Source organism: Phaethon aethereus (genome assembly GCF_964289735.1).
Source record: "Phaethon aethereus genome assembly, chromosome: 7".
NCBI classification, from domain to species: domain Eukaryota; kingdom Metazoa; phylum Chordata; class Aves; order Phaethontiformes; family Phaethontidae; genus Phaethon; species Phaethon aethereus.
Genome location: NC_138583.1, coordinates 33,542,082 through 33,686,260, shown reverse-complemented (window position 1 = coordinate 33,686,260; position 144,179 = coordinate 33,542,082). Strand labels below are relative to the sequence as shown.

General features: G+C 41.7%; 3 protein-coding genes across 3 annotated transcripts in view; 2 read left to right on the top strand and 1 right to left on the bottom strand.

Moving 5' to 3' along the window:
- VAX1 (ventral anterior homeobox 1) overlaps positions 1 to 3,814 on the top strand; it is an 8,401-nt gene extending 4,587 nt beyond the window's left edge. The window contains exons 2-3 of the mRNA XM_082002260.1: positions 228 to 415; positions 2,050 to 3,814. Of these exons, the coding sequence (XP_081858386.1) occupies positions 228 to 415; positions 2,050 to 2,592 (731 nt within the window). The 3' untranslated portion in view covers positions 2,593 to 3,814. The remainder of the gene's footprint in view (positions 1 to 227; positions 416 to 2,049) is intronic.
- A 51,468-nt stretch (positions 3,815 to 55,282) lies between these two features.
- Positions 55,283 to 120,162, top strand: SHTN1 (shootin 1; the record flags this gene model as incomplete). Its single annotated transcript, XM_082002402.1, has 17 exons — positions 55,283 to 55,848; positions 64,888 to 64,940; positions 72,292 to 72,352; positions 76,835 to 76,929; positions 79,074 to 79,242; positions 82,509 to 82,606; positions 83,580 to 83,661; positions 86,280 to 86,374; positions 97,587 to 97,733; positions 99,003 to 99,156; positions 101,361 to 101,466; positions 103,198 to 103,280; positions 106,727 to 106,836; positions 107,485 to 107,538; positions 110,308 to 110,428; positions 111,367 to 111,550; positions 119,952 to 120,162. Exons 1-17 carry the CDS (start codon positions 55,626 to 55,628, stop codon positions 120,160 to 120,162), a joined length of 2,046 nt encoding a protein of 681 aa, XP_081858528.1. The 5' UTR covers positions 55,283 to 55,625.
- A 1,878-nt stretch (positions 120,163 to 122,040) lies between these two features.
- On the bottom strand, positions 122,041 to 143,945 carry ENO4 (enolase 4). Its single transcript, XM_082002421.1, has 14 exons — positions 143,615 to 143,945; positions 141,079 to 141,207; positions 139,725 to 139,915; positions 138,064 to 138,200; positions 135,782 to 135,951; positions 135,422 to 135,553; positions 133,882 to 133,947; positions 133,047 to 133,109; positions 130,815 to 130,982; positions 128,869 to 128,994; positions 126,391 to 126,586; positions 125,349 to 125,416; positions 124,672 to 124,789; positions 122,041 to 122,626 (listed from the first exon to the last, which is right to left on the bottom strand). The coding sequence occupies exons 1-14, from the start codon at positions 143,756 to 143,758 to the stop codon at positions 122,454 to 122,456; spliced, it is 1,881 nt and encodes a 626-aa protein (XP_081858547.1). The 5' UTR covers positions 143,759 to 143,945; the 3' UTR covers positions 122,041 to 122,453.
- Positions 143,946 to 144,179: the final 234 nt, after the last annotated feature.

Sequence of the window (144,179 nt, the reverse complement as noted above, 5' to 3'; positions counted from 1 at the left end):
TTCCTTCTCCGTTGGGTTTGGTTGGCTTGTTTTTTTCTTTACTTGGGTGCATGGGCCAGGTGCGGTGCCGCAACCTCAGGCACCCTGCTCCATCCTGAGTCGGGTCTCGGTCTTGAAGGCGCTGGCAGAGGCTCTTTCCCTCGGGAAAATTAAAAAAAAAAAAGGGGGGGGAAAAAAAGAGAGGAAGGTTGCCTGGGTGTAAAGCTGACTGCGCCTTTCTTTGCCAGATGCCAAAGGTTCAATCAGAGAGATTATTCTGCCTAAAGGGCTTGATCTGGACCGTCCCAAGCGGACCCGCACCTCCTTCACGGCCGAGCAGCTCTACCGCCTGGAGATGGAGTTCCAGCGCTGCCAGTACGTCGTGGGGCGGGAGCGCACCGAGCTCGCCCGCCAGCTCAATCTCTCCGAGACTCAGGTAGCCCCAGAGGGACGGGGAGCCCTGCCTGGCCCTGCCCGGCCCGGCCCCCTCCGCGGGAACCCCCCTCCCCGCTCCGAGCATCTCCGCTGCGCGCTGGGCCCCATGCGTGGGCCGGCCCCGCGGTCCTGCGCGCCTCTTGCGCGCCACCGCGCAGGCCCCGGCAGATGCCGAGCAGGGGCGCAGGCCCACTGGAGAGGCGAGGTTCCCACGCGTGTCCGGTCGGGGGGGCCCGCTGCCAGGCGAGGGACCTATAGCTCCGTGCGGCCAGGGGAGCCGCAGAGGCGGGGAGTACCACGGCCTGGCGTGTCCCTCACACAGCCCCCACGGGCTTTCCCGCGGCAGCGTGGGTTTGCACGCGGCGAGGCGGCCCGGTCCGAGGGGTCCGGGGGAGTTTGGCCACGAAGCCGAACCCCTCCCCGAGCCGAGGCGCGGCTCCCCGCTCCCCCCGCCCCCCCCCCGAGCCAGGGCTCGGTGCCCCGGGCTCTGCGGCGCCGGTGCCGGCTGCCCCGGGCGCGGAGCTGCGCGGCTGCGGCCGGCGAGAAGCGAGGAGAGGCCGGACCGGCCCCAGCCCGCAGCGAGCGGAAAAGAGCGGCTTGAAGCCCAGGGGGGGAGGTCGGCATCTTCCCCCGGGGGCTGCGGGGTTAGCGAGGTTTGGTCCGAGCGCCCGTTCCTGGGTACCGGAGGTGCGGAGACAGGTCTGAGGTTTGGGCCCTATTTTCAGTCGTATTTTCGATGGGGAGAGTCGTCCCCCTCTATCCCGCAGAGCAGAGCGGCCGGGGGCGGTCAGGCGGGTTAAAGCTATGCGGGAGTGCGGGGAAGCATCTAAAAAGACCAAACTTCTGAAAGCCGGTTTCATATTTCGGCAAAATATCATACAACAATAAATTCCCCTGACAAGCTAATTAGCTTTTTTCTTTCCCCTGCCGGATAGGAATGACAAGTTCAATAGCTCGTAGGTTTCAGAAACCGCCATGAGTGTTTTTTTGTTTTGGGGTTTTGTTTGTTTTTCTTTTTTTTTTTTTTTTGAGGTGGTTCCAGGATTCCTTTTTAAAGCTAAATATTGTTTAAAACGGGTGGAGAGAGGAGAGAGGGACCGGGCGGGCCGGGAGGCTGGGAAAGGAGCGCAGAGCTGTTGTCACCCCCCCGCAAAGGCAGCCGGACCCGCGCGGGCAGCAGCGGCGGTGGCCGCCCGCGGGGTCCCTGCGAGCGGGGGGAGGGGGCGGCGGCGGGGCCCGCGGGCGCACCGGGGCTGCGGCTGAGCCGGCTTAGAATAAAGCGGTGGGGAAGGGGCTGGGTCCGGCTCTCGGGGAACTACCGGCGGGCAGTAAAATAGGGTAAAGTGAGACGGGTCGGGTCAACGATACAGCGCGATAAAAGGAGCTAAAGGCTGCCGGGTCCCCCGTGCACCCCGAAGCGAGGAGCAGCCAGGTTGGGCGGGGGCGAGGGGGGTGTCACTTTGTGCGCTTTTAAAAGGCTCCCCGTTGACCAGTGCCCGGCCAGAGCCCCCCCACGCCCTCCCCCCAGCCCCCCACGCCCTGCTCCGCGCAGCCACCCGGGGTCCCGGGGCACCTGGGCGGAGGGGGCCCGTCGCCCCCCGCCGCGCTGACCCTGCCTCTCTCCCCGGCCTGCAGGTCAAGGTCTGGTTCCAGAACCGCCGCACCAAGCAGAAGAAGGACCAGGGCAAGGACTCCGAGCTGCGGTCCGTGGTGTCCGAGACCGCCGCCACCTGCAGCGTCCTGCGGCTGCTGGAGCAGGGCCGGCTGCTCTCCCCGCCGGGGCTGCCCGGCCTCCTGCCGCCCTGCGCCACCGGCGCCCTGGGCGCGGCGCTGCGCGGGCCCGGCCTGGCGGCGGGCAGCGGCAGCGCGGCGGCGGCCCCCGCCGGGGGCTCCCCGCACCCGCCGGCCGCCAGCAGCGCGGCGGGGCCGCCGCCGCCGCCGGCAGCGCTGCACGGAGCGGCCGCCGCCGCCGCCGCCGGGCACGGGCTCTTCGGGCTGCCGGTGCCCGCGCTGCTGGGCTCGGTGGCCGGGCGGCTCTCCTCCGCGCCGCTGGCCGTGGCCGGCTCGCTGGCGGGCAACTTGCAGGAACTGTCGGCCCGCTACCTGAGCTCGTCCGCCTTCGAGCCCTACTCCCGGACCAACAATAAAGAAAGCGCTGAGAAAAAAGCACTGGACTGACTCTAAGTAACTTCCCCGTATTTATCTCTATAGTCTCTATTTGTGGCAGTATTTATGGGACGGGCGGCGCGCCGGCCCTGCCGGCAGCCCCCTCCCTCGCCGCCGCCTCCGGGCCCCGCGGCGCGGTTCCCTCCGCGGGCCGGGGCGGAGCGGACCGGCGGGGGCCGGGGCGGAGCGGGGGCCCGGCGAGGGGCTGCGGAGGCCTCCCCGCAGCCCGGCGGGAGCGGGGCAGCCCCCCCCGCCGGCTCCCCCTGCCCCGCCGGTCCGGGGGTCTGTCTGTCCGTCCGGGGGGGGGGGTGTGTCTGTCTGTTCGTTTGCTTTGGCAGCGCTAGGGAAGGGACGGAGGGGGCGAGCGGCCGGGGTGCGTCTTGGCCGGGCCCTTTCGGGTGGCTTCAGCCGACGCCAAGCGAGGGAGAAGGGCTCGGAGAGAGGAAGATGGAGCTGCCAGGTGATGCCCGGGATTTCTCCTTCCTCCCCCCAGCCTTCAGTGACTCCGAAGCCCACAGGTTGGGGGGCTCCACCTGTGGCCCCCGTTCCGCTCGCCCTCGCCGCACCAAGCTCCCCGGGTAACGTCCTCGCCGTTTGCGCTTGCCACCGGCCGGGAGAACGTCCAGCAACTTTTCTGTTTTCCACGATAAATCTTGAATGTGGGAAGGGCCGGAACGGACTGCCTCGAAAATACGTGCACGAAGCGGGGAGACAGAAACCAGTGGCTGCAGAAATTTTGAATAAAACCGTCTCTCCCTTCGAGATAACACAACGCCCCTTTTTTTTCTTTTTTCTTTTTTTCTTATTCCCACGGGCCAGTCCTGCGGACCTTATCTGCAAAAGCAAATCTGCAGAAATAACGGAAGTCGCGACTCAATTTGCCTGCAGATCTGTTGCGACGGTAATTTTTCTTTTTTTTTTTTCCTATTTCATTTTTCCAAATAATTTCTATGCGCATCTAAATAAAAAAAAAAGTCTTCATCCTTCCTTCCTCCTAAAATAACCCTCTCGTATATCGTTCACACTTCGTTTAAAACGAACGAAAACTATAAAAAGCGTACCTTTTGTTGTTATTTTTGTACTTTAAAATACATCTATGTAACAATCTCTTTTTTTTTCTTCATAATTCTTACTGCTATTTTGTCCACGAACATATGTATTTCATCTTCTAGTATTCCAGATCGAATATTTCCTGTTCAATTTCGGTACTTGAATTTGCCAGAAAAGGGATGCTGTACTTAGCTAGTTCTTTGGAAAAAAAAATTTCTTTACTTCGGTTTTAAGTTTATTTTCTTTCTTTAAACTTTAACACATGGCGTTTACAAATTGTATAAATACGTGCCACCAAACTGTAACCAAAAAAAAATTTTTACAAAAAAGTGGAATGGTTGCTGTAGTATATAGAATTAATTATAGACCAGAACTGGACAGAAGGAGCTGGACAGAAGAAAATAGTAATTTTATTGTAAATTATTTACGTCTGAAGTTTCTAGGCATCTAGTCGAAAAATGTAATGAATGAATCGAGCGCTGAGCCCTTGCTACTAACTTTTGTTCTGAATGTTTTGGATATTTGGATGTTTTGTATTTATGTGGTGAGAGTGAAATATATTATATCTATATGATGATGGAATTAGGTGTATTTTCGTCTTATATTCGTAGAATCCAAATTACCTTCATCTGTGTGCTGCCAAAAAATAACCCCTATCCTTATGTAACCCTCCCAATTTTTTTTTTTTTTCTTAATTTTATTTTTAACTCTGAAGCGGGAGGCTGTGAAGACTATTCCGTGGAGCGGGATCTCTTCTTCCCGGGGCAGTTTGGGGCATTCCTGGTCCCCTCCCTGGCTCCGACCCAACCCTGGCAGTGCTCCCCGGCCCCGAGGGCCCGATCCCCTGCCTGTGGCCATGGTGGCGCGGCGCAGCCCCGCGTGGGGAAGCAAGCCGGGTGCCCGGGCTGCCTGGGTGCCCCCGCCGGGCTCCGCCGCCCCGGCACGGGGAGCCGCTCGCCTCCGTGCCTCTTCTCTGGCTAGTGCCAGGCCTGCCAGGCGCTTACAGGTGCACATACGTGTATGCATACCTTGAGAGGCTATATAAGCATATATAACGGTACATACTTAGATATGAATACATGTATATATATGCTTGCATGCATAAATATGGATATTTATAAGCATTTTCTAAATAGCTCTTGCTTCCACCCGGTTTGGCAGTCCAGCCCCAAGAGTCCTTTGCTGGGAAGCCAATGCGGGGCAGCACCCCTGTTTTTCAAGACCCCCCCCCGAGGCCCTGGCTCCTCCAGGGCCACAGCCAGGCCTCAACCCGCGGCTCCCCAGGCCAAGCCGCCCACGGCACCGTGGCACCTGCGCGCCCCACGGCTTCCCCCCGGCCACGGGTCGCCAGCGCAGCCTCCGCTGGGCTTTTCTGGGAGCTCATCCCAGCCAGGGCAGGTGCACGACTCAGGATTAAGAGGGAAGGATGTGGTGGCGAAGGTGATTTGGTTTTGTTTGATTGTTTTTTTGTTTTAAAGTGTGTAGAAATGTTCTGGGGAAGGGCAACCCGGGTGGGGAAGGGATCACAGGTGACATTTGAAGAGGCGACATTGAAACCGCTGGTCAAGACTCAAAAACTTCAAGGGAGGGGAGGGGAAGCAGTGTTAAAAATAAAAGAGCTGAGTGTGGCAAAATAGATCTGCCAGGGAGACCCTGGGGGAGAGGATGGTTTTTGGTTTCTGCCTTGCCTGCATGGGCTGCACAGCATCACCGGCAGCCCTGGACAAAGAGCGGAGCCCTGGCCTGGGTCGCCTTTGCCAAGGAGGCAATCGCCACCGCTCAAACTTTCCCCAGGCTCCCCTGCCCCGCGTGGGGTTGTCCTGCGTGACAGATTTGCTGTTGAGATGGGGCCACTTCATTGCCCAGATCTGCTGCTGCACCGTGACCCACGGGGAACACCAGTATGAATGTGTCCTGCCAGACCTGTCTCGGGTGCCTTAATCTAAAAAGAAGATTTTTCAGCTATTCTGTTTTTTTTTAACCAGAGGCAGCAGGGGGGTTCCTGCCCCTTCCCACAGGCACCGTGAGGCCCTTTTTCCTGGTTGCTGACCCAACAGGCAGTCCCAAGGCTGGAGCCATGGACAGTGTAAGGTCTTTGCTCCTCACCTAAGGCAATTTAAGCTGGTGTCAAGCTAAAATGCCCACGCTAAAATGCCCACGCTAAAATGCCCATGCTAAAGCAGAAAGCCTTATTTTACAGCTTTGCAGCCCTCTGTAGTGTACATGCAAAGAGCTAGATGTTTTTATACTTATTACTATTATTATTAATTATTTCTGAATATTTTCAAATAAGGATGTGCCCTGGGGTGTGAAGGGGGCCTTGTCTAAGCATTCATGTAAAACAAATACTTCAAGACATTATTCTTTTTTTTTTTCCTGTCTCCTTCAAATTCCACCTGTCCCGCTTCTATACCGGAGGCTGCTTCTGGGCTGGAGTCAGAGCAAAAGCTGCAGGCTCTCCCCTCCTGTGCAGGGTTATCACAGTCCTTTTTCGGTCTGCTCGTGACTCGGGTCATAAACCTTGGACCCCAAAAGGGAGAGAGGAAATTTGTTGTTTCCTTTGAAACTTTCAGCATTTCAAATGCATGGTTCCTTGGTGCCTAAATCCCCTCCTTTCTGCAGAACAAACTAAACCACATTCATCTGATTTCTGCAAAAGGGGAAGGGAATACCACCTGTGGCTGTGTTGCTGTGTAGGACAAGTTGAAAATCACGCATACGCACATCCGTACATACAGTGAGCCTGAATCAAAACACTGCTTATAAATAATAGTCCTATTTCTTTTTTTTCTTCCATTTTTTTTCTTTTTTCCCCCAACTACACCAAAGCTGTTCTGAAGCTGTGTGCTGCCCAGAGACACTGCTTGCTTGTTTTTACTGAAACGCTGAATTTCATTCTACTGGAGCAATGAACACAAACCACCTTCCTGAAGCTACTTGCTGCCGAAAGATTTTGTTCTGTCTCATGCAGTATAGCTATTTGTGCCTATCACTGCGGCGTCTGAGCTCAAATTGAGGAATATTGGGGTCATGCAGAGGGAGCATGTGTGAGTGGCAAGAATATGTAGTAGGAAAGCAAATTAAAAAAATATAAATCTATCTCCAATGTGATTTTTTAAAGGAAATAAATAATGAAGTTATTTCTGTGGCAGGCAGACTTCCTCAAACTTTCCTTTAGCAGTGGCTACCCACAGGACTTGGGGTGAGCAAGCAGCAACAAAGACTGAGGGCAGCGTGAGTTATTTCAGTTTGTTCAACTGAACCCAAGGGATATTTTCAGAGGTACATGGACAGAGCGCCGGGTCCTGTGGCTCTCAGGAAAGCAAAACTCCCAGCATCAGCTCCAGAGCACCCAGGGCGAACACAAAACAATGTTAGCCAGGTCCATATAGGGAAAAGAGGAATTAGTCTATTTAGAGATTTTTTTCAAAAGCATTTGCCCACCCACTTAACATAGGCCCTGCTTTATTTGCTTCTCCTCCATATCCCTCATGCCAGGGATTAGTGCAGCCTCTGACCACTTTATCTCCATTTGCAACCCTGTCATCAGCCCAAGATACGTGACCTTGTGATATGTAAAAAAGCACACGAGGTCCCTGATTAACTTTGGAGTATTTTATTTCTTCACAGCAAAGAAAAACACTTCAAAAGAATAACTCTTGCACGGAATCAAATCACAGTCACTGGCAAGTGTTTAACAAAATTACCAGGGAAGGTAAAGGGAAATCCATCGACGTGATGCTGTCTGTGTAGCAGCCCTAATATAAACTGTGACCCCGGACCATAGCTGTGGTCCAGACCGCTGGCTGGCAGAAGCCGGCATGAAACGTTTCTGACTCAATATAAGAACTCTCCAATAAGCAGTTTAGTCCCCACCTTGCTGCTTCTACTAATAATTGCTGAGAAACTTAAGCACGTGTTTATCATCTTGTAGTTGTTACTGCTAACGTTATTCTTCATATCTGCGTGAACGACTGATTCAAATTTGAATGTTAAGTCTTAAACATTTCTAGGGGAGTGAATTCCACATTCAATCATATATGGAACAAAAATTATTACATTTTGCATATTCATTTTCTACTTTTTATTAACATGAATAGTCCCAAGTTCTGTCATTAGAAGCAGCAGAACAGACTTCTGTTCCCAAGCTAACTTCTGCAACCACGTCCTTTTTAATTCTCTTTTACCACACTACTTCTTCTTCGTCTCCTTTCTACATGAACAATCAAAATCCTTTCAACTTCTTTTCATACACAATTCTTGCAAACTGCACTTAATATAACTGTTTGCCAAGAGGTGCTGCCTTTTCTTTCTTATTCTCCCTGTGGAAAAAAAAAAGTAATAAATTCCCAGCGCTTTTTCTCTTCAGCTATCTGTAGCCCATTCTTCTGTTTGTCCCCCCTGCTGTGAGCAATGATGAAAACATCGCACTGGTAAAGATCCGCCCGGCATACAAACCCTTACCTGACACGTGGTGTTATGGCCAACGCAAGAAGACTAGATCACAGGCCTCATCTGTTGAGTTGCCACAGCCTGGGTGAACAAAATATTTCTGTCTTTCAGCTGAAGCAGCCAGCCACGGAACCAGATGTAGCAGAGGACAAATAAAACAGCCCAGTCCACACATGGCTGGCCCACAAAGCTTGTCACAGAACAGTGTACATCTACCCAGTAGAAGCTTCTTCTTACAACACAGCAGCACATCACCGAAGGTGCATGAAAAACAGGCTGTGAGATCGATGGAATGCCAAAGGGAAACTGATTTTTCAATTCTGTCCCCAAAAGAAAAGAAGATGAATGCTAACATGAATTTGAATTGTTTTTAAGGTGGGTAACCCCTACATATTCAGTGATTCTTTTTCTCTTTCTATTAGCCTGGCTGCACAGAGATCAATCCAGAGAAAATTTTTCAAGGGAAACCTCATGGAGTTCTTGTCCTTTTAAATTGCCTTCTACAATTTTGTTTGTCTTATTTTTGTGCACAGAAAAGGCAGCAGGGTAGAAAGAAAGTCATGCTGGCAAGCATCAAGTTGGCAAATCAGGAGCTGTGGCTTCAGGGATTCAGACTGGACATTGGGAAGGAAGCCAGCTAGATCACAGAGAGAGACAAGGAAGGTTACTGAGACCACACCTGGGAAAAAGTTGAAGATAACCATATGAAAGGTCAAATGAAAGAAGTTCTCACCCTCACTACAAAAAACACTGTCAGAGAGTGAAGCAAGTGAAGGACAAAACAGTGTGCGTACAGAAGGATGTCCTCATGGCTTAGCCCCTAGCCTGAAATAAAGAACGGGAGACCAGTTATTTCTGCCAGAATTTCTGTCTGATCTTAAGAGCATTGTTAGTCATCGGTCAGTGAGTTTCCTCTTGTTCTTCCTCTGAAATGGGAATACTGATACTCATCCAAATCAGAAGGAGGTATCAGTATATACTCTTGCTTCAATGAAGACGAGGCAAAATTGTGACCAAAAATTTAACAGCCACCATAGTCAACTCCAATTCACTGTTTGCAGTCATTCCCTCTCATTACCCCTGATCTTTCTTCCTTTCCATCTTTTCCTGCCTGGTATCTTTAATTTAAACCTCTAAACTGTGCCTACCACTAGATGGTCATAATCTCTTTGAGGCCTCTAAACAATTTCACAAACCAAATCCTAAATGGAAATCAGAAGTAGGCAGGAGAATAAAGTGTCTGTTGCCATCAAGTGCTAAGGAGGGATAAATAGGCAATCCAAGGCATTCTGAGTGCATGCTCCAAGATAATCTCTATACTTCTCTGGACACAGCATTGCGAACACCCTCAAGATCAGCTGCCTACCAAGATGAATTAGTAAATACGAACCCATTTCATCAGGTGTTGAGGGGGACTTTAATTGTGCTTAGGCTCCAAATGGGAAACTTTATACCGTGGCCACAGCTGTTAAAACAACAGAGCCTTATGGAAACAGTCTTAGATTACTGGCCCCATGGAGTGAAACATTTTTAATGAAAGGGATTATGCTTATTATTTCTTAGTCCATTGTGCCTTCTTAGATATTCTTACTGTCATTATTATTATTTACCAAAAGAACTGATATTTACTCCCACCTAAATGTGTTCACATGCATATTTAATACTTTCTTCCAGTGCCATAGTTCTAATATGTTCATAGGGAAAATAGTGTGAAATACATGAATTAGTTGCCCTTTATTAATTCTAGGATCCTAAGAAACTTGAAGTGTTTGCTCCTCTCCCAAAACTTGCCAATACTCCTATTGCCTTTGGCTGATGAAATCAGATCCCTTGTTACACAGAGCTTAAATGGTGTTTTGTGAGAAGATGGTCTCCATAGATGATGCTGATACTTACTGCCTTCAGTCTTAGTATAGGCCATTTGTATTCAGAATAACTTTTCTTTTTTGTTAGAAGAGCCAAGTGGAGAAAAATGCAGATGAATTGATTTAAAATTTTAAGCATGGAGTTTGGAGTTCATGGAGCATCTATTGCAAAGGGAAAGTGCCAGTTGTATAAACTGTATTTCCAGTTCATACATTAGTCTGCATTTCATTTCCAGTTTGAGCTCCTGAACCTTCTATGCAGGCCTGTGGTAGTCTGACTTAGTGGCAAAGCTCCTCCAGGGAAATGCCTTGCACTGTATGCACAGACTTTCACAGAAGCAAGGGCTAAGATGTATACATAAAAGAAGAAACGTCCATCTAATCAGGCAGTAGAAACTTTTCTATGGCACATCTTAAATTTCTAAGAAGTATGTTCAATACTGAGAACAAATATGTGAAAGTTATTTGAGGAGATTGAATTAATGGGGGAAAGATGAATCTCAACAAATATAGTCTTTATTATAAACCCATTTCAAGAAATAAGCAAAGAAGAAACATTTTAATTCTGATAGAAGATGCCCAAATCCTACTACTCAGAATATGTCTTTAGAAATCCCTTCCTGCAAATAGGAGTTTTGAGTGTATATTTACCATTTGTGGGCTCTGGGGGACTGTGAGTACTGTTTCTGTGATGGGATGGTGTTACTGTCTCAAAATTTCTTCATGAGCCAAACCTTGCACCGATCTGGATATAACTGTTATGAAACCTAAGGTTTGAGCTTTATCTCTGTCTTGTTATCTATAGCTAAGACAAATTTTCTAACGGTCTAGCTAAGTTTCTGTATGTTATTTTTGGACAGTAAGACACATGAATCTAAGTGGAAAGATGCAACACAAGCCTCCAGAGTACCAGCTCAGTCAGTGAGGCCTCAGGCATAGCAATTTCAGACAAAGGCTATCATCTTTTTCTGCAAGAGTGCCCTGGGCACCGGTGATGCTGCAGAACCAAGCAGAGCCTTTTCGTTAGCCACGGCCGAGAGCTGAACAACGGATCGGTGGCCTGCCAGCTCTGCCGGACGCGGGTGCCGGCGCAACAGGAGCGCCGCCGGCACAAACCTTCCCACCTTCTCAGCGGGAAAAACCGCTCCAGCGGAGCCAAGCCACGCCGGGAAGGTCCGTCTCTGGAGCCACGCAAGATCTGGGGAGCTCCCCCGCCGGCAGCGGAGCGCGGGGGCGGCGGCAGCGCCGCCCGGGGCCGCTCAGCACCGCGGACAGCGGCGGCCCCACGGACCCGCGGGGCGGGGGCTGCGGCGGCCGCGCAGCGTGGCCCCTCCGCAGGGCAGCCCCGGCCCGCGGCCGAGCCCTCCCGGGGACGCTCGGACCGGCAGACACGCCGTGAGGCTTTAACGCTGGGCTGCGGGAGCCCTGTGCCATCTGCCATCGCTCCGCGGGCCAGGGCACTTCGCGCGTCTGCAGACGCTTCTGGCACGCTGTGTACGCCTTGCTGGAGCCGACATCAGCGTAAAAGGGAGTTTGGTGGAAATGATTTGAAGACATCTCAAAGCGCGATTGTGATGGTAAAGAGGTTCTTGATAAGGCTGGTGTCAGAGGTCGGGGATGAGGTCTATCATGAATCTCTTTAATCGGGGAAAAGAATTTAGCAAAGACAAAATGGTTTCAGCTGAAAGCCTCTGTAGCTGCAACACCCTTCTATTACCACACCGCATGTCTTCGTCAGGCAGGTTAGCCAGCTTAATTCAGCCCTGCTGCTCTAACCTTTTTACCATGTTTCCTAACCTCCAGATAATCCAAATGTACACGAAACAGAGTTTTGTCCTAACTCAGTCAACAGGAGCAAGTTCATGACCTTGACATCATTTAAAAGAGACTTCTAAGACCTTTAGACAATCAGGATCCTTACTTAGAAGCATTCGCTGCTCTTTCCAGATCTAGAATTGTGCATCTGGGAAACTTCTGCTAGAAAGTATCATGTAGTAAGAGATTCAGCAGGGCCAGAACATGCAGACCGTGGTTGGTAACCAGAGAGCTCCAGTTCTAGCACTCTGTCCATTTGTTTTCCTTTTCTGTTCTGCTCCCACTCTTATTTAGTTTATACTGTAAGATTTGCAGGTAGAAACTCCCTCCTGCTATGCGTTTGCATAATTAGGCCGGTTAGTAAGCATTGCTTTAATATGAATAACAATAATAAACAGCTTTTCATTCCTTAAGCATATAGTAAACACTGAAAACTCTACAGCCAGAAGTTCAAGCCCTTTAATAAGCTATAATGCTAGTTTATATTGAAACCGAGATAAATTACAATTTTCTACCTGTTCATTTGGTTTCACAGCGTAGAGAGCAGATACACCCCTTTCTAGATGCATGTAGATATACCGCCACTATACAAGACCCTTGCTGACTCCTATGGGACTATATTAAGAAAAAAAAGATGTACAGAGTTTACCTGTTTGAGAGCTTCCAAGAAGTTTAATACCTGGCTATATTTATACATACGCACACTTCTGTTAAAAAGAATCCTTGAAACAGCCTGTACTCCATAGCTAACTGCCATGGCTATGCAGGTAACAACAGAAAATATTGCTGTGACAAAGAAGGTTTTGCAATGTCCATTTGTGCTGGCCAAAGCAGTAAGAATCCCAACAGCAGAGCTAATCCAGGGCAGATATTTAGGTAACCAGAAAGGAACAGAAAGTCACCTGTGTCCTGGAAGCTGCATCAGCACAGAGGGGTCCCTGAGGAAATATTTCTGCTGAATTACCCCGCTTTCTGAAGTGGAAGATGGGCAATAGTGCCTCATTCAGGTGGGCGATACTGGCTCTTTCAGGTCAGGATCCTGAGATGGCCCTTGTGCAGTAAACTTTGGCGGAAAGCAGAGTCTTTTTTATCTTGGTTACTCTGAACTTTATTGGTTAAGATTTAGAGGCAGAGCGTAAACAAAACCTTCAGCTAGGATTTTTTTGACATTTTCATGAAAAACTACTAGATATCCCATTGTAAGTTCTTTATGTGTAAAGATCAAGGGGTCACAAGTACCAGAAGAAAGAGAAAACACAATTAATCTTACAGAAAATACAATTCTTACATATGACCTGCTTCCTGTCTATCAGCTTCAGATTAACAAGGCAAGGGACTTCTGCACTTGCGGGGTATCATTTGGCCGGTGGTGGTAGGCAGCACAGTGTGGGGATTAACCAACTGTGTGTGGGTTAATATCGAGTTTATTAATTCCTGGCAGTCTGGTCTGGGATACAACCAAATCAGTTACTCGCCTTTTAATACATCTTGCAACAATGTTAGTAAAGCAGCATTTTTAGTCTTGATTAATGTAAGAGTTAATCTGCTGGTGAACTCCTAAAGTAACTTTCTAGAACTGGCAAGTTCTGCAGCACAAAGCAGCGTAGGACTTGAATTCAGCTTTTTCCATAGCTAGAACCGTGTATTAAGTATGGACCAATTTTCCTCTGTATTCATGATTATTTCAGGTCCAGAACTCAATGGGATTCAGCTGAGATGTTGTGCTTTAGTTCACACATGAACAATAATTTTAAAAGATGTAGAAGAAACTTTTCTTCTGGAGAAGAGAGGAACTCTGTTTCTGAAGTCTATAGCTGACTAATTAAAGGTCAGCTGAACCATTGGACACTACCTAAACCAGAATGCTCACTAGACAATCAGTATTAATATAGTATTACTTGGTTTATGTTGCCATGTAGCAAATATTCAGCTCCATGCATGTCTGTGCACAGCATGCTTTGAGAGAAGGACAGAGGGAATAGCACAGGCAGCACCATTTTTTCATGGGTTATCCTGCAAACAAACATACTAAAAGGAGTCAACAGCAGTGTTTTCTAAAATTGTGTAGAAAGAAGGGATATCCTTAACTGGAAGGAGATAACTTACCAGCCTTATATGGCCAGCCAGTTTTTATGAGAAGAGTAAACTTTTATAAAGAGACGTTTGGAAATCTCTCTGTGGAGAACTTCTAGCCTGTATTGTAGAGATGCATTGGAGACAGCTGAAGGAAAAGCATAAGATATTGAAGCACTCAGGTACAAATTACCATTTACCTAGTACTTAATACTGGAGCATGATCCCACAGCCCCATTCGCCACAAATTCTTGCTGACTGTATTTGGCAGCATAAGGGCCTTTGGGGTCAAGGTGCTCAGTTTCCAGTTTTGCCCTTTCGGTCTCAGAAGTAAGGAAGCATTTCAAACCTTGAGCTTTGAAAAGAATTTAAGAAATGCACAAGAGAGCCAACTTTTAAATGAACTGGAAAGATTTTATGAGGACAGAAGATCAACAAGCGACCAGGACTCCAACTGTGAAAGAAAATGTGAGAAACAGGCACCTCTTCTAGTGTGAAATTGGTCTAATTCTTGGGGCCTTTAGAGTGGCAGTATCAAACAACTGGCCAATATCATGTACACTTTCCGCCATCCACATGGCATCAACTCCATTACCACATTCTGTGAAGCAGTCAAATTTGCCACAGGTTTGTTTAACCCCTCATTTGAAAGTGGAGATGGAATTTTCTTCCCTCACTGAGGGCTGAATGTGCCTTTCCTAACACACCTGGGCAGCCAGTCGTAGCATGCACCTCTGTGCTACACACGAATAACCCTGCAGAAAAAACTCATACAGCCAGGAGCCATATGAAGCAGGGGTGCAGATGTACCTGATCTTAAAGGGGGCTTATGAGAAAGATGGGCATCAGCTTTTCAGTAGGGCCTGCAGTGATAGAGCCAAAGGTCCAAGCCAGCTAATTATAAGTTGCTGATCATCAATACGGGGCTTGCAAAAGGGGCGAAGGCTGGCACACTGCTTTAGAAATTTAGACATCAGATGTATTTGCTGGGTTTCATTTACAACGTCCGACAATTCCTTTTTATAGTTTGGGGGATTTCTATGTATAATTAATGAAACAGACTAGAACGTTGGCAAACCCAGACATGAATTACGCTTCACAGATCTACTGTGTCTTTTCATCCTGCCCTGCTTTGCACCATCACCTGGAGGAATAGGTGTCACTGGGTCTGGTTGCTGGCTCTGCCAGCACTCTCAGTCTGTGCTTGCATTGTTGAGACTTCAAACAAATCTGTTATTCTAAGATACCTTGATGGAAAAAAATGTAGAATATGCAATATATGTAGAATAACTCCTCCTTGTCCCTGAAAAGCAACTCTTTCTAGTCCAACTGCTGTCACTAACTGACAGCAAGCAAGAGAACCATTTTAAGGTGAGTGTGTGTGCTTGTGTGAGTGATTGTGTCTCTCTCTGGTGGGCAAGCCAGGTAAAACTGCTTCCCAGCAAACATGCAAACAGGGTGACACAGACCGTGTGATGTGTTAAACCACTGATCTGATGCCCTTAACAACAAAAATTCCTATCAGATCCCAGCTCATGAAGCAATATTGATCATTTTTCTAAAGGGAGGAAGTTCCACGATGATATTGTTGAAAGAAGGAAGAACATTTCTTCAAGAAGCTGTATTTCAGGTAAAATAACCCTCCAAGCAGCATTCACTTTCAAATCAGTAACACGCAAGTATAGCTAACTCACAAAACAGCAGCTAGTTATATATGCAGATTTCAATGAGGCTTTAGGAGAAACAATGGGGCTGTTTTTAAGGGTGGTCGCCCTGTTGAAGTGCATTTCTCTGAATAGATACAATGCTGTAGTGCTGAATGGATTCAATGGTGCTGTCTCAAACATGGCCAGGAGTGTCTAGAAGTGGGTGGAGGTAGAAAGAGCTGGTAGGACCCTTCTTATGGTTGACTCAGGCTGCCTCGTCCAACCCTTTTTCTCTAGCAGGGGCCGAGGTTTCCTTCCCCTTTCCCTCTGTGACAAGCTTCCTTCTCTGCATGAATATTCCCTGTCTGGAAACAATGGAATGAAATTTGAAAAATGTGGGCTTAAAAAATTCAAGCATAACTTTGCCTGACCGAGACATCTGGGTAACAGAAGACTTTCCTAAGGGAAGTGAGTAATATATTGGCACCTTGGCTATTTGAAACTGGGAAGGAAAAGTACATACACAGATAGAATATAATGTAGGAATCAATCCTGCCTTGGCCTCTGTAAGGAAAACAAGTGACCTTAATGATCTATTCTCTCTCTAGAGCACTCACTCAGAAAGCCATGCTCGTTCCAATTCAGTTGTGTGCCCAGCACGTAACACAATGGACCTTACTCCTTGGGAAGCTCTAAGTGCCACGGCAATACAAATAAACAAGTTCTGCACAAGATGGTGAGGGCACCAGCAGCCTACAAAAAGCAGCTCTTGGGGCCACACGAAGACTTGGAGTGGGGGTGTATGCAACGGGAGCGTTTACTTAAGGAAATTCACTTCCCTTATTGAAGAATACGCTTCAATTCAAAATGTATGCCTCCTTTTTGCCTTTATAAATTTCACATGCACGCTCCTATATATGTCAAAATAGAAGCACAATGACTGCAAGCTTATGGGTGACACCACTGAACAATGCCATAAAATACAAGACATGAGACATATATATAAATAGCTGCAGGCCATGATCTGCTCTCACTGTTTATGTGCAGCTCTATTAATACTAATAGGAGTTAAGTGTGCAGAATAAAGTGACAGCTATCACCCCTCAGCTCTGCCAGCAGTTAAGTACTGCTGTGGTCCAGCCAGCACTTCTCTGTGCTACACAGAGCTGCCTCAATCAGAATGCAAAAGCTACTACTGGACCTCAGGAAACAGCACACTCCATCTGCTCCGACCTTATGTAGGGTGTTTTTAGGGTTCCTACCTCCAGTCTCGCTATGACCTATTGTAACATGATGATGATGATGATGATGATGATGATAATAATAATAATAATAATAATAATAATATAGTTGTGGTAGTAGTAGTATAATCTTGGTGTGCTTGTGCCTTTTTCAGGACAGTGATCCTTTGGCATAACTTTGAAATTGAAAATGGTGCTAAAAATCGGATTTGGGTGTCCTAGAAAATGGCCTTGAAATTTTTCAGTTAAGAAAGCCACAGACAATATATGGCATAGGACTACCATGGTAGTCCTATGTCCCACCCATCTCATGGTTTTGGGTGTTTTTGGAGGGGGGATTGGTTTTTTTTTTTTTCTTTTTTTTTTGTGACATTGTCCATTACCCCTCCTGGTTCTAAGAAGGGAATTACAAACCCTGCAGGAGCAGTCTTGGGATAGTCTGCTCTCTAAGCAGCAAAGGAAATCACTAGTGATCCACCAAACATCCTGTGAAACACACAGCACGGACTGTTGGAGGAGCCACCTTCCTTCTCATTGTCCCCTTATCAATGTCTTGTCCTCGCTCTTCTACACAAGCAAGGGGAAGGGCTGGCTGGAGCTGCCCTGGCCGCTCTGCAGTGGGTGCCTGCGGTGCTCAGAGAAGGTCACTGAGCTGTGGGGTATGGGCTAGGGTAGACCTGCACCCTGCGGGTGGGGGCTGGCTCTTCGAGGCTGGGAGGAACCTGCTGGAGACTTTCAGCGCTCGCTGGATAGGGCAGGCAGTTCCTTCAGCAGTGTTGTGTGACCTTCCCAAAGGATTCCCTAGTCTGTGTTTGGAATGGCTTTAGAGTGTGGGGGGTGTGAGGGAGTCTGAGTACTTCAGCAGATGTTGAAGTCATTCAGTATTGGGAAGGAAAGGAAATGAAAACTGTATAAAATAGTTTTATTTGTTGGGGGTTTTTTTTGTAGCAATATATTTAGAAAAGCTGCTGGATAGTTTTCAGGATGTGTCACACTCTTCTTAGCTAACTTTTAGAAGTCAAGCAGCTAAATTACTCCCAGTGGCACAGAGAAGCTAAACTCTCCTTCTAGCTACTTCTCTGCTCTTTCTCCACATTTTCCAAATACTTTTCCAACGTGTGTTGAAATAAATTTTTAAATACAGCTCACCTAAACTCCAATCCAACCTCCATTGTTGGCAGGAGAAAGTTTCTATCAACTTCAGGTGCATTGAATCAGGCCATCAGGAAGAAGTTACCATGTGAACTCCTTGAAGTTTTTACTCCTCGTAAGGTTTAAACACATAAAAGTCTGTTCACATGCATAAAAGAAGTATCCTTTTCTCTGTCTGCTCCACCTTAGAACAGGTCACCTTTGGATATTTTGCACGCTTGGGTATCCTTGCTCTGCTGCAACTAGCAATGCAAGTGCTGTACTAGCCCCAGCTCAGCCCCACACCATCACAGTCCTCACAACCCTACAGAGCCCAGGCTGCCACGCAGAAGCAAACAGGCGCTCTTGTGGGCTTGGGACATGTTTCAGACACCACTCCCTAAGGGGATCTCAGGGACCTCAAAGGAGGGAGAAGTTAAGGCAAGGCAGTTGCTGCAAAATGAGAACTACAGTCAGACCTGCAAGGTAGATTTGCTTCTAACCCACAATTTAAAGGGAGTGATTTCTCTCTCTTGCCCCTACTGCAATGCCCGCTACGCAGGCTGGGTACTTAGGCTTGGCTCTCGAAGCAGAACTTGACGCTTACTGTGCCTTTTGAAAGAAAATATCGGAGGGCCTGTTATCTCTTTATTAATAGGTTTTGACTAATCCTCCATTCATTGATGTCCATTATGAGATTATACGGCTAAAATTAAGTTAGTACATACAGTATGTCTACAATGTATTTGATAATTGTGTGTTTCTAAAGGAAAAATGGTTCAATAATTATGGCTGAGACCAGCAACTGGCATCACAGTCTTTGTTGACTGAGGAATATTGCTAAAGTGGGGCAGCTTTTCTTTGCCGGTACAAATTAAACTCCCAAAGTGAGGTGGTTCTGCTCCCTTGGAAGAAATGTTAAGAAGTGTTAGTAGTATGCACAGGGCACAAACACACATTTTGAGGAGGAATCAAAAGCCCCAAGCTGGCAACAGTGAGAAGACTGGTGGCAGGAGATATTCTCAGAGAAGAGATTTATTAGCAGTTACATTCGCGGTTTATTTCTATCAAGAGGATTTGTATTATGGGAAAATGTGTCACATGGTCCAAATCTTTTTTTTTGAAATGACTGTGTAAGTGAGAAATTAAATAGCTGTATTTCTTCCTTTTGCACAACTCAACTAATAACATGTATTTTTAAGAGGCCTTTTAAGTGCATATGTTTGCTTTAGAGTGTAGCTGTATCTCAGAGCTTGACAGGGCAGTTTCTGCAGAACTTAGCTCTAAGAAGAGGCAACTCCTCAACAAAAGTAAACATACAAGGGTGATGTAATTAATTACTCAGTCCCAAAACTTAAGGTACAGAAGCCTCGGTAACCCAGGGTTTGAAGCACTGCAAACACTGCTGGGCTTTTGGTCCCTCACTCCCGTTTAAGGGTGTTGCAGGTGCAAAGAGAGTCCCATGGAGTGCAGTCCCCAGGATCCTCATGTTCCTCACAGTCCTACCATCCTTCACTTTTATGTCAGAAAATGATTTATAGCAGATAGTCAATCAACAGGAAATTACAAAGAGTAAATAGCACTACAAAAATTAATTCCTCAGTATCTTAACTGCCTTTCATGAATAACATTAAGTATGCTGAACATTACATACCATCTGGGAGCCCTTGTAGCTTAGAGGTGGACTTGTGGCTACAATGCTGGACCTGGACATCAGGTAATTTAGGTATTAACCTCTACAGCTGTGTGACAGTGTAACGACAGCAGTATCTTCTATCCCCTTAAAAGCTACTCTGTGAGCATCGCCTAGTTGTTAGTCCATTCCTCTCACAGACAGGCTTTTCCACAGATGAGTCCCTGTAGCAGCCCAGTCTTGTCTACTTATATACACACACATATATATAACCTCTTTGAGATAAGGATTACATGTTCGGTAAGCATCTGCGACAGTTGTGCCCAGATGTTGCATGTATACTCACCAACAAAGCCCATCTGATTACTTGTTCCTGGGAGGTTTCCTGGCTCTGACACACTCTGAGAGGATCACATCATTTGTAGACCAAATTGTGAATGCCAAGATTTGTTTTTGAGGAGAAGAGTATGTTGGTTATCTCCTTTTATGAGGAAATACATTTATATGATGCTGAACTAGCTAAAGCACTGCTTTCTACTAACCTTTGTTTACTTTATACCCAAGACCTATGATCAGGTTTGGATGATACAGAAGCCTTCTATGCTTAAGACATGAAAAGAAGAAAATAGCGTACCTAGTATATTCTTCCTGCCTGATCACCACATACGTAGGTAAAATCTGGCTACAAGTGCTCATATAAGGAACTTCCAGGAGAGGCAGAAGTTCAGCATAAAAATAGGCAGCTAAGTACACAAGAGAAGTTAATCTTTCCAAGAAAAGTCAACGCATTGTGCTTCACCTGGCCGCACACTGTGCTGAGCAGGTAAATTGTAAGAGACTTACAGGACACTTGTTTCTAACTAAAATAGCTTTTTGGTTTTAAAATCTCTCCCCCGTTTTCACCAGTTTTATAAAGTTATACCCCTTCTCTCTCAGCTGGCTGGTCCCTCTCTCCCCATCTTTGCTGCTTACAAAATGAATCGCCTCTTTGGAGGCTGGCTTACTGAAATGCAGGGTTCATCTGCAGTCCTTACTCAGGCAAAACTCATATAGACTCAAGCACACTTTTACAGAAATAAGGACTGCAGAACCTGGCCTTCCCTCACAGCCACAGCGACACATCTGATTAAAAGGGGCATCATCGAAGGAGCAGCTCCAAAGAATAAAACAAGCCAACTGTGAGAACTTCCATCCCTGCACCCTCTGTCTTTACAGTGAGCAAAACCCTGCCCTCGTCAAAGTCGGGGACATAACTGACTTTGACTTACAGAACCAGAAATTTCACATTTTAAATAGATTTGATATGATCTCTGCAGATGCCTGGAAGAGCTGCAAGACCATCACAAATGATTTCTCTCTGCGAATATGATATATTGAGCTGACTCATGCCACTCACATTAGCTATGTTGCTTTATAAATCCTGTCTTTCCATCCTAGTCCCTGTCATGTATAACAGACCTGAATGGGTCTGGATTTTATTTTCTATTCCTCCTCCTTTTATCCTTGCATTTAGCTATAGAAACTGATAAGTCCTAGATCAAAGGATGACTTCAAGCTGCAGTGCTTCTAGACTAAAGTTGCTGGCTCTGATGAAGCATCATCTACATGTTTCTCAGCTAAGTTCTCCCACATAACATTTTGCTTTTATTTTGGATTTTGTGTTGGCAATGGATGGGATGCATAGCACCACAAGCTGGCTAAAGAGTCCCTTACAGTGAGAAAGTCTCCTTGGAACAGCAGGTAAAGGCGTTCCCTCCCAGATCCACAGAGCCATCTGAGCGGCTGGCGAGGCCCCTACGGACTAGGGAAGAGCAAGCAGGGGCGCAGAGGTGTGGAGCAGAGCAGGCAGCTCCCTGGAAGGGCACGTCCGGCGTCCTGCTCGCCGTGCACTGAATGGTACCTGCCCTTCGCTGAATTCCTGGGTGAGGGTGATACCTGCCTCCTCCAAAGATTAATACTCTTCCGTGGATGAATTTTACAGTCCCTGAAATAAAAAAGAGCACACCTAAGTGATATGAGATTTAAATAAAGACTAAACACTCAGTACTTTGAGAGCTGTATTTTAGGAATATAGGAAATGGGACGTTCTGTTCGGTAGCAAGACGGCTGCCTGGACTCTGCGTTTAACCCCCCGGCAGCGTGCTGGTGCTGGCAGCACGTTGAGACAGCCTGCCAAGGTAAACCTATAAAATTACCGGAGCTTGCATTTTATAGACATAAAGTTTCAGAGGGTGACTTGTCATTCCAGAATTGCTCTAAATATTCTTTATTCTTGTCCTATCACCCAAAAATCTGGAGCAATCCAGAGCACTGCGGGTAGCTGGTGCTCCCAGTTTCACTCCTTGTGGTTGCACTGACCCAATGAGATGATGTTGCACCGTAATAGTAATAGTGAATGCTAAATCCCTTGCTATGTGCAGTCTCTGGAGTGACATTTATGCAAGACATTCACCTAACCATTCTGAATAGCAGACTAACTTGGAAGAAAAAAAAAAAGGCAAATTCTTTCTTTCTTTCATATATCCATGAAAAGAAAAAGAGATAAAGTCCTTGAATACATTACTGTCTGCAAACCTTCCCAGTCTTCATAATCACGCATAGAGACAGAGAGCAGAGAGGGATAAACACAAATGATGGATGTGTCTGTTTGCAGAAACAGAGAAAACTAACCTGAGGGAGTACCTGAAAATCAACTAGGAAAAAATCCATTATGAAAATATTTTACATTCTGTCAGCTTTTGCCTTGTCAGACAAGAAGTAAAAAGGCAGGAGAGCATGATATTAAGATGCCACTACCTAATAATTTCTTGATAATTGCCCTTCAAGAGCAAATGACAATGAAATGAGTAAGGTAGAGCTTTCACCCACTCTATCCTGATTTAGGCACTATGCTTTGGTACACACTTCCTTTGAGTAAACAGTACCTATAGTTATGCTGGATCTATTCTCCCATTGATGTACCAGGGATTTATGTAGGTGAGTCCCATTAATGCTAATGGAAGTTATGTGTGTAATTCCCCTTTTTCAGCAATGAGAGAATAGACCTTTATGTTTCCAAAGTAATTACAGCCTTAGCTCTGGCTAGGCTGTTCTCCCCACCCTCCCCCCTTTGATAACTTCTTTGCTTCCCTCTCCAGCATTGACTCTGGGAGAAAAAAAAGGGATAAATTCCTCCATTCAGAAAGGAAAATTGGAGAAATAGCTGAAAGGTGAAACAAATGTAACTAGATCCACTCATTGTGTGAAGGAAATGCAAATACAGGAAGCCAATCTACATCCGCTACCTTTGCTGTGCTTTTGGGGACAGATGTAGATTCATTTTCCTTAAATTGTGTATTCACTGGGTATTCACCGTTGTCTGGGCATGTGGGTTATTTAGAGGGAACAAGGGGTTTTCTGGCACTTTATTCTTAATCTGTTTTAGAAAAACTACACGTTTTGATACTGTCAGACTTTTGCAGAAAAAGGTAAAGAGTAAAGTGAATGGAGATTTTGGAGAAGGAATTAACTGGTTCACAGGAATCACTGTTACCATCTGAGTCTGGGCTGGGGGATATGTGAGAGCTTAAACGCTCTGGAGTTTTGTAACACCTCCCTTAATGGAGTTTCTTAGCCCTGGGTTCAATGCCAGCAGGTTTCAGAGGGCAGCGTGTACATAGTGTCAAGCGCTCAAGTTTTAAATATTATGTTTACGTTCTTTCCATGATTTTGTGACAGATTACCTCTGAAAGTCATGTGCCAGGTCTTTCATTAAACCTCCCCATTTCTAAAAGGCAGACACCAGTATTTTCCTTTCGGAGTGGGACGATGGGAAGTCTGTCTGTCTCGTTGATGTACATGGGGTGTGCAGAGATCACCTGTGTTATTTACCTGCTTAATCGCTCTGGGCATTTCTGTCAAAATTGCAGAAGCGGTATTTTGCATCCCTCTGAAGAGACCGGGTTAGTGTTGCAGTTCTGCTGATGCCGTTTCGATCCCTTCTCTCCAGAGCGGACCCAAGGCCCCTCCCGAGGGACGGGGCGCAGGGGGTCCCTGCGTACCTGGCTCAGGATGGAGGAGGACCCTCGAAGGGCTGCGCTCGCTGCTTCTGGGGCTGCCGGTCATGGTGTGTCTTTCTTCCCTGCACCGCAGCCGCTGGCAGCACGCACGCCACGACCCCTCCGTCCCAGCCGCCTGGTTTTGCTGGCTGCTGCCATACACAAAAAAAGGGACTAGAGGACATTTTTTTAGACCCTGGAAATGTGCTGCCCTCCGCAACTCTACTCTGTCCGTGCCTTCAGCCAGCCCTGCTGCCATAGCTACCTTTGGAGCCGGTAGCACTCTTTGAGAACTGATTTAAGCAGGTGTGAGTGTGGCTGTGGTTTTCACCAATGTCCCTGAAAAGCCACAAATGTAAATTCAAAGGGAAAAAATACAACTTTAGAAATTCTCGGAGGCTACGCAGCACGCAGCTCAAAGTTTCGTGGGTGCAACAACAGGGGCGAGGAATCCCACTGCATGCTCTGCCTCTTTCTTTTCCCTCTTTCATTTAAATTCTTTTTTTTTTCTTTTTATGGAGTTGCTGCAGAAATCAAGGGGGACAGACAGTAGCCAGCAGGATCAGGCCCTCATTTAGGAATCCTTCTGTTTTACTAATCTCCTGCAAAGAGGAGTTGTATACTCTTGTGGTTCTTTGCCACCTGGCAGGGATAACAGAAAATACCCAACAGTTTCTTATAGGCTCACCCAGAGTTTAATACCCCTCCTGCCACGTCAAGAGAAGAAAGGAAGAGTGGGTGGAAACTTTTTTAAAGTATCAAATTAGTCAAAATGCTGATTTATTTTCTTAAACGCTTGGTAGAGATTAACCCCTGTGACATTTACAACACACATACATTAACTGGATTGAAATACCACTAGAGCTGTAAATGTGAGGGGGAGTGAAGGGAAATGATTGGAATGGGGAGAAAAAAAAGTTCAACATATTCACTATACACTCACCTCCCAAAGAAGCTGGAGTGGTTTTCAGAGGCTACTTCTCTCCCTGTTTTGGTTTTTTTTTTGGTGCAGTAATACTGAGTGGAAAGCACAGATTCACACACGCCAGCAGCAGTTCATAAGTATGGCTTCATCTGAAAGCTCTCTGAGCAGTCCAGTATAAAACAAGAGGCATTTGGTGCTCTGGAATGGTTACTTTTAACTCACCTTGAAAATAAATACTCTTTTTCCTTTTCCTAATGATCTGCTGTGCTTCTCGGGGAGAGCCCTTGCTTTGAGGTAAACTGTCTTCTGCTCTGATCCTGTGCAGCTCCAGAGAAGCTTGCAGAGTTTGGGAGAGACATGGAGCGGGGGCTGCAGCAGGAGTTCTTGGGTTAGTTTGTTCCGTCCCTTCCGCTGCTTCACCTTGTGCGACTTCAGGCCTGTTTTATAATGAGGACGGTACGTGGATGGCCCTGGAACAAGCCCTGCTCACCTTACTCCTGTGAGTAGTCAGTTCAGGTCAGGAGGCAGAGCACAATGCGCCTGCAGACAGCTCAGAGACTGAGGTCTGGTTTTTACCAGCACTGATTCTGGGTTTTTTTTGGTTGAAACTCCTCAAATATGCCACTTTTTCCACCGTTAGACGCTCTGCACTTGCTGAGCAGGTCTTCCAGCACATCACAGAGGGGCACGTGGGAACACCCTGCCACTTACTCAAATCCTGGCTCCTCAAGTCACTTTGAATTCCTTCTTCTTGCCTTTGCTTTTATTGCTAAGAAGTAAATTGAAACAGAAATAAGCCCATGAAACATCCAAAATCATTAAAGTCCATCTGTACGCTTTAAAATGGCAGACATATTGTGGAAAAGGAATGTTATCAGCCCTTTTACCCATGCATTGATGTTTTGACATTTCCATTCGTTTAATTTTTCTGCCTCCGAGGGAATTTTTTTTCCAGCTTGTTCATCTGCTTTTCCATCCATTATTTAAGGTGCTTTTGTGGTCCTGCCTTGTATTCTGAGATATACCTTACCTTAACATTTTTAAGCAGCTGACCCAGAAAGTGTCAAGCCAGAGAAAGAGTTACTTTTATCATCATGAGAACAGTGAATCAGTCATTCATACCGAAAATGGACCTTGAGACAACTGAACAAGATTAACTTCTGGTAGCTATCCTTTCTTTATTTGACATTAAAAGATATGCTCATTTTTTTAAATACGAGTACAGAAAATGCTGCCAATCTCATTTGCAACCTTTCTCTCACCAAAAGTGCAGTAGGAGATCGACAGGAGAATGCACCACTTTTTGCTGTTCTCTCTGAACAGATACTCTGCATTTCTTCAGCTCTTTGTATTCTGAGGTTTGTTTGTTTTACGGTAGTTGTGCAAGTGTCGTGCCTTTGTCTTGCTTTCCACCTCTAATGATAGGCCCTTGTTCTTTGAGCAGCAAGTCTCTGCTGGTTAAGGAATCCATCGTTTTATATGCCTTCTTTTTTTTTCTTGTGTTGCAAAGGCTCATGGAAAAGTACATCTGAGTAGTCGTTCTTTGGTGAAAGAATTGCTACTGTAGTTTCCTTTCTGCCTGCGCTGATGTGCTACGGAAGCTTTTATTTCTGGGTTTCTACATCCAACACCTTGAAACACTTCTGTGAAAAGAGTCTCTCCTAAGTGTTTTGCCCTTGCCTAGAGCAGCGTCTAATGAAAAATATTCATTATGAGCAAAAGTGGGGATGAAAATATACCAAATGTATTCTATCTAAAAACTTGCATTCAGCAAGATTATAATAATACACACACACTTTATACCCTTCTACTTTATCAGGCTGTGGGAGGCAAACTCCTTTGACCTATGAAGTTGATCTGTGAACTGTGTCAAAAAATTCAAAACCTCACGGTTGAGGTTTGTGCATTCTATTAGCATAATTTACCACCCAAGCTGTAAATGTACACTTTGTACAATGGCATGCTGAACAGATAGCATTTTACAACTTCCTAAGGGGGAGTGTTTATATCTAACATTTCTTGTGCACATTTGATTATAAGTTTGCTATAATAGCTGCCTTTTTTCCCCTTTTCCAACCTTTTTTTCCCCCCCCCGGCTGCTCTGGAAGTGCCTAATAAAAATGTCGTCTCTACTTCAGATCCTGGATGTTTGTTTGTGCCACATAATGGACCAGGAGAATACGCAGGGAAACGGACTTTGGCCCGGACTTACCCACCTCCTCCCGAGAAGGACGGGAGAAGGGATGTCGGACCCTTGGGTTGCATTTGGGTTTCTCCCCCAACCATCTCCAGCCCTCCGAAACACTTGAGCGTCAGAAATAACAAAATGGAAGAAGGATCCAAACCTGAAGCTGAAATATAAGCAGCCCTCGGCTTTATTTTGTGTGTGTGTGGAAAGGGTGTTTGTAGAGCTTACTTCACAGTTACTAAAGCTCTGTACGACCGACTCAGAATCAGCAAGATGATGTGTGCCGTCCCCCCCTCCGCCGTAACCCCTCTGGCTACACCCTCTTTTTTTTTTTTTTTTTTTTTTTAATTCCTGAAATTAAAATGTGTTGGAATGCTCAGTGCTGCTTTTCACTCTCTTTTCAATGGGCCCTTTAGTTTTTCACACCAAGGTGTCCTTTGGGGTGCCAGGTCAGGCTACCAAAACAGCTTCTAGGAGGGGATTAGGACCAATTAACATCTTTGTACACAAAAGCCACTGGCAGCTGAACAGGCGGCCTGGTGGCCTGCTCGGGAGCTGCATTTTAAATAGGGGCCTTCTGTACTTGAGCTCAAGTGGGAAGAGGCGGAGAAAGTTTTTATTTATAATTGAAAATGCTGCTCCTGGATAAAGTCTAATGAAAGGCAGAGTGGTGTTCCAAAGTATCTAACAAATACCATTTGAATATTGGCCTTTATTGTATGATTTCCATCAAGGATAGCATAACAGTATAGTCATTTCTTCCTACATATTGAGATGAAGTGATTTTTCTTGTAGAGGAAAACAGCTTCCTCCACACATTACATCGGCCCTTCTGGTTTTCATTTCTTGTTTTAAATTCATCTATACATTAAAGAAGCCTGGTAGGACGGCTGCTCAGGAGTGATGCATGTCCATGAATCTCTTTTTGAAGGGAATTCGGCCATTCATCTACCTGATCCACCAAAGCTCAAGCCCACGGATAAAAAAAAAAAAGAGAGAATTTAAGTATATGCATCAGGATGGAGGGGGAGGGAGTCCTACAAGGGAATCGCTGTGTTTCATATGAGAAAATTTGCATTTATACCCCTCGGGTTTGTGCAAAGAGGGAAAAAAATAAAGAGCTCCAAGTCTGAAGCGCTGAATTCAGCCGAGCCAGATCCTCAGCAGAGGTAATGGCCTTAGCAGCCTGGCCCTGGGTATTTTGCACCTGACTTAATATCTTTACTTCTGCTCTGCTTTGTTTTCAGTGCGTATCACTTCTAAATCATCACTCTTGCAATCTGATCAGGCATTAAAGCAAGGGGAAAGGGAAAGAAATATATGGTGTGAGAATTACTATTGTACGAAACCTAGCAATTTACAAAGGCTTGTAAGTGGGAGGTGTGCGAATTCGCAGCCGTGCTATGTCGTAACGGTTGGAACGAAACCGATTTCTGCATTTTGAGGATGAGCCATTTTCAAATACGACATTTGTAATCACTGCATAAGCATTCCTCCTCCCCCTCGCATAATAATAATAATAATAATAACAGGGCAGTTTTGTCTCTTTTTATCACTCGGACTGAAAAGTAATTTCTAGAAGTTTTCTAACCACGTGTTTGATAGGGAAAAGAGCCATGGCAGGAAATAAATAGCACAAATGTAGTAAGTCCACCAGGCAAGCCTGACTGATACGAGTTCAAAGGGTGGACTTGCGAGGTGGAAGGACGGCGCGCAGACCTTTCCGAGAGTCTTGCCACCGACTGCCTGAGCGTGGGAGGGAGACGCGGAGTCCTGCGTTGGCTGAGCCGCGCCGGTACGCGTGGAGGACGTGGTCTGCCAGAAGAGCACTGGGTATCTTTTTCTATGGTGTTTACTCCTGTGTTTCTGGTAAGCAACTAAACTGTGGGTTTCTCTCCAGGTTGACGTGAACAGAAAAACCCTAATCACGATCATTTTCAACCTCCCGGTTTACACAAATAAGGAGAGATTCCACGTAGCGCGACGTTCTGCAGCCAACGTTAATACACTCGCTATGTGTGGCTTTGCCCCTTCCTACCCCCTCTTTAGTTTCAGATACTGTATTGTATTTCTTCCGACATGTTGATTCTACCTAATGTTAAATGGTAATTGGCAGTAGTATAGGTGGGGAGAGAAACATTGTTATATTTTGTCCATTTTTCACACTTCAGCAGTTATCCCTTTCTCTCCCTGGCTGTACGCTTATTAGTGTATGAAATGCAGGTGTGTGGGAAATGGCAAGCACACATTGACAGGTTATTTTGTTGGCCGCTGCCTAATTAGTAGCATAGTGGATGCACCCTGCTAAGCTTTAGTGTGGTGCAGTAGAGCTGGTCTGTTCTAATTTCCTCACAGCTTTGATATTCAGCAAGAGATTGACGGTTCGCACAAAGAGCCAAAGCGCGACGGAGGCCTGCAGAAACAATGGCCCTTCTTGCTTGTAGACACCACAGATGTGAGAGAAAGCTGACTAAAAACAATTGGCCGACACTGTCTAATTGTCTCCAATGTCAGCATCATTAATGTTTTCCCATGTAAAAAGTAAAAGGCCAAGGTTGTATCCTCCCTTTATTTTGAGTCACATGATTATGTAACTTACTGAGATTCAGATTAAGTGTTAATTGTATTTGTGCAATAAAGAAACTGAAGCTACCTTGAATTTAATGAATATGTACTTAATTAATTTTGACAGCCTTTATCTTTATTACCTATTGAATAATCACAATCAGAATTAATAACATTTATAGGCAATTAAAATTACAGCCTATTTAATGATAATATATGTTTACATCTTTTGCTGAGATACAAATTATGAATACTTATTAGCAAAGAAGTTGTTTCCCTGCCAGGAGGGTTTCTTGTCTGTGTTAACAGCAACAAACAACAATAATCAGTTCAATGTGTAATAGTGCCTTTCACATCAGACAATCTCCCAAAGCGCTGCACAAGGGCACATGAGAAAAGGCTTCGCAGAATTTAAAGGTAATCACTAAATGGCAAAAATTGTAGTGTGCCTGGAACAAATGCTTCAAAATTACACATGATAAGACAAGTCCGATAATATTTGAACAGTTTCAAAGCTTTATTTTCTAGCAGAAAAAATAGTAAGAATAAAAAGGGTCCACTGAGGGTGCAACATCAAACTCCTTGCTGACCAAGTAATACCAGACCACAGCTTCAGCAGCTACAAGCCAGAATATCTTCACTGATACCAGTGTGGCTAAAAGTCTTTTGGCCCCAAGATTTTATGTAGAAATCCTAATAATTCCCTGGTACTACGGAGGGAGAACAGAAGAACAGACACATCTCTGATTCTACCGGTGCCGACAAGCGTAGGCAGCTTGATGTGAAATACTGTAAATTGTACAAATAAAGATGCTTTGGAACGGTGAACCCTCTCTGCCATCACCCAAGAGCAGTAAGGTTGCTGCAAATTAAAAGAAAAAGGACATGGCCCGTTCAAAGAAGGAATAAGAATCAGGCCTGGGGTCTGACAGGTATAACTTAAACCACCAAACGCATCGGAGAGAACCAGCCAGTGCACATGCCCACACTGCACACATCTGTACCGACGGTGTTAGTCTGCACAAGTGATTTCACTCTTGGAATATTTATTTTCTTAACACTTCCATCCTATCCAGGGGGTGGCAAGTTTTTGTCCCACCATACGGCCACTGTCCTCAGAGAGATGCACAGCTTCCACTTAATAATAGGACTTTGCATAACCCAGTTCAGGAAAGAACTGGGTCTGATGTGTATGTGACCTAGGGTGAGAAATAATCAACTATCTCATTACACCTGAACACATGGCAATCTGGTAAGTCCCCATCAAGCCAGGATTCAAAACATGTGTGTCCAGACTCCCTTGCTCAGCATTAGCTTTGCTTTCCCTTCCCAACCCTTCGTCCTCCCAGTGCCCTTCTTGGCTCCTCAGGGCAATGCTGCTTTCTCTCTCACTCCTGGACCCAAATCATCAGCCACTTGGGAAACCTACGGTTGGTCAGCAAAGGGACACCGAGTGCCTAAAATCTCAGTGCAGGAGAGAGGCAGCGGGGCTGGGTGGATGCTGGGGGGAACAAGGCTGTCTTTCTTTACATATTCAAAGGTGCCTCACCTACCCCATCGCATGGCTCGCTGTGGGAATGTCCTACATGGAAATTCTAAAATAGTGATTAAAAAGGAAGAGCAGTAGGGGTATGCATCTCCTTCTCTCCTATTTCTAACAAGGAAGACTTTCTCCATACTCCTAACAATACAGCAGTATAATCATTAAAAATTGTCTGCGATAAAACCACAATGCCAGACTCTACATTGTGTGTGCGTTTGTCCCAGTCACTGGCAGGTCAAGGTGTCTTATGATGCAGGATGGCCACCATGGGTGAGAGAGGTATGGAAAAGGAGCTAGTGGGCTTCCAGGTGAATTTGCTGCTGCTGTATGGACTTGGACAGCCTCACAAGGCAACTGGCAACAGAAAGCAGGGAGGTGCTCCTTGTTTGCTGAGGAGAAGCGAACTGGCACTTCTGGGTACATCTACATCATTAAACAAAAGAAGTGAAGGAATAGGCTGGAGACCTAGGCTTTCCATTGCCCATACTGCTTAGATCACTTCCCTCCTTGCTCTCAAGGCTCCAGCTAAGTCTCTGAGGACAGGTTGTTGCAGGGATTGCTCCCAGAAGGTAGCATGTCTTGTGATACCATGCAGTTTGGCTCCTCTGGCATTATCCCAACAGGCTTTGCAGTCCCAAACATTCTCACAGACCCCCATGTCTCAGCCCCAGTGCCAACACATAGTCTTGGTTTATGTTAATTAAAAAAAAAAAAAAGTAAAAAAAATCTAGTGACCTGCAACACAGCCTTTGGGATATTTGAGGTATTTTGAAAGTTAAAAAGAAACCCTAAAAATACAATTATTTCTGTTGAAGGCCACAGCATGCCTAGGAAATACCAAAAGCCACCTCCAGTGTAGTGTAAATATGGCCCATCAAGGGGAAGAAGCCCTGAGCAGCAAGGATACAAGCCAGGCTGAGCCTGTTGACCTTGAGGACAGTGATTTCTCCCTGGACTTCTTTTGTTTATCAACATCGGTATAGCCTTTGTAACACCTTCTGAATGGGCAGCCATTAGAAACCATCAGCAAGTGACTAACCTGGCTTAGAAAAGCAGGTCACTACATCCCAAATAATCTCAGCCCTGTCCAATTTGTGAAAAGAATGGAAAAATTCTGAAAAAGGGAGAAAAGAAAAGGAGTGGTGTGAGGGAAAAGGCAAAGAGGGAGATCTGGAAGGGGGGCAGAACCATGTTGTTCTCATACGGTTGTGTTCCTCAACTGATGAGCATCAAGCTCCTGGGCTGGGACCTGAGCTGTCCCAGCGGAGGCCACCAAGCAATTACTGGCTCCTAACTACACCCATGGTCCACCTGCTGAGAGCTGTGCCCCGAAAGCAGCCCACGCACTGCTTTTGTACACTTCATCTCAGCTTGGTTTGAGCATGTCTCTGGTTTGTATCCTGTGCGCTTGGCTGATAGGCTGCTTTCCACCTAAGCTTGCATCACTGATGTGTGTATCTCGATCTCAGGTTTGATCTTAATTATTGGGCTGGCTTGTTGCACCTTAGTCTTTTATACTCAGTGTTGTCTCGAATAAGTAGTTTTTGGCTAAAAAGCCTGTACGAAATTTCTGCTATTGACTGCTGTGAATCCTTGCAGAAGTAAACTGCAGGGTAGTTGGAGTGTGAGCACGGGAAAGGATTGCTTAAATCATGAGGTTGCCCTTGGTTCTGGGTTTGGAGAACTGGATGGACTCTCTCATTTAAGCGAAGGTCCTAAGCAGGCAGTGCCTTTCTGGGAAGCAAGCATGAAGGCAAAAGACGGAGCCTGTATTTCATGCCACAGTGATCCTAATTAAACACAGGTGTTTAAGCTTGAGCATTGAAGTCAAGCTTGGAGCACCTGCTCAAAGATTACTATCTATGTGCTTACTAGCCATGGCAGTCGCCATGCCTGTGTAGAGTTAATGGAACAAGTTGTGCTTGAGTTCTGTCTGACTGCTAAGAAAGGAACTAATTGTGTAGCGTGAAGGAGGAGGGGAGTGTGGCAAGTGAGCAGAGGGCTAGAAGTTTGGGGAATGGAGAGCCTTTGATGCAGACAGACTAGCAGAGCTTTGCTTGCTCATCCCATCAAGATGAGCATAAAAAAGGGGAAATTATTACTCTTTACAAGTGTGTAGGGAAAAGAGCTCTGAGGGTGAAAAGCCATAAGGTAAGGCTGGTGCTATGAATAGGTGGTTAGATATTGTATAACCTCTAGTTTAGCATCTGAGTAGCCTTGCAATCAGAGTAAGTGCGAGTAGTGTCTACCTGGTCCTTTTCATTGTGTGAAATGGGGCATGGGGCGGAACAGCATGTCCTGGATGTTCTCTGTTGGTTCAAGTTCCCTGAGCAGTAAAAGATCATGCCAGAGGTGGCTGGGTACAAAGAGCTTTGGTGCATGAGGAAAAAGGAAACTTCTTCCCATCCTAACTTCAGAATCTGGATTGTAAAGGTAAACTGAGGCTTGGAGAGAGAAAAAATAACTGGACTAATTCAGATTTCTGAAGAAATGTGTACTGACATTCACAAGGCTTAAGTGAAGTAGCACATTTGAGGGCCTCTTACCAATCATTTAAAAATGAGTCTTATGACTGACTTCAAGGTAAGACTCCTGCCAACTCCCCTCTTATGCAGGGAGACAGCAAATAACCAATTACTTCTGGGCATTGACAGAAAAAACAAACAATACATTGCTTTATGGTAGCTACTGTGTACAAAATCATTATGTTAACTTATAAAATCAGTGTCTATATATTGTTATGCTATTCTTTAAGATGTGGAGTGCATAAACAGTAGTTTCACAACCCTGAATGCCTGCTGCATTCCCTTTTATTCAAATGCAGGATCCACCACTCTAATCTCATAATTCATCAACTTTGTTACACTTAAGACATTGACTTTTCCACCAGGCATAAGGAAGTGAGTCACTCTTCCCTTAAGCAGCTGTGTGCTCTTACATCAGCTTCTCTCACCTTAGAAAAGTGTACTTGGTTGTATCGAAGAGAACTGAGAGCTCAAAGCCAGGTTGCTTCAATCTAGGGTTGAACATTCACCTTTTCTGCACTGCAAAGCAGGTGCAAGGAGGCTGTGCTACTCACATACCTACTCAGAAAGTGCAAAACAGGAGCAGCTGCTGCCTGTAGCAGAAAGAGACCCAGGAGTCCAAGGGTATGTTGAACTTTTGTTGGTATGATGGCAAAGGGGAGACCTTGGGGACTGTTTTACAACTGATTATTTTCAGGGGTTTTATTTCCCATTATAAAGGTGCTGGAGTTCCGTCCTAGCCAAGCAGTTAATTTTCAGTTATTCGTTGTATGATTGCTTTTTTTCTACATGTCCAACAGTGTAATGTATTGCAGGCTGAGCATGCCTGCAAACAAAAATACAACATCCAGAGAGGCGAAGACAGTGCCCTTGCATCAGTAAGTAAACGATGATACACGACTCCCACCAAACAGCTACGGTTCTTGTAGGCCAGCGATGAGAGATGGAACTTGCCATATGCCAGAAACACTTGCCCATGTGGAGGGACGTGCCTTGGCATCCGGCCGTGGGAAATCCCCATCCTCCCTGGTGCTTGTCAGCACATCTCCCTGCGGATGAAACGTAGATTAAGCAGGACCTGCAGCACAAATGCACTGGTTCAAGCCCAGCAGTGGGAGATGGCTTACTGAGGAGAGCTGCACAGCATTACTAGCCCAGGCATGACATTTGTTCTTGCTGCAGAAGATGCTCAAAATATGAAAGCAAAGGATGCAGACTTAAAAATACCCTTGTCTGAGATAGCACCTATCTCAGAAGCCATTCTTCCTTTAATCATCATTTGCATTAACAAATACGAGGTATCAGCTTGGTTTTCCTCACTTCATTTCTTGGCAAAGAGTAAAATACAGGGCTTTGAGGCTTCTAGGGCATTTTCTCTTCCTTGATGTGGCAGAGTAAGCAGCGTGCTACTGAATGAGTTGTCTGAAGTGAAGTTCTGCTGTTATAAGCTGCCCTCGCATTCCTCAAAGACATTCAGTGGCTGCACAACACACTCTGTTATAACCATACCTGACAACAAAATGACAGAAAGTGAGCACTTGTCAAAAAAAAAAGAAGTGGTCATATAAAAAAATCACCAGTTTTGTCTGAAGTATACATTTTTGGGAAAAAGCTCCCTTTTGGTGCAAGACGTTTTGAAGCAGTCTTTAAGTAGCAGCGTCTTCACCATCTGCATCGAGACGCTCTGAACTCTAGATATTGCTACAGGATACAGGATCCCTTTGCCCACTTAGGAGCTTCTGCATCTAGTAAATCCTAACTTTCTCCCTAAAAACAGTTGGAAGTTTTGCAATGTACAGATTACATTGCATTTCCTGCCAAACGTACAGACAGGGAGATAAATAAATGAAGCAAATCTTACTAGAAATAAGGAGGCCAAGGAAAAAAATGTAGGTGAGTTTTGTAGTATCATTCACTCAAATAATGGTAGTCTGCAGTATCAACTTGTAATCCATTATGAACCAAGGCGTTAGCTTTGTTGCATGGTCCTGTTTTCATTTTTTCACAGAATCACAGAATCACACAGAATCACAGAATCACTACGTTGGAAAGGACCTTCAAGATCATCAAGTCCAACCATTAATCCAGCACCACCATGTCCCCTAAACCATGCCCTGAAGTGCAACATCCACACGTTTTTTGAACACTTCCAGAGATGGTGACTCCACCACCTCTCTGGGCAGCCTGATCCGATGCCTGACCATTCTCTTGGTGAAGAAGACTTCCTGGTGGCTTTTAGTACTTTACATCTTCATTAAGGCTTTTAAAAGCAAAGATCTTTGCTTACATTTAAAATACTTTCCCAGTGCTGTGATGAAACACAGTTACTTGCTAATGGATTTCTGAATGCCATTTTCATTATAATATTTTTATAAGACCCCTCTCTTCCTCTATTATTACATTTGCTTTTGTAAAATGGTTGAGACTGCTCATCATGTACTTTAGGTCCTTTAAATATTGTTCCTGTTTACCATTATGGGAGAGAGTTAGTGTTTTATTTATATAAGAATAAAGCCATAATCCAGTTTGTATTTGGCAGCTAAGTGTGTTTACGCAGCACCTACATTTATTCCCAGGATGGATAATAGGCCATCTTCCTTCAGTATGAATCAGTCATACAGTTAACTTTGAACTATATACATGTAATATTGGCTGAAGCATTAGTCAATGCAGCCTTTACATTTCTAAGTGTCTAGGGATTCCATAATGCCATAGAAGTAAACTCAATTGCATAGGATGAGTGCTGTTATTTAGAGGAGAAGTACTGACAGCTTGACCATCTCAAACATGACTGTGTAGAGTGTCTACGAGCAAAGGGAGGATGAAGAGCTGCTGTGTCCTTGCTGGGGGGACCTGCTAAGAGGTGGCTCCTGTTTGGAGCAGCTGATGATGGCTAAGCAGCTGCTAAGACATGGTTGTCTTAGTTAAGGCAGTTCTGGGTCACTCCCTATCCCCGGGTGGGAAGGTCTTACACTCAGATCTCCCTGTCAGTCTGGAGGCCTTGGTACAGAAATTGCCCTTTATTTAATGAATCACACCATAGGCCTGACTCCAGTCCAGCAAGACTCCACCAGCCCAAAAGCCCTTCCTAGGACTGCTTTGCTCCAGCCTCTTCAGGCAGCCCTGCAGCTCATGGAATGGCGGCTGAGAGCCCAAACCTCCCTGATCCATGCAATGGCCAGAAGGTGGGAACAACTTCACCACCACTGCTGGCTACTTGGCAAGGAGATGTTTGGAGATGTTTGACTTCTTCTTGGTGGCTCCTCCAAGGTGTCCACTACGCCTCTCTTCACTTGAAAATACAGCATTAGGTTCTCTCCTGATCAAAACAAAGTGGGAAGGCAATCGTTCTGGATATAACACTAATATTTCAACAGCAGGCTCTCTGTCACCATCCTCTATTGCAGTCATCTTTCTTGATTTAACTTTGTGGAAGGTAGAGATGACTTTTGCTCCCTGGATATCCAAGTTTATGTCAATAGAGATACACTTATACTTTAACTAAGCATAAACTAAAATGAATGTGGTTTCTGGCTGCCCAGAATACTGAGCAACCCTGTGAAGAACGACTTGTAAATATCAGTAATGTTGAGTTAAGATACAGAGTGTTATTACAGAGCTTTTGTGATGTATTTTTAGTAGTGTTTTTCAGTTATTCCTACCCTAGTATGTCAACAAGCTGAGTTAGTGGTTCAGTATTTGCTCTGACGGGTAGAAGCCAAGTAAAGAAAAGCAATTCTTGAGCTTGATAAGAGTTATATTCTGCCTTAATGCATCTTTTAACTGATCTGTCAGAAATATTTCAGACCTATTAATCCTGAAAATCTTCTTTCAGTTCATCTGTATGATTTGTGCTGATAGCTCTCCTCTCTTGGAGCAATGGTAACAATGCTTTACAAAATTCCTGCATAGTTAAAAGCAGATGCTATCCTTATGAGGGTGATGAATCCCACATGTTGAATGTGCCAAAGCAAGGACAAAAGGCCCAGAGCCTTGAGCCCAAGGGCTGCCGATAGGCAAAAGGAGACAGAGAAACAGCAACAGACGCTGTCTAATGACAGCACTGGTAGTGCTTCCTTTCTACCAGTCTCTGTTTGCATTAGCTATTGAAGCTGATTCTTTTTTGGGTGGGGATGAGGTTAACCGACATAATGTCTCCAGGAGATTTTATGGCAGCTCAAATGATGAGCACAGTGTTCAGCTAGAGCTGGTTAAGTGCCATTGCAATGCAAACAAACTGAATACAACCCTGAGCAATTCCAGGTGGGGAATCCCTGTCCCAGCTCCAAAGGGTGGGTGGTGGGCATCATGAGCAGAGTGAACCTGGAACCTGAAGGGTCCTGGAAAATACCTGAGCAGGTGAAAGAAATGAAGAGGGCAGAAAGGCAGGGGACACTACAAGGCTGATTCTTCCTGTGCTAGGTATTGCCCACCTAGTTGAACTCTCATGCTTACTGTGGTCTGATCTGGACTTTTCTTTGTTTGCTATTCCCCCCGCCTTCCCTTCTTGATACACTTCTGTCCAGCTTCTACTACTTGACCCTTTGTAGACACCTTGAACTTGATGTAGTCCCACTGAGACAGTTGGCTTCGTCCTAGACACCAGAGAACTAGAAAGCACTGGGTATTTTGAATGTGTGTTCTTGATGGGAGGATGATTTTCTGACGTTTCACAAAAGCCAGTTGGTTCTTGACCTGGAACTCAAATCTCAGACACATTTCAAAAGCATTACTGAAATACTAACTGGTCAGACCAGACACAAAGACGGTAGAGCATTAGAAGCAGCAGAGCTAGAAAATTTGTATTTACTGAATGTGTGGCTGGCTTTTAGTAGCTCTGGATGTGCAGGAATGTGTTCTGGTGAGACAGCATAAGAGAGGAGATTGAAATTCAGACTCTTCATCTTTAGGTTGCCAGCTCAGGCGGGGTCAAGATTTATTTGCTGATGTAAATGGCTTCTAGAAAGAGACAGAAAGGTATTAGCATCTGTCAGCATTGGTAAATTGTATGAAAGAGTTGTGGGTGGAACAATATATAGCGTTTTTTGACCGCAGTCTGTTTTTCTTCAGCAGAAAGAGTAATAGTAGAGACTAAATCACCACTGGTGCATGCCAAGGACTTTATCAGACCCGGGTGGGCTTCAGACTCATTACTAACTCTGACGCTTACACCAGAGCCAGAACTGGAGGAGATCTCACAGACCTGCGGTGCCAGCTCCCCCAGACAGGGAAGCTTCTCACCTCTTCAAGCCAGCTTCATTTCCAGACTCTTCCTGCCAATGGATTTGGTCAGATCCGCCCTTACTTCCATAAAATATAGCTGGTTCCTTTATAAAAGACAAATGTCATTTATGACAGGGCAGAACAGGCTGTTCAGACGAGCTAGGCAAGCTGGATCGTGTCCCACGCAATATACAATTGCCTGTGTTTTTTACTAACCACACCAGAATGCCTTCTTTACCAGTTTAATAAGCACATGCTAGTTAAACAGACATAATTCTTCAGGCTCTGTAGGAAGTAAAAATGTAATTTTTTTTTTTTTTTGCCAAGCATTTGTTCCAAAGAAATCTGCTGTTCAATAAAGACTGCCTGTTCTTGGCTTTTCTGCTGCCTCCGGAGCGACTCAGAGGCGTGTGTATGTGTTTGGTGGACAGGAGAGCAGTTTCTTCAAAAGCCGGCGTGGCTGTAGGTCAGTTCATTCGGTGTGGGGACCCAGAGCCAGCATGGAAGTGTTGGTGTGACATTTTTGCTACAAAGCCATCTATACCTATTTCAACAGCTAGTCTGTAAACATCTTGTGGCTGGTGGTATTGCACAAACCGTAGGGATGACTCTCCTGCCTCGGTAGTCTCACATGAGCAGTGCTGTAGGCATGGGAGACCCGATTTCAGTGACAGCGGAGAGGAAGTGGCTCTGTACCTTCCCCTCTCTGGAGGGGATGGAGCTGCTCAGACTTGTAGCTGTAATCCTGCCGTGAGCCAGGAATGCGTGTTACAGCAGCCTGGGCTAATGGCGGGTTTAATGCCCCCTTCACAGCATTCCCTTGTCCCTTCTTTCCTCCCGCACCTGCCGCGGTAAATTCCTGCTCCAGTGAAGAATTGTCAAGATTAGAGCCTTTGTTTAGAGCACTCAGACCCAAATCTTTTCTTTGCAAAGTTGAGTGCCTAACTTACCATCCTCAAAAGGGTAGTTATTTTGTGTTTGTCTTATAATACCACCTAGAGGCCTTAGCTGACTTTGGGTTGATAAACACTCGTCTTTTTCTGAAAATCACAGTCTTTAAGGCTTTTCTTTAACTGGATGCTCCAGAAATTAAAGCCCTGGCAAGATGAGTCACACGGGAGTTGTGGTGTTTTCTTCCCGGCAGGTATCAGAGCAGTTTCACCAGTATTACTGAGCTGCGCAAACTTCTCAGAACAGGGATTACTTTTTCTGCAGGGATTGCTTTTTCTGCAGTGGCAACTTGGCAACTGCTCTGGTCCAGATGCGAGTTACTTCAAAACCAAGAGGGAACATGGCCATTGCCCTGCTCTGGCTACCCTTCCTGTATGGTTCAGAGTCAAGGCTTTGGGAAGGCGACTTGCCCGAGTATTAAGTTTGAGGGTATCTCATGTAAATATCAGAAAACCTAAATGGAGGATGAAAATGTACTGAAGCAGTGGATCAAGATGTGCAGAAGAGCACGGAGCACTCTTCTGGAGAGTACTCTTGCAGAGTAGCCAGCAGCAGAAAGTGGGACCGTTTCCTACCAAACCCCGGGGGAGTAACCCGCTTAGCTGATGCCGTGGTTTCAGCGCTCAAATCTAGCTCTTTCACATCAGGGCATCGTGGTGCCACGCTCAGGCTCAAGAGGCTCTTGTAGAAATGAACTCCCTTCTGGTATTTCTTCTTAATGTGTTAAGCAGGACAGCTTTTCTGTAAGCAGCGAGGATTGGTGGTCTCTTACCCTACCTGCGATTTCTCGAGCTGTGGCATACTTTGTTTTGAAAAGTGCAAGAATAACTGTAACACCCGATTTACTCAAATGTCTTGTTTTAAATCCACACATACAACTGCTTACCACGAAGAGGAAAGAAGTTTTCACCTTGTGTCGTAGCCCAGGCCTAAAATTAGACCTTAACTCCCCATATTCCAGAAAAAAAAATCTACATGCAGTGTAGAAAATAGAATTAAATTGTTAACAAACAATACAAAGGCTCTTAGATAATAAAAACAGTAATTCTAACTTCAAAAAAAAAAAGAAATACTGTCTTTAACAGAATGTTGCCTTAACTACCTCTAACAGGCTCTGGAGTTTAGTTGTCCACCTTCCATCGCCTGCAAGATGGACAGAGCTACTATTAATAACAGCAGTGGAAGGAATAAGATGGGTGCTACAGGGAAAATGGCTATGTGATCACGTATCAGAGACTGCATCCTCAAGCGTACAGGTAAGGGAAGACAAGCCAGGCTTGCTGTGGGAACAAGCTTGCAAGTGATTCACAGTTGGGTAATCCTTGATGTTGTATTTCTGGATGATTTTAGCATATTAAAACCTAGGGAGAGGAAGAACAGGAGGCAGGTAGGAATAGTTTTGAGCTTCCCCCCAACATGAATGATCAGCAAGGATGAATTTTTCAGAGCTGCTGCCTGGAGGAGTTGGTAGCCAGAGGAGGGGGCTCACTGCAGTGTGGACATCCCACTGGAGGTCATGGAGATGCTTTGCCAGTGGGCTCCATTGCCAGCTGTGGGGCTGGGGAGGAATCTGAGGCTCAGAAATAGTGAGATCCACTCCAGCGGGGCAATAGGTCCCAGTATTACAGACCCCACTGTCCCTCTTTGATCCCCATCATCCATCATCTGTTTCCCCAGCCACTCTCCCCTCCTCTTTCCACACTCTCCTCTGTAAGCGGTTCCCACTCTCACTGACTCCACCTCCTCCTGCTCACCCCCACCTAAGCGTACACCATCTCCTCTCATCGTGTTCCTACTCATCCTCCTGAGGAAAAAAGGCTGTTGCTGCCCACCTCCAGGTTGCACCCAGCCTTCTGCTTTGGCAACCCAAACTGTGTGGCCAAGGCATCTCCTGGCCGCCACAGGGATCCCTGGATGGGTTTTTAGAGCTGCCACAAGGTGGTGAGGTGCTACAGCTTCCCAACCATGTGGCAACAGATTTTTTTTTTTTTTTTAAGGTATCCAAAATTTGTGGCACTGTAACTGCTGAAACAATCCCAAAATTTGGCTTTAGCCAGAAACTTGCCACTGAATTCTTTAGTCTACATCATTATATTTTGGCCATGCTATAAACAAAAGCAAACTAGTCCTTATAAATGACATGTACGTGGCACTAGACCTGCTTTACAGTTACTCTGAAACATTTTACAGTAGGTACAGCAGTGTTTTGATTCCCAAGCATTTGTATATAAACACACAGTGCTGTATCTCTCTAGGGAGTATCCAAAAGTTGGCCAATGGTAGGGTTTTTTTTTTAATTATTCTATGGCTCTCTAATTGACAGTCCCTGAGGCCAGCCTTCTTTAAAGACATGTTCACATACACCACCCACTAACCAAACCTTTTTCAGTGTCTGTACCCTTTGGCATTACATATGAGATCATTCACTGAATGGTTTAAAGACTCTTTTTTGTCAATTTTCAGCAGCACTTAGCATCAGCACAGCCCATCGGTGTCAGCACCTTGGGACTGAAGCCTTAAATGCGAACAAGGAAAGAAGCATTGTCTCTTCAGTTTCTTTATTTGAAGCGTAACATTTTTAAGATCAAAACTAACCTATTCTGTGTGAACTCCACCACAGGATTTCAGGTCAGGAATGCAAAACCAGATTGTTATTATTATTTTTTAAATTAATTTATTTTATTTATTATTATAACATTTATTTATTTATTTATTAGATATGAAATAATATTATTATTTTAAATTAATATTTATTATTTATATCAGCTGGACTTCTGCACGCCTTATACTGCAGGACTGACTGATCTCCTGCTCTGGCACCTTTTCTCTAAGGTTTTGTCGGGCGCGGCCGTACACAGTCTGGGATGATTCAGAGTTTAATACTTGTCCCTTTGCCTGTGGAGGTGCGGAAGCAGTGGAAAAGGCAGCCTCAGGGAGCCACGGTGTGAGCGGTGCAGCGGGCAGCGCAGGCAGCATCGCGGCACGCTGCCTGCAACCACCATCCGTTCCGGTGGGCTGCGTGACGCCAAATGCACAGTGACACACACGAGGGGCGTGGGTTGAACGTCTGATCCCCAGGGCGTGTTCACTCGCTCTTCCCAGAGCTGAAAAGTGGGCTCAGAAATACTGCTTGGGTCACGCTTTGCCTATGCATTTTCTCTAAGTGTTTTCATCTTATCAGGAGATGCTTGGCATAGCCAATGCAAATTACATATCCATCTTCCTCCAGGAGCAGAAGGAGCAAATAATAGAGTAAGGGATTGGGTGTTTGCTTTGGCTTCTAGCACAAAGTGTAAGTGGCTACCATAGCAATGTGAAGCAGATTTTAATATTTCGTGTTGTTTAGCAGATAATCAACACTGGCAAATGTTGCTGTTTCACATATAAGGCAGTGTGGAGATCTGATGAAAGCAGGAGATGGAGGCATCTTAGACAATGGCAGTGGAAATCTCTGCTGTAAGCATTGAGCTGGGTGCGCAAAGTCACCTGAGCCTTACTTAGGTAACAGCTTTTCAGTCCCTGCAGAGCAGGGATGCGGCTCAGAGGCCACTGCTGCAAGTCTGAATGAGATAGTGAAGTCAAAAGTATCCAGCACAAATCAGATCACAAGTATCTCGTTTTGAATCTCTCAGCTGAATGCATTTGGAGGGGAATAACACAAGATGGCTATGCTGAAGGCTGCAGTGGGACTGCTACGTTATTCAGATGAACAGCTTGCAGAATTTCTCTGCTCCTTTCTACCTTTTATCCTCGGGAATAGTGTTGTCGATGAACCTTTTGGTTTGTTAAAGATCATCATTATCTAAATTGCTTTTTGTCTTTCAGTTACACTGCCTCTTCTTGTAGGCGGTGTTCATAGGAACTTCTTCCAGGGAAAGAAAAATGATGAGTAACCCATTGTTTGCCTTTCCATCTTCTCTTGATTTTAATAAGACATGAAAGGCAAAAATCTGAGACATCTGTTGTTTCTTTCAGCCATTTCCACAGAGACATTAGATAGCATTTCAAGCACTCAACTGACAAAACAACTCACCTTGTGAGAACGCTCTGATTTATTAGATTGTTGCATTGCACTAGTTTTGAACAATGTAGAGAATCTTTTTTTTTCTTTGAGACTTCCTCCATTTTGTGCATTAAAGCAGTATTTTCATACATTTTCATGGTATTTTGTTATATATGAGTAAAGATATGTTTGATATTTGGAATGTGAAGGAAGTTAGTTAAAAATAATGCCATTAAGCCCCAAAATAATCTTCTGATCAGACCCAGAGATGTGGTTAATGCATGATTTGCCATCTACTTCAACTAACAAGCGTTAATGTAGAATCAGTATATGAATAAAAAGCATGGACAGAGTGAGAATATGATATCTAGTACTTCTGGTGATAGAAATAGTATATATTATCATCCAAGCAATAGAGCAAACTGCACTTTGTTAAAAAGGGCTGAACCAAGAATAATTTTAAAGTCAAGATGGTTACTGAAAACTAATTTTAGCGTGGCAAAATTTTTACCCCCAATGCTCACTCTAAGGAGTTATTCACAGAATCACAGAATCACTAAGGTTGGAAAGGACCTTCAAGATCATCAAGTCCAACCGTTAAACCAACGCCACTATGTCCCCTAAACCATGTCCTGAAGCACCACATCCACATGTTTTTTGAACACTTCCAGAGATGGTGACTCCACCACCTCCCTTGTCAGCCTGTTCCAATGATTGACAACCCTTTCGGTGAAGACATTTTTCCTCATATCCAATCTAAACCTCCCCTTGAGCAACTTGAGGCCGTTTCCTCTTGTCCTATCGCTTGTTACCTGGGAGAAGAGGCTGACCCCCACCTCACTACACCCTCCTTTCAGGTAGTTGTAGAGAGCGATAAGGTCTCCCCTCAGTCTCCTCCAGACTAAACAACCCCAGTTCCCTCAGCTGCTCCCCGTAAGACTTGTGCTCCAAACCCCTCACCAGCTTCGTTGCCCTTCTCTGGACATGCTCCAGCACCTCAGCATCCTTCTTGTAGTGAGGGGCCCAAAACTGAACACAGTATTCAAGGTGCGGCCTCACCAGTGCCGAGTACAGGGGCACAATCACTTCCCTACTCCTGCTGGCCACACTATTTCTGATACAGGCCAGGACACTGTTGGCCTTCTTGGCCACCCGGGCACACTGCCGGCTCATGTTCAGCCGGCTGTCAACTAGCACCCCCAGGTCCCTTTCCGCCGGGCAGCTCTCCAGCCACTCCTCCCCAAGCCTGTAGCATTGCATGGGGTTGTTGTGACCCAAGTGCAGGACTCGACACTATTGTATGACCTCTTTTGATAGTGAAGAGACAGTGGAGTGTCCCGTTGGCCAAAATGCTCCATGAGGGCAACCACTGGTGGGTGTGCTGCCCCACGAGGTCTTTCTCTGTTTTCACTGTCTGTGATTCTTGGTTTCAGTCTCTAGTGGGACTTTGCAACATTTTAGAAGACCATGTAACACCGAGAAGCTACAGGGCAAACCCCGCTTCAGCCAAACCATGCAGTGAGCTCATTCAGGTGACCGAGGTCTTGCAGAAATGAGTTGCTCTGCATGGGCTCCAAGAGCAGGGACTCCTCTTAAATGTTAACAAACACTTTGGGCCAACTTTAGTCACAGTGAAACTCCACTGTGAACAGTTTTTTCTCTCTCCTGAACAACCCTTTATGAGGTTCTTGGAATTTCTAGTGCAAGATTCATTACACAATTTCTTTATCTCTGTTTATAGTATGGCCAGTAACAGCACTTGAGTGAGCTGTAGGAGCTGCCCTGTAGTATGGCAGATCAGCAAAATGAAGTGTGTTGCAAAGGATATATTTCTTTGGTACCTGATGATGAACAGTTGGGCAAGTGGAAGAAAGTTTGTCTGATATTTTTATGGAAGTAAATTTGCTTACTCCTTGGTCCCTTCTGCTTTGTTGAAGGACTTCCGGAAATGCTGCTTAACCTGGTGAGAATCCTTATGGCAACTTTGAGCTTTGTCTTTGTCCCCAAAATCTTACAGAGCCCAGTTTTCTGCTGGCATGAATTGATAGAGCTCCACAGCATACCATAATGCCATGGTGATTTTTAACAGCAAAATACCTGGCATAACTATCTTGGTGTAGCCAAGTGGTCTAGTGGTGTAACGTAATCCAGCACCATCTAAAGAATGCATGTGACAGCTTTGTTTTGCAAGAAGGGAGTAGAAGGGCTTGTTGGAAGGAGAGCCCAAATGCCCTTTAATTCCAGGAACTAGCATCTGACCCTAATTACGTAGTGAAAACAGAGGTAAGTGCAAGCATCAGAAAATGGACAAGTCTGCAACAGGAACAAAAGCATCAACTGCTGTTGAGCTGTATGCAAAATTCAACTGAGAGAGACAGACAGACAGACAAAGTGGCTCCAGTTGCACATAAATACTTGATGTAAAGTGTGTTGAGGAAGCTGGGCAATGGGTTATTTTTCACAAGCTGCAAAATTGCTTAATATAAGTGAAATTAATTGCCCTTCCTATAGAAATTAATTATGAAGGCAACTTCACAGAGCAGCATAATAATGATGTAGGCAAAACAACAGTGGCATTGAATTCAAAAGCTATGCATAATGAATGGTCTGTTAACATGCCTATGATCAGTACAAAGAGACCTTGACTGTTGTATAGTAACATACTTAAGTTTCTAACTAACTGATTTTATCATTCAGTTTGACATGATGTTAGTTGTTTATCAAAGAACAAGGTCTAAAATAGCACTTGTGAGCTCCCGGAATAACTTACCAAGGATTAACTTTTTGTATTCAGTGACACTTCATTAGATTTCAGTGTGCTCTTTCCCTAAGACTTCTCCCATGATAAACATCTATCCACACCAAAATCTGATTATATCCATGTTTCATAATGAAATTATGAGCACAGAGATACTTGATTCTACATGGCTAAGATTTATTGTTTTGCCCAATCTGATCAATCACCCCTTCTTCCTAAGAGGGAAAAAAAAAAGTTTCTTTGCTATTGTAATTTATCATCAGGTAACACATTGTAACTGTTAAAAGATATCAGAATAGGGACTATTGGGAGTAAATGCTGTTAAAGTATTTGCAGATAAGCAATATGCAGACCAGATACCTGTTATTAGGCTACTTATGAAATTCCCAGAGTGCTGATAAGACTGTGTGGAGTGACTTATTTTGTAGCAGGGAACCTCAGATTCTCTTTCAAGCAGATACGTTCATGTGCAGTCTTACCAGCTCATGTCCCCTCTTTGCAGAATACCACAGGAGAGGAAGCATCCGACCAGAGGTACCAGTGGAGGGAGAGTTTCTTTCATAGAATGGTTGAGCTTTGAAGGAACATCTGGGGATCATCTTGTCCAACCTCCCTGCTCAAGCAGGGCCACCTAGAGCCAGTTGCCCATGACCATGGCTTTTTGGTATCCCCAAGGATGGAGACTTCACAAGTTCTCTGGGCAAACTATGCCAGTTCTTGGTCACCCTCACAATGAAGAATCATTTTCTGACGTTCAGAGGAAATCTCTTGTGCTCCAGTGTCTCATCCTGTCACTGGGCATAACTGGAAAGAGCCTGCTTTCATCCTCTTTGCAGTCTCCCATCAGGTATTTTTATACACCGAGATGCCCCTGAGCCTTCTCTTCTCCAGGCTGAACAGTCCCAGCTCTCTCAGCCTTCCTTCATATGTGAGGTGCTCCAGTTCCTTAGTTGTCTTAATTCCTTCCCTCAAACTGAACAAAACAAGTCTCAGATGTTCTGACTGAACACACTAGTGTACTTTTCTAAGAAGAAACAGGATGCTTGAAAAGATTTCTTGCAAAGACATTCCCATACGAACTCTCTTCTCTTTTTATCCAAAAAGCCCATTTTATCCAAAGAGCTACAGAATAAACCAGAGCAGAACCTCAGAGGAGCACATATGAGCCACTGCAACAACTGGTGAAGCACAGCCTCCCCAGTGTGATACTGGTGAAATGGGGTCCCCCACCTCAGGAGAAAGATCTGGAGAGTGACTCTCCTCTGTTTCTAGCCTTCCAAGAGCATGATATTTATCCCTGCTAGGCTGGAAGCAAAGGAGATCTCATATTTAGCTGGTAAGAACATAGTGAGTCACTTTTGAGCTATTTGCTTGCTCTAAATACGTGTCCTTGCACGTGTTGGCAGGTGTTCACCTCTCAGTGGCTGAAGCCCACCACCTGTCTGTGCTTGCAGACAGAGGAAGCACCTATTTCAACCAAATTATATGAGGTGAGCATCCATAAAGTACGACATACTGCTATGAAGGGTGGGTAGATATAATTTGCCTAGTTATATTTTATAGTTGCAAATTTAATATGCAGGGCTGTTAATTAGGGTATAATTAGAGCATTTTAAAATGCCATGCTAAATACTTAATCTTTTTCTGATTTATCCTCCAATCAGTTTGTGCCTTTCTTTTGTGCAGATAGACATGTTTGCCATCATAGACGGGGATAACTAGCAAAGATCATGCTAGTGTCTCTAATCAAATGGTTAAGTTTTTCAAATTAATCCATATTATCTGAGTTTCTTATTTTTAATCATACTTATACTCCAGTTTGAATGTGTGTTGATTAGTTAGTTGTCATCTTAGGGAAACAAGAAGTGCTTATATTTACCCAGATATATTAAGCTAGTCATTATTCAGCACTGATTGGTTTGATGGAAAAATATACATTACCTTAGCAGATAGCTGCTTAGTCTTATTCATCATGTTAATTATATACTCAAATAGCTATTGCCATTTCTTTTTTTTGTTTGTTTATTAATAGTTGTTTATCTGTGCAGTGATTATGTAGTTTATTCTTTCTTGTCCCCCCTCCTCTCCCTTCAAAATATGTCTGTTCTGAAAGTGGTAAACATGTGGCTGTAGTCATGCCCTGAGGGTAACGTCAGCATGTTTCTACAAGGTAGCTCTCCTCAACAGGAGGATGATGAATCCTTAAGGGTTAATTTAGGCTTTGCAGGGACTGATGGATGCCACTGCTTCAGAAAAGAACGCCATTCTCTCCCAGCCAGAGGAAGTCCACTGCTCCCTTCTTTGCCATTTGTTATTTCTGATGTTGGGGTTTTATTTGCATATGAGAGGTAAGATTGTCTTTGTGTCCATTAAAAGTTCCGAGTAACTTTTAGCCCAAATGAGGAATAGGAATATGCACATTCTAGGATTGGATAACAACAATATCAAATTTTTGATCATAGTAATCATTTGATAAGGTACCAGACTCTTCACCTCTGCATGCACAATTATGTGCGGTGTTCTGTTAAATAGCTAATTTATGAGAAAAAAGGTATATTCTATATGGATGAATACATAACATTCACAATGGACTGTCTCTAGATGATTCCAGGCCAAAATCATTCATTCACATGGCAACTGTTTCCAATTCCTAACTCTTCACCCTAAATTCTATGAATTTAGGAGTTATGTGAATAATTCAGGCCAAGTGCCAGGTCCTGCACTTCGGCCACAACAACCCCATGCAACGCTACAGGCTTGGGGAGGAGTGGCTGGAGAGCTGCCCATTGGAAAAGGACCTGGGGGTGCTGGTTGACAGCCGGCTGAACATGAGCCGGCAGTGTGCCCAGGTGGCCAAGAAGGCCAACAGTGTCCTGGCCTGTATCAGAAATAGTGTGGCCAGCAGGAGTAGGGAAGTGATTGTGCCCCTGTACTCGGCACTGGTGAGGCCGCACCTTGAATACTGTGTTCAGTTTTGGGCCCCTCACTACAAGAAGGATGCTGAGGTGCTGGAGCGTGTCCAGAGAAGGGCAACGAAGCTGGTGAGGGGTCTGGAGCACAAGTCTTATGAGGAGCGGCTGAGGGAACTGGGGTCGTTTAGTCTGGAGAAGAGGAGGCTGAGGGGAGACCTCATCGCTCTCTACAACTACCTGAAAGGGGGTTGTGGCGAGGCAGGTGTTGGTCTCTTCTCGCAGGTAACTAATGATAGAAAGAGAGGAAATGGACTCAAGTTGCACCAGGAGAGGTTTAGACTCGATATAAGGAAAAATTTCTTTACTGAGAGGGTGGTCAAGCATTGGAACAGGCTGCCCAGGGAGGTGGTGGAGTCACTATCTCTGGAAGTATTCAAAAAACATGTAGACGTGGCACTTCAGGACATGGTTTAGTGGGCTTGGTGGTGTTGGGTTGGACTTCATGATCTTAAAGGTCTTTTCAAACCTTAATGATTCTGCAATTCTGTGAATCATTGCATTTGCTTCAGTTTGTAATTCTGTGATATTTTCAACTTGCAGAGTCCATCTATGTGAATACTCATCAAAGTCCCATACAAGAGGAGAGCAGGCATAAAGCGTATTCTTAACCATGAAAAAAACTGCAAAAATGATATGCAAGCTAATTATTAGTAAGATTCTGCACAGATACAACAGTCTGAGTTACATATACTGTTGGGAACTGTTAATTTGCTTCAGCTTCAAGCATTAGTGAAAATAACAGGAGGTATCCAACATCTCACTAAGATCTATCCCAAGGGAAGACAAGACAAGTTAAACCTCTCAGTATTTTTCTTTACCTTCCATTTTCTTTATAATTATCCTATTTTATACAGTTGTTGGCTACTGTGAAATTGAGACTATCAGCTGGATTCTCACCCGTTGCAGCTCTGAGTTCTTTGTTACTTGTTTTTCTCTTACAGTTTGATATGGTCCCAACTGCACAGTTCCCTTCATGCTTTTTGCTTTTCTTACTCACCTCAGCATCTATTCCTGTAGGTATTACAAAGGAACATCTCCAGACCAGAGGATACAGTGAAAACAATGATTCCTTTAAGTTTTGACTATTTTAGTAGCTCCTTAAAACTATGAACATTATTCTTGTTCCACCCTGTGCACTGCTTATTTGACTGCAAGATATGTTTTGATGCAGATGGATGTGATTTTTTATAAAGATCTCTCATAAGACTGAAAGAACTCCAATACCAAATATTGATCTTTGGCAAACTCTGAATGTTTAATGTGGGTTTTTTTCCCCTTTAGCTTTTGTTCATCTTTATTATAATGTTTGTTTCTGAGGATACTCGAAACCTCTGGTCATAAAAAGTACTGGAATGTTACAAGTTTTAGCGAGTAAACAAATATCTGTATTGTTTGTCTGCACACAGCTTAAACAGATGGAGGGCAGCCCTGGTGAAAAGACACACATGTATATATATTAAATACTTCATGTATAGGAACAACTCAGTAAAAAGCTGCAGTTAGCAAAATGAAAATCTTGAAGAATTCCAAAAGATGGTGAGGAAATGCCTCCTGAGATATTATCAAAAACTAATAGTAGCAGGAAGAAATGATGAGCAATGAAGGTCCCAAACTGTCTTGTGACTAGGAGAGTTCACATACAGCCACAAAAGAAACTGCCTCTCTGGCAATGGCATCATAGTTTCAAAAGTACCCAGCTCTTTGGCACTGCCCCTCCTAGTCTCTCTGGGTACAAACGTAAGACCTGCTCTGTTCCTACATCAGCAGGCTCAGGGACAGGCTTGTGACCAGTCTGTTCGCGACAGCCTGCGGCTATCTTGCTTATCACCTGCTCTTTCACTTGCATATTGGCACCAACTCTCCTTCTGGAAATCCTACGGAAGAAACGACCAGCTGCACGGCGTGGGCAGCTGCCAGCAGGTGAGAGGCAGTGCACAGAGCCGGACAGGCAAGTGGGAGGGCAGCAGCCACGTTTTGTTTTGAAGGTAACGCCTGGAGCTGCTGCCCTCCACTACTGTTGCTCAGGGATGCTGCCGTGGACGATGTGCCTAGGTTGTGACCCTTCATTTATTGGTGCCTCTCTCCATTTGCTCCAGGAGCTGCGGAGCCGTGGCCAGACCCCATTTCCATGGGTGAGCCTACACAGCCCCTACATGGCTCAGGAGCAGCAGATGGAAAGAATAAATATGTCCTCATGCAAGGAGAATAGCAACAACAAAGGGGTTTGAACAAATGTGTCAGAGTGTTATTTCCAATAAAGCTTATAAATATAATCATCTGCGAACAGCAGGGGGTGGGAGCAGAGATATGGGAAGACTGAATCATCCCTTAAAACACACGGCTCTGCAAACCCTCCCAAGTATCTGGTTTGCATTACTATGTTGACAGACTCAGCAGGAAAAAGGTATTGCTATTCAGCTCCCATTTTCTCTCCCATCATTCTTAGAGCTTAGTCAGAGTCCATCATCAGCTCCTGGGAATATGTGGACCTGCTGGAGATTGCCTGTGAAGAGTTGGAAAGGTGGCAGGGGAGTAAACTAAACTTGCATATGTGGATGATGGGAACTGGAGGCAGAGAGGAGCAAGCAGTGGTACATTTGCTCTCAGTCCGGTCACCTGCACAGATTATCAGAAGGGCAGACCCTCTAAGGTCACCTAGACCTGTCAGAAACTTCTGAAGATTTCACCCTTCCCCCTTCTTTGTAGCCTATTCCAAGGCTTCCCCTAATAAAACCTTTTTTAATAACTAACCTGTCTCCCCTCTTACAGTTCAAACCCTGCACTAATTCTCCATCCCAACGGTTACTGAGGACAGCTTATTAACAACTTAGTGATAGTCCTTGATTGATATCAAGACCTTCATTATTCTTACCCTGGGTTTTCTCTACAGGAAACAATCCCCCCAAACACATCCTGTATTTCTTCTCGCAGGCCCAGGTTACGTTTAGAACTTATCACGCTGGTCGCAGGCTCTCCCCGACAGGTCTGTGTTTCTATTCAATGCGTGGTAGTAGGAGCTGGCATGCTACTCTGCCTGATGGTCTCACCAGAGCCAAGCACAGCAAGAAGAAACCATAGTTTGTCTTACATACTTATCTATATTGCAGATTTTGTCTTTTTTCACATATTACCTTAATTTACTCAAACTTCCAGAAATGCTGCACTTTTTTTACTGATGCATTTGATTATCACTGTTTCTACGTAGCATAACAGAACTTTATGTAGAATGATACCCATCTTAAATCACTGCTCCACTTGGGCAAGAGCTGAATTCCAGCCCCACTTTCTACGGTGCTTCTAGCCTTCCCCATCATGTCTTTCTTCCATTTTCCTACCAAGGATAATTTGTGATTCTCAGAACTTCGCACAGTCTGTGACAAAGCTATTCCTGGTGTTGGAAGAGCACGTACATTTGGGCAGAACCTAAAGATATGGTGAATCCCTCTGAATTTTTGTCTCCAAAAGGACACAGATTATCCATGACATGTCATATCCAGTAAAAAGTGACTCAATCCTTGATTTATTTCCCAACACTGGTACTGACTGTGTAGTGGACAAGTTTTCAGACACCTTTACTCTTAGCTTTCCCGTTTAACAAAGAAGAAATAGTATTCCTGAAATGCTATTACTAGAAACTGGTTATGTGTATGCAAAGTACAATGTTGCTTTTCTTTGATGGAGAAAACAATTGCTACCCAGTCCCTATTTAAACATTATGAAATCCCACGTTGGGTGCTTGTATTGCCTGCTCAGGCTTTTTATGATCTTAGTAGTTACAGCATCAGTTATCAAATCACAATGTAGACGTTATGTTACATAGAAATAAGCATTATGGACTAACTCGTATTTAAAATAACCCTGAAACAATGAACTGAATTAATGATCGAGGGAAACATTTCTGGGAATGTTAAATCCTTAGAGCACAGGGGGATCCATTAGCAAATTTAGTAATGGAGTTAATTTTTCTGCTGTCTGCTAACTTAGAAAAAGAAAAGCAACACTTAATTAATTAACAATTGATTAATATCTTCGAGGAATAATGTTGCGTTGGCACCCATCCTACTTTGCAACCAAAAGGGTCTGCAACAAGGACATCCTTGTTTTAAATGCTTACTTTTCAAGGTACTGTAACTTGATGCAGGTCTAAGTGAATAATAACAATCAGAACAATGTTGAAACCACAATATAGAAATTATGGAAGGGAATTCTTTTGACATAATACTTTAATTTGAATAAATAAATAAAATAATAGAAGAGTCGTCTTACTGTCTCTGCAGATATCAAAGAGTTTTTATTCCCTGTTCTGGCTGTGTACAACAGAGTGAACGTTGTTGCGAGACGAAGATGTCTGGTGTCTTGGCACGGTGCAGGGATAAGCAACCCTACGATGCCTCTTTTGTAAATCCTGCTGTTGTGCTGCACGAAAGAAAGTGGTTTGGAAACGGAGGTGGGTGATATCAGCAATGGGAAGAGGGGCTTGGAATGAGACCTGTGGCCGAAGGGAAGCCAACAGGCAGCCCAAGAAAGGATGCTAAAAAGTAAAACACTGGCAAAATTGCTCTGACTTAAAGTGGGGGCTATTTGAAACCGAGGTCAGCCCAGAACTCTAAGGACCTAAATAGGACCTCTGTGTTCTTTCAAATAGGGGCATTTATTGATGTGTGACTTTATTTGTAGATCTTATGTTCAGCTTCTGGTTACAGACACAGATTCTGGTTGACTCTTTTCCACTAGGGCTGAAAAGCTCTCAAGTATTGAGGATTTTCTCCTTTAACATAATCACATAATTTGTTTCCTTTTTGGTCAATTAAAAAGATCAAGGGTTTTGAGGTCTCCCATTGCAAAGTATTCTCCTCAAAGCTTAGGTAATTTTTTTATTTTGTGATTTCTCCGTAAATGTCTCTGTCCCATCTTTTGAAGAACTGGATACAGTAATTTTAATTTGTTCTTGTCAATGTCATTGAAGAATTTTTTTCCCTGCTGTCAGCGTAGATCCCATTCTTTTGCTCCAGTAGCTTACTGGCAGAATACATGTAATTAATTGCACTTTGCCTCCCACTTCCTCTACAGACCCTTCTTTTTCCAAGATGATTTCCCATTCTTTGCATATGACTTCACCTCTAGGAGTGTGAATTTATAACTTTGCATTTGGTGCAGTTAAATGCATTTTGTGCTCACTAGTTCAAAATAAACTGACTCTGACTAGCTTATGAACTTCCCTGCGTGGCCTCCTTTGCCTTACAAGGAACATACCTTGTGAGACACCAGCATAGCTCACGTGGATCTCACGGCTTCTTTCCGGGATGCTACATGTGTTATCAACTACCTCTAGGACAGATAGTGCTGTAAAGCATCAATATGGAGTCTCTTCATGTTTTAAAGGTTTACTAGGCCAAGACAAGAAGACTAGAGGATGCAGTCTGGGAGGAAGGAGGCAGGAGGACTGAGCACCTCTTTGTAGTGAGGTCTTTTTCCTTTCCTTCCCAGGTATTTCTAATGTTGCCACATCTGTGGCAATGCTGTGTTTTCTGACCTGCCTGCCACGGCGTACGATGGGTGTTTGCCAAAGAAGGAGGGAGGGAGGTGTATGAATTGTACCTTTGCCCACACAAGTCTGAAGATAGTTGCCACTCAGCTGATCGCTTCTGAAGCTTGGCAAAGAACAGAGGCAGAAACAAATTCTGCAGTGAGCTCTGTGCCAGCCTTGGGATACGCCGAGTGAGGTAACCATTTTAATACAGAGATTGTCCCTGGATCCCCTCCTTTTTCACACAGGGATCATCAGAGAAGAGCAGAGGGAAGCACTCTATTCTGGCATGAACACAGCAGGGTCTCGGTCCAAGCCCTCCGCCCTCACGTTGTTCCAAAATCACGATTAAGCGCCAGACACTGGAACGGGCATGCGGTTGTTTCCCTTGGATCCTCACAAACAGTAACGCAACCTTCCACTTCCTTCTTTTTAAAAATCCGTTTAGCTTGCTTTGTACCACGGTCCTCAAATAGCAGCTTTATGTCCTCCCGCCGCTCCTCCGGGCGGCGCACGGATCCCAAGCGGGAGGCTGCCCCGCGCAAACGGTGCAAAAGGGCTTATCAAAAGACGCTCGCAGCGGCAGCGGCGCGGAGGGCTCCTCCGCGGCAGCCCCTGCCCGGGCGGCTGCAGGGAAGGGCCTTCACGGCCCGTCCGTGCCGGCCTGAGGGCGGCTAGCACGCCGGCCACGCCAACGGGGTTACGAGGACACGCGTCCCCCCTGCCCGGGGGCCAGCTGGTGGGGTTTTCCCGCCCCATCCCCTCGCTGACAGCCAGAGCAGCCCCTCCGCGGCCCTGCCCGGCCTGGGGAGCGGGCGGGGTCGACGGCAGCCCTGAGCCCGCGTCTGCGTGGGCGGCCTGCGCGCCCGCCAGCCCGTGCCTGCCAGCGGGCCGCGGTGCCGCCGTGCCCGCACCCTCGCACATGCTCACTGGGGCGCCGCGGGAGTCTGGGCATGTGCAGAGCGGGCCGGGCCGCTCGCCGCGCCCGCCGCGCCCCGGGGCTCCGGCCGCCGGCGCCGCCCGCCCGCTGCCAGGTGAAGCCGCGCTAGGTGGGGCGGAGCGGGACAGCCGGCGGCGGCGGGGCAGGATGAACAGCTCCGACGAGGAGAAGCAGCTGGAGCTCCTCGCCAGCCTGAAGGACCAAGGTAGGGGCAGGCGGCGCCGGGGAGAGCGGCTCTCCCGCCGCCGCCGCGGGCCCAGGCTCGGCCGGCAGGAGCGCGGCCGCCGCGGGGCGGCGTGAGGCGGCGGCGTGAGGCAGCGGCTCCGCGCCCGGCGGCGCGGGAGTACGGGAAGCGTCAGGGCGGGCGCGGCCTGCGCCCGGGGGGGCGGCTGCGGCCTGGGCGTCCCCTGGCCCGGCGGTCGGGTCCCCTCTCGTTCCCAGGCCCCGTTCTCAGTCCGCGCGGAGGGGGCAAAAAAACCCCCAACCCTTAAAAAAAAAAAAAAATCAGGGGAGTGAAACGTTTTGTCTGTTCCCCTGGTCAGTGCCCATCCCAGCTGCCTCGCAGGTGCTGTCGGCTGACGCTGGTGAGCGCGGGCGTCGCGATGGCGAGCGGTGGGTTGGGGTGAGAGCGGGAGGCTGAGGTTGCGGTAGCGCATGGGCTGCCGCTGCTGTCACCCCCGACCTTCCCGCCCGGCGTGCAGGCTAGCCCGCCTGCTGGCAACGGGTGTGTGGCTAATGGCCGGCGTTCATCCCCCGGCTGGCGGTACCGGTGAGCCTGGATATCTGACTGGCTTCAGGGGGTGAAAGACCGTCTTGCATTGCCTTCTCTGTGGACCTGAGCTTCACGTGCTGCGCCTAACCTGGCACTGTGTCCCGTCTCCTGCTCTGCATTGCGGGATCCGGTACTAACCCAACCCATCAAACGCTCTCTGTCCCACTCTCCATCAGTGTGCAGACTTCCCGCTGATAGCTCAAGGCTCGCCCTGATATGCCGTAAGTTTCTGTAGAGCCTTGGTAGTTCTGGTGTAAGTGAAAGGAAGCTTTGTCCTGAGCTGGTTTGGTTCCCCTTGTGAGTCACTCTTGGTGCTTTTGTAGAAAAGTCTGATGCTTCAGCTTTGTAGATGTTCAGGTTCATGAGTGTGTGTAGTTTGCCTGGGGTACTAAAATGTTGTGTTATTTCGTCTTCTGCAAGAAGGGGCATGGAAAAGAGCCTGGATGCTCCAAAGGCAGTCCGTTTTTTAACTTCCCTATCCCCAAACCAGGTTGGTCCAGCAAAGTTTCTACCTTGGTTTAAGCAGGTAGGCAACATCTGAAGAAGCGCCATTACCAGCCGTTTGAATTGTGGACATCTGCTTGTGAGCATGCATCAAGTGATCATGCCTCCTGCCTTGCAGCTTCATGCACAGTAGGTGCAGAGTACCTGTTACCGCTGTAATTTGCGGCTGCATTCTCCTGGTCCTCCAGGAGCCTGGGAGGAGCTGTCTGGAAAGGACCCGTTGGACAAAGTTTTGCAAAAGAGTGAAATTATGGGGGTGATTTTAGTGCCCCTTTTTCTGTCACTCATTCTGACTGTGAACGCGCTCAGTCACCTTTGCTGTATAGCAGAAGCTTTTCTTAACCAAATTTCACCTGGATACTTATGAATTATTTACTTTGTACTTATGAACTATTTACTAAGTACTTTGGTACTTCTTTTTTGATTGTTCCTGTACACTCAGTATTGTAAATTTGTGATTTCTGGCTGCACTGGGTAGATTCTGACATACAAAGATTTCAATGGGTGTAAAATTCATTATAATCTTACAGCTGTGTGTTTTGATAATACAGGACCAAAAACTAAGGCTAAAAAGCTGTTTTTTGCTGACTGACTGCTTCCCTCTGGTACCATTGGCTCCAGAGGAGTTGTCTGTGCCAAAAGGACAGCTGCTAAAATAATCAGTTGCAAAAAAGGCAATTTTGAGTTATTGTTTAGAGAAATCCTAGCCTCTTGAAATTGGTTAGATTTGGGCTTCAGTTCCCAAGTCTGAAAGTCCTCTGCTCCAGTAGGCAGGGTGTCCTTCAATGTCTAATGAAAGTTTTCAGGACTGCAGGAACTAGTTCAAGGGACAGATACTGTAACTTGAGGACTGGCTGTCCCAGACCCACTTAAGATGTTGAAATAGAAACTGTAGTCAGCAGACTCTGTCCTATAAGGAAGTGTTCTTGGTGGATGTTCATCCCCAAATGTAGAACTTCTGAAGCTAACAAATGTTTTTGTCATTATATGGCTGGCAAGAAAGTTGTTTTTGGGCGTGAAAAGTCACTCAGTGGAAAACTTCTTTTGAAAATACTCTTATATATGCTGTTTTGCATCTAAAACAATGCAAAATTATGGTAGCACACTGTAGTTGAATTATTTTAACTGACAAGACAAAGTAAGGAGTCCAAGTGATGAAAAAGTAGTGAGATGCATAAAATTATCCTAACAGTAATGACCTAAATATTGTTACTGTTGGTAAGTAAATTTGCTTCCTTCTTATATACTATAAGTTTCCATATATAGTTTGCCCTCCATTCTTATTGACAAAAGAAGACAATTTGAGATACTAACTTTCCTCAAGCAATTTTAGGATGCTCTGTTAAACAGAAGCAGCATGAGAAGAGGAGAAAAAACTTCCTCGTATTTTTCCTCTTTAGTGCTTCCAGGTGTAGATAAACAGTATTACTTTGGAAGTAAATGCAGCTGATGGAAGGATCTGCAAAAGGTAGAGGGGAAGGTAAACAGCAGCATAGGTGGCTGATTGCTTTCACGTTTCAGCGACTGCCTATACTTTCCCTCAGCAAGGTCAGTAGATTGAACCTGAGGCAGGTGTTTGGTAGCTGCCTGCTCAATTCTCCGTGGCAGCTGTGATGCTGACTGGTGTCTGAGCAAATTCCCTTGGCTGTTTGGCAGAGCTCTGAGCGGCGACAAGGACACTGAAGCTGTCTGTGTGCAAGATATGCTTATCTTTCACCCGTGCTGAATTTTCCAGGTCCTGTGTGTTAGGCTCAGATACCTGATACCGGTCATTCTTTGGGTTGCTCCATTACCAAGTTTAAGCTGAACATCATGAAGAAACATAATCTCTGTATTGATGATTGATTTTGGGACTTAAAAGTACCGTTTGAGTTTTAATTCTGTGAATGGCTTTCTGAGATGATTTGGTTAGGTAAAGCAGATCCACTGTAAATATTAGTAGTGCCTAACTGTACTTTAAGTGGTATTTCCAGCAGTGCACATTTCTGTTCAACTGGCCCTTATAATTCCTATGGCTAAGACTTAAAATTGAAACAAAACAAAATCTGGTGGACAAAGCTTTGGTTAATGGTTGGTTGCAGAACCCAAGGAACTGTAGTGAACTAACAGCTGCGTCATGACAGTAGTCGGTTACCTGTCTGGAAGATTGCCTTGTTTGTCTTTGATTTTGTGGGCACTGCTGGTACTTTGCCCTTAAAGGCAGAGTCATCTTCCACTGTGGTCACTTCTTTGTTCATCTGAAAACAGGGGTCAGCAACCAAAACATCTGGGTTTATAAACTAAGTAAAATTACACTTCAGCTGCCACTGTCATATTCACATTTCTGGTCACTTTGCTAAGTTACTCTGCTTAACAACTACTGTTAACTACAGATCTATACTAAACTGTACTAAAATATACTATACTACAGAACTATACTAAACATGTTGGGTTTTCTTCACCAGTTTTAGAGGTCTTATCTTGCTCTGTGTTTGTTGGCTGGTTTTGATGAAGTGTGATGATTTCCGGTCTCTAGTCCCAAGCACGTGGCTTTCTATGATTTTTTTTTTTTTTTTTTTTAAAAGTTGTATTTGATCTCTTCAAAAGCAAAATTTTAAAAAATACCAGAAACTTTGAGTAAGGGAATACCATATATCTTACAAGGTACAGACTGTCAATCTGACAGCAATATCTCAGAACAGTACTGTTAAAGTATATGCCATTGACAAGCTCTTAATGTGATTTGACAAATTTATTCTTCTTTGTGGCAGAGGGGTAATTTTTATGGCCAGAGAAATTTCTTTATTAAGGGTAGGATATCTTGTTGGCAGCTGCATTCCCCTGTTTAGTCATCTGCTCTATAGGTTATTATTTTCTGCCCCATGTACCTGTGTATGTGGGTGTTCATACACAGCATTTATCATTCCTCAGCAAAACTCATCCTGTTTGAATGCTTTCTTCATTTATTAAAGTTTAAAAGTGTTTCCCACTTTAGTTTCTTGTTGTTGAACCATATCTGTTTTTCAGAAATTTGTGAAGGCAGATGTTTTGGTGTGAGCTTAATGGTTAGGCTTTATCAGGCTGTGGTGTGTTTAGTTTCCCTGCCCAGTTGCCAGGAAGCTGTAAGATTGCACGATGCAAATTTTGGGTTCTCCTTAAAAAAAATTGAGCCTTCTTGATTTTTTTTTTTTTTTATATACTCTTGACAGCAATTGACAGGTCTTGTGCATGTTTTGCTTGTAGGGACACTATTGCTATCTGAGATGGGTTGTCCCATTAAAGCTTTTGGTGCACTTGTTGTTGTCAGGGTAATTCTCAACCTAATGAGAGAGAGAACACGCAAAAAATCAGATGTTAATTTACTTATGCCAACAAAAAATGACTTCATTAGGTTAGCTTGTTTCATCTGGAGTGAAGGACTTCTTGTACTGTAAGCTCTTTCTCTTGCCTGTACCAGTAAAGATATGCCTGGTCCATAGTCTAGAAGAATAAATAGTGGAATGACACTTGTTTTCCTTGACAGCTCTACTTACTTTTTGATTAAATTGATGTGGCATTACTTGTTGATTTGGCATGGAAAGACTCTCAATCTACTTGAAGACCACCTGGTTTACAGTATAAATGCTAAAGTGTATGCATGTAGCATTTCTAAGGTTGAGTTTTTAATTTGTACTTTTTTAATACATAGCTTTAGAAAAGAGGTTGATGAATTTTTTAATAAAAAGAGTAGGAAGAGTCTCACCATCTCACTCTGTGTAAATGAAAGTGTCTTTTCTGTTGTTTGCTATGAATTATAGTCATATAATTATGACTTGGTTTTACTAATAAGTGTTTTTTAGCCATAGTAAGTACCTAATATATAAAACATCCAATTTAGATCATACATATCTTCTGTTAGCAAATCCAGGTTCGGGAGCCACAGGTTCACAACTAAAAGTCAAAAGACTAAGATGTAATTAAAGGAGCTTCTGTATACAAAACTACCTGCTTAATTTAATACAGATAAAGTGCATCGGTACATGTTGATAGGACAGTCTCTTCTGGTCAACTGAGCTGAGGAGTGAGTAGTTGGTGAATGAGCATGGTCATGTTATGAAGGAGAATGCTGTTGGCTATTTTGTAGTTTGACTGTTTTACAGTAAGAACAGGATGGGCTGTGAATATGTGTTGGGTGGGTTAAGAGCTATAAACCAAAATACTCTGTTCTTTTCTCCTTTTTCCAGCTTTTTTCTTTCCTTAGTCTTGAAACTCGGGCTCTATGAAGGTAGCCTGAAGCAAAGTAATGTGATTTGGATCCTGATAAGTTGTTTATATAATACTGCTGTGTATCAGGAATAATTTTATTAAGGATAAATTTAAGTTAGTGCCAGACAGCGACAACATCTCAAGAGGTCTCTGATACATATTTATTACAGTTCTTCAGGATTCACTGGAGGTTTATGAGTGCAATGTAGGCATTTTAATATCAGATATGCTACAATATTGATTCTTTGAGAAAATGATGTATAATTCTGGAATTTTAGTAGCACCTTTAGCAAAGCATCTTAACTTGTTTGTTCAACACTGATTTATTGGAAAGAGTTATCTTTATTCTTTATCTAGCATAATCTGATTGAGTCAAGGTGAGATGTAAGAAGTTTTGAGATGTTCAGGCACCATTGCTGTATATATTGTGTGAGAGCCTTCAGAGGTTAAGGAGAAAAAGTAGTTCTGTCTCCCAGAGAAGGTTTAGAGAAGTCCTCATACAAAAGGACTTATGGTTTGTTAATCCATAAATGAGAGATAATGGTACCTTTTAATCTGCCAAAGAGGTTTTAAGGCTCAATCTATATGAGATTTGAAACACGTAAAGTGTTTACCAGTGCTGCTGGTATTAATTGTTCTAGGGTAGTCTTAGAGCAGAGATCACTGTCACCTTTATGCCGTTTAGTGCTTCAGTGAAGGTTGTGTAGACTCTTGACTATTTTTGAGATGGCCTCAAAACTTCATTGTACATAAAACACTTGAAAAACTTTGTATAAAAACTTCCCAATAGCCCCCTCCACTAATGAAAAAATGAAAAAAATCCACCAACTTTCCAGTCACATTTCATAACTTCTAAGTCATACTCTGCCTTTGCAGAGAATCTGATATCCAGGAGAAAATTTTTGTAGTCACTTTTAAATTATTATTTATGTTTCCATGCCCGATAAAAACATCGGTTTCTTCATTAGATTTAGTGTTTAATAAAGCCATACTCAAAAATCCAAATTATGGGATCTGTATGGGAGCATCATCTAGAGGTTGCCATCCATGAAAAGCAAGCTTACTTTAAGATACCAGATCCTTATGCTGTCTTAGCTGTATTGCGGGAAGAGATAATAGTTTTGCAGTGAGAGTAAGGGGGTGGGCATGGTAGAAAGGCACTGAAGAAAGGTGCCGTGTGAGTGCAGCATGGAGTAGCTGATGATTCTGTGTTTGCATTCCACAATGAACGTGCCGTGGATTGCCATCTGCAGTAAAAGACGGAAAGGCTACCCTGAACAGGCAGTTTAGTTTCCAGTCTCACACAGGTGAGCCCTTGCTGGGGATCACTGGAGCGTTGTGTAAGTTGGTATCCTTGTTTTTTGGTAACTTGTTCTTGTATCCATGCCTTAAGGGCTGATGATTCAGAGTTCTCAGTTCGCAGAGCGTGTGAGGAGAGCTGTTGAGGGTGGAGCAAATCTATATATGTATTTTTCAGTCATTTATAAAGTACTGAATAGCAAGTATGAGTTTGCCTTAAAGTGAGCAAACGCTAGCAGTTTTCAGGTATGAAGAAGCTTGAATTGTATCTGTTGATGCTGCTTTCATTCCTTTTCTTGTGTCTGGGTGCTAGAAGTCTCTTCCCTTATTTTCCTAAAGGGAGCAGGGAAATGGCTTAGAAGTGGAACAGTGATCACAGCTTTTGCGTTCCTGTGTAGGAAGTACGTTGTTTCACTTTAGGTGCCCTTTCTTAGAGCAACTGCATCAGGATGGTTTCTTCCCTGTTCACCTACCTGTTGTTTTTTTCTGCTTCTTGAGTATGGGAGGTGGGTAGGGATCTCGTGGGTAGGTAAGGAGAAGTGGGAATGAAATGAAGGCTTAGATGAGAGACCTTGTTTTACTGGCATGGGGATGCAGGGCACACTGTTAAGAAACCTGGTTTTGTTCCTTCCACTCTTTAGCTCTACCTTTTTACTCGGATGAGCAGCAGTGAGGACTTTTTCCCATCTGTTTAAATTGTCAGATTTCCTATGACTTTGCATGTGGCCTGTGACTTTGTTTGCAATGGTTTTATTTAACTTTTTCTTTGAGAGCCCTGGAAATTTTTCAGTGCTTGCTGGTAACAGCAGAGCCGAGATTCTGGCTAAGAGATTTCTAGTGTTCTTCAGTTTCCCTTTCCAGTTAATACAGTCTGCAGGGTCTTACCATTTCCCCATTGCTGTTCTGGGCACGTGAGGAGCAGAGTCCTGTGTTTTAAGTTACTAGCCCAGGAGCTATTGCTGCTGTCTCTATCCCACACTTCATGTACCTCAGTCCTGCATCTCTAAAATGAAGTGATTTTGGAGAAAAGAGGAATTAGGAGTTTTTTACATCTCGGGTACTTCTGTGCTGCTGCGGAGAGTAATAGGCATGCTGAAGGCAAGCAGAACAGTGATGCTGTGGACCTAGCTTTCGGGAGTGGCTTGAATTAGTTTTATTTCAAAGGATTTTGAAATGCTGGGGAGGGGGGAAGAAGAGGGACATCACAAGAGTGTAAAGTGTAACTTTACTTGTAAGAGCTGCTTGTTTGAAAAAGTTTAACTATCTAAAGCTAGAAAGGGCTAGTAGGTTTTCAGTTGGCTAATCTACCTGGCTTTACATGGTCATGTCTTCAGATGTAGGGTAAGACATGTTAAGTTTAAGATGAAACTCCAGCAGCTCTGCTATCATCAGCTGAAAACTATATATTCATACCCTTTATCCAATTTTAATGAAATTGGCTTGAAATAAAACCTGTATGCTAGTGTAGCTTCTTTTAGGTATGAGAAAAAATTTGAGTAGATACTGAGGGGCTGCAATAAGATGGAGAGTAATGTCAACAGCCCTCTCATTTTATTCTTGCAGTATGTATCTTAAAGACTGAAAAATGTTCCTTTCTATCAAGGTGTTTTTCTCTAATGTTTAGGGGTGTATTCAGCTTCTTTCTAGTGGCAGTAAAATTTCTGTGGTCTCGAAGTCCAAACAGCCCATATGGGACACACTGAAAGAACAATAGAATCGGGAAGTTGGGGCAACGATGGTACATCCCTAAGGTAGTAAAATAATAAGTTTAGGAAGGGCACACAAAAATATGCAGTAAACTGGAAACTGAATTGGTAGCTGATCGATTGTTTCTGCATATTATTTACTGATTTGAAACAGGGGACCTCCAGCATCCTGGATGTTGATCCCTTCCCTGCTGACCCCTACAGCTGAGGTCTTGTGTGATCTTGGGCAAATCTTATGATCTTTTCATGTCTCCACTGTGGAGTTTAAAGAAAAAAAATCTATCATAGGACTCTTGCTGGAAGAAAATGTTAATAAATAAATACATAAATAAAAGTGCTCAGCTACTCTGGAGGTACATACATATGTGTAACAGAATTGCATTAACCATGTTTCTAGCATTGATCTGTAACCTGAGCCAGTGTGTGTTTGAAATGGTGACTGCAAGCCAGTACATTCACCTTGTAGTTTTTGAACTCAATCAATAAGATTGTTTAACTCTCCATTGATCAAAAATTGATTGTTTTGGGAGCCACCATCTTTTTCAGACACTTTCCAATTACTTCAATTCTAAAAGGATATCCAGTTCATCCATAGGCTATTACTGAAGTTTATGACCCATGCTATTTAAGAAGTCTGTGTAGATAGCCAGAACTTTAAAAGTAATGAAATGGAGAGCTCATTTTGGAAAAGGAGGTGCTGCAATATTAACTTTTTTTCTTTTTTCTTTTTCTTGTATAGCTATTGGCGAATATGAAGAGCTTAGAGCAGAAAATAAGAAAACGAAAGAAGAGGTTTGTATCTGTTGATTATTTCTAAAATACTTAGTATCAGAATGCCTTATTGGCTACGGCAGGTTGCTGTCTGCTTTTGTGAGCTCAGCTGATTACTTACAAGTAAGTAAGTATTATTCGTAAGTATATGTATTAAGGAGCAATGACTGCAACTCCAGAAAAGTTGCTATGAATATTTGTTGTTTGTTTTTTTTTTTAAATTATTGCTGCTATAGCCAGTTTGCGTATGATTACAATGTGAGCATAGACCAACTCAAGTGTTTAAATAGTCTGAGGAAAACTTGTTTCTCTTGGTTTTAAACCTTGTTTTATTGTAACTTGATGTGCACAGTGGGACTAACTGAAAAGAAAAAAGAACAATTCCCCTCACCCAACCCTTCTGAAAATTCAGAATGTAGGAATATGATTTCTGAAGGTATTTGAAGTCTTCCCCGCCCCTCAAAAAAAACAACTCCAATTTTTAATAGGAGAGCAAGATGTCTTATCTCACCTTGCAGATGGTACAGCAGTATACAATGGATTCGCAGTGTATCACACATCCTTCTGTGAAATCTGTGTGCCTGTCCAACTTGAAAAGAAGCTTTGAATGTATGGGCTGAACTTCGTACATTACTGCAGGCTTTGTTTTTTTTAATGTTCAGCGATACTGGAGTAAGAAATAATGACAGCTTTCTAGACTGTTCATTGTAATTATGATGAACTGTCTTTCTAGTAGTAAAATTAAGCACATTCGGTTTATCTTCCCACCCAGGACTCGTTCATTCAACACACCTGCTTTCTGCGAGGAAGCTGACAGGAACTGAGAACTCCGAGAGAGATTTGATGGCAGTGTTGTGTTGCATAAATCCATGTCAATGTGCAAAAGATTTTTAGCAGGTGTCAGCCAAAAGAAACTGTGGCCAATAAGAGCCTCTTATCAGTTCTAGATAGTGAAGAAGGCAGAGGAGTCAGTACTACACTGTATTGTAAACAGAAAATTCTCTTTTCTCCAGTATTAGTGAGCTGAAGATGCAAGAAATATGTTGGTTTTCAAATCCCTGTTAGCTGTCAAGGCATGTAGGTTTAATTTAGCTTTTCATGAAGTCATTTCTGAAGGGTCACTTTTAGTCCAGTTGTTATAAACGTTGCAATTCAAGGCTGTATTGGGAAGACCTTGTCCTTTACTTTCTCATTATTACAGAAAACTTGAAGCTTATCTTTGTATTATGCTTCAGCGATGATTATGCATACTTCTACTGAGCTCAGCATATTGTGCTGAGCTCCATCCTACCCACTGACCTTCTTGTCTTTTTTGCTGTGCTTTTTGCTGCATTCCTGTTCTTCTGTCCTACACCACAGAGCACAGATTTCCCAGGATATCTGAGGCTATTTTTGCTGTTCAGAAGACTGTGACAGTTCATCTTATAGTGCTCAGAAGAAAAGGAGAATGAAACTGAGTTAGACCAGTTAGACCAAGAGTCCATCTAGCCCAGTATCCTGTCTCTGACAACAACAGAGAGGGAGGTGTGCAAGAGCATGTATAACACCTCCACAGAGTACTCTTCTAGTCTCCAAACCACTTGCAGCCTGGGGACTTCCTCAGCTGCATGTGGTTTCAGTGTGTTCTCCCCTCAACAACTCTCTTCCTTGAATTTGTCCCACACCCCCAAGCCTGTGCTGATTGTTGGCTTCCATCACATGTGAGGAGTTCCACAGAAAGACTGTCGACTGCTTGAAAAACAGGCTGCCCGACTTTGCCCTGAACCCAGATCCTGATAGCTTTGGTGTTTCTTCAACAAAGCTTTGTTTAGGTTGGAGGTGGGGGGAAGCAGGCAATGGGGAGGCTGTTCTTGAACTGAATTTTTGTTTAGAAATTTTTTTTTTAAGGCAATTCCAGTGACAAGTTTTGTCACCAAAATTGAGATGAAATGAGATGTTCTGAGGTTGTTACTTACATTCTGCTCTTCTTTATTCCTTGCTCCTCTCTCTCACAAGACTTCTTTCCTATAACTCTGCATATCTCTAGCCACTCATGTGTGTTTCTGCTGAACATGGGTATGATGTTTTTCAGAATACTTGCATAACAGCTGAAAAATCCTCCAACCCTGAGCACGTGCTCAAGGTTGGAGGATTTTCAACTGTTACGCAAGTATTCTTCATCCAAGAACCTCCATCCTGCAAATTGGTGTGCTTGTGTAAGCAGGCCTGCTTAATTGTTTAAGTGCTTGGACTCAAGTGGTTAAATGTGAGACTCTTAAGTGCATTTCTTCTACAAAAAACCCCCGAAAACTACTGGTAGCGTTCATAGTTATGTTTGCGTACAGTGCCAATGTTGGCTATTCCTCTTGTTACTGCAGGGCTGGGTAATCCTGAAAGCTTGTTTAGCGTCTCTCTAACTTTGTATCTTAGTTTATGCTTTGCAGGATCAAACCTGATACTGGAGGAAGTATAGCACAGGCTATCTCTAGTTGTGGGTCTGGGAAGTTGTGGGTGACTTCTGTACCAGTTTCTAATACTGTCAATATGAGTGTAAGAAAATGGCTTCCTCTGTATCAATTGTGGTCACTGAATTGCATCGATAGGAGGAAGAGAAGAGAGAATTAGTTTTTTTAGGAAGAGATTTGCAGGTTATTTGTGGAAAGTACCACACAGGGCTTAGATAGCAGTCTGGATGTATGTGCTTTTGACACACTCAGTGGATTTTTTTTCGAAGTCACCAGTACACTTGTATGGCTCTGAAAGATGAGCTGTGTCATGGAGAAATGATTCTAGTTTATATTAGAAACATGGAACTTTGGGCATAACAGGCAGCTAACTTAAAATAAGATGTAATTTTAATTTTTGAAAGTTTATGCTCTTTGTTCTGTGTTTTTTCTTATGATTAGGAAGTCAGTTGACTTTTATGGAGGTTACTTTGTCAAAAGCACTGCTGCTTAAAAGGATGCTAATAACTATGAAAATTCAGGAGCAAAATATAAGATCCTTGATCCACGGTGTCTCTTCCTCATTGCCTTGCTAAACTGCCAATTAGGAGACCTCTGGTGGAGTCTCTGTCAAAATTGGTGCAGGCATTTTTTTTATTAGTATTTTTAAATATTTTCAAAAACTGGAGCAAAAATGACGTTGGCAGATTATTTCTTTTAGGTCATCCTTTTAATTGAAGTAGCCGACTAAGCGCGCATACCAGTCCCCTAAAAATAGATAACTAACGTTCAGTTGCGCACAAATGTAGGTAACTTAATATGCAGTTCTGACGTATTCCGAGTCAGATCATGAATAAATATTTGACTACTTGCTAATCAGACAGAAATGACTCTGAACACTGGTTTTGACAGTGTTTTGTCATGCTGCCAGTGGGGGGGGTTGGGGGGGAAGGCAAGACAGCTTTCCACAACAGTAGGTATAATAGTGTATCTCTGATACATCATTCATGGTGTTTGCTCTGTTAAAGCACACGTATAGAGTGGATTATATGTTTTGTCTTCAAATGGGAAAAGAGAAGGGATTCTGCCTTGATGACATGCTCATTCTTTATGTAAGAAGAGTACAGCATTTGACAGAGGATACTTTTGAACACTGTACCAAACTCATAATTTTAGAACAAGCATTAAATCTGCATAAATTTCACAATTTGTGTAAATGGGAAAGAATGTATCTTGTGTTGCTTAGCAATGGCTTAATTGACTATATGGCTACTACATGAGCTTCTTGCATTTTAATATCTGGACTGAACAATCTCCTTCTTGTTTTTGCCCTTTGAAGGCCCTTTACTGAAGTCAGTAGGAGCTTATGTGCAAAATAGTTGGCAAAAAAGCAGCCTGTTAGAAGAGAATAGACAAGAAACCCAGGCCTCCCTGGAATTAGTGGCAAAGAATCATTAGCCTGGTGGGAGCGGGTGTGTGGAGAGCTGTGTATCCACAGGCTTCCAGGTGGTTGTGTGCATCAACTTCCCAACATCATGTTGCAGTGTCAGGTTCCCGTGATGGGACGGTACTGTGCTGGTATTGTGCTAGCTCCAAGTACAGGCCAAGTTCATGTACTGCTATTCACCTTGCTATATATGCAGTATTTGGTTTGAACACCGATCTTTGACATGTATGTGATTTACTTGTAAGTAAGTTAGCATATCAGTTCTCTTGTGGTAGAAATGAAAGTATTACCTTGTATCTTGTGTATGAAGAAGGCAAAAATCTGAAATTGAGTGTGATCAGCAAAGCTCCTGAACTTGCTCCTGCAAAGATGAACTGTAAGGAGTTGTTCACAAAATTAATTTTGGAAACTGAACTGTCTTTGCATGCAATAAAAAGACATGCAGTGTCTTTTTATTGCCAAGAAATTATCATTAACTCCTATAGTTAGTTCACGACTGGAATGGGAATATTGTCTGTTACCTTTGTTTTTTTGTTGGGATAATGGTGGTATAAATATTAGATTAAAAATACAGTAGATAAAATGGTATAAATGCTTATTTTCCTCTGCAAAGAGGCTGGAACTCTTAACAAAATAAAGCTAAAGCCAGAAAATTGACCAACAATCCAGGAATTACAGAGTTCTTTTTTTTTTTCATTTGAGGGTACTCTTGAGTATGGCGCTATCTGTTAGTACTGACAAGGGGAGACTTAGTAGATACTTGAAAGCTGTTTCTCCTCAAGAGTTGCATGCATGTGAAAAGTGAACAGTAGATTTTATAGTAATGTTATGGTATTTGCCTTTTAACATTTACGATTGGTGATATTCTTGTCAATTAGCAATTCTACTGTGTATGCCTCAAGTTGCTTTTTGCAAAAAGTGAGGTGGTTGTGAATTTTAAAGGCTTCTGTGCAGCTTTTTGAGAGCAGCTAACGCTTTTAAATTTTGATATTTTGAAACTTTCCTGTTTTACAGGTAAGGTCAATTTATTTTAAGGGGTGACAATGTTTTTTATTATGAAACTTAATTCCTTTATAGGAATATTTTGTTTGCATAACCTTCCAGTTTGAAACAGTATTAGTAGTTAAAGACAATCACAACTTTTTCGAAATCTTAGGTAAATTGGAGATAAACTAGCTTTTTTTGTTAAGACTTGTAACAGCTCTGCTTGCACAGGTCTGATTGCAAGACAAAAGGCGAAGTGTTTTCCATTGATCATTTCAGCAAGGGCAACAATCTCCCGCTCTCCTTTTCTTCCTGCGCTTTCATTCTGAAACACAGTAGCAGTGAAAGGAAAATATTCAGAAAGCTGCAACTGGGAGTAGGAATTGCTCTGCAGAGACCCAAACCTACAGACCCTGATTGCCCAGAGAAACATGTGTAGCTATCAGAATGGCCAGCTTGCTGTGGCCCAAATGGAGCGCTCTCTGCAAATAGCACTGCAGGTGAAGTGGAATAACTCATTTAACTTCCCCTTTTGCTGCACAGGGGAAGCTGTTACGCCTTATAGCGTGGCGCTGGAGGATTTCAGAAGGAGTTTTTCCTGTCGTTGGGATAGGGAGCGTACCACATCCTCTACGTCAAGGATTCCATCAGTAGGAAGGTCTCTTGTTGACTTCCACAGGCAACAGATCAGATCCTTAAGACGCTAATTTTCTTGCTTTTTAAACTGAGCATTAAAAGCGCTAGCTCACTTAATGTGCAGTGGGCTGAAAGCTTGCAGCGTGCAGAAGAGTCTGTGGGTGAAGTATGCCAGTGTGGTTACAGCGTGTCTCTTGTAAAATACGAAGAGGCAGCTGCTCACACTGATCCTCCTTTTGCAGTGGAGCTGTGCTCTGCAGGAGCTATCAGAAATTCTTTCTGCGTCTTTTACTGCCTTCTGCTCTCAGATTGCACTTCTGCCAGTAAGGTAAGGCAACTTTTTGCTGGGGAAACTGAGAGGGACGGTAGCAAGCAGCAGGATTCGTACACAGATTTCCCTTCCCTCCCTCTCCTGTGCAGGATTCCCTAAATGGCTTCTTTGCTAACAGGGCCAGAGGAAACGGTGAGTCCTCATCCAGCGCCACTTGCTCAGCATGTCTTGCTCCTTCTGCAGCTCTTCCTTGTTTCACAGACCTTTACAGCAGCTGGTGACTGACCTGTCCCCTTCCTCAGCTGCTGTCCCTTGCCTCATCACCCCAGTGCCACAAGAAGAGAGGTTGCTTGTTGAGTGCAGCTCCTTTTGCTCCCACAGACAGCCATCAGCAGCGGCTTCCAAAGCCTGTGTGGAGGCTGCCCCTGAGGCGACACCAGTGGCATCCTCTTCTTGCCCAAGAGCAGATCCTTCTTTGGGCCTCATCCAAGGTCCTCCGGAGTTGACAGAAAGGCTCTCTTGAATTTGGCTGCCTTTGAATCAGGCTCTCCCCCTTCTTGCTACTTAACAGCAGGCTCCTTTCCCAGCTAACTCAAAGTGGGTCCTCATGTGGAAAAAATGAAAATCGAGCAAAATAATTTCAGGTTTTTTTTCCCAGTCCTCTTCTGAGGACCGATGTCCTTGTAACTGCAGTTACACTGTGAGGAGGTCAGTCACACAGATCTCTTCCCAAAAGCTAGCTCATGGTCTTTCATTGATTTATTATGATGAACATACACAGCTGCATGTGAGGAAGGGTGTCTGGTATGCTGTGTGTGTAAGACACGTTGTGTGCCAGTCATACTTCCCCCTGGTCATGTGTTTTTCACAGTGTGGTTAATCACTGACTGTGTCTCTTGGGAAGTTTACTCATTTCTTTGAGTTCTTTGCTTATAGAAGGGGTTTTCTTAGAAAAGTCTATTTAACGTCTTTTTTATTCTTTCTCTTTGAAGAAACCTTTCCATCATGATTAGTGATTGCAGCTCTGTGTAGTAGTAGCATTAACCCTGAAATTAATAAAACTGGGGTGATGGGAAATCCTCAAAGTATGAAAATGAGTGTCTTCTCTTCAAGGCTAAAGTTTTCTCATGATATTATGAAACTGAACAGCATGTACCTGTTTATTGGCTTGCTTTGAGGTTTTCCTTGCACATGGTGGATATAGAAACATAGGCCTCTCTTCCAAGTCTATTTGTGTTAAAGAAACTAGACTTAAAGCATATTCTTGACATGCAAGGTATTGCTTTTACTGTTGTGTGGAACATGGATGACTGTTTATATCAGGTTTGGATAATGTGGCTCTTCTAAAATACTTTCAGAATAGCTCTGAATTGGAACCTAAAATCAAGTACAACTTGTCAGTTTGGTTAGGAAATACTCTTGGTAATGAATTTTTTTATGCATAGTTTCCATCAATCGTACATGACTGAGAGAAAAAAAGAAATAATGCTCCATAGGCTTCTGTATGTTATTGTGCTGGCAATTGATCTTTGTTGATTTTGCATGTTGTGACTGACTGCTAATTAAATAACTGGGATCAGTGTTTCATTTTAATTTTCTCTTTTCCTACAGTGTGACAAAATCAAGCAAGAACGAGATGAAGCTGTCAAAAAACTGGAGGAGTTTCAGAAAAGTAAGTTGATAATGTTAGTGGTAATTTTTTGGTATAGGTAGTTATGAATATCACTCTGCAAGCTCTATGGCAGCGTTAAGAATGCTGAGATTCAGGTCCACTTTCTGTTTCTCTTGCAACCCTTGTTTTAAGGAGTTAATCCAGTGAGACTTTGACCATTGTCAAACTAACTGCTGTCACAGCATTTATGTGCACTGACACAAGTAGCCATTCTTAAGGTGCAAAGTGGTAAAAATACCGTGGTACAAATGCAGTGCGCTCTCACCTGGATTCTACAAGCAACTTTTAGAATATGCTTGGATTGAGTGGGATTTGACCCTGTTGCTGAGATTGTTGTTATTGTTATTACTATCATCAGTGAGAAGAATGGTAATTTTTTCATGACGGAGGAGTAAAATTACCTTAAGCATAGACACACCAATAAAGGTTTTTAGGAGGAGCTGCTGTCTCTTGATAAATTTTAGAGCAGGTTCTGTCTTGTCTGGGCTGTGAGAATGTCAATATTCAGTTTTATGGTGTCTGGAAGCAACAAAGCATATCTAATGGGAGTGGAAGTATCCTAGTGGAATAAGTCCTTAGAAGAGACAATTACAATAGGATTGTGGTCTGGTTTGTGCCAGTATGGTGAACTGTACCACGAAGCATCAGAAATGTGGATGAAGTTAACGCAGGAGAAAAAAATCATGTCTATACTTCCGTGTGACTGTGTTAATAGAGGAACTTTCTCATTTCTATTTTATAGGCGATCATATGATACAATTATAGAAAATAATCTAAAATCAACAGGAATCATGTACTGCCTTAAATGATCTTAGATAACTGTTCTGTGAGGGCAGAATGTTCTCTAAGAAGTCTAATTCCTCTGGAAAAAATTGCAGCCTGTTTTGTTTTTTGTTATGATACAAGGAACACCAGAGTGTGGCAGAAAATGTCAAGTAGTTAAGACTTAAAATTTGAAGTAATATTTGATGTTGTAAAATTTTATAGGTTTCTTTTATCTTCCTTTCACATTTTTAAAGGACATACCTTGTAAACATAGTGATAAAATGCCAGGAATATTAGGATTTTAAGGCAATAATAGAGCCCATTATTTAAACGACAATATAAAAGGCAATTATATTGATGAAGAGCTACATCGGCTTTGTGTCTGTGAATAAACTTGGCCTGTACTCAGCTTCTATTTGTTCTCCTGGCATAAACACATATTGTGTGTGATTCCAGTTTAATGGGGCCCCGTTTGTATGCCAAGCAGCTGCATTTTAGGCCCTATTGCGTGATTTCATAGCTCTCTGAAAATTGGTTCTATTGAGCACGAGAGATAGAAGGTGGTGGTGGGGGGGAAAGCTTCAACACACAATCATTTCTTTTCAATTGGAGCCAGCAAGGTTGATGACAACATGACCATTGTGTTATAATGATAAGACCACTAAGGATCTGTACCTCTCATCAAGGCTTTCACACAACAGCAGATACAATTTAATTCACTGCTCTGTCAGCAGTGCTGATACCATTATGCCGTCTGTCTCCACAGTTATAATCACTGTCCTCCGAGAAATGCAGTTGAAATGATCTTGAGCAGTCAAAGAAACTCTCAATTAAGGCTGCCACTTCCAATGTGTCAGATTGTGTCTTATGCACTTGGTACAATTTTCACTTCCAATCCTGTTTATTTACAATGTCTACCAGTAATTATGCTTAACATGTCATTTAGTGAGGGTGCCCCTGCCAAGGAGATTGTTGGGTGCTGCAGTACCATTGAGTGGGAGTTTCTCGCAGTCAATGCCATCAGCAGCTTTTAGTCCCTGATGGGATGCAGTAGTAATGTTGATAATGCAAGTATCGTGCTCATCAAGTCATAATTAGATGCCACTCAAATGTGCCACTTGTAATAACAGTGTTGATTCATGTTTTCTCGGTGACTGCAACTACTAATTAGTTAAGTGGTTTTTGGTTGGCCTGCATTTGCTGCAGATTATTATTACCCCTGAAAAAAACTGTCAAGGTTAGAGATGTTTCAGGCCACTTAGCGCTGCTTTATGAATTTTAATATTGACATAATAAGAACTTTGGACAGACTTAGGAAATAATATATTTTTGTATTTAATTTGGAAAGATTTTTTTTTCCCCTGAGTTAATCATAATTGCAGGTTAATTAAGTTTAAATGAACCAAGAGTAATCCCTAGTTCTGCCATGTGAGCCCAATCCTTGTTTCCTAACTTTAGCCTTGCTTGAGGGCATTACATTTCTGTCTGTAAAATGGGAGCAGCTCTGTATCTCCACTGCTTCCTCACCCTGCCTAAAGCATTTCATTGCTCCACTTTCCCAGAGCTAGGTAGAATAAAACAGGAGAGATGTGAACATGGACTACCTGAAGCTTTTCCTCTCTTGAATTAAACGTAGCAGCTGGTATGGCACACTTGGGGCAGACAATTTCTCCAAAGCCAGAAAAAATGCAAATAAAAACCAAAGAAAGAAATGTGGTTAGAAGACTTCATATGAATACAGTTTTTGGACCAAGATTTCCCAGTGCTCTGCCCTGCTCTTTTATTTTGGCTGCTCATATTTTGTAGAACTTTTCTTGCACGCAGCTACTGATTTGACAGCAAACTCCAATGTACTGCTATTTTCCTGTGTTAGTTACTAAACTATTAGTTAATATTGACAAAGTATCAATAAAGCTGCATAAATAACACTTGTTAACAACCTACATTTTCCTATCCTAAAGTCCTGTTTTGTAGTTATTAAGATGACCTCTGGATATCAAAGAGCAGTTAAGTATCTCTCCTCAGTTTTTAGTCCTGGAAGAGGGCAGGCAGGATTTCTATCCAGTGGTATGAAAGTACTAGGTTTTAAAGCTTATCTTCATGATAATGAAAGGAGATAGTAGCAAAAGTCCTTCGTGCTTGCACCATATTCTGCTAGCCTTGTTCTTGTTGCAGAGTACTGTTCAACTGTGAATAGTCCTTTCTGCACATTGAAATCCTGACACTGGGCTGAAAAGGAATCTGCGCCATGAAATGACTTTCAGAATTAGGGTCCAGGCTGCTGCTTAGCATGAATAAGGGTGCCAGGAGCCAAGGAGGAGTTGCATCAATGAGCAAGGTGCTAGCCTGAGAAATGGGAAACTGTTGTTGGGTTTCCTGCTTTGCTCCAGATCTCCTGTGCGACTTGATGCTTGTCACTTAGAAGATGACTTTCAGCATCATGACTTTAAGTACCTGTGCGCTGCTGGAAGTTAAGAAGAATTGCAAGTGAAAATGCATCTGTGCTTTTAAATGTCCTCTAACTCATAGTAGTATCCTATGTTACAAAATAAGATTAGTTCCATAACTTTCTGGTCACTCTAGGAATATTGCATATCTTCGATATAGTGATGTGTACCCACTGCGGTAACAGGGATCCTGTAAGTGCAAAGGACAGATGTGTCTCTTGCTCTTCCAGCTGTGACATCAAATACAGTAGCACAGTCAGGTATTTCAGATGCAGTCAGACAACTCGCTCTTGGCCTTGGTCTCATGGAAGATTGTGTGTGTCTATGTGTGCATGCTGGTGTCTGAATCTGTGTAGGACTGTGAAGGCAGGGTGTAAGACCACAGTTATTTTATGGCATGCTCAAGCACAGAGAGTCTTGAAAGAAGCAGCAATTTGGACATTCCAGCTGTATAGTAATACAGAACTTGGGATGTTCAGCTGAGGTTGTCAAAAATCAGGTTGGTGCAAGCAGTGTTGAGTTTCCATCAGGATTGCATCCATCAGGGTGTATCTGAGCTGCTGCAGCTAGCGTTGAAGCTGATGAGGCAGAACCAGAAGAAGGAACTGTGCTGTGCTAATGATTTGACTTCAGTGGAGTTTGTACTGTAGGAGGCACTACAAATACAGAGGCTTTGGTCACTTTTGAACCTAGTAAACTTGCCCCAGGCCTGTGCTACATGTCCATGCTGCAGCTTCTTGTACAGTGTGTTTAGCAAGTGTGATGATACTTAAAATACCATATAAACATGAAGGCTGGAAGGTGAAAATAATTGTAAGGCACTGGAATTAATCTTGCTGTTTAAAAATATCAAGGTTCTAATCTTCTGAAAACAGCATCCGTATCAAATTTTCAAAAGGATTGTGATGGCAATCTGAAGGGACAATCGTAGTGGTCTGACTCTGATTCCTCAAAGGGTTAATGCTATAAGGATGGTGGATGATGGTGGTCAGGGAGAGTCCTGCTGGCCGCCTACTTCCATAAGTTTATGCTCAGTTCTCCACTTCCCCCTCTAATGCTGCAGACGTGGCTTGAGAGTTGCTTAAAGCAATGAACCAGATAGTCAATGTTCAAAATGGTTCCTGTCCATGGAGATTGTCTAAGCACATACTTCCTTGTATTTGAAATGCTTACATAGAAAGTTAACAGAAAAACATGCAGTGTTTCTGATCATGGGATGCATGTGTCAAATGCAGGAAAATACTGACTAATTTTTAAACTCTTCCCCTAGTTTCTCACATGGTTATTGAGGAAGTAAACTGTATTCAGAACCATCTTGAAATTGAGAAGACGTGCCGTGAAAGTGCTGAGGCTTTGGCTTCTAAGGTGAGAAGAATTATGGTGATTCTGTTTCATCTGATTTTTTTTATTTTTATTTTTTTAATTGATATTGTATACGTGTCACATATATATTTTTGTATAATCTTGCATATCTGTGAAATTGTTTTGAATTAGCAAAAACTATAAGCCATATACGAGATGCAAAATACAATTCCTTCCTTTAAATTAAAAAACCACCCATTTTAATTTAGCGTCTATTTTGGAACAGTAAGTCATGGACCAGCATCTTGATATCTAGTTTTTATATACATTTAGGTTAAATGGAAAACAAGTTTTAGAGCTGTCCTGTGTGAGATATAAAACAATAATGAGCATTTCAGTGTCTAAATCAAATGGAAAAAGTCAACCACTGCATTACATTTCAGGTGATTGTTTATGAAAGCAAAGTGAGGGCAGGGGAAAGGTGACCTCCGCTGCTCTGTTGATTGCGTCTAGTCTGATGAATTTAGCAAGTGTGTAATTTTCTATATTCCATCTCATCAGAAGTGCATTATTATTAAAGAATGTTTTTATCTCTCTGTTATATATTTTTGGTTGTGTAAAATGCATCTGAGCCACTTCATCAGAAAATGGATTACAGCAATTTTGAACCAAATTTCATTAGCAATGCTGACTGCCATTTTTTTCTTTTTTTTTTTTTTTTTCCTCCCCATCCCCTGCCCAAAGTACATCCTTAGATATGGTAAAAATCACGCCAGCAAGAAATCACTTTAATTTAGATGCATTAGCAATGTACTTTCTGGAGGTATTTATTTAATAGTTTGCATAATGACACTATATTAGAATTCATAAGATAGACAATCAGCATATAACTAAGGAAATGAATGTATTTATGCAACTTTTCTTCTTCTCTGCACTTTTCCTTTAATGCACGTACAGGGACAGTTCAAAGACTAGCTCTACCCTGTGGGGCTACTTTGCCAAAGCTGATTTGTTTGTGCTGTGAGTTGACTAAATAAGACTCCTTACACCACACTTCCCACTTGCTCAGTTTCATTCTTTGGCAATGAAATGAACACGTTCTTGAGTAAGTCTCCTGTAGTTGGGGGGCTGAGGAAAGGCGGGAATCAAAGATGATTGCTTAGGTAAAACTTCAGGGTCAGCCTAACTGTTCAGCATGCATTTTATTTCAAGGTAAATATTGGACTTCTGAAGCACACTTGACTTTAGCATGTTGTACATTGTTGGTAGAAAATTGAGCCTCATTCTTAGACGTGAATGTAGAGAGTGCTTGGCTGGTGGGTGGGCAGTCACCCCAACATATGCCTGAACACCCTTGAGACTGTGCTGAGCTTGCTGAGAGCTGCTGGCATGTGGTGTCTAGACGCAGCACAGTGAAATAAATGGTCAACATTTACAGCAGTCTCTGTTGTTCAGTTTTTCCTGGCACCTTGAGATGCCTTACAGAACCTTTTCTATATCATCCACCAACGAGGCATGTGTTTAAGTGTCCATCCCAGAGTGGTTTCTGACTTGTGGTTTGACCCATAAAGAATTGGTTTATGATACAGCCTCCTTTGTATGTACATTGACTCTACAACAATAATTGCTGAGAATTGAAAATAATTCAAAAGAATTTTGAGATAATTCTGCCCTGACTGGGAGTATAGTAGTTGTGGTGTTTGTAGTTTATAAGCAAAATAAGGACATAAGAGGAGGTGAGAGAGTTTTTATTTGACCAGTTGATATAGATGGCAAAACCAGATGAGCTTTCAGGAACACAAACTCTTCTTCAGGTCATTCAGTTAGGGCTCCTGTTGATGCTGGTACATGCTTAAGGGTGCGGAGCTGAAGCAGCTATCACAAAGAATGCGTAGCATTAAGTAAGTTTGATAGTTGATTTGATTTGAAACTATCTGGTATTTATTAGTCATAAGTGCCAGAGAGGAAAGAAGGGCATGGATGAAGCATCGTGTTGAATTCCAGCCTCCTCAGAGGAGAAGAAGGACAAGCTTCCCATCTTCAGACCATTTTGATGTTGAATGGAGCATTTGATCTAATGTTACTTTGTGATCTTTGTTTCATAGATCTTTTAATGGTAAGAGAGAAAAAAAATAGGTTTTTTTCTTGCACAGCAGCTTAATGACAGACTAACTAACTTCTTACTGTTTGTGCTTCTCAACTTTCAGCTGAACAAAGAAAATAAGACATTGAAAAGAATTAGTATGCTTTATATGGCAAAACTGGGCCCAGAAATTATCACAGAAGAGATTAACATTGATGAGGACGATTCATCCACAGATACAGAAGCTAACTCTGGATCATGCAATTCTGTGCATTGTCAGCAGCAAATAAAAGGTGAGTGTGGTTGCTGAGCCTACACCACCATGCAAGGCAAAAGTTGTCTGAAGAATGGCAGTATTGGTTTGCACCAGAGATCTGTCTGGCTCAGAGTCCTGCTTCTGAGAGTGATCATCAAAGGATTTCCAGGAAAGACTAACAATATGGTGGGCTTGTAGTGATACTGTGTAACGTATATGGTTGGGTATACAGCCTGCAAAGTCAGTTACAATGCAATAGGTAAATGAGATCTACACAACTAAGAGAGTTCAATGTTACTGAGTCAGTGAAAGAAATATTTCCTCAGATCCTTAACAAAGTAAAAGTTAAGCAGAAGGACAAGGTCACCATTGCTTCAACTGCAATGTCACTATTTCAAAGCTTGAGAGACGGGACTCTCCCTTCCTATTTCCATTATGTATCTTTGTCTGCACAAACTTCATTCATATATTTCTGAGCTATTACCGAACAAGCAACTTAAAAAGGGACTGTTGTACTGGGTAAAACAACAAAGCTTGGGAACATGGAAATACATTGATAAGAGAAATCTGTGCTTTATTAAGAAATTTCTGGTTCTTTTTGGAAAGCAAATTTCTATTTCTGTAATCCAAAATCTGATTCCTTTCTTGTCTAACTCTGTGATGAAGTCATCGTGATTCTGTATGTTGTTATATCATAGTATCCAAAAAAGGGAATGCCCACATTCTGCATTTGGTGACAGAGGGATTAAGTGGTTCACTTTTTAAAAAAACCAACAACTTTAGCTTTTTTCTGAGAGTAAGTTACAATAGCAAATGATGTCTTAAGTACGGCTTTCCTGAACTTTCAGCCTGACATTGTTAATTGTTTTCTGTTTCAATGCAGCAGCCTCAATGAAGTGGTACAAAGTATCACTGAGGAAACAGAACAAGTGTTGTAAAAATGCTTTAAGAAAATCGCACTCAAGAAATAAGATGTTGTAATACTCTTCTATATTAAGCAGTTTTTCATCCTACAGATGTAGCAAAAGAGGCAGAGAACGGTGTGATCTGTACCATGCAACCCATCTGAATAGGAAATAACACTCTGGAGTTCCTCCTGTCTTTTATTGGAGAAGGAGGTCAAGAATAACTTAAAAGAGAGCAAAGACTCTGGCTGTAGATGGTTAGGAGAGTAGCAGGGTCAAATAAGAGAAATATTTCAAGAAGAGCTGTGATGTATATGCTTTCTGTCTTGATGAAGAATTCATTAAAGAACAAAATGTGCCATGTTGTAAAGGATTTAGAAGTCCTGGCTTCTGCTCCTCTCTCTGGTCTTATTAAATGCTAATGACGTTACTGTTACAAGTGCTGAGTATTTTTAAAAGCATTGGCATCCCATTTGCTATAGGAGAAGATATTCCATCCCTGTGCCTGGAGAGAAGCATGTGTGCGTATGGTGGCAGAGTGATCTGTCAACATACCAAAACGCAGCGTTAGGTCTGTGTCCCTAGCCTAAGCCAAGCTGCATGGCATTTGTCTTCAGGGAAAAATAGGAAGTTATATCTTGGGTTACCTGCTAAGTGAAGGACCCTATGCAATGAAAGATGTGTTTTCAAAACTCCTTTTAATGTTTTGTGGTGTTGCCCAAGGTGAAATCTGCTCTTCTATACATGTTTATAATTCCAAACAGTTGTGTTTTGTGTTGGGAGCCTTGGAAGTCTTTTAGCCTTCTCACCATTCAACAAAATACCGGGTGTTTCTTGGAATGATTCCTTCGCTCCCACCACTTTTCTGTAGGTACAAATGAGGTAGTATAGTCTGAGGCTCTTTGATGAAAACCCTCTCATGTATTAAAGGGATAAAATCTTGTCCCTCAGATACCTTCCTCTATTTCTGCTATCTCATACATTGGGGAAAGGTGATAGTAAACCTGTGGTTCCTAATGGAAATGTAAAGTGGTCTCAGAGCAGTACCTGAAATTCCTTTATAGGTTTTAGGGTTTTTTTTTTTAGCTGACCTTTTGGTTATAACAAGAACTGAAAACTCAGCTGTGTTGGTCAATCAGTTTCGTGCATACCCTTTATCTGAAAAGAAACATTTCTTGTACACATTTATAAAGCTTTAGTTATACGGATATGCTTTCTTCTTATGAAGTTGATCTATGTACTGTAAGACCTGACTTAATCCAGTTACCATAAATTCCAGTGAAACTTTTTTTTTCTTATTAATTTCACTGGAAAACACAAATCCATAAATCAGGTGATTTTGTTCAAGAATCTTCTGGGAAAACAAGTCTTTTTATTTACTTTAGAATGTGTGTGTCTTTAATTTGGAGGAAAATAAATCTGAGGCTCCTGAATTGGGAGCGGGTGGCTGAGGTAGAATCAACATTTTCAAGATGTGAGACCAAGCAGAATGACATCCAGGATGTCATCATCATCTGCAATTGATTAGCAACAATTTTCTCAACTCGTGGCTGGTATTCAACAAACAGCACTGCTATGAAATACTGGAAGCAGGTGGGGAATGAGAGCACTTACTGAAAGCTAATATATATCAATAAATTTATATTTCTGTGGTGTTTTTATGTTAACCTAAACCTTGATATATTATGTATGCAAACTGATCTCCTGTTAAGAAGTTATTATAATCAAATGTTTTATTCCATTGTGAATTTAATTTATTTCATATTTTGATAATTAAGGAACAAAAATTCCAAGGGGAAAATTACAAGCATTAGCTCTTCCATCAGTAAAGGTTATATTCTGACTCTGTTCACATAATGTTACAAAGACTATAAATTGGCAGCTGTTCAGGACAATTTCTTCAGTGAAAACCTCCCAAGTATTAACTGCCTGTTGTTTTGTTTATTTCCCTTGTGACAAGAACTCATGATCCAAAAAGAATTGAAGTGCATTAATTTGTTTTAAAGGAGGCCTATTAAAAATTGCTTTCTGTTACCCCTGTACCCGGGTCTCTGTGATGTGACAGTCTCCTGAGTAGAACTGAGGATACTCTGCGGTGGCAGGGTTGGCCCCTGTATAGCAGGAAATGAATCATTCAGAATGCAAATAAAGACAGCAGTACTGAACAAGGCAGCTTACCTCGACAGAGTAAATCTGAAACTGTGGCCCAGTTATAGATCTGTTACTTGACACTTATGCAAAGTTCCTAAATTATTGAGGATGTACCTTGAATACAGCTGAGGCTTTGTGTGCAGTTAGGGTGTTTTGTACTTGATTATACTTGCATTGCTATGACATTTCCTATGTTGTTTTCTTCCAAGAATAAAATATATTTTTCATTTCCTTCCTCAAACTGTAGAGCTGCGAGATCAAGTCGTATCTGTTCATGAGGAAAAGAAGACCTTAGCCATTGAACTGGAAAACCTGAGGTGCAAACTTGTAGAAGTAATTGAAGAAGTATGTATTGTACCATGGAAGGCGAGACCACGTTAGTGTATAGTCAGTACTTTTTGTATCTAATTTTGCTAAAAATGCTCAGTTGTGAAGTTAATTGAATACTATCTAATCGCAAGTCCTGCCAGCCTGTCTGTATGATGCACCACTTAGGGTGTATGCCTAGAAGGGGCCTTCTACGTTGGAGCCCAGTCTGCTGCTGTTGCTGGCACATGAGTTTCCATCATCTGTTTTAATGCCCCTATTATAACTCTCATTTCCACTTCCTGACAGCCCCCCACCCATCACAGCCTGCGGCATTTTTATGGATTTCCTTAAACCTGTGGATGTGCAAGAAATACTTCTGGAGAATGTCCAGTTTAATCACTAGTGCTACTTCATTGAGCATATCCTTGAGTTTAGCTATTGGCAGTGCCCTGTCATGGTAATTAGACCAGCAAATTGGCTTTTTGAGCCAGCAGAGTTTCATTCCTGCTTGAAAACTGGATAAGCCATGTACTGATGCAAATCAGGACTTAGTGGCTCTTCCTGTCTATGCAACGCTTGCATTCAGAAAGACACAGCTGACAGCTCTTGGACAATAAACAGAGCCCAGGAAAAAAAAGCAAAACAGCAGCCTGACTATATTAAAACGCAAACAGTCAAGGGCAAGCTAGTAACTTTTCAACCAGGTGCTATGGCGCCTCATCCTGAAAGGTTCCAAAGATGTTATATTTGCAGCTGTGACTGGTATGTGCCATGAGAATGGGCCATGGGAGCAGCCCCAGGTGAAGCATTAGTGCATAACCCTTTAATGCCATCTGTTACAGGGTCAGTAAGTTGGGGTAAAAATGCTTTCCATCCCACTGGAAACCCGAAGATCAAGCCAAACTTAGGAAACAATTGCTTGAAAGCAAAATATTGCTTGCATTGTCTTGCTATATGCCTTATGTCACTAACTAAAATACTCTTATTTTTGATCTTTACGCTTTTCTAGGTGAATAAAGTGAAAGAAGAAAAGGCTGTTTTGACAACAGAAGTTAATAAGCAGCAAAAACTGTTGGAGAAATGTAACAGAGGTGTGTGGTCTCAGCAGGTTCTCTAACAGTTTGCTACATCCTTTGCAGAAGCTTCAGAGCTTTTATGGTGTAGTACAAGGAGTAGGTTACAGAACAGTGACTGTGGTCCAGATCTGACACTCGGCCTTATTGCTGCAGCCACTGCATAAGCACATGGACTATTCTAGACTGTCTCTACGCCAGGAAAATGGGACAGTGTAAATAGCAGGTTGAATGTGAGAATAGGAAAACTTTTTGCTCTGTGGCACAAGTGGCAAGCTAGGACAGGAAGGCAGTCCTCCACGGAGATGGAGTTTGAACCTTAATCTCCTGTTTTCCTAAATCATTACATTGCCTTCCTTTTAGTTGGGACACAGCTAATAATTTTGAGTATCTAAAGACTTGGGAACAACCTGTATGTTCAGAGTCTGATGAGGAAAAGGCAAGAGTGCTGGGAATGAGGTCAGTAGGATTTCCAAGTTATGGAAGAAGAAAGAGATGAGAAGTGAAACCAGGGAAAGTCTAAAAAGAGGTAGGGCTCAGAAAAGGAAAGCTTTTCCTTCATGAGGGTGAGTACTTCCACAAACAGTTAACCAAAGGTAGTTCAGAGGGAACGGTAAAGATTTTAGTGCCTTGGCTTATTGTGCCATTTTGCCTTGTTGCTGATTCAGCCTTGTAAAATTAAAAATTGCTTGGTTAAGTCTCGTTGGCTGTTTCACATTTTCCTGAAGTGGAAAACAACAGGTCTGACTTCTAATGCCTGCCTGTCTTGATACTTTACTTGCTGTACTTTCCAGAGGCACTCAGTTATTTGTTCAACAGCACCTTAACAATGCATCCTGGAGGTCTTCAGCCATATTCTGAGTTATTTTGATTTATCTTCAAGTTGTTCCTCTGCAGTTGTGTTTTACTTGCTTACCTGGGGAGGAAAAATAAAAAGTTTGTAAGACATTTCCCAGGAATTCTGAAATGTTTGTCAGGCAGTGGAGGGAATGGCCAGGGCTGCTGCTTTTGCACAGAAGGACCTGTGGAAATAGCCACAGCTAAACAGTGAAAATACAAAAGAAAAGTGCAGTCTTTTGGATAGGGAAGATTCCAATCACGCCATGGCCTTCTGCCAATAATACTCTCTTTTTCTTTGTAAAAAGTATACAAAATCAACGTTGTCCACATTTTCAAGGAAACAGCTGAGTTTTGAATTACAGAGAAATGTATGAACTTTTAGTGGGAAATTATTTTCTCTCTTTTCCCTTTGCTGTCCAGTGGGACAATGTCTTCTATGAATGCTGCAGCTGTCTCAGCACAGGGAGAGGAGGTTTGCACAGTAGGGTGTATTCTGTAAGCTTCCACCAAGTGTTCCACTCATCATCATCTCTTACCTCTTTGATGTGGCTGCATTGCTTGAGTCTATGACAAGTAGTACTTCAAGACTCTTAAAACACCAGATTTTGGGTAGGTTGATTAGACAGACCAGCTTGAAGAAGCTTTTGATGGGATAGTGTAGCAGATCAAATGTTTCTGAAATGTTTTCTGTTTTCTAAGCCTAATAAAAAAAGAACAACCCTTTGTTTCACGTTTGTCTGTTTTCCAGGAAGGAGGAATTATACCAGGTTAGGTCCTAATGCACAGGCAACATAAAGCAAGATTTTTTTGCATGCTTGAAATTAGCTTCCAACATATCTATTCAATACCTACTGTATTCTGTCTCTGTGCGGTACTGGCTTGGAGCTGTGTAATCAATACATTTCAGTCAGAGATGGTGAATTTATCTTAACTTTTTAAGTGTATGGGTTGGGTTTTTTTTGTGGTATTTGGTTTTTTTAACACTATTTTGAGAGTCAGGAGGTCTGTAATGTATATCCCACACTCTGAAGTACCACTCACTGTACATAGCTTTAAAAACTGTTATGCTCATCTCCAAAGAAGCCAGGAACTTATGTAGGACAGTGTTAGAAATGCAATGTCATCATCCTGCAAGCTAGTCTTCAACCAGTAAGAGCTAAAGCTTATGCAAGTGGTCACTGAGACATGTTAAAGGTAAATGATACTTGAGTACTTCCAAATGATGCTTGCTGTCCTGGATTGAGGCCTGTTCAGAATTTTTTGGAATTCAGAACTTGGGGAAGCATGCCCCTGTGGTTAGCTTTAGCCTGGCTTTGTGAGCACAAATACAGGCAACACGAAATTGCACTGCTTTCTTCTTGAGGCTTCTTTAAATCTCCATTTTAAAAGGACCCATCAAACCTAACTCAAACCAGGCAGGCAAATACAGGTGCCTCCAAAATAACGTAGTGATCTTTGGTAGGTTCAGCAAGGCTGTCTTAAGGCTTTGATTGCTTGCACCCAAAGAGGCGAAATACGGTCTGTGCTACATGTCTACTGGCGTTTTGAGTCTGGGTGGGAGGAGTATTACTCTGTTCTGAGGATCAGTAATTGTGCATCCGTATATAGTGAGGTTTGGAGCAAACAGGACAAATACTGCAAAGGGGACTATATATGGAAATATGCAAGTTATACCTTCATTCAAGGATTCGTGGTGCTGGGGAATAACAGCTTATCTGCATAAATCAGGCAGTACTTTCATCTTATTTGGATCCATTCCACTTTTACTTCTAATTGTGTTTTATTCTTGTAAACAGTGTCTGTGCTGGCAGTAGAGGAATATGAAGAGCTTCATGAAAACTTTGAACTGGAAAAGAACCTGCGGAGGAAAGCAGAATCGTTTGCACAAGAGGTGAGTAGTCAAGAAAAAGGGATCTTATAAAATGAAAGCATTGCAGCTGGGAAAAAACCTACCAGCTTAGATGACTTGATTTCAGTTCCCAGCTCTTGTACAAAAAATGTCTTTGAATGTCCACATACTGCTTAGCCAGCATCTGTACTTCATCTGTAAAATGGGTTTACTATTTCAACAGCATTTATAAAGCACTTCAGAATTATCCATGCAATCTTACCTCTTTTCCTCTTTTTTAAAGCAAAGCTTTAAATTTGTAATGAGCTTAGTCAGCCACAGCATTTCAATGTGATATATGTAGTGGTTGGGTCTGGGAAGGATTAGCTGCCTTTCTAGGGATATAATTTGAAGCACTGTGTTTTTCCTGAGAAATATGTGTACTCTCAAAAAAAGTGTTGCAAAATACAATATTAGTTGAGGTTTGTGCAAGTTTGGCTGCTACTTAACATACGCCTTTTGAATACCATAGTGCAGGGAGCATTCAAGCTGAAAAAAACCTGTTTCTGTGTTCTAGAAAAGGCATAAATTCCCAAAGAGGAAAATGAGTTACTGGGTAGCATTATGGAAGGGCTGGTGGTTGCTCTAGTGGCTTGTGACTGGCAATGTTTGCCTTAGAAAATGCTGACAAACTCTTTCATTCTGTTGATAGACGGAAGCCCTATAAAATAATTAATTTGTTTTTGTTTTGTTTTTGTTTTTTTTCATGTGTGTTTTCTGTTTGCACTCTGTATTTTGACAGCTCTGCACTTGGGATATATTTTCAAGCTTTTCTATCCCAAGCCATGCATCAATGTTTTTGTTTTTTTTTTTTTTAATAAAAGTTGGGCTTCCTAAGTAATCATTTTTCGGGGAGCTCAGGTTTAAAGAAACCTATTATATATGAAAATTACATGAGTCATCAGTACTGAAATACTGTAAATAAGGGAAGCATCTGATGTGAAGTGGATTTTAGATTTTGAAACCATGGCTGCCAGCAAGCAGGTATTTAGCCTTCAGGAAGTCAGCTTTGTCTGGGTAGAGAGCTCTTTTGCTTTTTGTCTTTGCTGCTGCTATTTCTCTCAAAAAAAATTAAAAAATATATTTGATAACTCCTGTTTGTTTAACTCAGTGATGCAGCAAGGGCATCTATGTATTTTGAACCTGTATAGAAAACGATGAGTAGCCTTACTGTGTTCTATTAATCTTGTGGGGTTTTTTGCTGTGTTTTTGAGTGTTTTGGGTATGAACAGAATCATACAGCAACAGTTCAAACAAAATTAATTGGGGGGGGGGGGATGTTGAGAGAAACTGTAAACAAATTTGAAAATCTGGAAGCTAGGGGTGAGGAAGTCGACCCTGATGTTGCTTGTACATATTCTCTTGTGCCTAAGAGCTCTCTCTCTCTGTGCCATGTACAAAGGTTGGAGAACTTCAGGGCATCTGGGCCAAGGGTACTCGTCCTCCTTCTCCTCATTCCACCTCTTGCCACTCTTTCCTGATCTTTCCTTTCCAAGGTCACCCTGTTGACCCTTTGGGAAACCCATTGAAGGAGCTAACTTGGCAGAAACCTAATAACTTCTAGGTACAGCAATTTCTCCTTCTGTTAAAAGGAAAATTTGCATTTGGGTAACAGGGCTGGGTGCTCACCCTAAAGGGCAAAGGTATTTGCAAATTCAAGTTTATTAAGCTTTGGCAGATACACTTTCATTCATACAGGTATATGGTATAACCTAGCTTTAGATTAAACTACTGCTTGTCAATTCTACTACTGAAGCTTCAATCGTTTGATGAGTCAACTTGTAATTGAAGTAAATTTAAATTTATGTAACTTGTATATATACACGTACCTGCAGTGTCCTGCCTTGTGTTGTCAGTATCCCTGCCACATGTTGAAAATGTAACTGTACTTCAGGCAAAGGTAAAGCAGCTGACACCTTTCCCCCACCAAGGGAATAAGAAATGATGGAAATTAAAATTATTTACTGATTATTAAAATGTCCTGTTAACTCCCAACATTTAAGTACAGAGATGGACTTTTCAGGATGCTGTTAGTCAAGAGATGTAGGAGAGAAATCACTCAAGAGGAGTGGTTTTTGAAATCAAAGAGACTGCACATGCACCCTCCTCCAAACTCCACTTTTGCAGAGCTTTGTGGGATGGAGCCCAAATTCCTCTGCGGAGCAGAACTGGACACCTCCCTTTGCCAGAGCTTCAGTGCCATTGAGCCATTTACATTTTGATCAAAATATGGGTTTTCAGAAATAAAAATGAGATCTGCTAATTCCATTCAAATTTATTAAAGATAGAGGCATTTATTAGTGACCAAAAGTTGTTAAACAAAGTATTGCCTATGTTTATTAAGTACTCATTTGTATTTTTTCAAGATTGTTACTAGTCTGTTGCAAATTATTACCGTCTTGCAACTATTTTTAAATTTTTGGAATCCTGGATCTGTTCATTGCGATGCTTTTATGATAACTATTTTCATAATGTAGTTTTTTTAAACCTCCTGAGATTGTGCAGGCATTACTGTTTTATTAGTGGTGTTTGTTTACTGTAATATCTGCAGAACTTATTTTCAGAAAACAAGTTTCTAAGAATGTTGAGCATGTTCATTTAGCATGCATTATTACAGTATCTGTCTTGTGTATCCTACCGTTGCTTTGCTTTATCTTCTGAAGTACAGAACAATTATGTGCTTCTGTTCATTACCTGACAACAGAAGGTTGTGCATAAAGATCTTACATCTCTCAGAAATGAGTAATTTATAAATGCGTAGTTAAGTTGGTTCCTGATCATAAGAGTATAATGTGATACTCTGGGCCTAGAATGTTGCTTCTGTTTAGATTCCTAACTGTAATATTCAGGCACCTGTACATTTTGAAAGATGATATTTAAAGTACTTTTTGTGTTTGAATAACAAACTGACAGGCAAGCTGTTAAGTACAATCTGAAAGAATTGCTGATTATTTGCAAATACTTACTTCTTGGTTTTTGTCATTACTGTTGTCTTTTCTGAAAATACGGGTTCCTGTTGCAGATTGACAGCATAGCTCTTCAGTTGAGGCTGTTCATTCCATGAAGTTCTCCGGTCCAAACGGAGACAATACAACACTGAGCTTCAGGCCTGTGTTAGTCTTTCCTTTGTGTACCTACTTCTCTTCCTTTTGTATCATGCTACTCGGGAAGACTTTTGGAAAGTTTTCTAACATACAGGAGCATGTGACAACAAAGGCATTGCTCAGTTGTGTTTGGGGAACTGGTTTGGTAGCATTTCAAGTGACTTTAAAATTCTGTTATCATTGGTCTGGTTTCACACTGATGGTGTCCCTTTAGTGACCTGAGACATTAGAGAGACAGGCTCTGGCCCACAACGGCAACCACAACAGCAAAGCTTTATGCACGGGTGAGGTTGTATGAGCGTCCTCTCGCATGGATCATGCCGCAAGGTCGGAGCTGTGTTTTGAGAACTGAGGTCTCTAGGATGTGCTTACAGAGGCTGTTTGGATTATGCTACGGATGTGCAGGGATTTTCTGCTTTCTTTCATCAGCCACATGTTTTCTCTTCCCCTCTATAACGTTTCTTGAAAAAAAAACCCAAAAAATCTTTCTGGATTTTTGCTTGAGTTTTGCAGAAGCAACAATGGTTGGTTGTGATAAGCTGCACAGTGTTGAGAGAAGGAATAGCTTTGAGTGAAGGCAGCGCTGCACGTTGAGTGCTTTGTGCTTGACTTGTCTGGAGTACTTTGAGAAAGGAAACAGGCTCCGAGTAACATGGGTGTCACCACAGCACCACGGCATAGACTTCTGAACAGCACATTTTTGTGTCTCGTATTACTGTTTGTGACATGTCAAACAGCCTGGATGTGTCTTTTAGCTCACTGAAATATGGACTTACTGCTTGTGGAGGGGGTTGTTTGGTGGGGGACACGTTGTCTTTCTAAGGGGCTGAGGTATCTGAAGCTTGCCTTAATGCGGGGAGTTGGCCCATGTAGTCACACAACACCCTTTCCCCATAGCGTGGCTTCATCTTTTAGCTTTGCCCTCCTGGGGTTGCATTGTGGCTGCGATGGGAGGAGACCAGACGAGCGGCTGGTGCGAGCTGCTTTTCCAAGTGATGCCCTTTATGTTCTGCCCTTCTGACAAGCGAGGAGGATTTGCCACAGAACGTGAGCAATTGGGAGTGCAGGTGTGAGAGATGATGGGTGGGGGAGCGTGTGTGCAGAGGCGAACGCAGATGGGAGGAGAGGAAAGACAAGGAGCGAGGGAGGGAGGGAGCAAGCACATATAGGAGTGAGTGAACACTTGAAAATCAGAGCTTTTGATTAAAAAAAAAAAAATCCAATACAGCTTTAATTATAGTCATGCTGCTGGCACCACCATAATATATATTTAATTAATCAAAAATGATCCAACTTCAAACATTAGAATTCATTCTCTTTAGAGGTTCTAAAGAAACTGAGTAAATATTGTCAGCCGTGGTGTGGAGAGGGGGAAGGAAAAAGAAAGAGGGCTTGAAGTGAGTCACAATCCATTGTGAAAGGTACAGGAATCTGCATAAAAGAACTAAATAAATAGAGTGTGTAAGGGGCGGGGGCATGGAAAAATCTCTACCTACCTGAATAAAACAGGGTTGTTAACACAGGAATCTTGGCAAGCTTAACCAGAATTCTAGTGTCATGTTTTAAGAGACACTTTTAAGATCTCTCAGCTCTTTGTGGAACAGTTTATAAGAAAACAAAGGCAGGCAGAGAGTATCTTGAAGGCCATTGCAATAATATAGAGGCTAGCCCTGAAAAGCGCTCTTCTACAAAGATGAGCAAAATACAATACATACAGCCAAAGCAAGCCAAAAGGGGAGGAACACAGTGAGAGAAGTAAATTGAAAGTCTTAGCGATGTAAAAATCCCAGGAGTTTAACAAAATAATCTGGCATAAATGGTTTATTAAGCATACATCCTGCCTTCCAACAATATTTTGTAAAGTGAACAGTTTATTACTGTCGTGTGGGCTGGCATGGAGACAACCCCTGCACCTAAAGTTACTCTGGAAACCTCCTGGAGAAGCAGCAGTGCGCTTTCAAAGTTAGCACTGAGCTGCTGTTTTCTGTCCTCTCTGTCTTGGATAAATAGAAATGAAGTGTCAAACTGCTGAGCAGGTTTGTTGGGGTTCCTCTCACTTTTGAGGCTAGCACAAGTTTTTTTCCAAAACACACAACTGGAAAAAAAAAAAGAAGGGTTTCCCAAGTGTTTATGATTATCTGTAAAATAGTTTGCAGTTTGAGAGGTTGAAAGGCTGTGTTCAAAGGAACTGTGATCCGGATGGATTAAAAAAATAAAGTGAATCTGTAATGTGCATTGTTCCTATTTTCCTTGACTTTTCCTCCAATTCTTAATACTTATGGACACATTAAAACAGCATACTATACCTGTGTCTGTGTTTCCAAGTAACTATTACACAGCAACATGTTGGCTTTTAACATGTTTACCTCAAAATGTCTGCATCCCATACCTGGGCCACTGCACAGCTGACATTACTTAATCTGGGACTGAATCTTCCCTTATTGAAAATGATAGCCACCTTTTATCTTGATAAGACTTAGGAAAAATTATTGTCATTCTTAACAGATGTCTGCACTACTCATGAGTTGCGTGCAATGGATTTGGTTATCTCGATGACGTGAGCTCCCAAAGAACTCTTCATCAGATGGATTTGTGACCTTTGGGGTTAATTTGTGAGGACTTCTGCATTAACGGGCTAACATCTGTGAGTGGATACTGCAAAACCAGCACTCATGAGGCAGCTCTGTGCTTACAAGTACCACACTCTGTGCGTTACCAAGGGTAGTTCAACAGCAACTGGTATCTGAAGATAATTACTTTGCAGTCCAGCTGACTGAACTGGGAATAATAATTAAAGAGAGATGATAAGTGGTTAGTACTCGAATTCTCCTGAGCTTGAATGTTACCACTTTTCAAGCATGATGTAACACTAATATGTTTCATCAAGCTTTTTCCCAAGAACAGGCTTGTGAAATGGTAACAGATGTGTGCTCTAGGAAACTATCTCTTTGGTCTTGCTCTCTTCCCCCTGCCTCCCTTCTCTTTTTTTATTCAGGCAATTAATCTATTGAGGAAAAAAAAAGTGAAGAGGTTTCCTCCTTTTTCATGTGGTATATGATCTATTTCTGAATATATTAGATGGTATCTAAATGTCTAAAGACTGTGAGCATTATAGAATGTATCACTATACTTCTACTGTGGCAAAAAGAAAACCGTTAACTGTAGGGAATGAAGAAATAAGTAACAATAGAGATTGTTTTTTTTTTTCCCTTTAATTTGGGCCTTGTGCAGTTATGCCTCATAAGTGAAGAATGGGTGCTGTAGTTTGACAAACCCTTTTGTACAGAACTGACTGGTAAAATAAATACTGTATTTTTAAGGAAGTCACAATGCTGATGGGGATTCAGTTTTCTCGCGCTGAAAATACATGCTCCAGGCACCTCTGTGGTGAGAAGCAAATGATGGACAAGAAATAGGGTTAACTTACCTACTCCAGTTGCCCTACTCTGAGTAAAGTAGACTTCTTTTGAGATGACTTACATCTTGTAGCTCTTTAGAAATAGTCCCTTCAGAAGTTGTCTGCAATTAGCCAAATAACTGAAGCAACTGTATTGTGTTTTTATTAGTCTAAAATTGATGCAGGTCTTAACAACAACTATTAACCATAAAAGATTATAAATTATCTAGAGAGAGAGGAGTGATTGCTGGCTGCCCATTACTATGCATATGTCCTTTTTCATGATCATGGTGCTCAGTTTTCTGAGGCAGTTTGAAAATCCAACTAGGGTTAGTCTTTGGCTCCTCTGAAGGAGGAAGTCTACGAAGGTCACAGCACATTGCCAGAGATGCGTCACTCTGGTTTTCCATACTAAGCATTAGGGGTTTTTTTTTCTGGTTAAAGAGCGCCTTGGCCTGTGCCTTCCATGCTGTTTGGGTAATCTTCTCTTTCTGTCTGACATGACAATTACTTTCCATAGAAGCAGTTCCCAGGCAGGGAAGAATATAAGCACCACATACAAAATTTTCAGATCAGAATATTGACACTTAATTTTAAGCATGTGCTGAAGAAAGTTTTCTGGATTGTGTCCTAACTGCAGAACCCATTTATTTGTTGTAGTTTTTTTTCCTGAGTAGCACTTTAAACACCTATAAACCCAGTAAACCAGAAGGGATTTGTAACTCAAATGAGGCTGATGTGAAGTGTAGAAAGAGCATTTCTAGGTCCATGTCCAAACTATGGGTGTGTTTTAATAAGATACATCTGTTTCTTGACTCTTCTATCAATAAAACCCACCAGCCATTGTTTCCTGCCGTAATATTTATATGCAGTGAAGCCACAAGCCCAGGTGTCCTTGATAACAGTACAGTTAAGCTGTTACAAAGTAGAAGATATATATTTATTTTTTTCCTGATTAGCCATTGAACTAAAATCTCCACCTGGATTTATATTTTAAACTGAGTACCTCCTGAATTTAGAAGCCACTTAGTGCGCTGTCAAGCCATAATCAGAGAAGATCACTCTGTCCCCTCCATCACATAAAAATCCTTCAAACAGCCTGTTCTTTTGGGGAGATACAAGTACCTTGACCCTACCTCTGTTGGGACTTATTTCAAGTCTCAACACAAGACTGTAAGGCTTCATAATGCAAAAGACATCAGCTCCTGTAAATTGTGACAAATGTAAATGAGTGGGTTACCACTCCATAAGGAAGACTTACTGATTTGTCACTAGGATGTGGAGGTGATGGAGCAATGCTGCCAAGGATTGAAATCGGGGCCAACTGCTCAGTTGGCTGATCTTCTTCTCTTTTCTGTTTGAGACTTCCGAAGTTCAGCTCTTGCCTTGCTATGTACCTTTTGTTATTCTATTCATAGTGGGTAGCATTTGCCACTGGTTTTTATTTTACTTTATGCAACCACTGTTTCCTGTATAGTAACAGTGCTGCTGTATTGTGACATTCTTCTCCCTTCAAACTGTAGCTAAGACAAAAAAGTTATTCCACATAGTGAGTACCCAAACGATGCATAGATGGATATGTAGTGACATACGAATATTAAAGCATCTCCTTTAGCTTCATTTTGCTCCTGGGAGAGGAGTTAGTTGAAAAACATCCAGTTATATCCTGAATGCTACTTGAACAAGGATCGAAGCTCCCAGGGACTTGACACTAACAGAGTTGCTTTCTAACTTTTTTAATGAGAAAGAATTCCTTTTTCAGCTCTGGTGTAAACAAAAAACAGCTGCAGCGAACACTCTGTAGGGTAATGGTTAGAGCAGGGGTCTGAGAATGAGGTGTGGCCCCATCAAGGTCAAGGGAAAAACCCCTTCCCTTTCTCCCTCCCCAGTTCTTCTGCAAACTCTGCTGATGGAAAGTGGCCAAGTCCCAGGTTTCCTGCACTTTGGAGCTTCTGTTTGTAAACTCACAAGGGAAATATAGGTATCTGGTTTGCACAACAGTTGGAGATTTTGTAAATGAAAATCATAGAAGTAAGCAAACTATTGTCCTTCGTGATCTGCCTTTTAGCTGCTGTCGTGGTCTCCAGTAGATTCCTCCAGCATCGACTTAGGTTTCTAGCATTGATTGGGATACTCTGCAGATAATTGTCTAGCAGGTGGCAAAGTCAGAATTAATCCATCAATTGGTTAAATTCCACGTAGTCCAAATAATCCTCTTAGTAGCTGTTTTGCCCTTTCAGCAGTCACTTTAATTAATATTCAGGGTTGTGCAGGCAGTCAAGCTTCTGCCCTGCTGATGCAGTGAGTGACTGTATTAATTTTAAATTTGAATTAATTTCTAAGGGTCTTTTTTGTCCCATGTCAAACACACAGAGCAACCTCTCAAAAACTTGCAATCTGTTCATCACCAGCTCTCTTTCTGCTTTATCTGCCATGGCCATCTTGTCTGGTTTTGTCTCTTCCATTTGGAATATGCTGGTACTTCAAGGACATGTGTAAGTAATGTTTGAAATGGATGGGACTCCCCACGAGAAATTGATTTCCATGTATCTGATTGCAGCATTAAATTAGAAGCAACAAAAGTTTTTTTGTGATGGAGAAGACACTTTCACATATATTGTAAGCAGGAATGTATTTGCAATGTCATGAAAGCAATTTATAAAGCTAATTGAAAATGCAGGGCTACATGTGAAAACTTCTGAACGAAAAGGTTTTCACCCATTTCTTCAAGAGGATTTTTTTCATTTTGTTGCAGAGGAGCATGTAACAAAGTGAATAGGGGGTTTGGACTAGATGGTGTTTAAACTATTCTATGATTCTATGAATTTTCTACATTTGATGAAGTATCTGCTCAAGTTGAGCAACTTGCTTTCTTCTGGTTATAGCAGCTTTCTGCTCACTCAGGCTGGACCACCACTGTTCTGTTGGTTTTAGTGTCAGAAACTCAGGGAACAAAAATCTGGAATTATCAGCTCAAACTATTTTTCAGATTCCAAGAAAATGAAACCCAAGTTTTCACTTTGCTTTGAAAGTTCACAGTAGGTAAAATGTGATGTTTGCTGTTTCTGTCAGGGTTAAATAACTTCTGACTGACTTAACAGGAAAGCAGGAGACTGTGTATTGTCATAAATTTGGTTTTGTTTGTTTTATAACAAAGTGTGGTACTAGAGCCTGTATTCATCATTTCCCCTTCATCGAATACTTCCAGTCTTTTATTGCCTGCCCCCATGGCACAGCTTTGCCCAATGAAGTGTTCATTGTAGGCTTTATTAGTATTAAGGCCGCATCAATTGACTCTTCTTGGCACGCAGGGTCAAGCAGGCTGCGTTGAGAGTTAAAAGTTCAGCACGGTCAGCAGGCTTCTCGGTCTGTATGTACAGCTGGAGAGAGTGAGTTGTTTGCTAAGAAGACTCAGTTGAAGTGTCCATACAAAGCACTGGGTAGAATGCTTGCCACAAATTTGCATCAGCTGCTGTTTCTTTAAAACTCAATTATATTTAAAAAAAAAAAAGTAATTCAAGTAACATTGCAGTAGTAGCACTGGATGGGAGGAAACCATATGTTGTGTCTAATTTTGGTTTGGGAATAAATAGTATGGGAATCCGAAAGGATCTCATGGCACTTTTGTATTTCTAATACTTCATTCTTAAAATATCTTCCTGCTTTTGCTGTGCTATACAACAGTTTTTTTACAGTTTGAGGGAGTGTCTGCATTCTCAGGCTGTTCTCTGTTCTCCTGCCATGAGTAGCATGCTTTGCTGACCTGTGCACACTCATCTGAGACCTCAGTGTGACCCAGTCCCTATTTCTGCTGTAAGAATAGGCACAGCTGAGTTTGTCAAGAGTGGAAACCCTTGTTGCCTGGGGGCAACCCTCTACCTGAAAGAAATGTCAAGATGCTGAATAAATTCACTAGGAATTTTTTTTGGCAGGAAGCAATCTTTTTTTTCCGAGTTCCTAAGCAGTCTGGAAGGAGCAGATCTCTTTTACAGAAACTGCATGTGCTGACAGCCTCTGCACCTCTTAGGTGAAGCCTAGAGAAATGTGTGATATTATTACCAATGTCATGTCTCTAGACCATTTTATTATTTCTGCCCCCTGCAACGTATCCATCCCCCACATCAAAAATACAACTGGGGAAGATGAAAAAACGTAAGCATCAGAAGTAAAAGGCTGAAATTGCCCTGAAATGCCTTTTCCTGAGGCAAGTACATACACTGATTACACAAACACGGACTGAAATTCATATCCCAAAGACATGCCACCGTTCATATATGCAGGTAACGTGGGCTTTATGCCAAAGCTTGCAGAAATGTTTGAGTAGGTAGCTTGTGAATTCATAGGCGTTTTTCCTCCACCCAGAGTTCTTTTAATCTCTCCAGAGCTCTGAGAATAGGGATCGGATTGTTCCTATTTCCAGGAAACAAATTCAGAGATGTGTTTAAATTCTGAATGCTGCCAACATGAGGGTAGTTGAAGTGTAGCAGTGGGTGGTTGTCTCAGCAAACACCTGGTTCCTTTCAGTGTGAGCTTAGCAAATTTTGCTCTAAACTTCCTTTCCCCTTCCTTCCTTCTCACCTTCTTCCCCTCTATGTCTACCATATTAACACAATGCTAATTTTCTTTGTTTTCTTTCCAATTTCCATATTTTGCAGGATAACATTAGACTGTGCTTAACTATTGTTTTTGTTGGGGGTGGGCTTTGTTTTGGCAGATGTTTATTGAACAAAATAAGATGAAAAGGCAAAGTCAATTGCTTCTGCAAAATTCTGCTCCTGATCAACAGCTTTTGAAGGCTTTGGATGACAATGCTAAGCTAACCCATACATTAGAAGAAGAGAGGCTTCAACACCAACAAAAGGTAAAACAGGATTACGTTTCATCTCATTCAGAAGTCTGCGAAAGTCTCTTGCATTTGTTAAGAATTATTTGAGGTCTTGTCCCCCAAAAGAGTTTACAATCTAAAAACTAAACTTCAGAGAAGGTTGTGATTCCCTCCTTCTGTTTCACTGGTAAGCCATGAGTACAAAACCTGAAGGTTTTTCAGCCTGAAGGCTCCGATTTAGTTAAATATTTTATTCTGGATGCCAGTCAAGCACAGGCTTAATTACAAGCATTACGTGAAGTTCCATTAAGTGAAAAAAAGGTGACAGGAGAATATTTTGGATGTTGAGTAATATAAAGGGTATTTTAGGGGGACAAGCTATGAAGACCAGGAGGTGAGAGGGTAGACAGTTCACATTAGTAGTCTGGTCGCTTGCTAAAGAAACACATGGGGAAAAGCCAGACATACTGGAGCAAGGAAATGTTAGGTGAGTGCTGCACAGTGGTATGGTGGGATCTAAACAAGTATATTCTTTGAAACTAGACTAGATCAATGTCTAACTGGGAGAGATCACCATTGCTTCACTTGGAAGCCTGAAAATGAGTTTTCCCGTGGTTGTGAGGCGTGTTCTTAAAACTCTGGTGGTGGAGTAATGCTAGGAAGAAGCACACAGTTCCTGTGCTTTCATCAATGCAGCAATACTAAGACTATATGTAATGTCATATGCTTCTGAATGAGTATTTTGGAAGATTAATTGCCAGTTCATAGAAAACCTCTGGTTTCTTGAAGGCTAGAGCAAAATATGAGTCGGTAAGTGACTGCCACTCTGCACCTGAATGCTGCCTCTAAACCTGATGTTTCATAATTCACCCACTGGCATCTGTGTGAGTTGAGACAAGGGAGTTTAAATAATCAACCTGTCAGTGGAAGCAGTCAGTAAGAGAACAAAAATGTCAATGTTCTCATGCTTCAAATGAAGAAACGTTTGAAATTAAATTCTAATTATGTGATTAAAAACTCTATAAAATGAAAAAGGGAACATGTTATAGCTTAAGTACTTTGGAGCTAAAGATGTATTATAAAAAGGAGATTAAAAAAATTAGGATCTTAGTAGAAAATTCTGACATGTCTCAGAACAATCTGTCCAGCTCTCATTCAAAAATTGTTCTTTTTCAGGGATTGTAGTTCACTCCTATACTATAACACCATGTTTTCGGGAATAACTGTGCCTAATGGATTATTTCTTAAAAGGAAGGACAGAAAATACTTTTTATTGTAATGAATGCTATTATTTGTCAACTGCAGATCAAAGAATTGGAAGAGCAGCTAGAGAATCAAGCACTGCATAAGGAGATTAGTCGTCTTAAACAGCAACTAGAACTTTTGGAAGAAGATAAAAAGGAACTAGAGCTTAAGTGTCAGAACGCAGAAGAAAAAGCTAGAGACCTAAAGCATTCAGGTAAAGTCATGTAGTAACTTTCATTTCAGAGATACAACTGGGGGTGTGTGAGTGGTGCATGTCTAAGAGAATTATACATGTTATGCTTGAAATCCAAGAAGCAACAGCTTTTGTGTAGCTGACATCCAGATCTGTGCTTCACATGACAAAGTTCAGCAACTGCCTTCAACCACAGAACAGTCAGGCCCAGAATGTGTGTGAAGGAATAACCTTGTAAAACTTCTGTAAGGTATAAAAATATTGTCATTAGATTGCCCTGAGTTTTACAACTAAATATATACATCTGAATGGGTTTCTATGTGAAAGACATTATCCTTCAGGTTCAGTTAAAATGTATCTTCTTACCTAGTTTTAAAAATAAATAAAATGGGATAACTCTGCTTTGTTTTTTGGGGTTTTTTTTTGGCAAAGATGCAGAGTGATTTATCAGACTGGAGAGTCTGCATTGTATGAGATGTACAAAAACATCCCATAATTATCAAGCTACCCAACCATTTAATAGACTTGCAATAGAAGACACCAGTGAAAATAAAGACAGGATTTAGCCCTTCATATTGACATGTGAGAAAACAGTTTCTGCTGATGTGAGGGGGGTGTGTGTGTGTGTTTTGTTTTCTTTTAAAAAAAACAACAGATATTATGAAGGTAGGTACTGCCTTCAGAGTCCTACAAAGGGAGTTAGCCAAACAAATCCAGTGGGCTTTTAAACTCAAATCCATGAGAATTATGCATCTAAATCTCTGTACTTGTAGCCAAATATTTTGTTTCATGTCAGGTGACTGAAAGAAATGAAACAGTCTTGCTGGCTACTGTGTATGTCTTAAGATTTAAACTAATGCCTGAAGAATACGGACAGGAAAGATTCACAGAATACTTAGGAGGGAGCAACTGTTGCAATGCAGATGTTCATGCTGTTATTGCTGTCAGGTTGGTGGCTGGCTTGTCTGCAGCATCCTGTCTATTGAATGAGGAAATTTCTGACCTAACGCTCTTTATTTAAAATTGCTTTTGAAAAAGGTCCCTGGTGTGTGTGGCCTCGCTATAGGAACTGTGGAACTATGGCTGGTTAAGTATTTGCCATGTGCCTTTGCTTTCATTTCATTTAGCTCAAGGCCTAAGCAGGTGCTAATTTTAAGTATGATACCTGGGCAGGAAAGCATTGGAGCCTGTGTCAGAGGAGGCCGAAGTCCCTATCCTTAGTCAAGACTCCGTGTATAGCCATGATCTTCTGAAACACATCCTTAAGAGTAGGATTATCTTTAAGCTTGTTAGCAGTCTTGCTTGGAAGAAGTGCTTTGTGTTACTTTTACATTACCCAGCCTTAAAAAAATGCCTAGGCAGGCATATGAGTTCTTCACAGCTGCCTTGGAAAAGATCTAAGCTTCACAACAGATTCTTTCCTTCCAGACTTATTTGTCCTTCAGAAGGAATTTATCAGCATAAAGATTGTACCTGGAATTTAAAGTCAATCAGTTGATTTTTTTTTTTTTTTAATTTAAAAGTAGATGTTAAAGATTGTAATTTTAATTTGAATCCATCATTACGCCATAATTCTGGCATAATTCCTACTGCATTCAGAAGCAATTGCTAACAATGTTTGTAACTAAAAGAAATGTAAGACTTTTTTTTTTTTTCCTCTGCCCTTCCCTGGTTAATTGCATTTGACAACATTTCAAGTGCAGAAAAGTGATTTCCACATTTTTTGACCTGACACAAAAACAGGACAGAAAGAATCCATTCTGCCTGCTGCTCAGTTGTGGCTGTTCTTGTGGGGAAAAAACACACCAAAGTCCCTCAGTAAGGCACAGAGATAAGACTGGAAGCTGAAACTCTTCATTTCTCTCATCTGTTGTTAGTTCATTCTCAAATACAACCTCAAATAGACCGTAGCAGGAATGTGATAAACTTTTCCCTGCTCTGTCATTTTTTATGAAGAATCCTGTATGAGGGACCCTGTCGTTTTAGTTTCAAAAGTAACTCGGGTTGGAGGTAACTGGTTTAATGAGAATCCTGTACATCTAGGACATTGTTCTTGGTAGAAAATGTTGCCAAAAATAGGACTTGGTAGCAATTGCATGGTTTAGTCTTGTTGTTTGGTTTTTAGTTATTTAGTAGCTTTTTTTCTTAAACCATCAGAGTTGATTTTTAGAGCGGGTGTGAGAAACCAAGAACTCACTCTAGTTTGCCTTATTGCTCTTGCGCAGTTGATGAACTTCAAAAACGAATACAGCAGTCTGAAAATCCTGCACCACCTCCTCCACCGCCACCTCCTCCTCCTCTTCCTCCTCCCCCTCCTCCTAACCCTATACGGTAAGTGCTTACATCAAGGGTCACGGCATTAATGCTTTGATGAAGCAGAATACATTGCATGAGCTTGCATCCAAGCAGGGAAAGTGTCTTTAAAGAAAAAACACTTTCTCCATCTGTCTTGGGCTCTTTACCAGCAGGACACACTCTACCCCACCTGCCAACAGACTAACACCCTGAACAATTTTGAACAGTGTCTGCCTTGCCAAGCCTAACAAATTGTCTAGACTGTGACTTTGGAGGAGGAGGGATACCTGTCTCCTCTAAATTTAGGAGATTTTTTTTTCTATTCACCTGATAGCTGTAATTATAGACTTGTGAAGTGCTTGTCTGAATCTACTGCTAAGAAAACCCTTTTGAACCAAAGGATATATTGGATTAGTATGTGCCTTCCTGTTGGATACTGGAGATGAAAATGCAGACTCCACTGAGTTCCCACAATTGCTTTCTTAAGTTAAAAAGAAAAAAAGGAGAACATAACAGAAAATCACCACCCTATCATCAAGCAGTTTTGGGCAAAATTATCAAAATTAAGCCTGATCCTTGCAAAGAACTGTAAAAGAGGCTGGGCATGACCATGACCATACCTGATGATGTATGAGGCATTAGACCCAAATTAATTAACTAAGCCCTAAAGTGTGCCTAGTAATTAACTAGGAACTCAGCTAATCTTCATATTGGCTGCTTGGTTTTAAAAATAAATGGACTTTGATGACACTTTCTAACCTTCTGTAATAGAAATTATACAGGAGTCTTGTTAACTGCTGTGTTAAATATATGACTAGAGATGATTACTAGGGAGAATTCATCCCTCTGTGCAACTTTGCTTTTAGAAGTCCAAACTAAGCATTTTCTGAACATTTGTGTTTGTTGTTTTGCTCCTTGTATGTCTGTTAACTCATTTGTCATGCTTGATTCTTTCTCACTAGTGTATAGCATGAATTAACTGTGTGTGGGTGTTGCGGGAGGGGTTTTTTTGTTTTGTTTTGCCAGTTTATGCCCTTTATTATTTGGAATAGATGACACTATTCGTTTTAGTAGTAGCTAAATCAGAGTATTTCCTTCAGGCACTGTGAAGCATATATGTGCATAGAGGTGGTTTCAGAGCCTTGGCACTGGATGATGCTTTTTTCTGGGACAGATTTTTGATCCTGTGTGTCGGGGAGGTCACTCCACTCCGTGAGGAGCAATGTTCAATAGGGAGTGATAGGCCCCACTGACACATCAGATGCACATAGGACTTGGGATTTAAGATTAATAATTTCCTTGCCTGGACTTTTACGTTTTGACTATAGTGAAGGCATAATTATTTTGACACTGTAAAGAAGATTACAAACCTGGGGTTAGTGAGGAGATACCGATCACCATATTTAAGTGTCCCCTGGAGAACAATACTTCCACATCTACAGCTCTTCCTTCCTTTTATTTTCCAGAGCAGCTTCAATTTGTCATGTGTCACAATGAGACACTGTCTTTTAATATTCAGATCTTGGAGTGTTTTGATTTGTGGTTAATGTCTGTTAAAAAGAAATAAATTTCTCTGGTGCATTTTGATGGGAGGCATTGTGGGGGGTAATTCAGTACATACATTTGCATTCAAGAACTGTTAAATGAGTCTTCTGTAACTAGCTGTATAATCAGGTATAAGCAAGCTGTTTGTGTCATGTTCAAGTTCATTCTAACAGTGTGTAATACAGGACAGAATGACAATCTGCAGTTTCATTTTCCCCAAAGGTCTCTCATGTCAATGATTCGCAAGAGATCCCACTCCAACACCAACGTGAGTAAGAAGGAGAAACCTCCTCAGCAGGAGTCAGGTATGGCTCATCCTTTCTCAAGGCCTGTGGATTATTCACTGGATACTGCAGATGCAGTTAGTGAAGATGAACTGTGGGTACAGACAGTGATGCAAATGCTTATAATTGTCAACATGAACAACTGCTAGCCATGTCCCAGCGTATTCATCTACCTTGCAGTCCAGAAATGTGATTGCAGCCCAGTCATATGTGCTCTGAGATAGGAAGTGGTATCTTTGGCATTGTAGCTTTGGTACTGCAGGCTTCCTTGAGATCGCAAGGAAATTTGCATAGCCCTTGTAGCCATCTGTGCCCCCACAACTGAGCTGGTGATCAGCATCCCATTTATTTTTTCCAAATGGATCTTAGTATGAACAATGCTTGAGGCTGCAGATCAAAAACCTTAAGGGAAGAACTAGCACTTGCTGTAACTGAAAAAAAGTTCTGATCTTCCTGCTTCGGGCTCTCATGCTTATTAGATATGTCGCTGAGCTGATTTCATTCACTGATGTGGCAGAAAAAATTATCGTTCTTTTTATTCCCTTGGGGAGGGTGTGGTCATGTTTATTATAGGCCAGAAGGACCTGACAAGATAAGCACTTAGCTTGGGTATGGTGACGTGCTGGGTGAGATGGGGAGAACAGGGTGGTTGGGTTTAGGCCCCATGCTGTTACAATGGCTCCGTGCAGCTTGTTGGGTCACACCCTGGCAGTTTGATACTGCCTGTAGCAATTGCACTAGAGCAGCATTGAGAGGTTCAACCTGTGCCTCTACACTGGAGACATTACAGCATGTAGCTGCAGCTACAGTATGTCCTGGGCTTTGCACTTCCAGAGGTTATCTGGAAGAGGCAGAAGAACAAATCCAACAAGCATTAAGCAGAGAGCAGGTTATACACAGGATAACAAAGGGAAGTTTCCAACTTGCAAATGGCTTCTTGTTTGTGATTTCTTCTGTCCAGAGCCTCTCCACAGAGCTAGTTTGATAAATGCTTCAGTTTTCATCCATCAATTCATATCTTATGAAATTACCACTCAGAGTTGACTGTAATGCTAATCCTTTAATAATACTGAAAACCTAAACCAAAACAGAATCTTGCACTAAGGTGGCTCTGCATGCGACGTAACAGCTGAAATTGCATTTTATTGTTGTTAATGGAAGCTGGAAACTTAGTAGGTTGAGAACAGGAATTAAGTACAGATTTACAAATGATCATGAGTGCCTGAAGAGTCAGAGCTAGTTAGACAAGCATTGCCAGTTAAATAACGAAGGTTTTTCTCACTGTTTGTCTCTTCCTTCTGAAAGAGCAGGATTTTGTTGCAGTGAATTGCTTAACTCATTTGCTGCCACTTAAACAAAGGGGGGGGCTGCAGAAGGGAACCTGGCTGAAATTACAGGATATAACTGTTAAACAAAAAAATCACTGTTAGCAGACTATAATGGTGTGTAAGCATGGCTGGATTGTTGGATGGGACCAACAGGCAGAAAGTGGGGGAAAGGAAGCATTACCCCTCCCATTTTTCAGGTGAGGAACTGAGGAATGGGGTGACTTGGGCAGGTCCCTTGGGGGATCGTCTGGGTAAAATAATTGGAGAAGTGACCTTATACTGAGATCTCTGATGAAGAGTCAATCTCATCTTTCAGTAAAAGTTCAATTATGTTGCCTTCATTTATCAAGTTTCCTTACCTTGAAGCGTCCTAGATGTTTTGATTACACCTTTTTGTTGAGACTGTTACAGTGATTGCAGGAAATACTATGAAATTCACTATAAGTTCTTTACACCCCATTCTTTCATTATTTATTAGCAAACTTTAACAGTTCTGACCTTTCTTCAATCACATATAAACTGCTTCTTCTCTTAATAGTTGAGCTGTTCTTAAAATAAAAATAAAAAAAGGGGGAAAGTTCTTTCTTGATCTAGTTATTATACCCAACTTGAGGTTTGTTTTGACCCTTGTTAAGGACTTGGAATGAGTGGTTTCTATCCCATGCCACCAATTAAGCTTTTATATTTGAAACAGCCTGTTTGTGAAGTTAAAGCCTGACGTTAAATAGGCTTACTGCATTTCTATGAGTCATCAATAGTACCCTGACAAGTGAGAGAGCGAAAACCTATTTTAAATTCCTGTTATATAAGGTAAAACGTTGCAGCTTTGAATAGCGTCGACCATATTTCTCCATGTATTTTCTTTAAGTACTTTTCCCTCTCCCCGCTTTTTGGTATGGCACGTTAGGTGTCTTGTTACATTTTACAGAACACTGATAAGCTAACAGGTATCGTATAAGTTCATCACACAGCTTCCCGTTTCATTTGAGTATTTTACAGTCCTGATACTGAATATCTTGAAAAATCAACTGTTTCCTTTCTTGGTATTTAAGTTTTGCCCTTTAACTTGATGCAGTGTTCTTTAAATGTGTGGGTTTAGTTCAGTCTGAGATGTTGGTGCATTGTTCCAGCAAGGTCCTTTATTACAGAATCACAGAATCACAGAATCACTAGGTTGGAAAGGACCTTTAAGATCATCAAGTCCAACCATTAATCCAGAACCACCATGTCCCCTAAACCATGTCCTGAAACAAGACGACCAAAACATGTCTCGTATTAAACCCATCTGAAACAAGACGACCAAACATGTCTCGTATGAGGGGCTGCAGATAGGCCTCACCATGGGGCATGATCAGCTTGTCCTGTGTCAGTGAAGCTGTGGAAATCTCTGCTGAGCTAGAGTGAAGAGACACAGTGGAAGTGGGGCTGTATACTTCAGTCCTCAGTGCTTCGGCCTATAGCACTGAGCTTTTGCAATTCCCAAACGGTTGTAGAAGCTTTGTGTTTTTCAGGATCTGGGCCCTGCTTCTATCCAAACTTCTGCAGGCACTGTGGTCTGGCGTTTGTGAAGTCCATGGCTGGATCCTCAATGTGTGTAGATTGGCATTTCATCCTTGAAGAGCTTGTGACAGTTTAGCTGATAGCCCGGATAGCTAACAGCGCTGTATCTAGAAACTAGAATTCCCGATAACTAGAGATGAGGTTGCTGGTTTCTGCTACCATATAGATGTATGCAGCATAATGTAAAGTGCCTCTTTGTGGTGGCGAAAGTTAAGAATATTACAGTGGTCCCGTAAGAAAAGTCTCTGTGAAGAGCCCACTTATGAGGAGAAAAAGGAGACTATATATTTATGCTTATCGTTTACATTTTTAATAAAACTGAGAAGAAGCATGGATTTGGATAGAACATGAGCAATATGCATCACACATACAGGCAGGAAGACCTACTGCATGGAGTATAACTAAATACATTGTATACATAAATGCTGTTTCATCATTAAAACTAATTTATGATTATGGTAACTGGCTGTATATGGCAAGCAGGCTGTTTAGGAGGCTGTTTAACATGCTTTTTTTCTTTGTACTATTTCTCTGTAGTTTGTATCTGGAATGTGACATTCTCTTTGATTTTTGGAACAGGTGAAGAAGTTACGGATCTGAAGAGACAAGCTGTTGAAGAAATGATGGACAGGATTAAAAAGGGAGTTCATCTGAGACCAGTCAACCAGTCAAGCAGGCCTAAAACAAAGGTTTGGAATAAATAGCAGAGCAATAATATTAGCTAAGTACAGTAATTTACACTGAAAATAAATCTGGCTTTCTGTAAAACATTCAAAAGAATACATTTGCCTCACTTCATTTGCTTTGCTTGATTTTGAATAAAATGAATTAGAGCAGCGTATATCTGAAGAACAGAAAAAGAAGTGAAGCCAACAGTAAGTAAATAGAAGCCCAGTTTCTTTGACACAGAGAGGAACTGAAAGCAAACATCTTGTAAACAAACAGCTACTGAGAAACAAAAAGCATGGAGAGAATAACTGAATTGTGTAAGGATCGAGAACTAGATAGCATTTAGCAGTATTTCTTCCATTTATGCAACACTTAGCACTAATATCTGAATGTGGCTACTATAAAATACTGCTTACTATCTTCACAAAAGCATAATCTTTCCTTATGTACGGGCTATGATTCACTGTGTTAAGAGCTAAGACTCTTCCCTTCATCTGTATAAGAAAATAGATTGAATGTTAATCATGTGCCCATGAGAGGAGAGAGCAGAGGGACATCATACAACCGCATGCCTGTGCAGTAGGCCCTCATGCGATGACTGTCTTCAGGTACAAAGTCTGTCATGGTCCATTTCATGTGTTTTTTAACATGCATATGTTTGTTTACAGCCAGAAACACCAAAGCCCTCCGAAAGTGCAATGAAAGAATTAAAAGGGATTCTGGTAAGAAAACTTGTAGTTTATATTTCATTTTTTTCTTTTCATTGAGCTGACAGGGCCTTCTGCACAAAATAGCTGACTGTTTGAAAGCTTTGCATTAGTGTTTTGGTTTGAAGCTGTACAGCAGTCTTGGAGTGAATCCCTCAATTCTGCTTTTGACTTTGGTCCAACTGAAAGATTGGGTTTGGTCTTGCTAACAGAATTTATTTTGGAGAAAACTAGCCTGTTAACTCTGCTCCGGATTTGTATGCTTCTGCCACTAGAGGGGATGTTATGGTCTGCACCTGCCATAGATCCTTTGGAAACTCTCCCAGTGGGGATGTGGAGGGAGGGAGAGGCAGCTGAATAAACCTGGTCCAAAGTAAAGCCCCCGAACTGCATATATGGTAGATGTAGGGTTCTCATCATCAACTGCTCTGAACTCCTGCTCTCTCCTGAGGCACCAAATTTCTTGTTAATGTAGACATAGCCTAAGAAGAGTGAGAGGTTTCTAGTTTGTCTACATTTATAGGCAGAAAAATTGATTCTGAATAGCTGTCCACATACCCATTCATCACTACATAAAAACATTAGCCTTGTGTTTGGTCCTGCTAAGAGCAATCTGCTATTGGCTGCTGGTCTGTCCTTTACTCTTATATTGCATTGCTTATTTAACTGGTTGTTTCTTTTGCACAAGTGCTAAAATTGTATCAGTCAGAAGGAGCTGTAGTACTTGCTCTCTGATTTCTGTGATCCTGAAGCTTTTAAAGTTGAAGTGCAACTTTGGCACATCAGGTGAAATTTTGCCTTTGTAAGGTGAAAAATGGTGAAATTCTACCCCTATCAAAGCAAAATGCTTCAAATACACTCCACAGAAGGTAAGGCTTATCGTTCTAATCATCCATGATAGCACCTCAACAGCCCTTATAAAAATAACTTCAATATTGCATTGGCTGATGCAAGACAGTACAGCAAAGAGTGTAGCCACAGCATGTGCTGCGATGTAAAAACCATGAGTGTGGCACCAATGACATGTTAAACATACTGTTCTCTGGCCACATGAAAGCGGGGAGAGAAGGGAAGAAATTATCTAGAGAGCCCCCAGACCTTAATGCCAAGCTCTAATTAGAGGGACACACAACTAAATGAGGAGGTAAATAGAAGAGGAATAAAATGCAACACAGAGATTGTGTTTTAAATGGAACTCTGTAAGTATGTGAATGGTTTGCTGTGGTGTGCTGTTTGGATCAGTGAGGGTTGGATTCAGTGATCCTGCCGAATTTTCATTTTCTAATAGCTATTTTGTTTCTCCGACACTGTGTCACTGACATCAGGGGAGACTTGATTATGTACTTCAGAGGGAGCAGAAAGAAACCTATGGTCACCATACGTCCGTATCTAGCTTGTTGCTTTTGAGCCCTTCAGGATATTTGCAGTACGAGACAAACTATATAAAAACCAATTCCAGTCTATTCTTGAGACCAATCATTATGCACAGTCAGACAACAAACATGGGGGTGGGATGTGATAGAGTAAACATTTGTTGTTACTATGCTAATTATGCATTTCATGTAGGCCTCCATGTAATTGTTACAAACAAAACACATTTATGTTCTGTGAATTGCAGAGTTTGAGTGACTCCGTTGCGCAATTTGCTTTCGTATACTCATTAATAGTGTACCTGCTCAGTTAAATTTCAAATAGTCGCTGAAGAAAATAGTTTAACTTTTGAGTGCAGGTGAAGAATTAGTAGCTGAAAGTAGTGCAGCTTTTGCAACTTGCAATGCCATTTTTTTTTAAATTTGCTATTTCTGCTCAGAAGTTATGTGCTTTTCAACCAAAGATGTTGAGAGTATGTTATTTATGCTCCAGATAGATGCTATACCACACGCTTCGGAAGGCTGAATAAATGGGATTCCAAAAGATGGCAAGACTCAGAGTGAGAATGAAATAGCACATGGGTCCCAAATTTTCAGTTGCATTATGAACATTTTGGGGAAATTTGACAGTCAAGTGGGTGCTGATTTAGTAACTGACTCTTGTCAGTTGGGAAATGAATGCAGTATGCACTATGTGCATGTTAAAATGTGGGCAATTCTGGGAGGTTTCAGGCTTTGATCAAAGCCCTTTTTTTAAATTTCCTTAAGACAAGTGCTGCTGGATTTGCAGGTTAGCTGACACAAAATACTAACCTTGGAATAAGGCAAGCATGGATTTCTATTTTGTATGTGTAAAAAGGTGTTTCAACTTGAGGTCTAATTCTGTGTGTAAGAGAAACCATGAAGTATGTGGACATAGGCTCAGGTTTATGCCAGATCATCTAGATTATTTGATATAATAACAGGCTGCAGTTGCAGCTAGTACATACTGACTTCTGCAGATATGTCTACACACCAGGATGCAGTGACACAGGACCATGCTAAAATATAAAAATATGTTGGAGCGGTAAAATATGGATCTTTAGCTTTTTGCTAATAGAGGTTAATTATGGGCATGGTAACGCTCTAGCAGTTTAAGATCCTTTATGTATGAAGATGGAGGAAGTTGGCAGTTCCCTGCAAACATCAGAGTTTGTTCATTAGTGAACCACAGCATCCCTACATTGTGAAATCCGAGTAAGGGGAGGAGTGGTGAGCCAAGCTCCAGCTGTTGTACTAAAGAGAGCTTCACACACTGGTCCAGAACTGCAGTTGCTTTTCTGCTGCTTAAAAGGTTCTCATGTTGTGTGTATGGGATGTTTGGCAAGGCATAATACATCCTCAGAGAGCTTTTCATGCCTGCTTCTTGCTGTAGGACACATTGAACAAATCCACTAGTTCCCGAAGCTTAAAGTCCCTCGAAACAGACAGCAGTGAAACAGAGCTGGAACGAGTTCTGCGCCGCCGCAAGGTGACCACTGACCAGGACAGCGGCAGTAAGTGGCTGGACTCTCTCATAGTCCTCTTCTCTCCCTGCATTAAGTGACTCTAGAAGCTTTACTTTCTCTTCCAGACCATTTCCATTTCAGTCATTATGGAGAACTCTGGTTACTTCTACAGTGACTCACTTCCCCACCACACTTGTTGCTTTTCATCCCCATTTTCTCTGGGGGAAAGAGATGCCTCTGTCAGGATTTTCTGCACACACAGCCATATATATATACACAGGTTCCTCTCTCCTGCATGGAGCTCAGATATTGTTACTGGGGCAATAGCCTACTGTGAAAATACTTTTGAAAGTAATGGTAGCCAGAGGAATGAGGATTTAGGACTAATGTTTTGAATTAACCTCTTCTGCAGAGCAAGGGTCTGCAGTTTTTAAGCTATACTTTACTATCATCATCTGTAAGAAACCGTTGATGTTCTGCCTGGTTAGAAACACAGCCTGTGCAAGTGCAAGTCCGTGCCATTGTCGATGCAGAAGTGGCTGGTTTTAATGTCACTGTATGGTTTTAGCTTGAACTTTGTGGTAGTCAGTTCACTGGCTACTCAGTATGAGGACAGCTTTTTTGTTGTTTGGCTGTCACTCCAGCTGCACTTCAGGCTGGGAAAGCACTGGCAAGTTGTGAGTTGGTACAAGTGAGTTGCCTACTGTGTGTGGGCAGCAGGACTTGCCATCCCAGGAGGCAAGGGGATTGAGTGCACCACTGTGTCGATTTGGCAAGCCCTGCTTGTGGTACAAGAAAGGGTTAATCTTGGCAGGGAGAGCAGAAGCTGCAAATATGGTATTTTGATACTTTCTGTGCACTGGATGCTGTTCTTTAAAAGTCCATTTGGATTTCTGCAGCTAGCTTGAATTCTGCTGTGTTTATGTGTTGTTTCTAGACCAGTCAATCCGGAAAACAGAAGCATTACACTTTCTTTGGGTTTTTAGGTCCCACTGGAATCTTGGCCACATCAGAATCAAAATCTCTGCCTGTGCTGGGTTTGGGAGCCAGTGCCGCACAAACAGCATTGAACAAGAAAGAACTGGAGACGGAATTCAGTTCCAAAGTACCTGACTCAGGTCCTGTCTCTAACCAGCTTAAGGGTGTCACAGGCTCCAAGCCTACGTTACAGTAAGTAGAATATGGATTTCTAGATATATTTTAGTTCCTGATCTGTTTAGCTGGTGCATTTTGAAAGCGATTTAATATAAATTTTGGTTAACAGGATAAATGTGCAGTCTGTAGCTGTTTACCACTGACTCCTCAAATAATTTCCAGTCTCAGATGGAGGTAGAAATTTAATTCTCTGTAAGAAGTTCGTTTCTTGTAAAACCTGTGAACATTCTTAAAAAAAATTCATCTTCTCTGAAAACAAACAACCAACTGAAGAGTTTTTGAGGAATAGCAAAGTTGAGGTTTTTTTCCATATCCTGAAGAGAAGAGGGATGATAGTTACATAGTTAACTCTTCATTTAAACAAAAAGGTACTTCTAGTACAATATTTTAAAAAATAGAATCACTTAAAAAACAGTAAGTCATAGTGGTCTGTATGCAGGTGTGCAGGCCAGTTTTTGTTGGACCAAAACAAGTCCTGACTATTACTCTTAAATGCTTGTTGGTAAAAATTCTGAATTCCCTTGAAATCTCAAGATTCTAAAAAAAAGAAAAAAAAAGAAAAAAAAAGATACAGCTAGTCCTGCATTTGCACAGATGGGCTGAAGAATCTTTTGTCACAACAGATTGAAGACCCAAGGTGCCAGTTAAGCATCAAAGAGTTAAACCCACTTCAGAAATACTTATTTCAGGCAAATCCCATGGCGGATTGGTTTGTTTTACAACAATACTAAGCTCCTTTTGAAATTAGGCTGTGTACTTACTTCAGTTCCCTTGCCAGGTTGTTTGTCAGTTTGTCACTTCAAGAAAAGGAAATAGATGAGACAGATCAGGTCAGCAGAATATTGTAATCATGACTAATGAAACCTCTGATTTCCTGTTCTATCAGTTAAAAAATACCACCGGTAGCAATTCAAGCAAGCCTCCATTGCTTGGTTCAAAGGAGTAAGTCACGACAAATGAGCTGAAAATTCAGTTTGCATCTATTTTTATGAACTGATATTTACTTCACTCTCCTGCAGGTACTTTTATCATTTATTTTTGAATGGATAAAGAGCCCAATTTCCTTTTGTGCCCTACATTTTTATTTAATACGCATTGAGTTTTAAAAGCGGAATGCCTTTTCCAATCATACGTATTTTCCCCTTTTATTTCATTTAAGTATCCTTAGAAGAAAGGTGATCTTCATTTTAATCAGAAAAATGAAGATTTGTTCAACAGCTAATTTGACATGAATAATGCCATTGCATTTTCTTGAACTGCTACCTTGACAGAAAGGTGAGGTTGTTCCTGAAAAATACTGTATTTTTAGTTTGTGAATTTCTACAATTTTGAACAGATAACCTTAATCAGAAAATACAGCAACTCCTACCACCTTTTGCCTACCTTTTATTCCACGAAACTAAGTGGAAATTGCATTTACAAGAAAGGAAATGAAATAATTGCAGGCCCCAAGGTCTCGCAGAATGCGTGGTGAATTGACAGTGAAAAGGATCTTGTGTTGACAGTCACGGTTGTTATGTGTTATAAAAGCATATGTGAAGCTCAATTTATTTCTCAGCTTGCCTATTCAGTGACATCCTAAAAGACACATTTCACTTCGATTTATCTGTTTAAAGCATTAAAACAAATGTGATGGGCCAGAGTCCTTAGTACTGCAGGGCTTCTTTGCATGTAAACCTGCTTAACTGGAAAGGCTCATTGCTGAGGATGGTTTTCCAGCGAGAGAGAAGGTGCTGGGGCTCTTACACTCTTCTGCCACTGGGCTGGCAGGGAGGAGCAGAAATAACCTAGATGCTTCATGCCATGTGGAAGTGGAATTACTTTTCTTTTTTTTCCTGGGTACTGTTTACAGCAAAGGTTAGTAGAAGCAGCCTCCAGGCGCCGAGGTGTGTTAAGTGCTGTTTCAAAACAGGGCTCATTTGAAGCAGATATCAGAAGGAAGTTCATTTGCCTAATATGTCTGACAACTTGGCTCTGTAATTAGGCAGTTTTCTGGGCTTCCCTGAATACATCTATACTAGCAGTTTCATTTGGATCAGCAGAGCACCTTTGAAGCAAATCTCCCTATTGTCCCCATTTGCTGTGCTCTAATTTGTATCCTGGAGTGGTCTTGGTGCATAAACTGGATCCCTGGATTCATTGGATGAGGGAAACTAAACCAGAAGACGTGATCCAGCTTTTAATGCCTGGCCCGGGGACCACCCGAGAGCTAGTTCAGGAATAACCCCCCTGAAACGTGTGTTACGAGGACATCGGTCTGAAGCACAGGCTGTTCCCCTCCACGCATCTGCTCCTGTTGCGCTGCACTGTTTCCTAAAGTAGACTGTGTTAACTAAACAAGCAGTATGCTGCTTTGACCAGATACCCTAAATGACAAAGGTGTACCAAAGATTTATAGTGGCTCCTCTTCTCCTTATTCATACCTGGGGTAAAAGGATGCAGCTGTCTCATCGTTTGCAGTTCCTTGAAATCTTGACAAAAGTGTGACCTGCTTCAACTGTTTGCAGCAGCCAAGCAAAGCTTTTATAGCACAGTAAAGGATTGCAGGTCTCGTAATTACCAGGTGTCTCTTGCAGTGCAGTGTTTTTTGGTTTTTTGTTTTTTTTTTTTCACTGAGCTTTTAATGTACAGTTTCCTATAGGAAACCTGAGGGATAGTTGCTGCACCATCCATTCACTAAGGCTTGTAAGCTGAAGGAGGAGGTAATACTTCCAGACATTTAAATGCGAACAGCCCTATTCATCATTCTTTATTCACGTTGAGTAACAGTTGAGCACATCCGTTCTTATGGAGAAAGAAGGTCGCGCCTTTGAAAAAGACCCAGACTTGGAAAAATATCTGTGAACAATACGTAGACAGAAGTCAGCTCACTGAGGAAAATCCTGGATCCTCCCTGCCCCCGAGTCAGTGACAGCCTAACCTAAATACTGGTGGGGTAAGGAGTGTCAGTCTTTGTTTGAAGTAGGACTCTAAGATGGTTGCTCCTGTGTAACCAAGGTGTTACCGGAGCACTGGCCTCCAGCTGGGCCACTCCTGGGCGTTGCCAAAGGAGGGACTGTGGAAAAGGGGCGTAACATCAGCAAATACAGGTTGATTCTGAAATTTCCCTGTAATCAAACTAAGTGGTGATAGCTCAGAGAAACTAATTCAGAAGAAAATTTTGGGTTTCGAACCACTAGGTGAGGTGTTATTTCAGTGCAGGGGATTGTTAGAAGAAGGGTCTGAAGCCATTAAGCAGATGATTTGGAACGTGCGAAGTTTCGCTAAGGTGGTGCTGAGGGGGAAGACAGCAATGATGTGTGTCCTATAGAGAAATTGAGGCCTTAACTTCAGTATTAAGGTAGCTTCCTCTGCAGATCTCTTCCCAAACGTTTAACCCAGCGTGAGTGTAATTCTGTGACAATTGCTTAGAAGAGAATAGGTGACAATTTAGTTCCCTTGGGAGCAAAGAGAGTTCCCGTGACTCCCCGTGGTGTGCAGACACAGAAGGGAAAGGTGTGTCTGGCTCTGTCCCTGGGTTTTGGGGGATTTCTTTTTTTTTTTTCCCAGCACTTTGTACACATTTTGTTTCTGGGCAGCAGAGTTCTCCACTAACAGAGTGAACCACAGAGAGGGTTAGTCTTAATCTGATGATTTTATACAATTAAAGGATTTGTTCTCCTTCTCCTGGCTGTAATCTTAGTACCCCTGAATCATCTACCAGCTCTGCAGGAAGCAGCTCAGCCTCAGCTAGACAGAACTGCAAAGGTTTTCCAGTGCAGCTTGAATGTGAGCAATTTAGTTCGAACAACAAATGAAGAAAACAATGGGATGTTCTGAAAGTTTGAGGTCTCCTCAATTTTAACTGTTTTAAAAGCTACTGTCACAGGTTTTCCTTAGACTGTACTTTTTGTGTACGCTCTCAGTGCAGGTAGAAGCTGTCCAAGATTCTTCATTTAAATTAATTTGCCAATCTTTTTCAGCATTTTTGAAAAAGCACCTAGAAATGGGAACAATTTCCATACTAAAGATTGTCTGCAGTTCCGTTCTGCTCGCTGTTATGTTGACCACCTTTCTACTTGGCCAGATTTAGCAGGGGCATTCCTGAATTAGAGAAAGTTTCTTGTACTTTCTTTGCAGATGTCTGGTGTTACAGATAGTACTGGCACTATCAGAGGAGGGAACTAACAGACTAATTCACTAGTGTCACTGTTTGTATTCCCTGTAATTTCCTTTTGACAAATACTGTCATGTGATGGAATTTTTTGTTCACTGGAGACTTTCAAGACTTGGAATTGGTCTATTTTCACTATTGTTCAGTATTAGCCTTTAGTCCTGTCTGTTGTATTCCCCTGCCTTATTAAAAATTCTGAAATATTTAATAAACACATCTACAGCTTTTGTTCTCAGTACAAGTTTTTGACTGAGGATAAAACTGACTCACCTCTTGTGGTCTGACATGCAACGGATGGACCACGGTGGCACTCTGCCGAGCTGAGACCCGCTCGCCTGTACGGGCTGACGCCGTGGGCTGGTTAGTCCAGGTCAGAGGCAGGAGCTGCTCTTACGTGGCAAACCCTCCTAGTGTGGTAGTTTAGAAAGGACGTAGTGACTGGAGTATGAGTTTTATTGCACAGGTGATGTTGGTCCTCAGTTACGGGAATCTTGTAGGTAAATGGGAATGCTGGGGTCAGGGTGGGCAGCAGTTGCGCAAATAGCAAGCTATAACTGGCATGGGGACCTGGTTTTTGAGTGTTCCTAAAGAAGCAACTGGTGGTGAACAACTGTCAAATCAGCTTAAGGCTTCAAATCTCATCTTCTGGGGAGTAAGGAATAGCACCGGTGGAGCTGTATTTTGGTTTTGAAAGCAATTTTGCTTTGAAGGGAGATGAGAGCTGTTTCAGTGTCCTAGACGAGGATACTCGCTGAAAGACAAAGTGTCCTGATTTGATGCCATGTTAGTGTTATCTCTCGTAGCAGAAACGACTTCATGCCTGCTTGGATTCTGGGTGGGGTATCCATATGGAGTCTCCCATGCTTTAACTATGTACCTGCAAAACCAGTCTTTGTTGGAATAGATTTTTGCCAGTGTTTTCTAAATACGCTGTAAAAAAACATGGATTTTCCTACAGTGTTTCCTTTGAATGGTTTCCTTTAGCCTTCTGCTTTTACGTATTGTTAAGAAATTGGATGGGACTTCATCCAGTAAAATTTTCCATGGTATTTACATAAAATTCCAGTTTCTACTGGAAACGTATTAGAATGATTTCATGAATAGAGCACCAAGAAAGGTTAAATAATACCAAGGTTATAATATTAACCAGAGGAAACAAAGAAAATCCAAGTCTCGGTTGACAATTCAATTCTTAGTTTGTCCTTTTGTACTCTGACTGTATATTATTTACAAAGGGCACAGCAGTACTAGTTCACAGACGGCCCGTCAGGCGTAACCCTTTATTTTTACACCTTCTGTAGCGTCTGTAACTATATAAATGGAATATATTGCTTTTGAGACTCTTATATCACAAGCAGTCCTCAGGACTGCATGGGACTTTGCATATCCTGTGCAATTAATCTAAAATGCATTTAGCATCTAAATCTGGATTTCACAGTACAGATTTTATGTGTTTAGTCATAAAAATATATGCAGACTTAGGAATAATTATTTATGAATGAGTACAATAGAACTAGGTTCTCAATTTCTGGCTTAAATATATTGTTGGACAAATAACAAGAATACTGATAATGACATTAACAATCTTAATGAAGGAAGAGCTTTGCCTAGAGCTAAATGCAAATACCTTGGCTGGACAAATTTCTAATTGTTCAAAACTGCGTCTAACTATATCTGTACTAATTGCTTGTCTCAGCTTGATTTGTAGCGGCAAAACCTGTTTTTTGAAAGGGAGAACCAAACGATGTTCATTCTTGCACCGAAACTTTATTATACCTGCATTCTGCTCTTGACAAGCTATTGAAAATAAGCTATGAATACCTGATAAATAGGGTTAATGATTTTTAACAGTACCTCAGCTGTAACTGCAGCACTGTCAGGCTGGTGCTGCAACAGTGTAAAGAATTTGAAGAAGGGAATGCTAGTACAATGGAGTCGGAATGGTAATTCTTATTTTTATGCTTGAAACGCTGATTTAATCGCTGGTTTTCTCCATTAAACTACTTTATATCGACATCTTTCATTTTTCTGTCCTTGCAAGGTGGTAAATATGATTGCCGTTTTATCCATTTTTGTTATAAATGAAACCGACTTCAGAGCGTTTGGCTGTGCATCAGTTGCTGGAATGCTGCCATACGCTAATGCAGACTCCCCACTGTGAGCCCAGTGAAGAATTATACTTTGATTCACCAGATTGTATTAAATAGTCCAGCTGTTGGGATTTGAAAGATAGTTACCTCCAAAGTGAAATAAAAATGAACTTGGCATTTATCGCTTTGACCATTTTTATAGTGTTGGGCAATCAGCTTTTCAGAGGTAGCACTTTTTAAAATAACCCTCTTCTGGTTACACTGCTTTAAAAAGTTTAATTTGCTGTAACATTCAAAATACCCCACCTTGTATTTTCTGGAATGATTGGCAACTTTTGCATAAAATAAGCATTATTTTCCTTATGAAATCACTAGCTTCTGATGATAATCAAATGAGTCTGAAACTGTGTCTATTAGTGCCAATTTCTGCATTAATTAACTTACACCGAAGTTCTAATGTTAGAGACAATTCTTGTAATTAAAGCTTGAACATGGAATTTCATTTGCTATATCCAGTGCTTCAGTAGCAAGCTGAGTAAATTCTCTCTGAAATGGAAAGTGCAACAACTGCTGTTTCTGTGATTATTTATTTGTTTTTAACCTGTACGTTTGCTCTCTCCCGTCAGGTGGGAGCCAGTACATTCTCCGCCCCGTGCTCTAATTGTTGAGTGGGGTGACCTCTTTTTTTCTTTGTTGTTTTCTCTAGGACAAAGACTGTCACAATAAAGGGTGGTTCATAGCAGATGGATCCAGTAGCTGAATTTCTTTCTCTGGCCTCCAGTTGATCCTACTTTTTCCTTTCGAGTGTGTTATGTTAGCAGTATGGAAGGCTGTTTTTTATGAGTAAGCATGAAAAATTTAAAAAAAAAAAAAAGGCTCTGGAGTAGCAAAGGGAGTTGCATTCCGCAGCCGTACAGGAGGGCGCAGCCACACACCCGCGGGTGCCTGTCGGACCTTCTTGCACCGCGGTGCTTTGCAGCTCTCCCACAGTTTGGCGGCTGTGGCTGTATCGGTGTAGGCGTCTATACGGTGTCCATACCATTGTGTAAGGACCTGCCTACAGGTGGGCCAAGCGCGTGTGTGCGACTGCCCTCCCTAAGCATGCCTGGTGACAAACGCTCAGGCAGACGAGGCCAGCAGGCTCGGGGAAGCTCGGCGAAGGAGGGGTCAGCCCGTGCTTGCAAGCTGCCCGTCTGCCCCCGCAGCCGCGTTAAGATGGCCGAGGAAGTGCCCCGATCCGCCCCTTGTTCCAGTCGTGCTTTCCCAGTGTTTGCCGGCTCCTCTGCCGGTGCATTCCAGCTAATCTAAGGATTTGCCTGCACGCTTTCAACACTAGTACAAAGCTTTTGAATATAGACAAGTGCTTTTAGTGTTTATAGCACGATGCCAGCCTCGACAAATAACCCTGGTGCCTCTGACCTTTCCCTCCTCCCTCCCTGCTCAGAGGGCTTTTTATCGGCAAGAATCCCTGCGCTGTGAGCAGTCAAGATGTAACCCCATTTCTGCGGTACGGAATGTAGGTCTAACACCCTCTGTATTGCAGCAAATCCAGCCTGTGAATTTTCAGAAATCGTTTGCACTCGCTCCCAGCGAAACCATGAGCAGCCTGTTGGTGCCGAGCCTTGGTGGAAAATCTGGTTGCACTGCCGCTACTGCCTGCCACACGGCCGAGTGCAGTGCAGGGCCAGCCCCACGCAAGCTGCTCTGGGATGGAGGTGTGGAGAAGCAGCCACGTTCTCCTTTCAGGCGGCGGGACTGTTAGCCTACAGACGGCAGGAACGGGTAGCGTTTTCTCTGGGTGCAGCTGCTCTGTTGGACATGGGGGAGCCCCTAAATCCAGCTCCAAGTTGAGCAGAGAGAAAATAAATTCTTAAACTGATTCTTTCATAGTCTAAGGATTTTTTCAGTGCTCTGTAAGTTCGTTTTTCCTGTTAAGTATCTTCCGTGGCTAGCTTAACGAATGGTTCAGGAGGGGTGATGCAGCTGTTGCATTTTGTGCACTACTGTCTGTGTGTAACAGCTGTTAAATCTATAAATCTATTTACTAGTTTAGTAGACCTGTCCTGGTCATATGTGCTACTAATAATAGAAATGCTTTTCTGTGTCTTTATATTCTTTCTCCTAAATATGTGAATTGTTACCTGTATTCATCTATTTATTCTTCTTCCTTTAGATCAACTAGCCATACAGAATTTACAAGAAAGGCTTCTAGCAGTGAAAAAGAGACAGAATCCATTGTAGTTTTAGATCCTGTTTCCACCAGTGGGAATCAGACACCTGAAAACATGCTGAATTGGAACAAAATGAAAGAAGAAGCAAGCAAGGCGCTGCATAAAGAAACTAATGTTGAGAAAATAAGAGAAACAGACAGTTCTAACTGTTAATTGTTATTCTGAAAGGCTGTAACTTTTGCGAACCATTATCTGGACATGTAAATTGCTTAGGTGTGTTACTAGGGGCTACGGTCTGTACTCCAAACAGTTTTCAGTAATATCGATTGAAATGGTCTTTTGTATGCAGTTTTGTTACATGCATTAAAGTGTTAAATAACTATGTATCACTCAAAATCCCTTTCTATGGTTAATATTTTCTTAGATATTGTCAGTTACCTTTTCTTTAAAACTATATTTGAAAAGGCTTTTTAAATTATTCTTTTGTTGAGACGATACCTTGTTAAAGGTCCAGTCTAAAGCTTGCCAGAAGCCCCTTGCATCCCTCTTGAACTGGACACCTACGAAGGTGATTACGCACACATCAGATTTAGTATGGGGGGGTATTACTAATAATTAAAAAAATCAGGTTTTGGACATACTGCTTTAAAAATATTTTGATATCTACTTAATCCAAGATCTTGTCAGTCTCCTTACTGCTGTCTCCAGACACGCTTTTTTGAGGTAATTAAAAGCACAAGCATAACACTTCCATTTCAGATTCCCCAGTGGACAGCTAGCCCAAAGACTGAAAAGCAAAGGCAGTGCAGTTTGTTATTTTGGTACCAAGATTTTGGTAATGGTAGCCAAAGTCAGAAGTTTGTGGGTTGAGATTGGTGCTCTCCTCTGGATTAAAAGCTTTTCACAGGAGGACTTACCTCCTGGTTTTTTGTTTCAGTGCTGCATAGTAAAGTTTGGAAGTGCTGCAACTGCAGTCTGTATTTGCTGCCGCAAAAAAGAAGTTAACCTCAGCTCCTGTGAGTATGGAATACATTTGGGATTCGGTCATTCTAGGAGTGCAAGTTATTTAAAACCAACATTTTGAGAGCTTGCAGCAGTAACAAATGAGCCTTTGCTTGGAACCTGGTACACACTGGTGGCATTAATTTCTTTATTAGATAACACTTCGGATGTCTATATTTGATGACACAAACCCCAGTTTCCCTCAGCCCTTATTTCCTATGAAGACAGTGAGATAGGTACCTAATTGATTTGCTCCGCTGCCAATTCACATTCCATTGTAGTCTCTTTTTAAATTCAACACGGTATCCCATTCTTTTGTAATGAGCGAACATGTGTAATCAGGGATTTACCTAAAGATCGGCATAACTGAAATTGGGTGGTCAAGTACTTGAATGCACTTGGATTATTTTTTATTTAATGATTTGAAACAGTGATAGTATTGAAGGATGAATGTTCAGAGTTTGTTGGTTTTGCTCTGCATGCAACTGTCTGGTGCTTTTCCTACAAATAAAATGATAGTAATGAGTGTGGTAGTTTCACATCTTTTTTTGGTGTTTTTTGCATGTTTGCTAAGGAAATCTTGGACTTGATCTAATTACTGAACTACATATAATTTCTAAACTTGGGGAAATTTGTCTCTCATTGATATCTTAATTTCGGGGGGGGGTGGTTAGTTCTGGTGGTTAATTTTTCACTTAGGGTATCTGTTACACTGAATTGAAAATGCAACATTTTCTATATGTATTTTTCCTCTAATTATTGCTGCTGTGTTCTATGTTCAAATTTTCAAATGATACAAACCCCAGAAGCTTTTGAAGCTTCTTTTACTTAAACTGTTTGTTACCTAGGACATAAATTATTTATCTTTTCACTGTTGCTTATTAAAAAGACTCCTGACAAGTTTCCCAGACCTTGTGGAAGTGACTTGTTATTCCCTGCCTCCGACTGAAGCAAGCTTCCTAGTGATGCCAATTACAGCTTTGTGCCCTACATTTGGGGTTTGCACTGAGGCGCTTGTATTGCTAGCTAGCTAGAACTGGAGCAAAATTTCCCTTGTAGGCTAGATCTAAGAGCAGCATTGAGGGGGTGTGGGGGGATGGAGCAGCATAACAGTCAAGGCCTTTGTTTTTTGTAAAAAAAATTTTTTTTTTCCTTACTGTTTGTCAATAGCTTGCTCTTTGTATGGAGAGAGAGTTCGACTTTCCCAAAACAAACATTTAGTTTCAGACTTAACACAGACGTTATTTGTTTTGTCAATTTGTAAATACAGCACAGAATTTTTTTGTGGTATTTTCAAACTAGAGCCAGGGCTCTGTTAACTTGGTTTCAGCTGAAAGCACTGCTCTCCTGGGTAAAAGAGAAGCTAGTATGTGAATGCTTTTAAAAATCTTTGGCTAAAGTGCTCAAAAACAAGTAGATTAAGGAATAGTTAATATACGAGTTTCTTAAAAGATTTTTTTTTTTTTTTTTTAGAAATTTACCCAAAAGTTAATGTGGACCACCTAGGTCAGTGTGCTGTTCTCTGAGATCTGAGCAGGCAGGCTGCAATCCTCCAGGGCTGGCTGAGAGAGCTGTGGAGGCAACGAGTCCTGTTTTGGGGGAGGAAGTACATCAGAAGGTTGTTTTTCTGGCTGTGATTCTTCAGCAAAAGCAATAAATTCAAGATTTGCTTCACCTGAAATAAAGAGAAAAAACAAACTAATGTTTGCTGTAATCTGCTTTCTTGTGGTGTTCTCTGGTGCACCCAGAGTTTTTTAAAATGCCACGTGATGCTTAACAGGTCTCTAAACACCTTTGAAAGTCTGGCCCCTGAAAACAAAGGCCTGCACTTTGACTACAGGGTTAGGGAATGGTGCACAGCAGCTTGAGCTGGGACATTTATTGCATTCCCTTCTTCACTAATCATCTCCCCTTGCTGTCCTTTTTTTGAACACCCACCTTCCTCTGCACTGGTGCTCTTCCAAAAGTTCCCATCAGCTGACTGCACCTCTTCTCTACCCCAGCCTTTAATAACCTCATGTAAGCCCGCGTTCAGCTGCTGCTCCTGCAGCTATCGCTTCCCCTCTCTTCTCACTGCTGTTCTTCCCAAGGGTGTGACACTCCTCCCTCCCTACCCTTACCACCTAACTCCCGCTGATTGCCACGTATGCAGTGGCCACCCCACCGCCGAGTACACCTCGGCTACACTTGTTACTCTTTCGTGAAGGGGTGGCCAGCCTGTGGTTCCGCTTGCAAGCGGTTCACACGCACCGTCCAGGAGGACCCGGTGCCTGAAAGGCAGCCTCGGCAGTGGGGCTTCCATGCACCCAGGGTTACTCGCGGGAGCCGGAGCGCCGGGGTTGCGGTGCTCCGGGGCCCAGCTGCCTGCCCCATCCCCTGACTCTGGGGGGAACCCTGATGGGTCAGTGTCACCTCCTGTCTCCGAGCCACTTAAGAGTCCCCTCCTTCGCTGCTCTCCGGTGTATTCCGTAGCTCACAGCCCAGCCAAATGAAGGGTTTGGTATGCAGCTCAGACCTGCGGTCTCAGTATTTCCCTGCTGTTAATTTAGTTACTGGATTTTACTTCGGTCAAGTGATTAACGGCGTCGAGGATTGCTGCTATTTCACTTTATGAGATAAAGGTTTAAGTATTTGTCAAACTCGAGCACTTTTGCTTAGACTATACCATTTGAGTAGGGGATATATTAATACTGCTGAGGCAGTTAAAATTCATAGCTCTATCATTGTCTGTCTTGTCTTTGAAAAGTGCATCCTGTGAAACTACTTCGGAGGCAATAAAGAATTTCTGTCTACATTTCTGTTTTTTGCAATGATTATACACGAGCAAGGGAGAGATTTAAAAAATAATATTTTCAACAATTTATTTTTTATATAAAAACTTTGTTCTACAGCATGCATGTCGAGTACTGCTAGCCTATGCGTAGAACATTGAAAATTATTAGAAATAGAAGGGTAAAATGACTTAATTCCTCTTCACTTTTCTTTTTCTAAGGCATAATAAATTCTTGCAAATCCTTTCCTTCTTTTCTTCCTCTCCTTGTCTCTCTGCTTCCCCTTCAGACTGTATGCCTTTATTCTGTCTTGATTGATACCTGAGCAAGTGAGAAGTGGCTCTAATGAACCGTTAAGCATTTAACAGTGTGGAGTATCGTGTAAAAAGAAGACGCAGATCCTGAAATGCTGGCAGATGCATACAAGTGGCTAAGGCTGAATGTGCATCCTCAACTTCGTTTTTTCTTGGGTTTTAGTCCTTCCCCATGCAATTCTAGCGTTCCAAATACATTTTGCTGGAAATGCAACACACAAAAGGGGGTTGTGAAATGAAGTTATGTTAGCAATATATGTTTAGGGCCTTGAGGGAGGTGGGGTATGTGGCCTAAAATTCCATTTTGGCAGCTTTTCGGCGTGTTATATGCATGTTTTTTGTTTTGTTCCTTTTGCACGGTGGGCTTCAAGACTCCAACCAATTAATTCTGGAAAAAAGCTTAATGTAGGCTACTCCTCAAGAAGGGGTCTATTTTAACATTCAGTAAACAGATAATCCATTAGGACAACAATATACATTGTGGCAAGTGCTATCCTAGGTTTTTTTTGTCAGCGCTTATTTATAGTCTTTTGATTTCGCTTCCCTCCTGTGGTGCAGTTTCAATCATTCTCCCTCCAATCTTTGTTCTCGTATTCATTGCAAGCTGAAAACAAAAGTAAGAAAGAAGCTCATACGTAGCGTTCTATTCTTGGCCAGTTCTTCCTCTATAGCAAGAAGGCGGTTGTATTTGGTCACCCTTTCTCCGCGGGAAAGACCTCCCAACTTGATAAACCTGGCACCCAGTCCAACAGCCTTAAACGAGAAAGTGCGTATTTTAAAACTACACAGTTTGGGAAGTGAAGTCATCCTTCATTAATACACATGGTATCCTGCTTCTAATTTAACACTCCTATCCTTCTACAGATAAAACCTCTCCTTGAAATGGGAATAAAGTATCTTAATGAAAGATTTGTCGGATGCAAACAGTAATTTTCACTGGCGTATGAAATGAAATTTTATTTGCAAATGTAGCTCTAATACAAAAAGACTAAATATATTAGTGTTAAGAATTTTTTCCTAAAATATTATTACTACTCAGGAATTTTTTAAGTCACTTTTTTTTATAAAGTAATGCAACAAATAGATCATACACACTTTTGAATATACTCCCTGCTTTGGCAAATTTCCTGTGTGTTCTCTTTAAACTCAAAGATTAACTCTCTCTGGGGGAAAAAAGCAACTCTCTAGAAAAAGCCCATTTTGTGAAATGTTGTTTCTTTCTCAAGCAGAAAAAGGCTTTCTCCTTAAAAAACAGTTCATGTTAAAAGCAGTGTTTTGGCAATTCTGCAGTCGAACAGCTCTCAAGACTTACCAGATCCACAAGGCTATCATCAGAAGATTCTCCATCTGGACTTCCTAATATGGTAATATGTCTTTGACCTATATATAACAGGAGTGTAAAACCTTCATTAGTGTATATTTTATATATTCAACACAGAAATTGTTTGGACTTTTCATTCTTTTTTACCTTTGGGCTATCTAAGCTTAATTATAAATAGGAATAAAACCAATGAAACCCATCTCATAAAGATGTAAACTGTATTTGCTACATTACCATTACATTTTATTTTCAACATGGATAAGGGAGTATCTAACATCCTATCCTAATTTCTGTCTCTAGCTGATCTGTCTGGTAATGTATTCTACAGGCTAGGAGGCTGTTCTATTTATTTTAAATGTGCTCCTTACTATAGTAATGATTTTTCTTCACTATAAAAAAAGAGTTTACCATCATGACTGAGTGAAATCTTCAAGTTGCTATTTACTAGCTTTGATATAGTGATTCTGGGCTTTTTGAAGGAATAAGGAAGGAACTTACATATATTAAATTTGTCCATCCATTCCTTGGGTATAAAAATTAATAAAGAAAAATTGATACAAAGAGAAATCTTACATATGAAACTGCCCAAGTTCTTAGTACTGTTACCACAAAAGCTCAGTAATATGTAGTCAATAATCTATGTAAACTGCAATTTTAAATATTTTGGACTTGCTTGGATTTCTTAATTATTAACACTAGTATTAACTTGAATCAAAATTCAGATTACTCAACTACATCTTCTTTCATTTTAATTCTGGTATCTAACTGTATGACAGTTAGCTGCAGTGTCAAAGGGCACTCTCATTCAAAGCATCCAGTGTATTAATTTACCATAGTCGAAGCCTTGAACGCTGTTTTAAGCTCCTGAACAGACACTGGTGAATCAAAACATGAATTTTAGTTTCTTCTGACAAGCACTTTCTAAATCAGAAGTGGCAATAATTACATAAAAAGATGTAGTATTTACAGGCATAGCAACACTATTTATTGACTTGTAGGGTGTGAAAGTCAGCCCTTTTCCCCCTCTACTCACCGTCTAGAAGTCCAGTAACTTCTATGAGGTCTGATACCTTGGTTTGGTTGATGTATTTTAGGACAACACCACTGCACCGTGGTATGTTTATGTTTTGGTCAATTTTAAGTTTGGAAATATATGTGGCAGCATCTTCAGCAATCAAGTAACATTTGGATCCAAGAGCACAATACATGTTATCCCATTGTTGTCGGTCCTGCATAAGCAATCAAGTAAATAACTGGAGTTTAAAAAACTAAACTGAATGAAAACCCTAACTGAGGAGGTAAAAATAAAAATAAAAAATTTGTATTTAATCCAAAAGATACCCTTCATATAAACATATTATATATTATACTGTATTTTAAACCTGTCTACCTAAGAAAAACATGGCACTGGAATTTTGCTAGGATTTTAAGATTTTGCTAGAAAACATGAATTCTAATGTGGAATTATTAAAGCTAGTTGCACACAAGTATAGTTTAAAATATTTCAAATTAAATTAACTGTAAGAATGTGCTATTTTGATTTCCTTCCTGAGTTTTATTTAAATTTAATGGAATATAAAATAATTTTCTATGGTTTTGTTCAGAGGAATCCATAATATTTAAGTATAGAATAATGAAACAGGAGGCAGTCATAGACTCAATGACACGTATCAAGGCAGGATGATCAGAGCTGTATGACTGAACTGTACGAAGGAACAGCAGAGTACAAAGCTCTCTTTCCTGCAAAGCTCCATTTTTTTAGGGTCTTTGTTTCTTGATTTTAATGCGTTGTCCACATGGTGCTGAGGTTTAAGGATAAATAAAGGACACAGATATAGTAATTTGAAAGAAGAAATTTATAAATTAATTTGCTTGCTTTGTGTCCACAGAATGCAAAGTTATCACATTAAAAACATTGCTTTTCTAGTTAATATAATTTGCCAGTAATAATTCTTGGTCTGCAGATCAGACAGACTTTTGTACCTATATAGCTGCAGTCTGTATAAGGGTTCATACCTATGAGGATTTCAAGCTCACGTGTAAGTGAAAATGAAGTTTTTGACACCAGAACAAATGTTTAAACTTAAGCACCTGAAGTGGTCTGCTGTCTGGCAATGAATTGTTGAACTGGTACCAGAGCTAATCCTCAAGGACCTAATTATCTGTGGCAAAGATACGGCATGGGTAAACTTTGTAGATTTGTGAGGGGGGAGGAGGAGGAGAGGCATATCCCTTAAGAGTGTTCTATTTATTTCAAATGGCACTTCAGTATCTGTTGTAACTCTCTTGCAGATTTTCGTACTGCAATATATGTTTCTTCGTAAGAATTCTCAAGGAAGTTTGCAGCCCTGGCAGGAGTGGGGAACAGTCTGGTGTTTTGGAACATGGGTAATTCAGAGAGTCAGACTGAAACAGTGCAGGGAGGCAAGGCTAAATAGAGTGAGGTAACAGTAAACACAGATATTAGAAAAATCTGTGTTTATCTGTGTTTTAGATAAGAACAAAATCAGATTGATTTTGCAGTTCATCTGTTTTAGAATTATTGATTGAGGCACTGGGCAGGTTCACAAAGACAACATCACTTTTCTTTCCCCTTCAATCACAGTCTTCATGTTTTGTTCATGAAAACAACCCCCATATATTTACTTTAAAGAAGATAAAGTGTGCAATTCGACAGCAAGAGCAAATTTTTATTAAGTTGTGGAACTGCAGAATCTAGGTCTACAATTGCAGGTTCTGCTACAATTAAGTTTTTATCTCTTTTGTAATACATGGAAACTTAATCTTATGGATAAATGCTAATATTTAAGGTTATGCAGTCTGTTTCTTTCATCCACTTATAACTTGACAACATGCTTAATAGTATTCTACTTTATTGTTGTAATCTATTGGCCACACTAAATTAACTCCTCTAACTTTGATCACAGTAGTAAATACATGGTATCTTAGTACCACTTTGAAACTTCTGCCAAGCAATGCTGTGAGTGACAGGTTTGTTCCGGCTTTGGGTATAAATCTCAATCACAAAGAATAGCAGCAATAATTATTTTTGAGTGATTCTAAGGCATATACAACTACGTCCAAGTTTTAGCTTCTCTCATCTCATCTCATATCATTTATAGATCACTTGAATTTTATAATTTGATTTTATAATTTGAATTATTTGTTTACATAAGAAGGAAAATACAATAAAACCAACAGTGGTTTAGCACATAGAATGAGAAAAAAAAATTCTTGTAGTTCTTTACAATATTTGTACTGGCCATATTCTGTTCATGCCAGGATTATTTTCTGGCAGGAATTATGTCAAAAGTATTGAAAAATTGAGTTATTGTCAATTAAGGCTATGCAAATGAATTGTTAAATACATTTTTATAGTGATATTTTTGTGCCTAAAGAGTCTGAAAACAGAAACTTGTATTTTATATGTTTTTTAAAAATGTGAGAAGTTCAGTGATATGCCACTTAACAGTATTATCAATTTTTCAAGGACCGCACCGTGGTATCTTACCTCTTTTCTTAAGGGATCTATTAATGCAATAATAGAAGGAAATTTATTAATCAGTTCCACATACATGTCAACCATTTCATCAGGACTTTTGAACATTCCAGTGAGTATTTCGTATTTTCCTTTAACCTAGAAAGTAATGTAAAAAGCATAAAGGATAAGGAAGGTAATTAATACTTTAAAAAACAGAGTACTAGCATACAGATCTTGTGACAGTAGTATCTCTATTAAGGCAGTGGACTGCGTGTTCAATAAACACATGTTCACTTGCCTGCTTTATGTCTAAGTGTCAACACATTGTTGTAGAAAACTCTGCCTAAAGTAACAGCGGGATCCAGTGGGCTCATGTCAAAGTCTCTGAAAGATGCCACTCCCAAAACAAGGGAGATCCATTCAGCATTTTCTAGGCAACACTGCCAGTTTCACACTATTTTATATTTTCTCATAAAGTTAACAGTATTTGACATTTTGATTAAATCTTGCATGAAAAGTCTCACTTTTATTTTCCAAAAATGGTTAATTTTTTGTCCTCTTTTTCAGAAAGAAAACATTGCTATGGGAGAGGAATGCACCCTGAGCACTCAAAAACAAGATACTGCCTTTTCTTGCCTCTTTCCCCTTTCAAAAAAAGGACTAGTTTAAAACTAGTCTTATCATTATGGGAAGCACAAACTGCAGCGTACGAAGATTATTAAGCTGTCACACTGTGCCAGAATACCCACTGCATTAGTGACTTTAACAGTTCAATAACAGAAAGTTACAGAATTACTGAGAATTCATTGGTTAAGATTTTGCTCATTCTGGTATGGGATACAGATATCACCAATTGTCAGGAAAGAAAGCAACTGCTTTCACAAAAGGTATTAATAATGGAAAGTTTGTCACTATAGTACACCCAAATACACAAAATCTCATGAGCTATTAAACACAATGGGAAGTTTCTTTTTTTGCTTAATGAGAAACCTGATTGATTGGTCATGGAACAAGGGATAAGAACTTTAAGACTTCAGCTGGAGATAAATAAACTTTGTAAGATAAAAATCTTGAAAAATAAGGATTAAAAAATGAATGTTGGTACACAATGAGATGAATGTTAGTGGGTATACACACATACCATAGTAAAAGCACACAGAAAGGTCAAGGTACTTTGAAGAAAACAACAGAGGTAGTGTAATAAAATGCAGAAAGAAGCATCTAGTGGTATGAAGGAATTACAGAAGTATACTTGTGTAAAAAATTTCTTGATCTTCATCCTTGAAAGCAAGGTGGATAGAACATAATTATTTCCTTTATACCTTGTGGTGAAATAAAAAAAAAAAATCAACAAGATTTCCCGCTTAATACTTTAATTCAGAATTGTCTGAGATGTAATATGAAATGAAGTTGGTTTGTTAAATAGAGCACGTAGTAGATGTTTGCCCATTAAAACAGTTTGCTGTATTTGACACAGACTCATCTGGAAAATCTTATTAAATAAACAGAGAAAAGGAATAAGCCTGGCTGATGCAGGCAGGCTTCTACCATTTGAATGATTAAAGTTAAATCATGAAAGTAATAGAGATTCCTGTAGGAGAAAACAAGCTGTAATGGGGGTCTGCCTTGGTCCAGTGGGCCTTAGTCCATGCAAGGTGCACCACCAGCATGCTGGTACAGCTGCGGAGGAGGAATACATGCATTCTCACTGCTCCCACTGCATCAAGCTACCAGAAGGATGGCTGCATGTCTCGTCCCCTTGCACACACAATCCAGTTACGTATCTGCTACACTTTTAGGACTGATTCAACCATAATTTATAAATGCAGATACAATTCTTTTCATTTGCTTGACTGGTACTTTAAAAAATGAGGGTAGAAGCTTCTAGGTGAGTTTGCAATGTAATAATAAATAATGTTAACAAATAGCTACATTCCTTTTAAGAACCAACAAAATAGACATTGAAAATAACTTACATAATCCATTAATTCCTGAGCAGCACAATTTATTGCTAAATACATGTCTGTTCCTAGCTCCAGACCTATATTGTTGCAAGCTGTTTGCATCAGGAGTAGTGGTTGTTCTAGATTATCGCATTGTGTTATTAGGCAACCTAAGTGTGATATTCTTTTTAAGGCTCGTGGCTGAAAGTAAAACAAAAATAATCACTTTATTTGCACACATGTACATACATAATACTGAATTTTTTTCTTTCACTCTCATTTCTGTCTGCATTTAGTCATCAAAACATAAATCTGTTCTCAGAAATCGCATTAGCAACTTTAAGGACAATTCTCTGTGAATTTCTCTCTAATATTCTTTGGAAGTAGGTCTAATCATGTAGTTCTTGATCTTATATAGGTAGTATTGGTTTACAAAAAGATTTTAAAGGCACTCTTGACAACCACTGAGTTGTCATGGAAGCTATGTAAAAGTTTCCAGTGCTGTGGAACATCCCTTTGCCAGAAAAACATATTCTCTGCTTTTAAACAGCTTTTACTCATTTATCCTCAACCACAACTTTGATATTGCCTCTATGGAGCATTCAAGAAACACTAGAACCTTCCCAGACTTCTAGAAGGAACAAATTTCATAGAGGGAAAATCCCTCTAGCACAGCTGCATGGAGCTGTCTGCCTCAGGAACAGTGTTCCTGGACATGAGCCACAAGCAGAGTTGCACTGAGCAAATATTTCACATGTCCTTCTGTTGTCAGGTTTTTTGTAGGTTTTTCAAACACTGATTTTTAACTTTAAAGCCTGTGAATTTTGGATTATGAAGAATGACACTAAGTTGCCCAGGAAGCAGCAGGATATAATCCTGAGGTAGACTGGAGAAGTCAATTGGAAGGCATCAGTTTTGGCAAGAGTTAGAGAACTAACTACAGCAGAGAGCACAGAGGCCTAGCTACAGAGGATGTATGAATGTTCCTTCACATACAAAATTAGGAAGAAAATGCAGGTCAAATTGTCATGAGATTATTTTGTAGCAATCTGCAACGAGAGACAATCTATTTGATTGTTCCCTTTGGAGCACTAAGCTGCAGCAATAGACATCAAGAAATGCTGCAGTCTTCCTGCATTTAATGAAAGGTTGAAGTTATGGCTGCATTTTCATGTGATTTTCAAGGCACCCATATGTTGTGCCTTGTAACATTTTATTAAAAGCATTGTTTATCTTAAACATTTTTTTCTGTCTAGTCTTTACTTCTATAACCTAAACAACTTCTTCTTCTTCTTCTTTACTGCCTACTTCATGATTTTTCCTTTTTTTTCCCCCAGAAAAGTTTCAACTAACATGGTGCTTTTATCAGTTTAAAATTCAGTTTCTCTACTATCTCCTTCAGTTGTTTCCTACTGAAATGGAATTTTTTCAGACTAATGCATTGTTTCCTTGTGCATATCTTAAGGAATTATTTTAACTTGCGACTGCAGTACATATTGTGATAAGCATATGGAAAATACCCACCAGAAAAACATTAGCCAGCTACTTAATGAGATGAACTTTGTGTTGTTTAAGCAACAAAAAAATAGGAAAACTTTTGTTCATCCTCTCTTTTGTATATTCCACAACAGCAACAATCTCACCTGATAGTATTTTAATTGTCTCAGAATGGAAAGCAAAACCAGCATGGCATTTCCATCCCACTATTTGGAAAACTCATCTATAGGTTTTGAAGTGATAAAAAAAGATTATTTGAGTCATATAAAATAATGTCCTGTGCCCTGTTGTGAGTGCTGCCCTTGAGCTACTGGTTATCTGCCATTATCTATAACCTCAAACAGGAACCGGGAACTTAATGAAGAATGATTATGAGGGGAGTTTTGCTCCCAGAGCTAGGAAGCAGCACAATATGCAAGTCTTACAGTTAACAGTTTTACGGCCTACATGATCAAAATGGCATGTTCTCTGCTGGTGCTTCAGGCCTGGAAAATGCTCATTTTGATAATTTACCAGGTTTTCTATATGAGAAAAATGACCAGATTCCAGAATAATTTCCTCTTTCTGTTATTGTTCCACAGGAAGGGAAGGTATAGTCTAAAGAATCCAAATTATTATGTAAAATATCAGCATTTGGAATATTTAAGTCTTGGCTTGACCTTTCCAAAATGGTAATGTAGATTAATGTTTCATTTCTTAAGAACATTTTGGTTCCCTGCTGTTGTTAATACATTGATGAAGGCTTAAAATTACAATCTCTTTTCTTACCGGAGCTTTCTTCCCTGTATTATGCACTCTGCCTTTCTTACTGTCTGCTAGTTGAGGAGCAAGCTGTTGGGAGTGAAAAAAGAAAGAAATCAATTCCATGGAAAAGTCCAAAAATGACAGAGAGTCCTCAGAATAAAAAATGTAATTAAAAAAAGTTTACTGAATTTTGGTCTAAAGAGATTGCAAGTATTTAAGTAAGTTAGGAAATAGCTTCTGTTTTGTCTTGAATAGTATCAGCAACTCTCCAGTTTTATTTTGTGGTGGTAACTCATTTCAAATATTTATTTCTATGTGGGCATCACTCCAACCATTATTTGTTTTTCAAAAGATTCTCACCTAGCCTATCAAAAATACTTAGATATTAGATCTTAGAAATGGCGGGGACCTTAGGGGATCTTAGAAATGAGAATCTAGACTCTTTACTTGGAGAAACCCAACAACCTAACTTTGCAAAAAGCATATGCACATACTGAGATTGATAGACTACTACGGTAATAGTACCTTGAATAATACTCATTGCATGTGTGTGAGACTTAACAAGATCAGAACCATATACTCTATATTCACTGTGATATCATTCACTCCCAGTATACTTCTTCAGATAAACAGAAAGTCTTACTATGCTTAGAACAATGTTTTATTTTATCTTCGTTAATTTAGTATCACCAAATGGCCAATGTTTTAATCATCTGTCAGAGAAATACATCTTCTATTCTGTGCCATAAGACTATGCCTGATAACAGGGTAAATGTTCCATGTTTAAGCTTAAAAAGACAATAGTAGTAGAAAGACCAAATGAAGTACATCACATTATTATCACACATTTTTATTGTACCATTTTGCCTGGAGGCTCCAACAGTTTCATCATTTCTTTCTGAATATCCAGAACTCTTTCTATGCCCTGAAATTAAACAACAGTAATCTTCAAAAGAAAGATAAATTATTTCATTTTTATAGGTTAAATCAGAAGAGAGAGAACACTTATTCTAAATGCATATCCTAATATAAAGTATTTTTAAAAAAACCTATTAATTACAGACTTCCTCAACACAATCCCCCCACCCACAAAATACAGTCAAGCGCCCAATGATAAAGGGTTAGTAGGAGTGGAATGAACAGGAATATTTGATTACGCCACTGAATGGGATGGCAAGAAACGCGGTCTCTTCTTCCCCAAAAGGAACCCTTCCTAAATCTAACAAGTAAGCAGTATCTCGGCCTATGTAATATCTGAGAAGTGGGAAGATGGTAGTCACCATTCACAATTGTGACTCTATCTACGACTTCTGAACTGGAAATTCTGACAAAATTGAATGTATTTACCTTCAGAACATTTCCAGGAAACAGGGATAAAATAGCTGTCTGAATTTTAAACATTGGGGAATGGAGGAATCCATTGCTTTTAATGCAAGACTCTTTTTCCTTTTCATCTGAGTTAGTAAAAGTTTAATGCTAACTTTGTAAATCACAGTTCAGATTTTCTTAAATGTGTCAGTAAAGAAATACTGAAGGGGGCAGAAGTCAGTCACAGCTGACAACACATCAACACAGGACAAATGGCTACATTTTTTGCACTGCAGCAAACAGCTTGCTACTAGAGTCCTAGTGCTACATGAGCTCCTACATGAGCACTAGGAGGCATTACATCTTTGAAAGGTACAGAATTAGCAACCTTATTAAGAGCTCTTGGTGACAATTCTAAAAACTAAAAGGAAAAAGAAAGAGAATCAAGCTCAGCTATTTGTTCAGGTCACCAGCATACAAAGTAGAAATTGCAGACCTAACATAAAGATTCAGTCTATAATACCACACATGGCTAAACAAAAAGAGAGGGTTGATCCAATCTGTTTAATCCGTCCTTCTTGCCCCTTGAATAGATTAGATTTTATTCTGCTTTGTATTCCCACCTATCTTCACAATTTCATTTTTAAAGCAATATATTCCCCAAGTTTTTATGCTTTCCTGTGAAGTTGTTACGAGCTTTGTTGTTTTGTATGCTCTATCAACTGAGAGATACTATTTATAATCTATTAATGTAAAATCACATTCTAAACAAAATTAAAATCTCTTATTGTTGTGTAACACAATTCCCCTACATCTTTTTCAATGCACTGATTTTCTCCTCTATATTAACACATACATTTTTAACTTGAAATCTTCATATATCTTCTTTTAAATATTCATCTATTTACTACTTTTAATGTTCTTTGTGTTAGAATTCTGCACTAACATTTGTTAAAACTTTGGCCTTGCAAACAAAAAATAAAAAACACAGTTTGTAAGGACGATATTGAAAAGATCTATATACTTATGTACATATATCATTTATAAGAAGTCTATAGAATACACTTATAAAAATTAAAATGAAACAGTACCTGTTTGAGTGATAACTGAACTGGTGGTATAAGCATAACTTCTTTCACTAATTTCAGTTTTGCAGGTAAAATTTTTTCACAGTTCAACAGAGTAACCATTGGGAGTGGTAGAGTCATTTCTTTAGGTGAATCCTGTAATTGGGAGTACCATGTGAAAATGAAAATGCTAAAACTCAGAATAATTTCTTATATATTTTAATTATAGCACAGGGTTCAAAGACTGCTACAGGCAATGGTCTTAAGGGTGTATTCTATAAGGTATATTTAATACCACTGTCACGAGGGACTACTGGCTTCCGAATTCTAGAATAATTGTGATAACTGGGATAAAATAAACAAAATTACAAAAGTCACATGTACCTGATCATGTTTCAGCAATGCAATATGTAAGTACAATGGGATACGGCTAATGGTGGCACCAGCCTTAGCTATAGCAAGCGATGTTCCCCCAATGGCTAAGCTGCCACAAAGCACTGATTCAACGGGTTCTGCAGGTGGGATCGGTCTCTCTGCAACTGCCACCTTCTTTCCTACAAGACAGAGAGTAGTAGCTAGCTATTTTTGTGGTTTAAAAAAAAAGCTTATGTATCACAGTTATAGGAGTACATATGATATTGTCATTTCAGTAGGTACTCATATTACAAAAGAATTGGTTCTTTTTTTAGAAGTTAATCTTGTCAGTTGTTTTATATGAAATGACCTTACAAGTAAGCAAAGCGTCTGTCCTCGCTCTGGTGTCAAATGTATTTCAAATCCATTTCTTTTGGAGATCTTTCAGCCACTGAAATATGTATTTTTATTTATCTATGTTTATATCCAGTAGTGTTATATCATTTTTCAGGTTTCTTTCATAAAGCATGATTTCAGTATTCTTTATTGTCCTCCTTATGTGCTCAGCTTTTGCATAAACAACTTGGCAGATTACATTATAACCTGATTGGGAGTATACATATTTGATTTCTTTTTATAATGACTTTAAAAAAAATTATACCTGTAACAGTTGGATTTTCCAATGAGAAAACATATCTTTTAAATTTTCCACATGCATAGTCTTGTTAGATTTTCAAAATAACTTATTTCTCTTTCAAATACAGAAGAGTAACTTTTGTCAAAATTCTTGAAACCCAGGAGCTCCCACTATCATACTTATTGCCTACAGTGCTTACATGAACACGTACAATAAGCACCTATGTGAAACCAAAATAAGCTGTCCGATTCTCAAGAATCACATGCATTGGGTACTTGTTTGTAAATCTCACCAACTACTTTGGTTCCTAATAGGAGTGCCACACAAGTTTTTATTTCAATAAAATATAAATACTACAGGATACAACTGATATTTTATGATAAAATGTTCTTAATAGGACCTTAATTGGATAGGCAGGTTAGATTATACATCATTTGTATATTATACAGAGATTCTATACCTCTTACACTAAGGATGAAGAGCTACACACATAGACACTAGTAATTAAGTACTGAGCAACTCTGACAAACTGCAGTGTTTTGCAGAGATCCTTTACACTACACTACATTGTAACCTGCATAAATTACAACACAGATGCTACCTCTGAAAGCACCTGCTACTGGAAGACACTTTCTGTTAGTGGTCTCCTGTAACAACAAGTAGCTTTATAATCATTGGCACCTAACAGTCAGGTGTTGATTCTAACAATAATACTACAGTCAATGTCACAATCAAATATAAAGAAAACACAATTAGTGAAAACAAATAATATATGTATCAGCAGAAGCTTGACTAAAAGTATAATATACAACATGATGATATCTGGACTGACCTGACAACTGCAGACATTACATTTCAGGTCGAAGGTGAATTTACTGTGCCCACATCTAATATATTAACCGGGAGGTTTTACTGATAGTATATGACACTTGAAACTAAAGTGATAAGAAATAGTAATTTGCAAAAATTTTCTGCCCTTCCAATAAATGATAACAACTTTTTTTTTCTTCCCCCCTGAGGGTAATGCATATATGGAGGTATGGTGTTTTTTTGCTCTGGAATGTTTTTTTTGACCATGTATACTTACCCTGTTTCTCTACTCTGACACCATTTGTTCCTGTAGTAGCATTATCTGCTTACCTCTTTTTACTCTGTACTGCCCATCATTCCCATCTCATCCCCTTCCTTTTTTCTCTTTTGCTTTTCACCTTATTTCCTCCTTTCCTCAGTCTTAGCAAGAAACTTCCCTTCCTCCCTCCTTCCATTCTTTTCAACTTCTATCTTAATTCTATTTCCATTTTCCTGTTCAGTTTTGTGATTCCTTTTTCTTTCCTTATCATTTTCATTTTTATTCTTCATTTGCATCCTCCTCCATTCTTATTCCTCACTCTGAAGAGTAATAACCTGCTGTCTAAGCCAACTGTAAAACAAAGGCAGAAACTCTGTTCAACCAATGCATGTGAATGATGAGAAAATGCTCTATTTTCCCCTCTCTCATTTCTGCAGTAGAAGCTGCTGTGATCCACAAGAAGATTTAGGACAGAGTAACCAAACCCTTTGAACATGAGACACTGTATCATGTCTTCTGAAGTATTCATGTCCACTTCAGAAAGTACTTTAGCACCTTTATCAATATCTGTATTGCAGAAAGTATTAAAATAAAATAAACTAAAACCTGGTTTTGCTGCTTTTTTTTCTCCAGGTAGTGCTGTTGCTGATGGAGTGCATGAACTAAGGGCAGGATTGGCTTCTGTTTCTTCTTCCTGGTTTTGAATTCCTTTTTTTTCTTCTACCTTTTTTGTAAAGTATTCACTGAGGGAAGAGGCATAAAGATTACTGGCTCAAAATATTGTTAGACATGTGACAAGCAGACACAGGATACAGGCTAAAGAACATGCTCAGAGGTGGATTAAGGGCATCTATTTGAGCTTCTGCCACAAACTCATTGTGTGAAGCTGGTGAAGTCAATGACATCATTAATTTTTCATAGTCATCTGCAGCGTTGGTTAACAAAAAGAACCACAAGCAAGTATTATAAATCTTAACACATGCTTTTCAAATCACACTAGTTTGAAAGTCACCTCTGTGCAGACAATCTTAGCATGAAGGATGTATTTGCTTTGCATGGGTAGTAACAGATCCTGTCATAACTTCATGACATACAACAGCTTGGCCTAGGTTGCTAATTCAATAGGTCAGTTGTACGCTGGTTATCTAAGTGGCTGCAAGCTCAGAAGTGGCTGAATTTCAATTACATGCACAAAGTAGAAACTGCATAAATGGGTCACAGTCACGCAATTCAGGCAAACTGAGTATGTAAGATATATAGTGTAATTAATGCATTAAAATCTTATTTAGACTCACTTCAGCTGGAAGAATTTCCTTCCAATTGAGTCCTTATTCCCCTTCATCAATGTTTCCCCAAAGCTAACCCACATGGAAGGCAATTAGTTCTGTTTGCTACAGTCTGTGTTAACTGTGGCAGCCCAACCACTACCCCTACAGCCAAGTGTCATTCTCCTCGGTGATATAGCTGAAAGAAACATTTCCAACTACAGAAGAGAATGACAGGCCATATTACTGCTTCCAGGGTGAAGAAAGCCATAATGGTGCCAGGTAGCTCCTCTAACGTTACTGTGAAAACACAGATACATCTGTGATACTAGAGTTCCTCAAGTCTTTTTTTCTTTTAAAAACCAGACATATTTCTTTGAATGGAAAAATATGGCCATTCTTTTTTACTTTGTGATGCTCCCAAGAAGAAATATTTGTATGAAAAATTAACATGGATGTTTACTAAAGAAACTATGTTTCCAAAGAAAGTAATTGCCCCTAGTACGAAGCTTTTTGGAGTAGCTTGCTCAGAGAGAAGACTCCACCAGAACCTGAAAACTGTACATAGATACATGTTTTCTGTGGGTTAGCTCAATGCAGAAGACACACACACAGGCCTTCCGTACCACTTTTGTTCTGCAGTGCAGTGAACAGAAGTAGAGTCGCAGTCTGAAAAAACATCCCCACTGAATTAAACTGGCACCAATGAGTTTCTTAAACAGAGCCTTTGGCTCATGAACATGTTCAGGCATGTTTTTCTTAGAGACCCTTATTTTTGTATCCCATGTATGAAACCTTGTAAAAAACAGCACTATTTTCATATCATAATTATGAAAAAAGCAGGAAATAATATAGTGGAATGTATCTGAGATAGACATCCTAAAATATTAAAAACATTAAAAAATAGTAGAAAACATTGAATAGTCTATATGTTTTTCATTTACAATATAAATTAACAGTGCATATTTCAAATGCAATAATTGCATAATATGCAAGACCTACCCAAGCACCTTATCAACTTTAGACTGGTCAGTAGGCTTCAAGTCCCTTAACATTGTGTTCAGTGGTTCATTGACCCATTCCACAGCAGTGTTAACAGAGTCGCTTCTTTCTTTCTCATCAGCTTCAGTTGTTTCCGGTAACGCATTTTCAGGTATTTGAGAAAGAGAAGACATTACAGTGGAACAAATCCTCTGAAAAAAAAAAAGGTAAAAGACCTCAAAACACTATTTAATTTCTAGCTTGGAAACGTCATTTGAAAGACTAAGAAGTATATGTCCTTACCAACTCTATGAGTATCTATCTCCAAATCTACTGTTTGCTCCACTTACTCATCTTTTTTCATCCAGTACCTTCTTCCTAGGTAAGAAGGTACCTTCTTCCATACTTTGGTAATCACTGACATTACTCAAGTTTCTTGACCTAAATTAAAAATTCTTCGGCAAAAACCTCCTGACAGATGTGCTTTACACATGTATTTTATCAGAACAGAATGGAGTTATTTTAAAGACTATACAGTCATTAGGACATCTTTTACTGCAGCTGTTGGCAGCCTGCTGTAACATGATTCATCAGCATTCATGCTTAGTGCCATCCCTCATGATCAGTTACGTTTTGTCTTCCTTAGATAATTTAAACTGATCTTTCTGTACTGCTGAAGAATAAACAATACTTAAGAAAATTCACTTAATGAAGACATCATTTACAAATATCACAGAGTTGCCTGCATTAATAGTATTAACTTTACATACTGTGAATATCTATGAAATTATATTTAATTCAAGAACAAAGTGAACCATAGTTTAACTAAGGAAATGTAGAAATAATTACTCCACAATAGCTAGAGTTACAAAGACAGTATCTTGAATATTTCAGGTTGGGGGAGAGATGGCAATGCACCACCAGTTTTGCATTGCAGATGCTAGATGGATATGTTTCACTTAACTATCATCACCCACATCAGCCTATTAGCTCAGTGTAAAACAGTGACCTTCACCTATACTGTGTTTTTGACCTGTACTATATTTTTCTGAAAAATTGTCATACAAACAGAAATATAAGGATCTGAAAATAAAAAAAAAATATAACAGGAAAATGAACTTTACAGGGCTAGATATGGAGTGTAAGGAAAAGCTACATGATCATTAAGACAGACATGAATAATATACAAAGGGGCACTGCTTAATTTCATGACAGTTTTTTTTCTAAGTTACAACACTCAACTGTTGAGTCACAGAGATTTATGTCCTTTCATTAAAGATGGAAAATATAATGTTCCTTAGGATGTCAGTAGAATAGTACCTCTCCCCGATATTGTCTTATTAAAATAAATAAAACAGGAAGAAGCAGTTCATACCTTCTCATTGTTTTTAACTGTACAGTATATTTCGACTTCTAATGTTGGCTGACCAACTCCATCAAGAACTTTTCTTCCAACTAATTTGCATATTACTGGAGCTTTTGAAAATTTAGAAAAGTAGTTAGCCTTAAATGAAAGAGAAATAACTTCATTAAAAGGCAATTTCTATGCAAAGAGGTTTTTATTCCATTAAATATTGTCCCATCAAATCCATCACTGAGCAAATCCATTTATATGTCCTGGTATTCAAAATACTTCTGTTACACTTCTATATTATCTGCTTAAGAATGAGATTCCAGGGAACAGATCCAACTGATATCTACGCATGGAAGTCCAAAGCCACATCCAGGTTAGATGAACATGTGATTTATTTGGCAAAGTTAGCGTTGAGTATGAAAATGTCCTTAACTCTCCTAGAAAATACGCATTTGTCCAAAGCTCACCCAGCTTTACACTGAATAACAAAAATAGTCATTGTGCTACTCATGAAACTCATTTCTATTAGAATTCACGTAGCCTCCACCTCCCCTGTGCAGAGCTGCTATAAAATAATCATTTTGTCTGTGAGTAAGGTCTTGAAAAAATACATGTCTCTTCTACAAGGAGAGAAGAAAGATCCTGGACAAGAAAAACTCTTAGAAATCCATACGGAACTCTACTAGATCCTAACTTTATATTAAAATTCCTGTTGCATTGCTGTTGCATGCTTTCATTTATTTATCTATTAACAACTAGTTATTAAGCTTTAAAATAATGTTGTAAATTTTCTCCCTAACAAAAATACTAGAAACAATCTTTAACCAAAATCCTCCTGTTCAGAAAAAGTTCTTGTGTGAAACACTATGCATAAAATTTTGTATGTGCTGCAGACAGGGAAAAATGAGAAGTATTTTCAGAATACACTTCTTCCTTATAGAAAGTACTTAATGTTCTAGACATCCAATAACGTTTCAAGGTTGTTTCATCAAATACATATGTACAGTGGCTCATGTGTCTCAACACTCAACAGATGCAATATTAAAGATCTTCACAGCAGAAGATTTAATCTGGAAGGAAGAAAAGCTTGTCAGCAAGCTCCTCAATAACAATGATAGTCACTCTTGTTGTAGGCTCCTCTCCTACAGAACATACTTGGTATAAGGTTATTTTTCACGATGACCAAACTCTCCTAATTAGAAGTAGTTTTTTGGTTGGACAGAACTGAACTAACAAGGTTAGCACAATTTTAAGAAGTTGCTGGTATGCGGCACCTAGTTACAGGACACAAGACAACTGGTATACCTAGGGATCACTACATGGGAAATCTGGGATTTTAGGTCAGCAAGCTTTGAGTACTGTGAGAAAGGTGAAAACGTAGACTTCAGGCAGGCAGAGTTCTCTTACTTGTTTCAACATGGCCTGTTGGAACTGTCACCATCCAACTATAAGAATAGATTTGGGGCTCTGCCCGTATTTAATAAACATTAATGTTGCTTTAAAAAAAGGATTAAGTTGCTACCTGGGGTTTACTACATAATTACTTAATAGTTTGATTCTTTAGTCTGGTATTGGAGATGGCCACCAACCCATGACTTACCAACTGGGAAAACTAGGAAACACAGCTACGTAGAAGGGGAACACACCAAACGCCAAGCAAAGCAAGAACAGGTGTTACCTGTTCTAGTCCCTTCCATTGGTGATGGTAAAACACTTGGAGATGGGAAACAGTCCAAGATGCAATGAAATATTTCACTTCCACAGCCAATTTCACACCAAAGTACATACCAGAAAATAGAGTTGCTCACTATTGTTATGTTGGCAATTCCAGTATCACCACTAACTGAGGTTTCATTAGAACTACTGTCTACAATATTTTGCCAACTGGGAACAGATAAAATTGGTCTGCTTCTTGAGACTTCTACTGAGGCCCATATGCTTTCCAGGAATAGCTGCAGCGTGAATAGCACCTAATCTCTTGTTGCCATTGCCCCAAGACATCTCCATGCTGAGCAGCAGCTTCATTAGGGATGCTCACCTGTGCCCTCCCAAGGCAACATACTTCGGTTTTGTGTTGACACAAGCAACCCGCGCAGGACAAAAAGCCCCGCTGCTGCAGAAATGTGCAGTCAAAGTGCCACTGGTCACAAACACAAAACCATCACAGACCTTGCCTGAGCCTACGGGAAATTGTTTAACTGTAATCACAGAGACGTCGAGCTCCTCGCAGCAACCTGTTGGTTTACATCAAGCCCTTGGGGCGGGCAGCACACCCTTGCCTGAGGGCAAGCACAGCGCCCGGCGCACACGCCGGGTAACTGGGAGGGGGCTGGTGGAAGGCTCGGTACGGCAGGCACCCACGGGTACCTCGGGGAGCACCACGCGGCCGCTGGCGGCCTCGCCCTCCACGCTGTCCCTCGCCCCTGTAGCGGGGCCAGGAAGGCCCCTGCCCGCTAAGGAGAGTCCCCCTCCGGCCTCGCTCCCCGGGCTGGGGCCGACGGCCCCTCAGGAGGAGCCGGGGCGGGAGCCTGCGCGCTGCTTCCCCTCCCCGCGCTACCAGCTCCCCGTAGAGATCCGCGGGGCGGAGGGGGAAGAGGGCGTTAAGCGCTTCCTCCAGCTGCTGCGGCACTCGGTGGTCTCGGTAGTACTCCGCTGCCTCCTGCCGCAGGCCCTGGAGCCGCTGCCGCCCGCCGGGCTCCATCGCGGGGCCGCGGAGGCTGCAGGCCGGGCCGGCTGCTAGGCGACGGCCGCCCACGCTCTCGCGAGAGCCGCGCGGCCGGCGGGTCTCCCCCCTCGCCGGTACACCTAGGCGGGAGAGCTGTCCCCTCAGCGTGCCGCCGGCCCGGCCCGGCCCGTGGGGCCCTCGGTAAACGGCGCTTTGCTCCTCCGGAGCCGCTAATGACCATCCTGCCCCTGCTGCATGGCTGGGCCGGGCTTGGTTGGAGAGCCGGGGGTTGGTTCGGTTTGGTTTCCTTAATGCTGCGCCGGTGCTCGCGCTTCCCTCAGAGGCTGGCTATGTCCTTCCGAGTCAGAATGCCTCGAGCAGGTACTCTTTCGTTTTAAAAGTCTCTGAACAACAAAATTGTGTAAGATTATCGTCCTGAAAGAGAGACAGATTATGG

Coding starts and splice junctions, on each gene's coding strand:
- ENO4 (XM_082002421.1), bottom strand. CDS start 143,758: ATGGAGCCCGGCGGGCGGCAGCGGCTCCAGGGCCTGCGGCAGGAGGCA. Junction 138,201..139,724: donor AAAGTTGATAAGGTGCTTGG/GTAGGTCTTGCA, acceptor CTCTTCCCTCAG/TGAATACTTTACAAAAAAGG. Junction 133,110..133,881: donor TGGAGCCTCCAGGCAAAATG/GTACAATAAAAA, acceptor CACTCCCAACAG/CTTGCTCCTCAACTAGCAGA.